At 42.2% G+C, this 144,179-nt stretch overlaps 11 protein-coding genes across 19 annotated transcripts in view; 4 read left to right on the top strand and 7 right to left on the bottom strand.

The window, feature by feature from the left end:
* The window catches only part of LOC124272803 (microtubule-associated protein RP/EB family member 3-like), a 13,435-nt gene extending 8,552 nt beyond the window's left edge, over nt 1-4,883 (top strand). The window contains exons 3-5 of the mRNA XM_046708018.1: nt 410-448; nt 692-793; nt 4,802-4,883. Of these exons, the coding sequence (XP_046563974.1) occupies nt 410-448; nt 692-792 (140 nt within the window). The 3' untranslated portion in view covers nt 793; nt 4,802-4,883. The remainder of the gene's footprint in view (nt 1-409; nt 449-691; nt 794-4,801) is intronic.
* Nucleotides 885-11,861, top strand: LOC124272802 (microtubule-associated protein RP/EB family member 1-like). Its single transcript, XM_046708017.1, has 5 exons — nt 885-899; nt 4,806-5,016; nt 7,362-7,438; nt 9,316-9,533; nt 11,038-11,861. Exons 1-5 carry the CDS (start codon nt 885-887, stop codon nt 11,696-11,698), a joined length of 1,182 nt encoding a protein of 393 aa, XP_046563973.1. The 3' UTR covers nt 11,699-11,861.
* A 15,130-nt stretch (nt 11,862-26,991) lies between these two features.
* Nucleotides 26,992-30,846, bottom strand: LOC124272778. The gene is made up of 2 exons (XM_046707981.1): nt 30,751-30,846; nt 26,992-30,137 (listed from the first exon to the last, which is right to left on the bottom strand). The coding sequence occupies exons 1-2, from the start codon at nt 30,764-30,766 to the stop codon at nt 27,217-27,219; spliced, it is 2,937 nt and encodes a 978-aa protein (XP_046563937.1). The 5' UTR covers nt 30,767-30,846; the 3' UTR covers nt 26,992-27,216.
* A 2,715-nt stretch (nt 30,847-33,561) lies between these two features.
* Nucleotides 33,562-41,229, bottom strand: LOC124272799. Of its 2 annotated transcripts, none has more exons than XM_046708013.1 (5): nt 40,559-41,229; nt 35,906-36,060; nt 34,995-35,244; nt 34,709-34,779; nt 33,562-34,281 (listed from the first exon to the last, which is right to left on the bottom strand). In XM_046708013.1, the coding sequence occupies exons 1-5, from the start codon at nt 40,569-40,571 to the stop codon at nt 33,979-33,981; spliced, it is 792 nt and encodes a 263-aa protein (XP_046563969.1). In that variant the 5' UTR covers nt 40,572-41,229; the 3' UTR covers nt 33,562-33,978. The 2 variants fall into 2 exon arrangements, with proteins under 2 accessions (XP_046563969.1, XP_046563968.1); XM_046708012.1 differs by lacking the exon at nt 40,559-41,229 and adding an exon at nt 38,812-39,753.
* A 790-nt stretch (nt 41,230-42,019) lies between these two features.
* On the bottom strand, nt 42,020-46,747 carry LOC124272800 (rRNA-processing protein UTP23 homolog). Of its 3 annotated transcripts, none has more exons than XM_046708015.1 (4): nt 46,457-46,747; nt 45,635-45,861; nt 44,892-45,034; nt 42,020-44,159 (listed from the first exon to the last, which is right to left on the bottom strand). In XM_046708015.1, exons 2-4 carry the CDS (start codon nt 45,849-45,851, stop codon nt 43,782-43,784), a joined length of 738 nt encoding a protein of 245 aa, XP_046563971.1. In that variant the 5' UTR covers nt 45,852-45,861; nt 46,457-46,747; the 3' UTR covers nt 42,020-43,781. The 3 variants fall into 3 exon arrangements, with proteins under 3 accessions (XP_046563971.1, XP_046563972.1, XP_046563970.1); XM_046708016.1 differs by having other exon boundaries at nt 46,492-46,747; XM_046708014.1 differs by having other exon boundaries at nt 46,383-46,746.
* Nucleotides 46,748-47,480: 733 nt separating this feature from the next.
* On the top strand, nt 47,481-51,675 carry LOC124272798 (eukaryotic translation initiation factor 3 subunit H-like). Its single transcript, XM_046708011.1, has 6 exons — nt 47,481-47,572; nt 48,487-48,643; nt 49,248-49,415; nt 50,067-50,316; nt 50,610-50,745; nt 51,009-51,675. Exons 1-6 carry the CDS (start codon nt 47,510-47,512, stop codon nt 51,225-51,227), a joined length of 993 nt encoding a protein of 330 aa, XP_046563967.1. The 5' UTR covers nt 47,481-47,509; the 3' UTR covers nt 51,228-51,675.
* Nucleotides 51,676-58,516: 6,841 nt separating this feature from the next.
* On the bottom strand, nt 58,517-76,491 carry LOC124272797 (small glutamine-rich tetratricopeptide repeat-containing protein alpha-like). The gene is made up of 12 exons (XM_046708010.1): nt 76,383-76,491; nt 73,410-73,531; nt 72,785-72,903; nt 72,396-72,477; nt 71,677-71,776; nt 70,822-70,926; nt 70,383-70,521; nt 69,352-69,432; nt 67,077-67,114; nt 66,396-66,533; nt 59,696-59,802; nt 58,517-59,481 (listed from the first exon to the last, which is right to left on the bottom strand). The coding sequence occupies exons 2-12, from the start codon at nt 73,507-73,509 to the stop codon at nt 59,462-59,464; spliced, it is 1,029 nt and encodes a 342-aa protein (XP_046563966.1). The 5' UTR covers nt 73,510-73,531; nt 76,383-76,491; the 3' UTR covers nt 58,517-59,461.
* A 3,823-nt stretch (nt 76,492-80,314) lies between these two features.
* On the top strand, nt 80,315-110,615 carry LOC124272781 (splicing regulatory glutamine/lysine-rich protein 1-like). Its single transcript, XM_046707983.1, has 17 exons — nt 80,315-80,602; nt 81,447-81,577; nt 89,606-89,706; nt 90,144-90,299; nt 91,060-91,235; nt 91,610-91,737; nt 91,989-92,208; nt 98,707-98,733; nt 100,848-100,940; nt 101,626-101,679; nt 101,959-102,121; nt 102,716-102,757; nt 104,034-104,095; nt 108,029-108,167; nt 108,539-108,543; nt 108,750-108,827; nt 109,246-110,615. The coding sequence occupies exons 1-17, from the start codon at nt 80,475-80,477 to the stop codon at nt 109,631-109,633; spliced, it is 2,091 nt and encodes a 696-aa protein (XP_046563939.1). The 5' UTR covers nt 80,315-80,474; the 3' UTR covers nt 109,634-110,615.
* A 532-nt stretch (nt 110,616-111,147) lies between these two features.
* Nucleotides 111,148-127,035, bottom strand: LOC124272796 (tartrate-resistant acid phosphatase type 5-like). Its single transcript, XM_046708009.1, has 6 exons — nt 126,904-127,035; nt 124,738-124,949; nt 124,141-124,265; nt 123,428-123,622; nt 122,234-122,381; nt 111,148-111,452 (listed from the first exon to the last, which is right to left on the bottom strand). Exons 1-6 carry the CDS (start codon nt 126,950-126,952, stop codon nt 111,201-111,203), a joined length of 981 nt encoding a protein of 326 aa, XP_046563965.1. The 5' UTR covers nt 126,953-127,035; the 3' UTR covers nt 111,148-111,200.
* A 2,761-nt stretch (nt 127,036-129,796) lies between these two features.
* Nucleotides 129,797-138,840, bottom strand: LOC124272794 (regucalcin-like). 4 transcript variants are annotated; one of them, XM_046708005.1, is made up of 6 exons: nt 138,705-138,840; nt 135,837-136,019; nt 134,914-135,096; nt 134,398-134,598; nt 131,316-131,468; nt 129,797-130,602 (listed from the first exon to the last, which is right to left on the bottom strand). In XM_046708005.1, exons 1-6 carry the CDS (start codon nt 138,814-138,816, stop codon nt 130,394-130,396), a joined length of 1,041 nt encoding a protein of 346 aa, XP_046563961.1. In that variant the 5' UTR covers nt 138,817-138,840; the 3' UTR covers nt 129,797-130,393. The 4 variants fall into 4 exon arrangements, with proteins under 4 accessions (XP_046563961.1, XP_046563963.1, XP_046563962.1 ...); XM_046708007.1 differs by having other exon boundaries at nt 135,837-136,008; XM_046708006.1 differs by lacking the exon at nt 138,705-138,840 and adding an exon at nt 136,418-136,493.
* A 3,036-nt stretch (nt 138,841-141,876) lies between these two features.
* Nucleotides 141,877-144,179, bottom strand: part of LOC124272793 (regucalcin-like) — a 7,303-nt gene continuing 5,000 nt past the window's right edge. For all 3 annotated transcript variants that reach the window (XM_046708003.1, XM_046708002.1, XM_046708004.1), the window contains exons 5-6: nt 143,745-143,897; nt 141,877-143,449 (exon numbers count right to left, since the gene is read on the bottom strand). In XM_046708003.1, the coding sequence (XP_046563959.1) occupies nt 143,241-143,449; nt 143,745-143,897 (362 nt within the window). In that variant the 3' untranslated portion in view covers nt 141,877-143,240. The remainder of the gene's footprint in view (nt 143,450-143,744; nt 143,898-144,179) is intronic.

Genomic DNA, 144,179 nt, shown 5'->3' with positions numbered 1-144,179 from the left:
ATGGTGACTGGTGACTGGTGACTGATTTAAGATGTTCGCTGTTTTAATCAATATTTCAGTTGAAACTCATCAGAATGTGAACAGAACCGTGAAAATCTGGATTAGTCTTCAGAAACCCATGCTTGTCGTAGAGGCAACTAACGGGATCGGGTGGTCAGGCTCGCTGACTTGGTTAACACATGTCATCGTATCCCAATTCATCGATGCTCATGCTGTTGATCACTGGATTGTCTGGTCCAGACTCGATTAATTACAGACCGACGCCATATAGCTGGAATATTGCTGAGTGCGGCGTAAAACTAAACTCACTCACTCCCCCCTCAAGCTGACACACCGTGATACAACTGACATACTGCTCAATAAGGCTTCACCCCAAATCACTCACTCACTGACTGTTTCTCCTCTCCAGGAGCCGCCTACTGCCAACTGATGCACATGATGTGGTCACGTGAGTATCCTTTACGTCATGGAGAGTCGAGCATTCTTCAACAAGTCACACATATACTGAAGGACTTTAACTAATCAATGTCTGTGTCTCATTAAGCGGATCGCTAATAGTAAAACCCTGCTCGACACACAAACCAAGACAAAGAAAACATTCCTCGAGATGAGATATCTAAATGTCGTGTAATATTTGTGGTCCACGTTTACATCCGGTTCTGTATTAATGTGTGAAGTTTTATTTTTCAAGATTGCATACCACTGAGGAAAGTAAAGTTCAACTCTAAACTTGAACACGAGTACATCAACAACTTCAAACAACTCCAGAACAGTTTCCACGTGATGGGGTAGGGGAGAGTGATAAGGTGAGTAGGGTGGTGAGTCACGCCAAGTAGATAAGGTGAGAGGCCAAGGATCAGGTAGGTAGGGTGGTGAGTCACGTGATGGGGGTAGATAAGGTGAGAGGCCAAGTGATGGGGTAGGTAGGGTGGTGAGTCACGTGATGGGGGTAGATAAGGTGAGAGGCCAAGTGATGGGGTAGGTAGGGTGGTGAGTCACGTGATGGGGGTAGATAAGGTGAGAGGCCAAGTGATGGGGTAGGTAGGGTGGTGAGTCACGTGATGGGGGTAGATAAGGTGAGAGGCCAAGTGATGGGGTAGGTAGGGTGGTGAGTCACGTGATGGGGGTAGATAAGGTGAGAGGCCAAGTGATGGGGTAGGTAGGGTGGTGAGTCACGTGATGGGGGTAGATAAGGTGAGAGGCCAAGTGATGGGGTAGGTAGGGTGGTGAGTCACGTGATGGGGGTAGATAAGGTGAGAGGCCAAGTGATGGGGTAGGTAGGGTGGTGAGTCACGTGATGGGGGGGTAGATAAGGTGAGAGGCCAAGTGATCAGGTAGGTAGGGTGGTGAGTCACGTGATGGGGGGTAGTAGAGGTGAGAGGTCCCAGTGATGGGGTAGGTGAGAGGTGGGAGTGATGGGGTGGGTAGGGTGGTGAGTCACGTGATGGGGGGTAGATAAGGTGAGGAGGCCAAGTGATGGGGTGGATAAGAGGTAGGTAGGGTGGTGGTGAGTCACGTGATGGGGGTAGATAAGGTGAGAGGCCAAGTGATCGGGTAGGTAGGGTGGTGAGTCACGTGATGGGGGTAGATAAGGTGAGAGGCCAAGTGATCGGGTAGGTAGGGTGGTGAGTCACGTGATGGGGGTAGATAAGGTGAGAGGCCAAGTGATGGGGTAGGTAGGGTGGTGAGTCACGTGATGGGTGTACATAAGGTGACAGGCCAAGTGACATACTAGCTTATAGTATAGCAGGAAGTAAAATCTATTGTTGCAGTCAGGACGTGAGTGTTGTTAGAAATTGTTCAGTACTGTTTTACGCCGCATTTTGCAATATCAGGGCGGAGGATACCAGAAATGGGCTTCACCGATTGAACCCAAGTGAAGAATCGAAGGGGATCCGGGTTGGTGAGTGAACGGATTAACCAATATGCCAACCTAGCGTCCCTGTAAGAATTGCGGGTCTACTGGCTATTGGTACGTGTTCCTCTGTGAGGGGACGGAAATATCCGAAGTAGCATATTTTGTACACAAAAATGCCATGGAAAGGAAACTAGAAGCAGAATGCACATATAAGTTGTGACGATCACCTGCAGTGATCTGCAAAATATCGAACGTCAGGCAAAGTTTCGTCATACGTCTGTAGACATATTGGAAGTGGGGGAATGCCGAGACTGAACGCCTCCTCTAGCAACATCCATAATAGGACGTCTTGAAGCTGGAGAGTCCATCTGCACCTACCTGTCATTTCAAAGTACACCAGAGCGCAATATCTCACCTGCCTCAATTACTTTCAAGATCGTTCCGGAAGTGATAGACCAAGAGTCACCACCCCCGCACAAGGGTTGTTCCACGGGTCTTCATCTACGTCATCCACTTGCTAGAGCCACAGAGCCTTCAGGACAGGTGAATTAAGGTGGCTATCGGACCAAACAAATTCAGGAAGCATCTGCAAGAGGTGGGAATTAGGCCAAGAAGACAGGTGTCCCTACGTTAAAACGTTTTCACTCTACGACAACATATGTGTTGGAGCAACAGCGTACGTGTATGGCGTCTGGCGATGGGTCTGGATGGAAGACAGCGTATCTACCGAGGTCGAAACGAACGTTTTGCATCGACGTGTGTTCGGCAGGTCGACATGTTCTGTAACGGAAGTGCGAGGAGCCATATTGTACACGCAGAGATCTGCCTTGGTGGTTGATCAAGGGCATAGGACAGCAAATCGGTACATCTACCAAATTGTTCAAGATCACCTTCCCATTATCTGCGGACACACAGCTCATGTCACTGACTTCACACCTGGTACTGATCGAACACCCTCTTGTGACAGTACCATCAGACATTTTGCCGACAGCCCATGTGACTATCACCATGACTGGCGTCACCCATGTACTATAGTTTCATTTCATGAAATGTATTAGCCTATGCATTTCTTTGTTTTATGTGTATGTGTGGCATTTTAAGACAGAAAACAACCAAGAGAGTATATTTCAAGTTTAAGGGACCACCGAGGGCTCGATATTTAGCGCCTTACCATAGTCGACTGTGACATTTGGTTGTGAATTCACATTAACGCGGGTACATCTTCAGGTGACCTAGATCTACATTGAAAAGATAAATTCATTTCCTAATGAATCATTAAACATGGACTCTGACACTTTGAGCATGTTGACATGACTTCATTTAACTGAAATACCGTAATCCGGCTCTGGAACTAATTTAATCACTCGCAGTTCATGAAGTACTCCCTTTAATTATTCACTTATTGACTTGTGTGTGTAACTAACCCACAAGTGACCAGCATCAATGAAGCCCCTGGTAGAGGAGAAAATGGTAATTACAAACGCAGTCAATTATTCACAAAATTGATGTTTCCTGAACAGTCGGCACTGGACGAAGTGTCTCATGCGTGGATTGGTTTGAACAATGAACCAAACTGAGGAGCAAAAAAAGAATATCCATTGCACGGAGAATTGGGCTTGATAAGCAAATGTTGTACAAACGTTACTTGACTGAACTTGACAGTCGCCGAAACTCTGCTAACATAGAGCTGAAGAACCAAACTACCAGCTCTTCTCCTCATAAAACCATACTGGAAGCCAATGGCAGGAAGACGTCTAAACAACAAGGTCGTCAAGGTGTTGTCTACAAAATCACTTGTGACTTTGGCGATGTCCGCGTAGGTGAACCTTTCCGCCCCATCAAAGTCAGAATCAAAGAATGCTTTACATCTACCACCAAATCAGACCGAAAATCAGCCATCTGTCGACTTCTCCAACCACAACATCATCTGAGACAATGTAGAAATATTGTCCAAAAACTCCAGGATTTCATCAAAAGAAAACTGGCAGAATTTCAAATCGGCCAACACAAGCCCTCAATCAACATATCACATCCCATCCACCTTCAATGAACTGGTAAACAACAGATCACTCCAGCTATCATCACTAATTGATCTTATCGACTTTGTATATTTTGTTCCGCCTCGCGTACAGTTGACGTCCTTCAGCAGTTGCTGCATTAATTACCCATACCCATCGTTGTTCTTAATCCCCTTCATGTAGACCGTCATTTTGTTAATTCCGAAAGATTCTGTTTGAAACCATCAAATATCAAAGAAATTGACAATCGCATTACCAAATTAATTGGATATGCAAATCAATACAAATTATTGCAAAGTAATAAACAATTGCAGTATCAAATTCAATATCAATGTAAAACACAATAGCAGTGGTAAACGATTTAAAGTCCATGATAATAATATTCACGTTCAGTTTAGTTCAACCATCGGAAACAGGCCTAGGCTGGACATTGAGGGTAACAGTGGGCCTTCACATGACATTTGACCTTGATCTTTTGTCAGATGAGACAGAGTGCGCTTACCCACACTCTAAATACCCCTAGGAAGTTAAGCATCGTACTGGATTATTCTATAGCTGTTCTAGATTACACCTGACTCCTAGAACATCAAATTGCTCGCAAGATGGCACATTCCTGACAACTAATTATTCTTGAAACATCTGAACTTCTTCTGATCTTAACAGAAACAATGTAATACAAATAAACCACTGTTGACAACCCATTACTCTGCCTAATAGCTTCCTAGCACGCGCAATTTGTGGCTTGTCGCTGGTGTTGAATATTGCATGAATCAATAGTAACTTAGATTGTAGCATTTCAACACACACATTTTATGTATCTTGGGTATGAATATGCAAATGATTTCTATTGAAATAGCTTACAACAGACGTATCGGTCAATATGTTATACCTGGAAATGATAACGATTTTGTCGTTTTCCCGTTTTTCAGATTGTTCCGGTGGATAGATTGCTTAAAATGAAATTTCAAGACAATTTTGAGTTTGCACAATGGTTTAAAAAGTTTTTCGATATGAATTATAACGGACTGGGATACGACCCCGTGACAGCTCGAGGAGGCAAGAATGAGGGGGAGCCCGTCAACTGGACAGCACACACACCCAGGTCAACCAGGCAGTCCGAGAAACAAGTGTCCATCACGTGTAAGTGTATAATGGGGCATAGGGTGTACAGATAGAGCGTCTGGTAGGGATGTTGAGGGATGGGGGTAGGCCTATACAGAGATAGCGTAGGCAGGGGTATACAGATACAGCGTTTGATGGGGTGTTGAGGGATGGGGGTAGGCCTATACAGAGATAGCGTAGGCAGGGGTATACAGATAGAGCGTTTGATGGGGTGTTGAGGGATGGGTGTAGGCCTATACAGAGATAGCGTAGGCAGCGTAGGCAGGGGTATACAGATACAGCGTTTGATAGGGTGTTGAGGGATGGGGGTAGGCCTATACAGAGATAGCGTAGGCAGGGGTATACAGATACAGCGTTTCTGGAGGTGTTGAGGGATGGGTGTAGGCCTATACAGAGATAGCGTAGGCAGGGGTATACAGATACAGCGTTTGATGGGGTGTTGAGGGATGGGTGTAGGCCTATACAGAGATAGCATAGGCAGGGGGTATACAGATACAGCGTTTGATGGGGTGTTGAGGGGATGGGTGCAGGCCCTATACAGAGAATAGCGTAGCAGAAGGGGTACAGATACAGCGTTTGATGGGGTGTTGAGGGATGGGTGTAGGCCTATACAGAGATAGCGTAGGCAGGGGGGTATACAGATAGAGCGTTTGATGGGGTGTTGAGGGATGGGGTAGGCCTATACTACAGGAATAGCGCAGGGCAGAGGGTATACAGATACAGCGTTTGATGGTGGGATGTTGAGGGATGGGAATGAGGCAGGGTATACAGATACAGAGCGTTTGATGGGGTGTTGAGGGATGGGTGTAGGCCTATACAGAGATAGCGTAGGCAGGGGTATACAGATACAGCGTTTGATGGGGTGTTGAGGGATGGGGTAGGCCTATACAGAGATAGCGTAGGCAGGGGTATACAGATACAGCGTTTGATGGGGTGTTGAGGGATGGGTGTAGGCCTATACAGAGATAGCGTAGGCAGGGGTATACAGATACAGCGTTTGATGGGGTGTTGAGGGATGGGTGTAGGCCTATACAGAGATAGCGTAGGCAGGGGTATACAGATACAGCGTTTGATGGGGTGTTGAGGGATGGGTGTAGGCCTATACAGAGATAGCGTAGGCAGGGGTATACAGATACAGCGTTTGATGGGGTGTTGAGGGATGGGTGTAGGCCTATACAGAGATAGCGTAGGCAGGGGTATACAGATACAGCGTTTGATGGGGTGTTGAGGGATGGGGGTAGGCCTATACAGAGATAGCGTAGGCAGGGGTATACAGATAGAGCGTTTGATGGGGTGTTGAGGGATGGGGGTAGGCCTATACAGAGATAGCGTAGGCAGGGGTATACAGATAGAGCGTTTGATGGGGTGTTGAGGGATGGGGGTAGGCCTATACAGAGATAGCGTAGGCAGGGGTATACAGATACAGCGTTTGATGGGGTGTTGAGGGATGGGTGTAGGCCTATACAGAGATAGCGTAGGCAGGGGTATACAGATACAGCGTTTGATGGGGTGTTGAGGGATGGGTGTAGGCCTATACAGAGATAGCGTAGGCAGGGGTATACAGATAGAGCGTTTGATGGGGTGTTGAGGGATGGAGTGTACAGATAGAGGCGTTTGATGGGGTGTGAGGGATGGGGATAGGCCTATACAGAGATAGCGTAGGCAGGGGTATACAGATAGAGCGTTTGATGGGGTGTTGAGGGATGGGGTAGGCCTATACAGAGATAGCGTAGGCAGGGGTATACAGATAGAGCGTTTGATGGGGTGTTGAGGGATGGGGGTAGGCCTATACAGAGAAAGCGTAGGCAGGGGTATACAGATAGAGCGTTTGATGGGGTGTTGAGGGATGGGGGTAGGCCTATACAGAGATAGCGTAGGCAGGGGTATACAGATACAGCGTTTGATGGGGTGTTGAGGGATGGGGGTAGGCCTATACAGAGATAGCGTAGGCAGGGGTATACAGATATGGCTTTGGATAGGGTGGTGAGGTCTTCTCTTCGCACATTATTGATCTACGCCGTAAACGATTGTGACTTCTCTCGATTATAAATAGTCGTATACTGAACAATGTGTCAGCTTGATCTAGGAGGAAGGCCCATTCTGAAACAAGTCGTTGACATTTTCGTCCAGAACGGATATGGCGTTGACAGATGCCAATGACCGGGACGAGTCTGTCCTTCGAACCGATGACAAGATATGGGGCCATAACATCGTCAGCTGCTACCAAAGATCCACCAAGGGTCAAACGAGAAACCGAAAGGCTATTGAAAGAAAAGGACATTCAACGTAGAAAAGGATTGATTTGTCTGTTCCCCAATCCAGACCCTTGGGCTAACGTGTGTACCCTTCTTTTGTTATCACAGCACGTCAAAACACGCGCACTAAAGAGGACAGTCACATCCGGGTCTCCAGCAGACAGCTCGAGGACATCAAGGACAGTGTAAGTAACCAAGCCAATGAGGGTAATCTATCACCAGTCACCCCCGCCCATCTGGGCTGGGACTGGTCTTGAACAACCCGTGCTTATCTTCGGCCGTTAAAATCCAGGTTGGAATATGTCTTCAACAACCACTACTTGACGTTCAACCCTATCGCGTGGTCAGACTCGCTGATTTTGTTGATGTATGTCATCGTATCGAATTGCGTAGATCGATGTCAGTCACCGGATTGTCTGGTTTAGACGTGATGTTTTTCAGACCGCTGTCACATAGTAAGATAATTACTGAATGCGGCGTTAACAACAAACACCTGAAGTAACTAATTATCACCTGTATGGAATATGCTGCTGGTAATGTAGCTTTATGCTTGTTGATATTGCAGTACTAGATGTCTATACATATAGGGCATTTGGAACATCTATACATTTTCTTCTATGAGTGGTGCTACTGAACATTCTACTAGTAGTATAGAACATTCTACTAGTAGTATAGTTTACTCGTATATGACATAGCCTACGGCGCCAAACATTGTGCTAGCTTACTCGCCCATAGGATGACTATGCTGCAAGGTATGACCAACTATTCCAAACATTCTGCCGCCCGTGATATGGCCTACGATGCCGAACATTCTGCTAGTTAACTAGTCCTTTTGAAATCCAGTTAACTATATTTACCACATACTATGGCCATGCATTACTAGCGTATGGTGTAATCCAGCATTCCGTTAGCTTACTGGCATGTGATATAATCTTATAGTCACTAGTATAGTTTACTGGCCTATGATATGATCCTATATTCCGCTAGTTAACTGGTAAATGGCATAATTCAGTATTCCGGTATTTACTGGCCTATGATATGATCCAGTATTTCGCTAGTTTACTGGCCTATGATATAACCTAATAGTCACTAGTATAGTTTACTGGCCTGTGATATGATCCTGTATTCCGCTAGTTTACTGGCCTATGATGTGATCTTGTATTCCGCTAGTTTACTGGCCTATGATATGATCCAGTATTCCGCTAGTTTACTGTCCTATGATATGATCTTGTATTCCGCTAGTTTACTGGCCTATGATATGATGCAGTATTCCGCTTGTTAATTCCGCGGTTTACTTTATATGATGCAGTATTCCGCTAGTTTACTGGCCTATTCTGCTAGTATGATGGCCTATGATATGATCCTGTATTCCGCTAGTTTACTGGCCTATGATATGATCCTGTATTCCGCTAGTTTACTGGCCTATGATATGATCCAGTATTCCGCTAGTTTACTGGCCTATGATATGATGCAGTATTCCGCTAGTTTACTGGCCTATGATATGATCCTGTATTCCGCTAGTTTACTGGCCTATGATATGATGCTGTATTCCGCTAGTTTACTGGCCTATGATATGATCCTGTATTCCGCTAGTTTACTGGCCTATGATATGTTCCTGTATTCTGCTAGTTTACTGGCCTATGATATGTTCCTGTATTCCGCTAGTTTACTGGCCTATGATATGTTCCTGTATTCCGCTAGGTTACTGGCCTATGATATGTTCCTGTATTCCGGTAGTTTACTGGCCTATGATATGTTCCTGTATTCCACTAGTTTACTGTCCTGTGATATGTTGCAGTATTCCGCTAGTTTACTGGCCTATGATATGTTCCTGTATTCCGCTAGTTTACTGGCCTGTGATATGATCCAGTATTCCGCTAGTTTACTGGCCTATGATATGATCCTGTATTCCGCTAGTTTACTGGCCTATGATATGATGCAGTATTCCGCTAGTTTACTGGCCTATGATATGTTCCTGTATTCCGCTAGTTTACTGGCCTGTGATACGATCCTGTATTCCGCTAGTTTACTGGCTTATGATATGATGCAGTATGACCAACAGCTCCTGGAGCTGCAGCTGACGATCCAGACGCTGACGAAGGAGAAGGAGTTCTACCTGAAGAAGCTGCGCGACATCGAGAGTTACTGCCAGGACCACGAGGACCTTGCTGTCATCCAGTCCGTCATGGAGATTCTGTATGCCACGGAGGTGACTGCACCGGACAAGTCGTCGTCTCGTAGAATAGAGCTGCAGTCTAACTCGCACATACCAGTTGCACTGTTAGTACCTCTGTCACACCCTCTTGTTGTTCTACACCCTCGTGTTACCATGCTATCTTATATCACACGGGTATTTAACAAATTCTCGTTACAATTACTGAAATGAAACAGACCTGTGGTCATCGTAGTGCTGAGAGGTTTTCAGGAGTTTGGGTCTAGTAGTCAGGCATACAGTCAACATAGAGGCTGTGTTGGACACAATATCGGTCAGATGTGCACAATACACTGACGGGCAAAATAAACTATAAACATGAGAAGCAGATTTGACAGAGAGGAAAAGCATTAACAAATGCAAACGTCATCAAAACGTGACGTCACGAAAACAATCGCCAAAACGCTGCAAACGTACGTTCCAAAACACAACTATGCTACTCATATCAAATACACCACCACCCAACAGCTACTTCAGCCACCATCAATCATAGATACTTTCTTTTGTCCTGTAGTTTGCTGAAAGGACTGACCACGTACGACCCCATGTGCTCTTTTATAACAGGGGTCCAAGTCCAAATGTCATATTCATGTTTGACAGTTCAAGGACGGATAACTCTGTGTCGGTCAGTATATGGCTAAACGGACACAGCACCCAGGGGACTCCGGGTTAGAAATGGTCCCTGGCAACGTGTGCTTGTCAATAAAGGCGACTATTGGGATCTGGTGTGGTGTTGATAATATCAGTCACTGGCTTGTTACTGGCCACCAACATATAGCTGAAATATTGTTTACAACATAAACCACTACACCACTGCCAATTTAGTCAGGTTGATTTGAAATTGAGAAAGACACACATCGAGACAATGTTTCTCTGTTCAACGTAGACGCTCGGTTGCATTCTGTATATTCCTATTCTTGTTGATGAGACCGGCTGTATCACTACCACCATATAACTTCCCAACCCTGGAGTGGAGTACAGCTATAGGTAAGGCCGTTGCACTGTGTGTACATCGTACTATTCAGCACTGGACCAGCATGTGTTGATTGTGTTGTCACGTGTGTAGTGCATGTGTTTACTCAGTTCTGTATATTCGTGATGGCCTGTATTAAATATGTGTTGAAACGTTTTGTCACATCCTGTGTCGCATGCGCTGTTGTCACCACAGAACCAACCACCTGTATACATTTCAATGCACCCTTTATGGAATCTTCACTTTACTGTAAACTGATTGTGTGTGGCTGTACCCTGCTTGTCATGATATTAAACCCAATAATAGATCAAGGCATGGTGACACCGGAGGGCCACATATTCCGGAAATCGAACCCGGCTTTTCGGCGTGACTAGTAAACGCTTCTAACTTCGTTAGCCGAATGTTTCATATGTACTTGTTGACTTTGCTAAAGTATTGCTAGGTTACTAAACTATGTCGCTGAACCGGTCAATATAATATATAGTATTTCACTCAATGTCCTGTGTCACCTGGAAGTTATACAATTAAGGTGTTCCAATACAAGACAAAAATTCAATGTGAGATCAATGTAATATGATCTGCGTTTGCTGTAATTGCAGGAAGGGTTCGTCGTCCCCGAGTACGACACGGACGACGGCGACGGTGATCAACCCGGACAACAATGACATCAACATCAACATCAACATCAACATCGACAAGAACGAAAACGACAACATTGAGAGCCGCATTGACATAGAGGGGACCGTCGACAATACTGAGACTAGCGACTTGACTCAAAGTATTGCTACAAGCGACATGACACACACTGGTGACACAGACGATACGGCTGACAGTCACGTGACACTCAGTGAAATATCCGAGCTGGGAGATTTCAGTGACAGCACCGTCCGCACCAAAGACGACAAGACTAGCGATGACGGCGACACTGACGCTGATAACGACATCTTCGACCGAGATAATGTTCCACTCGACAGCGTTTTGTATAAGCATGACATCAGCCTTCTTACCGACGAGGAGAGTGAAACAAGTGGCCTTGACCTTGATACCCAAGCTTCTTCTGAAGATGTCAGGAATGACCTTGAGCATTCAAGGTCATCAGACGGCACTTCCGACCACCACGCCATCACTTCAAGTGACGTGCATGTAGATAGCGATAACTTGGATGCCATTATCGAGGTTGACAATGAAGTGGAACCAGACCAAGACGACACTGACGATAGCGAGGAAGACATCTTCTACGATTTCGAGTCTGACCAGTGAAGTCTAGTGCATAGCACCGGGCTGAATGTCGTTCAGCGGTTGAACTGTGCTTTCTAAAACCCTTATACCACGCGTTGTACCGAGGATAGAGGCCTTTCCTTCACCATGTCATTAGAACGCCCTGAATGCATATAGTCCTGGTTGTTTCTCTAAGATGCGAATTTTTGAGTTTAGTTATACACCGCTTTTAACAATATCACAGCAATACCACAGCGGGGGACAAAAGAAATGGGCTTCACACATTGTACCCATGTGGAGAAACGAACCCGGGTCTTCCGCGTGACGAGCGAGGGGTTTAACCACTAGGCTACCCCACCGCCCCTGTTTCTCTAAGAAGGCGTCCTGTTTCTCAGTATAAGAAGGCGTCCTGATATTCAGTAAGCAACACTAACAAACACTATATCGACTCATGCCAGATGTTCTTTTGTTCCTCGTGTTGAATATTTTACTTCGCCTACTGACGTGGGTTTTTTTTTATACGACCGTCAATTTGCAGTAGACGTTCTCATCTGATTTTTACAAGTCTGACAACATCTCGCCATACACCTTGTGAAATGTACACCATATATGTCAACAGTAATATATTTTCTGCACGCTTATAATCTTCAAATTCCATTTTCGTGAGGTGACCAAACCGATCCAAAATCATTACATGCGAGGTGGGTTTCTTATCCTCCTGAGGATGTTCTAGAATGTAGATAACACAAATAGTGCTGCCTTCCGACAGTGTCACCACCTCAGCAGTACTGGTTTTGTGTCAGATGCCAACAGAATGATTATTTTCGTGTAAGCCCGATTGCAAAGCTTTATATTTAGATAGTATTGAAGGCTTGCCCAACCTTTTAGCAGCAATCATGTGTAAGCCCGGGCTTTTTTCATAATGGTAGCTACGCCCCTGAATGATCTGTTCATCCAGCTTAAATATCATTAAAGTTTAATACCTGACGTCAGAGGTCTTCACTGACTCGAGTGGTGGGATCACATAGAGAAGCTGCATGTTGTGGATACGAATGTGTTGAAAATACACACGTGCTTATTCTCCTGGTACTCTCTCATGGAGATTGTCACACCGACGGATGGGTATCTCCATATCTTTCAAAAGTAGTATTTGACCACACCCACTGCTGACTTCATACCCGGGATGAAACACGCTCTGTTCGACAGAATCGTTATTCACATTAATCCAATCTATCTGAAGCTCTAAACAGCGTTATAACGAGAGACCACTATGCTGTGTGATGTAGTGTATCAATGAGAAAGACAATGTCCATTCTTCAAAATCGTATATCCATCCATTACAGTTCCAGTGACGCCGAGAAACAACGTGCATCAGGCGTGTGGTTATCGGCGATTTACTGTAATTGCGTGCAGTCGGCCGTGGCTGTTCGAATCTAAGTTTGTAAACTGCACTGCTGGCATTAGAGCGGGACAAAAGACGGCAGTGAACGTTATGACAGACAGGTAATAGTGTTGTGTGTCTGTCTCCGGGAGACGCCGATTGTAACCTGCAACACGCTACATTTACAGGCTATTTCGTGATAATTCTGTGTGGATTTCAACAAAATGGCTCTAAATGTAAAATTGATGTAATTCACACTGTGAAAGCCTTAAGGGGATAATTGCTCTTGTTAACGTCTACTTTAATCATGGCGCTGATCACCTGGAGCTGTGTAGCTGATACACAACCGTCACTTATTGCTAACTGGGGCAGGTCGTTTTGACAAATATTCAAGTGCTCAGCGTATCTCGTGAAAATGATTTCATGTACATGAATGTAAATATATCCTGTGGGCTATGATTCTCCAGTTTATTTGTACAAACCGATACAACCCTCGGACATTGACTCGCCAAGCAATGCAGACAACTGCAAGTGGTATCGAGTTCCATGAAGCTAATGTAATGTGAGGTAACGCGTAGCTGCTCATTCAATACGCCTGGCAAGGTGCTACAAATATTTTCGATTTTCTATATTTGTAGAAGTTAAACATAATCTGCCAGAATGAGGACATACTGTATGCATGATTTTATTTTCGATGTAGATTAATTTAAACCTATGTTCCCCATATTGTCGTGCATGTATTGAAATAAAGTAAAAAGGCTTTTGTATAATACATTAACAGTCATATTTTTCCAGTAAAATATTACCAGTCATACAGCCTTCTGTTATTTCCTTCACCCTGATCATATGTTTATCGATTACAAGGAACAAAATGTGGAAAGTCGAAGAACTGACACGGAGAACTTGTGGGTTCAACATCCGGTTCACCAGATTAAGTCAACACCATAGCCGTGCACCACCAACACCAACACCACCACCCATTGGCGGATCCAGAGGGTTCGAACCCCCTGAATCCCCTCTGTTACGACGTAAATTGTAATAAAAACGCAAATTGTAATACTTGCAGCAAATTGTAATAAACTTGACGTAAATTGTAATAAAAATTGACGTAAATTGTAATAATTTTCGATGCGGTAAAATGTTATAAATGTTTACGTAAATTGTAATAACAGTTTTAATCGCTCGTAAATACGCGGGTGTTTGTTTTTCGTTGCATTTCATACATCAAATAAGCTTGTTAGGGCGATAACTCAAGAAAGAAATGATGGATTTTGTTCAAATTTGGTACTAAGGTATATTGGCGAGATTCACCGACACAAGTGAAATGGAGTGACCTTGAGATAATTTTCAAGGTCACAGCAAAAATCGGAGGGTTTTGCCAATATAAAGATTGTTAGCGCGATAACCCAAGAAAGAATTGACAAATTTTAGCTAAATGACGAAAATGATATTCGTTCTGATATATATTCGATATAAACTGTCCTCTGTATCATGTCTTTTCGCAAATATCTTTTGAGGTTTTGATATGTATACATATAAAGTGGGGGTGGGGTAGGGGTTGGTTTCTAACGGGTATATCTAACACACTTGCATGCATGTAGAGTCGGAAAGGTGGGTGGGTGTTCTAATGGGTATAACTAACACACTTACATGCATGTAGAGTCGGAGAGGTGGGTGGGTGTTCTAATGGGTATATCTAACACACTTGAATGCATGTAGAGTCGAGGAGGTGGGTGGGTGTTCTAACGGGTATATCTAACACACTTGCATGCATGTAGAGTCGGAGGGGTGGGTGGGAGTTCTAATGGGTATAACTACGAGGGACGTTCAAATAGTAGTCAGCCTCACCTAGAATATGATACAAATGCAGCTGTTTTTATGTTTTATTTTTCTACATATTATCTGTCAGCCTCAAGCAAATTGGTTTTGCTATGTCGCAGACTCACGATCCCCATTTTGTGAGACTTTGTATATTGGCTTGGTACTCCCAAAAACCGTAAAATCTGCAATAAAATGCATCACAAACTTCAGGAAACAAAATATGCTATGTTTGAGATTGGTAGAAGTCGGCTAGAATCAAACTTAGATATTTAACTGCACAAAAAAGCAATTTCAAAACTACAATCGCTTGTTCAAATGACTTCCCATTCTGTTTACTGAAAGAACTCGAGAAAGAAATGAAGGATTTTGTTCAAATTTGGTACCAAGGTTTATTGACTGTAGATTGGAGATTTACCGACACCACTTGAATTTAGTGACCTGGAGGTCATTTTAAAGGTCACAGCGAAGGTGTAACAGTTTTGCACATGCCAAGCTTGGTAGCCGCGAACTCAGGAAAGTATTAATAGATTTTGATCCAATTTTATATCAAGGTGTATTGGCGGGATTCCCCCAACACCAATTGATTGGGAAACTTGTGCTCATTTTAAGTTCACAGTGAAAAGTGTTTTGCACATGTCTAACTTTTTAGTGCGAAAATACAAGACAGAATTAATATGTTTTGCTTAAAGGTAGTACCAAGATCCGTTGGGAGTATCGTCTAACGCCAGTCGAATTCAGTGACCTTCGGATTATTTTCAAGGTCACAGCGAGTATTCTTGCGATATCTCCAAACCTAATGGATGGAATTTGTTCACATTTTGTATCAAGGCATCAGATGACAGTTTCGGTAACGTTTACATCATTTTCAGGGTCAGACAGAGGATAATTGCGACATTCAGATGTCGACATGTGGCGGGGGTAATAGCTATGTTTGTGACAAACGCTTTGTCATTACTAATTTTCAAATTTTTGTTAGCATATGGTTTCTTTAATTTCATGTTAATTCTACCAGCTGTGAAATTATTCGTGACACGTCTTAAAAAAGCCAGAGATTATTTGTGTATCTTTCGAAAATTAAAGTTAATTGTTTTTCAATATGGAGTTATTTTCGATGTTGACGCAAGGACATATTTTACGAGCAATAGCTTTCAATAATTTAATGTTATTTCTATTACATTTTGAAGTTCTTCATAGCATATCCCAAAATAACAGGATATTGTTTGTTTACGCTTGGAAATGTACGTTTCTTCTTCTTCATTTTCGAATTATTTTCAATGTTGACGCAAGGATATATTTGAAGTCAATTTTATGTTTTGATCATATGTGATTTATTATGATTTATGTTTCGATCATACATTCATATATTGCGTTGTCATAGTTTAACCTGGTTCTTATTATTTTCTTCATCATATTACTACATATTATTGTATTTTTATGAGAGGGAATTTTAAGTTACATTTGCTAAGGATATCATAAATCGCTGGCGCCTGGTTATTCCTTGCCACATAGCAGTCAATCTGTCTACTCATTTGTTGTATTTGATTGATGCATTTAAAATAAAATGTAGAAATGATATTGAATTGCATCATTTGCTTCAAGGAATCGATCACATGTGCTCGTTATCAAAGTCAAGTCAAAACTTCTTTCTGTAAGGTATACAGTGGAAGTTGACACCTTAATTGTTATGGGTAGACTAAAGAAATCATTTATTTAGTTTCACCGCTCAAAATACAACAAAGAATTCAACTGGTGGCATTAACCTCAAAGAATGATAATAACAATGCTTATAACATAAGAGGGCAAACATATCGGGGATAATTTGTTTTCATGCGATATGCACCGGGTAAAATATCACTTTGTCATGGTGACATGACATCATGAACAATGTTATGACGTCACGTTGCTTCTAAGAAGCCGCCTTCTAAATACAACGATGGCGGGGAGCCTGCCTTTGTTGGAAAGTAGATTATCGCGTAACTTCCGCAATTAAAGAACGGTAATAAATAGAAAATTATATTCGTGACCATAATATGCTAGGTTAACCACCAAAATATCGGCATATCCCTTCTCTGGTTCCGAAAATACCAAGATTGAGGCAGTTGTGTTATAAACTGATATTTATCTTCTATAAAGTCGGATATATTCAAACCATGAGAAATGTCGTCAAATAATGTCTGATGACAGTTACCAGCGTCCCAATAGTGTCCATATATTTTAGAAATCTATAACAATATTTAAAGCACAACCTCACTACTTTTTTTGATAAATGACAAAGGATTAATCAACCATATTAAAAGGTTTTCAGGCTTGAAGGACGAAGCTCATTAAAATCTATTGCCAGCTCCCTTTTAAAGACTGATAAAAGGTTCGAAAATGTGGGTCATAAATGCATGAAAGCTTTTATTGTTGTTCATACCCGTTAGGCCTCCCGCCTCTACATGTATTTGAGATATAACCGTTAGAACCACCACCACCCCCTTCTATGTCTTAAAGTATGCTAGATATAACCGTTAGAACACACCACACCACTTTTCTGCCCATTTATTCAATTGGGCTAAATCATAGTTGAGAGTTGCTTCTATGGATTTTACATATTTTCCCGCAACACCGATTGATGTGTCATCGGGCAACATTATTGTGATATTTTGTAAATTTCCAGGTAAATCATTGATATATACAAGGAACATAAATTAACTAAGGGCAGATCCTTGAGGAACCCTTGCAGTAACATTTAGTTTTTCATAATGTTCCATTAACAGAGACACACTGTCGTCTATCAGGGCCCGGTTGTTCAAAACTCGGTTATCTTTTAACCAGCGGTTAAGTACATTTAACCGACTGTTACCTAATAACAGAGGGTTATCTTGTTGTTCAAAACTCTGTTAACTTTTAACAGGTTGTTAACGTGACGTTAAGTTAACACACCTAAGGACCGCCGCTAACTTTCTAACAGTGTGGTTAACTCGCAAATGGCGTTCATGGCTAACACTGCTTTCATGATGCCAGTGTAGGGAGTAGGATAGGGTGTATCGTGGACTGGACTTCGATATTGGAAATTATTCTGACGAAGTGTTACATACGAACGAAACTGTATCCATGCACATCATAGGAACTAAAATACATGTTGTACAAGTACATGATGCCTACGTTTCATCTTTTAACACTTGTGGAAAGGTTTATATACTGAAAGCCATTAAAAACGCAATTGGTATTTGTTGTCCTGAAACTTACAAAAGTTCTATTGAAGATTTTTTCCTGCGATACAGAGGATGTAGGGATAAAAGGCTGTTATTCTGGCCCATTTCGAGTTCGAGTCCCGGAGCATTCCTCTCACATGAACTTTGATACTTAAAACTGAACCTTTGACATTTCTCGTAAACACAACCACATTCATGAAACACGTTGTGCACATGCATTACCTGCACCCAGGCCCAGTAAAAGCACAAGGAATTGTGGAACTCAATCACTTTGAGAAAATGCCACACTTGACACAAGACGAAAGGAATCAGGTTATCGGTATGGTCAGCCAAGGTGCTTCAGTTGTGATGATTGCCAGGCACTTTAATGTGCATGCATCCACTGTAAGTCGACTCAGACAACGTTTTCGGGCTACCGGAAGTGCTGCTGATCGTCCGCGACCTGGTGCACCACCTGTGATAACAGCTCGACAAAACCGCAATATCCGAGTTTCACACTTGCGAAATCGGTTCCAAACAGCTGATGATTAGGCAAGGAGGACAATTGGAACAAGTCAACGTCATTTCAACGCCGAAAAGGTGCAAGGACGCCTTGCTGCCTTTAACATCCGGTGTCGTCACCCGTACCGTGGTCCAACCGTATTGCATCGCCACAGACTTGCCAGACAGCGATGGGCAGCAAATGGGGCCAATCCTGGCAACAGGACATGGCCAGATGTCATTTTTTCAGATGAATCCAGGTTTAACTTATCCTTTGCAGATGGACGTCAACATATTTATCGACGTAAAGGAGAAAGACTTTCGCCAAACTGTGTCCTTGAACATGATCGTTTTGGAGGGGGTGGTGTCATGATCAGACCACGGACCATCAGAGGCTGCAGACCATCCAACAGCTGTTCCTGAGAAATGTGTGTCTTTCAATGCCCCAAAGACTGCGAGCATGTCTTGCAGCGCACGGTGGACACACGCGATATTGACTGCAAGTGACCCCTCCTTTGTTTGATGTCGTTGTTGCGTCACTGATGTTGTTGTTGACTGGACATTTTCAGATGAAATTATTCACAGATGCCAGTTAGGTTTATATATGTTGATAAACTTGACAGTTTCGTGTAAACACATCACATTCCTGTATTGTATCTATTTTTAATTTCCTATTTATTGCTACTATGCTCTTTCCATGTAAATGGGCGTCTGAAAATTTGAGAAAATGCTACACAGTGTAAAGTCTGAAATTGTTCGTTGGCTTGTTTACATTCAAAGCCCAGGTGTTGTCTAAAAGCGGCGTTCAGTCAGTCAGTCAGAGCACAGCAGTTGTTTCCACCCCAATATCTTTCGTTTCACTTTATCTAGACACTTGGTATTGGTGCCAAAAGACCAGTTGTAATTAGATTCTAAAATGTATGAGGAATTCAGTAGGGCTGGGACGAGTAGGAAACAATGGAATCGAGTACCCGCATGTACGTACCCGAATCGGAATCGAGTACCCGGAAATGTAAGAAATACATTCGGGTCAACTTTCTGAATATTCAATCACGATTTGACAGAGATTATTGTAGAAAACTTGAACAGTTGGTAATAAGACATTAAAACTGACCTCAAGCTATTTAATTTACGTCTGTTTAACCAATATAGAGAGTTACACCATTACTTACATTCCTCGTTATAACAACGAACGTTTTGTTCCTGCTGCTACTGTAACTTAACTACTCACTGCTTATGCACAGATAAATTACAGTCATTAAAACTATGCTCCATTAATCGGACAATACCAAAGATGTAAAAACCCGTGAATTTCCGGGTTAGAATATGGATCTTCAGTAACCCAAGCTTGTCGTAAGAGGCGACTAACAGGATCGGGTGGTCAGACTCGCTGACTTGGTTGACATATGTCATCGGTTCCCAATTGCGCACATCGATGCTCATGTTGTTGATCACTGGATTGTCTGGTCCAGACTCGATTATTTACAGACCGACGCCATATAGCTGGAATATTGCTGAGTGCGGCGTAAAACTAAACTCACTCACTCACTCACTCAATGATGTAAATGTGTGTTACGTCAAAAATGAAAAAGACAAGCTATTGTCTGCCCTTGTCATTACAGAGCTCTCTCCCTTTCCGGATACTCGATTCCTAGAAATAGGACTCGATTCCAGCTGTACCCGACCCGGATTCGAGTACCCGTCCCAGCCTTAGAATGCAGTGATTCATTTGTCTGCGCTGAATATGAAATACAAGTGATGTAATTGGCGTTTCAATACCGGCCTTCGCGAAACGTGATTTTGTAAACACTATCCTATAGGGCGCAAAGTGCACTTGGGCGTTCGTGTGAGTGTATTTATGAAAACATCTGAACACGATTCCAGGCTTATCGGCAACGTTTCAGAATTATTAGTGATTTTATTAAAAACTGATATCATTGTTAATTAATATGCTATTTTTGAAAATCTATATTTCAAGTAATTATCCGATTTTGTTTTGATATGTCCGTCTGGCATCCCTTCCCATAGATGGATTTTAATTATATTTTTACTAATCATTTCAGCAATAGGCCTAATTTCTTTTTCATTCTTCGAATGTTTTAATTGAAGCAAATCATCTTTTTAAAAATGCTGTATTAATTGATGAAAACTTAGTTAGCATAAACATTGCTCTCGCAACTGATGTGTAGGAAAATAAACATAACATTATTATGTATCTATTTCTGTTGTGAGTGATATGCAGGCCTACTTCGTAGTCACTTTGATTAAATATTATATTTGAATATCGAAACCTTTTTGTCACAGCGAACTCAACATTATCTCTTGTCATATTACACGATAATATTTGGAATTTTTAACTTATTTTATAACAATATCTGAATGCTAATGTTATACACTGATAGGTTCATATAAGGAATACTATTACTATGGCACAATAGTATTTCTCTGTCGAATCGTTGCAGCGTTCTATAATACACTTATGAAATATAATACATGTTTTCCGTCCTTGAAGACATTGAAAAGAACTATCTTTGCATTAAATGGAGGTTCACCTGATTAATGAGTATCGAGGAAATTATGTTTATCTACTACAGCGTTCTATAATACACTTATGAAATATAATATATGTTTTCCGACCGTGAAGTCATTAAAAAGAATTATGCATTTTCTGCAGTCACTTGTGAATTGAACTAAATGAAGGTTCATCTGATTAATGAGTATCGAGGAAATTATGTTCATCTATAAATTAGACGCAGCTTCATGTTTTTCAAGTCATCTTTCCGGAATATGCGTCTGTGAAGGCGTTCAGATAATGACGATATTGCACAGTATTATTCATGAGATTCTTGTCAAAAGTAAGGTCGGATAATAGATCGATTTTATTCAGCAGTGTTGGCCCTGGGGCCTATAGTACGATTGAAGTTTGATTACTTGCACGTGGTGCTAGTAACATATTAAGTTTCTATTGGTATTGAATGCATATTTCAGATAAAAGCTATGGTATTAATTATACAACATCTATATTGTTTGATGTTAAAAGATTTGGCAATGTGTGTTCATACATTAGAATTTTTGACAGATTAATAAATGATATTGATAGCATCTTCACGACTTGGCCATACAGTCATGACAATTTAAGGAGTGAAAAGTGAGCGATAGGTCTTGTGGGAATTCAAAGATTCATTAAGACTGTAGCCGTCTAAGCGTAACTCTGTGTGTAATATTTATACATTTTCTATCAACGGACAACATGCTTCTAATATTAATATTATTTTCATGGATTCATCATATTTTATCTATAGCTGTGCTATAGTTTTTTCATTAAAATGTGGGGCGGTGGGGTAGTCTAATGGTTAAAGCGTTGGCTCGTCGCGCCGAAGACCTGGCTTCGAATCCCCAGATGGGCACAATGTGTGAAGCCCATTTCTGGTGTCCCCCGCCGTGATGTTGCTGGAATATTGCTAAAAGCGGCGTAAAACCAAACTCAGTCAGTCAGTCATTAAAATGTCTTTTCTGTTGCTGGAATTGAAGTAAGTGCCACACAGAGCTGGGATCATATGTCTTTGAAATATAAATTATGCAAACGGCTGGAACCTTGTGTTCCAATACAAAACGTTCGTAACGCTACGACATTTGCATGCCTATGATAAACTATAGAGTTGGCCTCAACCATTGACTGGATTATATTCTCTTCGTCAGCAGAGAAATTTCGACTTCTCTTTTTTCCTTGGGGTGCAGGCGACATTTTGCGTTTCCATTTTTGGTAAACCGGAAGTAAACAGAAAACGGAACTATGGGATACATGGAAGCTAACCAGTGACGTTAACCACACTGTTAAACTTTGACGGCGACGTTAGCTAACGGCATGACAAACCATGTTTTGAACAACGCATATTTAACGTTCGGTTACCTAACGGTCGGTTAAGGATTTAACCGGCCGTTAGGAGTTAACCGGCGGTTAAGATAACCGAGTATTGAACAACCGGGCCCAGATAGATAGTTAGTTAACAAACTAAGTACGTTTCCACGAACACCATCATTTTCTAATTTGTGCAATAAACCTTTATGCCATGCCCTGTAAAAAGCTTTTGAAATATCACAAAACAGCATACAGGAAAGGTGGTGATTATCTAGGACTGAGCATATATTATGATAAATGTCTATGTTGAGATGTAGTAGAATGACTAGCAGTAAAACCTGACTGGAATTTACTTAAAATGTTATGTTCATTGAAATGGTCGTGCACATGCTTTACCATTATTCTTTCAAGGATTTTCCAAAGGATAGGTATTAAACTAATAGGTCTGTAATTAGTTGGGAGGGATGCATTTCCTTCTTTCAAAATAGGAGTAACATTACCCGTTTTCCACAATGTAGGAAATACAGTCACTCAGTGATATATTATACAGCAAACAAAGAGGTTCAGCTATAGATGTACAAATTCGTTTTAACACTCTCATGTTAATGCCATCAGGTCCACTAGATTTGTTTGCTGGTAAGGTCTTATCAGATACCTCCTTTTCGGTTACAATGACATTTGTTATACTGTTAACACAGCGATGGCTAACAGGTGGCAAAGTCTTGCCGACATCAGTAACATTTGAAACAGATACAAAATATTCATTTAATGTTTGAGCTTTATTCAAATCTGTAAAAACTGAAAGTATCCCAGAATCATCAGTGACAAGAAGGGGAATGGGTCCCGATGAAGTAGTAACCACCTGATTGAGTAGACTGAGGTGATAAATAGTTATCAAAAATAGATTAAAAGTTTCCCTTGGCTATTCTTTTCAGATTATTTACTTTATTCCTTTGCTTTTTGTATTGAAATAGATCAGAAGTATTCAGAGATCGAAATGCTTTTTTCCTTAGACGTTCTCATTTCTTTTAAGTATGTTACGAGGGGCGTTGAAAAAGTAGTCAAACTAACTATATTCTCGATGTCCAATGTTTGAAAAAAAGATTCCATTTTATTATGAAGGAATCATTAGCAAAGTCATATCCAAAATTTCATGTGGGTAATGTGGTTAACGAGATATTAGTCATCACAACATTGGGGTATTATGTTTCTTGCAAATTTGCAGAAAATGGAAAACGATCTCCCATTTGGTATCTAGTAATAGTAATAGTCCGCTAAGATGGCGCTCACATCCAGGCACATTGCCTGCTCACGGCGCTACGTACATTACTATCCCCGATCATAGGACACTATCGTAGTTTCCGATACTTTTTCAACTCCCTGGGGACTGTACAGCCATGCTGCCTGTTAGGCGCAATGAACTAAACACTCACATTGCCAGCACATACTCACGGGTACCCATTTTACAGCTGGGTGAACTGAGACAGTGTAGATCTAAGTATCTTGTCCAAGGATACTACGCAAATGTGCCCATCTCGGGAACCGAACCTCGGTGCCTCCTCGAAAGTGGGGCCTTCAGCGTGATAGGCAGACGCCTTACAACTGCACTATTGCGCTATCTCTTGGATAATGGCATACCCTCAGATAGTATCATATAAAATATGTTCAGCATAGTATTGGATGACTTCCCGTCATCATCAACATTCAAAGATTTGGATTGCCTGATTTACTTTTAGACGGGGACTGTTTTTTTTAGGACACCCTCATTTTAAATTTTCAAAAACATTGTGTCCAGATATACAACATATTGAGAGCTGACACTTGTGTGACCATTCAGTATTTAGTTTCAACCCTTGACACCATGTATGAATAAGTGAAAACTTTAGGATGAGTTATATCCTTATGATGACGTCAACTGAAAGGGGGTGGGTAGTGTCTCCAAAACAAGCCCTTTCAGTAAACATGAAGGGGGAGTCACTTGAACAAGCGATTATAATTTAAAATTTGCTTTTTTGTGCAGTTTAATATCTAAGTTTGACTTTTACCAACATACAACATGTTTTTTGCATATTTTGTATCAAATGGTATAGGGGGATTCCCGCCAATACACCTTGATGTAAAATTGGATCAAAATCTATTAATACTTTCCTAATTTCGCGGCATGTGCAAAACTGTTACACCTTCCCTGTGACCTTTAGAATGACCTCAAGGTCACTAAATTCAAGTGGTGTCGGTAAATCTCGTCAGTAAACCTTGGTACCAAATTTGAACAAAATCCATCATTTCTTACTCGAGTTCTTTCAGTAAACCGAAGGGGGAGTCATTTGAACAAGCGATTGTAGTTTCAAATTGCCTTTTGTGCAGTTTAATATCTAAGTTTGATTCTAGCCGACCTCTACCAATCTCAAACATACAAAAATGTTTCTTGCATATTTTGTTTCCTGAAGTTTAATTTGTGATGCATTTCATTGCTAGTCAGCTAGGCTATTCCATTTGTCCGAACCACAACATACGGAGACAGATCATTTAGCAGACCGGGTGCTGTACTCTGGAATTGATTACCTGAAAATGTCAGAAAATCGGAAAATATCAACAGTTTCCGATCTTGTCGCAAAACCATCCTCTTCAAACGAGCATTCGACTAAGCGCACATGAGCAGGACTCTGGATATGTAGCGCTATACAAATGTCTAATTTGATTTGATTTGATTTGATATACCCGTTAGAAAACCCACCCCACCCCACCCCACTTTATATTTATACATATCAAAACCTCAAAAGATATTTGCGAAAAGACATGATACAGAGGACAGTAAGAGATCTTATATCGATTATATATCAGGACGAATATCATTTTCGTCATTTAGCTAAGATTTGTCAATTCTTTCTTGGGTTATCGCGCTAACAATCTTTATATTGGCAAAACCCTCAGATTTTTGCTGTGACCTTGAAAATTATCTCAAGGCCACTCCATTTCACTTGTGTCTGAATCTCGCCAATATACCTTGGTACCAAATTTGAACCATATCCATCATTTCTTTCTTGAGTTATCGCCCTAACAAGCTTATTTGATGTATGAAATGTAACGAAAAACAAACACCCGCGTATTTACGGGTGATTAAAACTGTTATTACAATTTACGTAAATATTTATTACATTTTATCGCAACGAAAATTATTACAATTTACGTCAATATTTTTATTACAATTTGCGTATTACAATTTACGTCAATTTTTATTACAATTTACGTTTTTATTACCATTTACGTCAAGTTTATTACAATTTGCTGCAAGTATTACAATTTGCGTTTTTATTACAATTTACGTCGTAACACCCTCCTTTCAAAATTCCTGGATCCGCCCATGCCACCAACACCGTGCATACGTTAGAAAGCCGTGGTGTAACCACAGTATTGGTCAAACCGGCGTGGAACCGAACTCACTCACTTTAGTTTTAAGATTTTGTTTATTTGTTGTTTTACGCCGCACTCTGCAATGTTGCAGCTATATGACGGCCGTTTGTAAATAATTGAGTCTGGACCAAACAACCCTGTGATGAACAGCATGAGCATCGATCTACGCATTTGGGACACGATGACATGGAAGCATGGGTTACTGAAGACCAATTTTAACCCGGATCTTCTCGGGTATAGTTCTCGAAACGTCTAGTAATAGGACTAATCAGGTCGAGGTTGTGAATGCTGTATAGTTTAATCAACAATACTAGCAGTGCATTCAAGTTTGGACCAGACAAACCAGTGACAGCGTGAGGAATGATCCATAGCGTTGGGTTCAATCAGTCAGCTTAACATGACAGCTTCATTTCCAGAGAGAAGATTAAGAAAGGTGGGTGTTACACTATCACACATTATCCTAGTACAGAGGACATGTCAAACTGATAGCGTGGACATATGTTCTGGAATTAATGGCTGAAAATGTGTCAAGGTTCTTCAACACACAGCCATTACGTTACTCACGATAGATCTCAGACCGCTTTAGAAACGAAATGAATACAGACACAGACATTCTCTTCCCACAGAGGTTACTCCTGTCATATCTTCCTACATAACCTCTGTTCTAATACGGCCATATTTCCCGGTCCTCGTAAAATCCCCTAGCGGCAAAAGATCGCAACACGAATTATCTCCCTTCTTTCTATCCAATCAGAACACGTGTTACATCGACTTAGATTCAATTTGACTAACACAAGCAAATGCGGGGCCACAAATATCCCCCATCTGCCGGGGAATTGTGTTGATGTTACACACAAGACGTTTAATGGCTAGCTTGTCCGTTGTCAACGAGGGCGATGGAGACGCCATTGATACGCCATTACATGACTGAGTTCTGTCTAGAAGAAACGTTTGCGCATCGCGCTCGGGAAGAGGTTCTAGTTTTCCCGAAGCATACGGAAATTACCGAGGCCTTGCGAATGATCACTTTTGAAACAACGTCGCTGATTGCACAACTAAATCGGCATGTCTCCAATCACGAGCCTTGAACGCTGACACCAAGAAAGGGTCGTATTAGAACAGAGGTTATGTAGGAAGATATGACAGGAGTAACCTCTGTGGGAAGAGAATGAGACACAGAGGGTTCCCTGAGATTTTAAGAACGATGAGTGCACGTGTGATTTAGCCAAGTGAACTTGAATGCATAATACAATATCGATTGTTTAATTTAAAGGCGGATTCGCATTAAAACGGTATTCAAACAGATTAATGTGATGTAATATTCTGCCCAAAGGGAGAAGTACTTAGAAATCTGTGCATATCTGCCTGTAGCGAGCTCATTATACACATCTTATTCCCACGTTATTGTGGCTCAGTCCTGGAACCTCCTCCCTCCAAGAGAGACGCCAGGTAGGTGTTCAGTTGGTCCAGAGCTTCCCCCCTCTGTTTGTCTTGTGTAGACCGGTGGTGACATGGAGCCTGGGACTGGCTTGCTATCAGGACACAGTGGTACCCGACTCACGTTGGACTCCACACATCGACCAGCTTCGTCAGGACTACATGTACTGCTGGCTTCACAGTTCAAGTTGGACGATGGTGTTGACGAATCATCCACTCGGACGCTGACATCTTCAGAAGGTGTGCCACTACTCGGCCCTGATTGGTCCGTTGTGAGTTCATCACGTGTCTCATGACTATCACGACCAGTACTGACAGTTTGTCCACTGAATGCATCACCATTGACAAGTGCTTCACTGCCACCACAATCGCTAGAATCATGGATTGTCTCCCCTTTCACTTCCTTGCAGCTATTGGATGGCGTCTCGAAACCTTCAGCTGCTAGCTGCCACATATAGGCTAAGTTCGTTTCTGACTGAGTTGGGTCGGAACTGATCACTGTAGCAGTAACATCCTGTGTCGACTCGGACATAAAATCAGCAAAACTTATGCCAGGAAAACCTTGGGCTTGTCTCACCTCCGTGGTGGGACAAGGCATAATGTCCGCCATGTTTGTATATTGGTTGGCGGCCTGTGTAACTGTTACGTGCCCAGAACCGCCCACCTGTCTACCCACAGTTCTTGCATCAGGACTCCACAAGTCCCAGTTTTCAAAGAATGGCATATCCACAGCTTGCCTTGACTGAGACATGGAGTACACACTGTAATCATTCACACCCGGTCTCACTGAAGGAGCAATGCCTTGTGTTGGGTTCCTGCCACAGAAAGATCTTCTCCAATCCATGGCTGAGAACGTCGCGTCTGGACCAGGAACAAACTGTGCGGTGTGAGGCCCAAAAGGCAACATGTTGTTGTTCAGATAATCCAGACATCCTGCATCTGTCTCACAGTACGGATACCACAATGCTCCCCCACCATCCTCAAACGTGGAGGAGGGATGCAGAACCTCACTTCCCATCGAACCAAATGTCTGCCTTGGGTCCTGGCTTTCACCGTCAATAAACGTCGTCAACCTGGTCGTCTTGCCCTCAGACCATCCTGTAACCACAACGGTCCCTCCTGCAGAGGTACCAGCCTGTCCTTCAGTGTACATCTGACACGTAGAGTTCCCCATGAACTCGGCAATTTCTTGATCCAAGGTATGTTCCACTGAAGGAGGTTGACGACACACGTTGTCTGCATCACTCTGTTTAGTTTCGGTACTCTGGTCGAAGTCTGTACAGCAATGGATCAGGCTCTTTATGATGTTATCTTGTTCTGTGCAGGACATAAAGCTTTGTGCGCCATCGCAACTGCTTTCTGAAGGTTCGCTCAAGGTGTTCTTTGTCAATACGGCAGATACTGAAATACTCTTGACATCCGTCCCATTAGCACCAGAACCGATGCCATCATTAGATTCGTGTTGATAGCAGTTGGACAATGGATCAACTGAACCTCGAGTTGACAAATTAACTTCATGTGCCTCCAGCTGGATTGCATCCCCCTTGTCAACACGCACATCCTCTTCACTGACGTGATTATCCATAGCTTGTGTGGCTTCACCGTCCTGATCATTGTCTTGAGGAACCAGATGACTGTTTCTTTTGATGAACACTCCATCTATCTCATCGATGCCAGCGTCCATGATCGCCTCCTGCAAAAGTAAGGCAGCACGATCCAAGTCGTCAGAACCCTCGGATGGCACTTCCTGCCCGGTCTTCACTACTGCTTCAACAGACTGGTGTTGTTTTTCAGGGCCATGGAGGTCTTGGTTTTGCACTGACTGTTGTCGAAATTCATCCAGCGCCTTACTGAGATCCTTCCTGGTGGAAGCGACAACTACTGGTTGGTGATGTCCATTATCAGCCCCGCTGGCTACCTGTCCTGAAGCTGTTTTCGGGAATACTGAAGATACATTCCCTGCCTCACCCCTCATCTTAGGCGGGAGTTCTGAGATGTCGTATAGATGAAGCGTGTTGGCTGACCCGCTCGAAGAATCTGTACTCTTTGTCGTGGGGCCAGAGAGGCTTTCTTGGGAGGTTCGACCAGACTGATTTACCATGTAGTTTTGAGGACTATAACCCTGGTCTTGATAAAGAGGCATGTTACTTTGCGCGGTGTGCATATTGTAAGTTGGGGGTGTGGTATAACCAGCGAATGCCCCACTTTGCTGCATTCTGCGGGGAAGAGTGGACCTTCCTGAGTGGAAGTAGTCGTGGCTGGTATTATACAATGGCGGCGGGGTATCCCGCGGGAAGACGGGAGGGTTAGCAGCGGGAGGACCATTCCACAGAGGAGGGTTCATGAATTCGTTCTCATAACGATGAACTGCATAATAAGGGTGATCATATTGTTGATATGCTGGTGCGAACTGAAGATTTGGTCCTTGATATGTTTGATAGTTAGATCTCACTGGCTGACGCATTTGACCATATATTTGTGGGGCCTGCCTGTTATAATCCTGATATTCGTAGCCTGGTTGACTTGCTGCCACGTCTATCGGGTACCCACGTCTCTGATAGGGTGTCACAGTCTGACCTTGAAGTAGATCTGAACGGCTTGGGGATAAAAACTCCGCCTGCAGCTGTTCCGCTCTTATATCGGGTGCTGGTTTAAGGTTTTGAGTCCAAAAGTCTGACTGGGGGTCATGCCGAGGAAGCGATCTGCTGTACGGCATGGATGGTTCTTGTTGCATCATCGCCGGCCTGGGTCCCATGGACGTAGACGGAGGCTGCCTGGGACTGATCTCGGTCGTGCCACGCACATCCTCCTTGGAATAAAGAACCTTCACCGGCCGAATATCACTAACTCCCGCCTGTTGCCGTTCGTCTTCCAGTCGTCGCCCTTTACGAGTATCTGAAGATTGTGGTGTACTGATGCAATATCTGACATCATGGTTAGGATATAGGATAATGTTTAGAAGTAGGTTGATAGATCACGACACTTGACAAACAGACTGGATCTTTTAACTAAGCACGCGAACATTTGCACCATGCTCTCTTTCTTGCCAAAAGCCATTATGGTTCTATTTTCGAGTAATATCAATCTTGTCCAGTTTTCGACGCTTATTTATATTTATCAACCGTAGAGCGAACTCTTATTTCTAAATATTCTTGAACTTCATCCACCTATTATAAACCTACAAACGCTGACAGATAGGTATATACAAACTGTATGAAACAAATCCATAAAAGAACAACGGGGTACCGTAACAACTTCAGTGACATCATTCGGGAATATCCCAACAATCAAGTAGGTTTTTTTCACCCATTAACCTTGAGACATGAATAAACTTACCAAATTTACTCACAATTCAAGTACATGTAGTTGTGTTGGAGGACAAGCCTCCAAAAATGGCGTCTACCTTTCAAAGGAGAGAGATCGTGCACCTCCATTACAAAAAGGGTGAATGGTTTCGTTAAATTAAAAGTACTAGTAGTTTATATTGTTGCTGATAAGTCCTACTCACCTCTACCGCCATCCATCTGTCTGATGCATTGTGCAAAACGTGACTTCGGGTGACAACCTTACAATCATGGTGGTCTTGACAACCATACAATACAATGACGTCACAACATGTTGACGTCACAATGGTACGTCATAATATCAGGTGACGCAGTTCAGGGCCCCCCGTCACTTTGCAACACTGCGGCAAATGACGTGAAAGTGCTGAAACAGCTGTAAACACGTGCCACTCCACTTTGTAGGATGTGTTTGTACAGTCCGTTGAGAGTTAAACCTATCACATCTGTTACTTTGGTGATAGACAGAAGAAGGTAAGCTGCTGGCTGTTAATGTTTGTCAGTTGCAGTTATCAGAAAAAATATAAAACATAAGAAGTTAACGAACTGTTTACTCGCGAAATGTAACAATTTTAAAATTACCTGAAAACATTTCAGTCACAGTGAAACACACGACTAGACACTGACAAAAACTGTGTCCATCTGAATTACACACATGCGATGCAGCATGATGATATACCGAAGGTTATATGATGATATACCGAAGGTTATATAATGATATACCCAAGGTTATATAATAACCAAGGTTATATAATCATATAACCAAGGTTATATAGTATGACCAGAAATTATTGAGAATTTTAGGAATATGTTTAATTGGATTTCTAGTATAAACAACCTTGACCAGCTATCAAGTGCTTGGTTTCATTCAAGAGAGACAAATCCGTTAATCCTTTTTCATTAGTTTGTGAAGAGTTATCCCCCTTTGTTTACTTGCTAGCAGACGACATTTTCAGTGATCCTCAGTATGGATGATTTAGAGCAGAGGAAGTTGATTTTAGAGTATTATAACAAGGACATCAGATCAGCTGAAGTGATTTCAAGTAGAACAGGCATCCCTTTGTCCACTGTTTATCGTGTTTTGAAAAATATTGCAAATGGATATGGCATTGAGCACCAGGGAGGCGCAGGTAGGAGGCGGCTTGGTATTCTTGTTTCTAAACACAAACGAAGGAGTTTAGAAAACTTAAGGCTGGATATGATTGATAGAGGAACTGTGGCTGTCTGTAAGGAGACAATTAGAACTGAGCTGCATGCAATGGGTTGGCAGAAAAGTCGAGGAATTCTATCACCGATCATGAAACCTGAACAAAAGGAGCGAAGGTTGAACTGGTGCTTACAGCATAGAAATTTTAACTGGGACAATGTGATTTTCTCAGATGAAAGTTCTGTGAGGCTGTTTCCTAATACACTGAAATTCTGGACCAAACAAACTGAAAAACCTTTGTATCAGCGCCCAAAGTACAGTCCGAAATTTAACGTGTGGGGGTGGCATATCTGTGTTAGGGGCAACGCCCCTCTGTGTATTGAAGGGAATATGAACAGTGAGCGGTACACAGATATTCTCGAGGGACATTTACTTCCATCTGCTCACGTGTTCTATGGAAATGTTTGGATTTTCCAGCAGGACAACGACCCAAAACATCGTTCAAAGCATTCACAGGCCTGGTTTCGGACCCAAAATATGACATTATTAGATTGGCCAAGCTATAGCTTGACCTAAATCCAATAGAAATGTTTGGGGACTTACGAAGGAAAGTGTCAATAAGAAAAATCTGACAAATATTGCTGAAATGAAAGAAGAGGTGGTCCGATATTGGGACAGCATGGACCACGACTTTCTAACTTCTTTGATCAGTAGTATGCCCCGCCGCATTGAAGCCTGCATTGCTGCCCATGGTGACTTGACAAAATACTAACTGTTCACCTGTCTTTGAATCTGGAGTTATGTTCTGCTAATATTCACATTTAATACGTGAGTAATGAGTGAATTTTTAAAAAATATTACAACCTTTAAATTCTCAATAATTTCTGGTTGTACTGTATAATGATATACCCAAGGTTATATGATGATATACCCAAGGCTATATAATGATATACCCAAGGCTATATGATGATATGCACAAGGTATCTAAGCAAGGCATTATGACTTTTCATTGTTAAGAAATAAACACAAATACGAAATAGTCTCAAAGAGAAGGTAGAAATCTGATTTTGCTCAGCGAGCAAATGTGAAAGATTTTGTCCAACAATTTCCTGTTCAAACTTTATACATTATGCCCATCTGCCAGACAACGTCGTTCAGCGCAACATTGTAAATACCTTCTAGCACGCAGGTAGCACATGCACGGGCAGGAAGGCGCATTGTCTCCGGTGTGTGTATGATCACACTGAATTAACGGGTGGGCAAGATGACATCCCTCAACAAGCACTGTTCATACCCTGTGTTAAGTCTGTATGTAATAATGATCTAAAGTTATTGCACACACAGCTCAGAATGCTGACTTTTATGAATAAAATGAAGTAAACATTCAAACCGAAACATGAGTCTCATTAACCTATTCAGACAATGACCTACTTTTCAGTCGATCCGAATTTTCTCGTGTGAAAGAGAAAAAAGACACCACAAACACTTATGGTTACACTGAATTCCAATTTCCTGTTTCATAAGAAAATGGTATTTACAAATGAATTTTAATTTTAAACTTTAATAACATCGTATTTCTACATTTTATGGCTAGGTGTAGGCAGCATGACCTTAACTAAGACGTCACAGACTGCCCCAGTTTGATGAGGTCGTAAAATGATTCACAATGCATCTGTTATGGTTGTTATGTGTTTATTGCGCTTATTCAGAGTAGTTCTGTAACGCACAATGTGATTGATATAATATCAATTCCGTACCAGATCGCCAAACTTTTCTAGCGGCAGAGCCTCGTTTTGAGATTTCCACGATTTCCATGTTTCCGTTTGTCAGAGCTCGCTGTACGACAGAGCACGCTGCACGACGTGTTTGCAAGGATTAGAAGGAACGTAGTGTTGCAATATACAAGTGCGTAAATGTATCAAATAATACTGATTCATATTTATGTAATCAGTTAAATGAATTGTTCTAAAAAATCTGGACTGGTTATTGTACTAAGTTGCGCAATAGGACGGAACCCAGTCAACAGGAAACGAGACTGCTGTGTAATGAATGTTTTGACTTGAGTTGCCATGCAAATCCCACCCCACCCTTCGTGGTCGCAAAATATACTATAAAACAAAAAATAGTCTGGACACATAATACTGGTCATTACGTTACCCTTTGCAAGGGCGAAACATTCACAATCCGTGGGACAGTCTGCTTCAGTGGTGACAATACGGCGAACCATATCACTGACTAGAGATCAACACTACCTCCATCCTGACATTGCTGGGACCTCTGGATAAAACTTGACTTTAACGGCCTCGCACCAAGCCTCATATATACGTCTCCAAGCCTTTCCGTGATGAAAGAGGCCAAACAACACAACCTCGGCATACAGGACTTGCTCTGATTCCGTGTTTTCCCACTCCACCACCCACTTCGAGCCACGCCCCTCCCCCCTTCTCCGGCAGAAGCCGAGTTCCTCCATAGCGGAAGTCTGTTTCTGGTACAGGGCAGTTACAAGGGCGGGGTTGCTGGTCCGGCTCGGGGATCGCAACACATCCTGCAGCTAAGGTCAAAGAAGAAAAGAATATAAATGAATAAAGATGACAAAATATTTCGTCTGTATGACGTAAATAGATTGATGTTCATTGTCAATTTCTGGTTTGTATGCTGGAAGCATAATGGTTTTGGCCGCCAAGGGCAGTATTCAACAGATGCCATGGCGGTATCACCAAACAGGTTTCAACCATTGTGAAGAATCGAAGGGAGAAACCGTCAACTGAGACAGTCCACTACTCATTCTGTGAACAGAGATTGGTACACACCTGTCTATCCCATACAATCAGAGTAATCTGAGACAGTCGACTACTCGTTCTGTGAACAGAGATTGGTACACACCTGTCTAGTCAATAGGTACACACGTCTATCACATGCATGTATATGTATACATATGTATACACAGCTAGTGAGCGTTAACTAGTGAGCGTACTTACTGTACACAGAAACGTGAAGGCTTCCTCCTCTTCCAGGTAAAGTATCAGCCGGATGATGTCCCAGTTCAGTTCTGTAAGTCATCAGGTAAACACTATGAGCCACAGTACTGTGCCCAGTCTGCCCCTGGCGTTGTAGGTAGTCGTATATTGAGGGTTAATTATGGTAACCTTTAAATGTTTCATTGATATACACAGCAGAACTCTTTAACCAAGCTTTTTGAAGACTCGAATCACACTTGCTGAGACAGTTATTTTTCCTGAGCCTGAGAGAGAGAGCAAAACTTACGTAAGATATTCTTCAGCAGCTGGTGAAACCCTATGAGAGATGGTAAAGTAACTTTATCAGTGACCTTGACCTCGATTAAATCAAGATGGCGGTTGCCGTCCGGTTCTGTGAGCTCGAAGTTGATGGCGATGAGGATCGTCTTCCATAGGTCAATGTCAAAGACGACCGGCTTCCTGTCGGTGTGGACGTAGAGGCAGGGGAAGCCAGGGAACAAGTGCGGCGAGCGAATGGATTCTATAGCTGAGTGGATCTGCATTTGAAGACACGTAGAATAATGAAAGGACTGATGGGGAGGTTTTCAGTTCCAAATCTGCATGTATACATCACGAAGAGGGACAGATAACAAATTCTTATTGTAAAACAATCGGTTGTAAACAGTATATACAACAGGCAATGATTGTAATGTTCAGGTTTTAATGTGAGATTGTCGTAAAATACACTGTCACAGGGATCACAAGCCGTCATCTAAATTCAAGTATGTAGTTTTTAGTTTCAGCAGGAGCAGTGTGCTATCGTGTGACTGGATTCTGTTCCACCAAGGTGGTCTTGGTGTCATTGCTGATTTTCATATAATTTCCACCACTATGTTACCTTTTACGCACATTGAAATCTATTTCGTCAGATAATCGAGACTGATTATTTTCGGGCGTTAATTCCATGTTTGAATGGTAAGTTACCCGTTTATGTCAAATACTGTCAATCTCAGTTTTACTTTTGAGCATGGCAAGCTGCCTTCATGTGTACCGTTACAGAGGTCATTCCAACATACTGATCTAAGGGTCTGTCAAATAGTTACCAGGAATGCATCTGCCACACTATGGCAATGTCGCCATCATATTTTCACTATCTGACGATCTATAGCTGGTGGATGTAGGACATATACAGACAACAAAATTAGCACACACACGTACGTTGTCGGAGAGGAACGCTACTGCTTGTTTCATGACGTCATGTTGGATGTACGTCCCCAGGAGTTTCCGCAGCGCCCTCTGCCATTCCGAGACACGTGTGTCGCCTAGCAACCGTGTAATGTGGACGTGGTCAGTTCCCCTGCCATTAGCAAGAGCTGAAATTATAATGATGATATTCTGATACAACAAAATTTACAACATCGCGGTTCGACAACAACGACACACAGATACACGTTTTGCCTCACCGAGATTTGAAAGCAGCTAAGCAGCAAGAGATTTTATTGACTATAGGCCAGCCTGTACTTGTGTTTTGGCATACGGACTTTGGGGTCCAAATTCAGGTCAATAGGTAAAAAGAAAATAAACAAGCATTGTCACTAAGGTGACATAATCCCCCGCCGCAAATTATCAAATCAAACTTAAAAAGTAATGAAAGTGAAGGTCGTAATTTAAGATGAAGTTAAATGTCAACAAAAACATGACTAGTCAACCTCTCTTGATATCTTGCTCTGTAGTTGTTCAAACGCACAAATATTTTCAAGACTCACTTTGACCTTGACATGAATGTCTTAGTGTATGAAATATGCAAAAATAGTAATAAAGAAATTGCTTATTGAAAAACATTCAAGGGAAGTCTTGAAAGTCTATGAAAAAAATCCAGTGAACTGTTCTTCAGATATCTTGCTGACAACCTTAACATGCTGAAATCTTCAAAGTGTCGCCGTGACCTTGAAACTTATGTGAAGGTCACCAAAATCGACTGGGCCTTGCACCTTCCCCAGATGAAGCTTGGTGTCAAATATGAAGAAAGTCCAGTGAATGGTTCTTGAGATATCTCGCTGACAATCTTTACATGCAGGTTAACATGCTGAAGTCTTCAAAGTGTCGCCATGACCTTGAAAATTAGGTGAAGGTCACCATAATTGACTGGGCTCTGCGCCTTCCCTAGATAAAGCCCTAGTGAGCGGTTCTTGAGATATCTCGATGACAAGAGTAAAACGTTAAAGTCACCTTGTGACCTTGAAATGAAGGTCAAGGTCACCAAACCTGACTGGGACCTTTCTTTTACTGTGATGAACCTAGGTACCAAATATGAAAAGAATCCAGTCAACGGCTCTTAAGATATTCCAATTCGTACGTACGTACGTACAGACGGACGGACGGAGCCTAATACTATATCCCCGCTTCGCGCTAAACGCGCGGCGGGGGATAAAAATCCCTATGTACAATATACAAAGTATATTTTCAATAGGTTTTACTTACAGTACTTTAAACCATATTGAAACGCTACAGAAAAAGGAGTTTGCTTTCTATTTTAAAAAAACTTTGTACTTAAATATTCACATTTCCTTTTTGGGAGGGCAGTTTCGTAAACCAAGTACATGTATTTCCTAATGTCTGCCCTCACTGTCACGAGTAAAAGTGGTGGGAGGTATTCCCGGGGTAGTTACTTATCTATCCATATGTCCTGCATAATAGCTGACTGTCTGAAAAATAACTATTCGTGAATCACTTATCAACTTGCAGCAAAACATTGATTACTCGTGGACAAAATTATTCATGACTTAGACCAAGGTCTCGCTCATAACTATGGAATTCAGGTTCCGGACAATTACCCTACCCCTCATAAAAACGTCCCTCAGTAGGTCTGTCTTTTGCAGGATTACTGATCCGAAATGAGAGACATGGGTGGTTATCTGCCCCTGATTAAGAGTGGTTTATGGAAGTGAGGTGAGGTGAGGTGAGGTGAGGTGAGGTGAAATTGGGTTTAACGTCGCGCTGGAGAATATTTCGCTCATATGACGACGTGCATGCGTGTGTATGTGTAGGTGCGGCTGCTTGTACTAGCCCAGACTGAAGCTGGTTTTATAGTGCTAGCCCACTGAGATACCAAGCCGCAGTGAAGCATGAATACCTCACTCAGACACATTATACTGACTCCGAGCCGACCAGTCCTTGTTGTACCCATTAATGCCGAGCGCCAGGCAGGGACCAACAAGTACCATATTTTAACGTCGTTTTGGTATGACGCGGTCGGGGATCGAACCCGCGACCTTCCGCTCTCCGGGCGGAGGTTTATGGAAGTCTGAATGGCACTACCTGTGTCTTCTTTTAAGCCTTCCTTAAAGGTTATTTTCGCAGATAGAGGAGTTAGTGATTGCTATTTCCTATATCAAAGTTAAAGAGGGAGAAATGACAGTCGGAGGGCTCAGACATACGAGCATGTTTACCCTAGGTTGATAGTACCGCATCTCACATGAACACAAACAATAACTTACTTCGCGGAGTCATGAGACCACATATAGTATGTTTATATTCAGTTAGTTAAATACACACCAGCTGTGGCTCTCCGGTTGAAACAAGCAGACATGTGATAACCATGTCACGTAAACACAGTTTCATGCTACGTGGTCTTCAACAATTAGGCAAACTGTGTAAGTAATATAACTGATAGGCCACGCATAAAATATATCATTTTTTTACGAAGTCCAGAGATGCGTGCTGCTGTGATAATTGTTCAAGGGCGCCGAAGCATGCATGCATGTATATACTTCGACGATGTATTACACATCGATGTGTGAATCTACCATTGATATTTACCCTCACGTTGTCTATAGATCCACCTGATGATACATAATGGCGGCACCATCCACAGTACAGAAAGGTAATCAGAACAGAGAATATACAATATTATCATTTTTAAAACAGTTAATGAAAACACACTTTGATTTTATTAAGCAATGGCGCTACTTCGATTTGTTACAGCTTGTAGAGTTGACCTGCCAGCGTAATACTGGTGAATTTGTGTGGAAAGTGTTACCACGAAAGACTTTCTGTTAGAGAGATTGGTATTTTACTATTATAAACAAACACTTGCAGTCGTGATTGGTAAGCTTTGCACTCACGTTTACTGGTGTCCATTCCCGGATCCAAGTCCTCGTGTTTGGGATCGGGCAACATGAATGACCAGATGTTAGCGTTAACCCCAACACGCCTAAATGACGATTAACCCTCGGCAGGTCAGCAACAGGTTATATATGGCATTCACGTTGCCCATGTATAACTTTATAACATAAGATAAAACTTCACAACCCAAAGTGTAGCGAACACTCAAGATAATATACAACAGAATCACTATGCACATTGAATGTGTATCGATCCTTCGTTAATTATCCCATTTGAAATACGTAATGGTTAGATCATATCGGGACATTGTGTTCCAAGTGACGTTATAGTTACATTAATCCTTTCCATGTCCCCCATAAAGGACGCTTTGTTGTAATAAGCGGAGTAAAACTCCAGACCAATGAAACGAGAGGATAAATATTATCATCCAGGCATGTGACACAGAAACAATATTTACTCTCATGAAAACGTGATCCGATGAATGACTTGATATGACGCCCGTCAGCGCCCAGTTAGGGTGCATATAACCAGTAGATATTTCTGGTGGTAATCCGAACATGAATAGAAGACCGGCAAGCTTATTTGCTATGTTAATCGATACGCAGCACAAACAAATCTCGGCTAGGTGATACCGTGCTTATAAAACCGCTGTATGATCTCAAACATTATGTGTAGCTTATTATCGTGATGAATATATGTGTAATATGACATAACACATCAGTCGAGTCGGCCCTTGAATAACAGGCTTGCACAATGGGCGCCACGTAGTCAGGGATGGACATTGGAAAACACTCGAAGTGACAACTCCTTGTTCCTACCGACATTACGGCGTCTGGAAGGTTTATCAGCGAAAGGAATGTTTACATCGAAAACCATTGTTAAATTCTGCCTTATTTCACGTCGTATGAGTGTTAAAGACTCATGTCGATAGCCTGAATGAGGTGTCATTTTGTGACTGCAGTCCTTGTACCCATTAAGAGGGCAGTACTATATTTTAACGTGCGGTGGTATGACGCGGTCGGGGATTGGTTCACCTGGCTACTAATCACCCTTACAGCATATCTGTGATTGCTCACCTTGAAACCTCACGTCGTATGAGTGTTAAAGACTCATGTCGTTAGCCTTAGGTGTCACGACACAGGCGGTTCACCTGGTGATGGAGAACAGGTAGACTGGCGGTCAGTCCCTCTTCCCGAATATACCACGTGCTTCACAAAAAGATCAGCTTCTTGGACATGATTGTACCCCATGTGGAGTCGAAGTTAAAGACTTAATGTAGAGAGCCTGCTGTCTTGTGTGAACTGGGTGTAGGGTAACCATTAGCTATCAGGCTTGTGGACAGACACGGGGGAAGTGTGAACAACTCACATCGAATATGACTGGAATGCCGACTTTTTTTACCCGTGTCCCCTTTAAATCTGATACCAAATCAAGTAGCCAATGTCTGAACCTAAAATGGTAGCTCGTGGTTTTCGTTTACTGTTAGTTTAGGGTGAACCTTTTTCTGTAGTGGATTTCACCGCTTCATATACCTCCTGATAACTGTGTTTCAACATGCAGACATGAAGTTTTTAAGTGCACATACTTGTGTATCAATCTAGAATGTTTTAAGATAACAGGTAAACCAAGCAATGTACGTACACACAAACAGAATGATATACTATATAGTAATCGTCTTGTACCAATCAAAACACCTAATAATATCGAGTCAAAGAATAATCATCCAGAATAAAACTGCCCTCTTACCGAACAAGTTCATGACGCAGCGGCTGGGTAGGTGGTGGGGCAGTAAAGGGGTGCCTCCTCGTGGTCTGGGTACCCCCGGTAACACAGAAGGGTGTGATAAAGCGGTGTTTGAAGTTTTTGAGTGGAAGCTGATACCCAGCTCACAGAGCAGAATACCGATGTCCTGTGTATACACTGTTCGTCCGGTGTTATCGCTGGACGCTACCCATCGTTTTGTCAAATGTTTGGCCTGGTCTAAATTTGTATTTTAACTGGGTTTTATTTGTGTTACGCGACAGTGGAAATTCCAGGTAAAGAGGTGTGTCAACCACGTCAATATACCGGGTCATACACGGGGTGTCCCGATCTATATTTAGCACACCGCCTACAGGTAGGGGTGTTAGAAACATCCCGGATGTAGCCAACTTGAGGATGATGTGTCTTGTCCGTCAACCATAATTTTGTTGGGTTTTGTATTCGAATGATAACCAGTGACCTAGCTATCAGAACCACTTATATAATATTTCATATCCTCTGTTATCGTGTAATTTCGTGACCACTGACATAGCCCTGCAGTGGGAGATAATTACAGGCGGTTCAGGTCTTTCAAATGCAGAAACGGGAGCATAAATGATGGCTGACGGACAAAACCTTTCCGCGAGATGGTATGCGCGAGATGGTGTGCGCGCGTGCTGCAATTAAAGTGTGACAGCTGAACAACACTCTGGATATAATTTGGAACTTCTGACACAATAAAGTAGACCAAATAAGACGAAGGCATATAAGTAACTGTACACGATGTGGTGAGATGAACATCATTAAAATCCCTTCAAAGGATAACAACCTGTTGTCGCCCAATTCTATATAGTCGAGACTATCCACACCTGTTAAAATGAGTGAGTGAGTCTAGTTTTACGTGGCACTCGGCAATATTCCAGCTACACTGTATATGGCGGCGGTCTGTAAATTCATGTGTTAAAATCATATATAAAAAGTCTCACTTCATTTATGCAGAGGTTTCGGTGATGGTGAAACTGCAGTAAAATACCACTTACCGGGTACATACCAACTTTTAATGGGTATTCAAAGTGACTAAGTAATGCTAAACCTGGTATTTGTAATAAGGCTGCTGAGGCTGTTGGTGAACTCTAGATTCCAGCTTCACAAAGTCACAGATGTCAGATATAAGGGTCTTATGCAATCACATGGTACAAAATCAAAATATACAAGAACAAAAATAACACATTCTACCTGGTGTATAACCACTGCATAATACAGTGACACACATAGAAATGGTTGTGATGTGCATGACATCTTCAATATGTCTGCCTAGTCGGCCATGTTTAGAATCTCATTAGAATACTGTGATGAATTGTTAGGGACAGTATAGCAGGGATAATTTTGTGGTTTCAGAGACCTCGAAAATGGGAAGGTTTGCAAAGACTGATGAACGGACAACAAACCACAAACCCAATTTCAGGATGAAGGGGCCAGATATATATTCAAAAGGATTATTTTAAATGGAATCAGAGTAATCCTGTGTTAGGCGTTTCTCAGACAAAATTGCATCATGATAATCATACAAAGATTTACTTCTATGTACATGCTGTCAGCACCCTTTGTTCACTTTCCAATATATTCAGGTGGTTAAAGTTTCATTACCTTCCCTATTCTGAAAAAATGTGTTACATAACACTTACATGAAACTTTAATGAGGGGTATCAACGTGACTGCAACAAAATATCATTTCAAACTAAAATAGCAAACAAATGTAACTTACTATTAAACAATTTTCCCATAATGTCAATCAACACAGGCATGTTGAAAGCAATAAGAACAATACTGGTTTCAATTCATTTCTTGTTTAGTACCTACACCATGTACTTGACTACGATACAATTATAATCTTATCATACTGAATCTAATAAACATGGTGTTCCCTCTTTAGATGAGAGAAAAATCCTAATCAGGCCACACACGGTCACCTTCCCTATTGAGTTCAATTACATGTACACTGTGGAACCCAATGGAATAGGCATGGAGGACTATTCAGGGTCTCCCTTTATCATTGTGACATAATGTCCAACAATTACATAAATATAGGGGTGTTGATACATTAACTGAACAACTCACAATATAATGTTAGTGTGCAAAACGTATGCATCAAAAATGAATTGACACAGACCATCTTGTACAAATTTTGAAAGGCATAAAGTTTCGTTACCAATAAACCCCCTGACTTTCTACAGAACTATTACAAATATAACATACTGGTGCATGCTAAATTGTTAAATTTGGGATTACACTTTCTCAGTATTATATATATATCATGACGCCATGGAATGAACGTCAATAGGTTTGAGAACATTGTTATATCTTGTAACAAGTAACACAGAAAAACTGTTTGAATCAATATGATCCTGATGAAACAAGGAAACAACTATAGACCATCTTCAACTTGACACTCAATGACAGTGTTACAGTCTGTTGTCTTGAATGGGTCATTAATGACCATGATGGAACCTGACCTGAACCTGACATTCCATGTGCAGTAGTATGTATCACACAGTGAAAGAAATACAGAACGATCTCTGTGTATTTCTGTCAATTGAATCAGTCGGGAAGTTTTCATGAAATCAACTTCAACATAATATTTGTTAAGTCCGTGTATGAAACTCCTAAAGAAACCAGGAAGCCCACAGGGCTGATAACTGAAACATGTTGCTGGCCCTGTAACATGTAACCAGCCCTGTAGAAATAGGAAACTGAGAAAAGGTGTTATCATAATGTAATTAATGAATAAATAAATATTCATAGATGTGTGATTGTTACATACTATTAGAAAAGAACAACATTGTTCATTAGCTGAAAGCATTCTCTAGACCAATCACATTTAGAGTTAGATAAATGGGTAGGTTGATCTGTGGAAGTTATGATTTGATTCATCATGAACTATACAGACGTCGTCTAGCTACCACAATTGTAAAATATTTTCGAAATATTTCCTGTAATCAATGACATGGTCAAATATATACCCTTGGAAAATGTATTGGCCCACAGGACTGGCTATAAAATAAAGTTGTAAGCCCGCCATGTAACTAGCAAACAGCGGGCCACCGGGCAGACACTATTTCATACACTGGTTAATTGTCTGTACTTATACTAAGACGTAAGTACCGAATCAGATGTTGGCCTTCCTGCTGACCAAGTCAGGTGTCCACTCTGCGCTGACCGTAAAACCATGTCAGGAGGTTAGAATTTGCTGTTTGAAGTGCTCTCTGATGTGTTCAGCAACTCTTATACGTTTTCTCTTTCTTCTATTTTTCTTTTCTTTAATTGGTGTTTGAAGACTGGGTTTATGTTGCTTAGATTTACAAGACAAGGGATTCGGTCCCTTCATTTTCTTCTTCCTTTTCTTCTTCTCCTGTTCCCCAAACTCGTCAAGTTTCAACTTTGTTAACACATTGTGTTCATATTCTGTTGGTCCCAGTTTGTCAGCCATGGCATTGGCAGCCTTTTCCTTGGAGGCTTCAGAAGGTGCTTCTATGGTGACAGTATTGTGAGCGATGTACAATAGTGGGATGCCTGGCTTCGTCCGGGACAGCTCTGTCAAGTCTGGGTCCTATGGTGAAAAATACCACAAAAATGAAAAAGAGGACATTTCAGAAAACATTGCACTATGTTCTCCACCAGCAAATGGACACAATGTGATAGTGCTTGTTCACCTAAAGAATCTTAAATAACTAGTTTTGTCAGCAGTATTCCAGCTACAACTAATTGACCGGAAGCATGTTAAATATTTTTATACTGGGTCATGCAAACCAAATAACAAGTGCAACAATACAAGAATTCAGGGAGCTATCACACAGTCAGCAAGGATGCCCATACCAAGCACCTGATCAACATGGTCAGCTCTGAAAACAATCAAGGTACATGAGGAACCTGATCTACACAACAATGGCCAACGGGAGTCTTATTTACAAATGATGAGACCCATGAAGATCTGGGTTAGAATTGATCTTCAGTAACTCATGCTTGTCGTAAGAGGCGACTAAGGCGATCGGGTGGTCAGGCTCGCTGACTTGGTTGACACGTCATCGTATCCAAATTGCATAGATCGATGGTCATGATGTTGATCACTGGATTGTCTGGTCCAGACTCAATTATTTACAGACCGCCGCCATAGAGCTGGAATATTGCTGAGTGCAGCGTAGAACTAAACTCACTCACTTACAAATGATGGAACATGTCAGTCATTACCTGACATAGATACACATAGGGATGTCAATTCATTTTAGAGATCATGCCTCTGCACACTTTTGAACATGTGTATCAAGAGAAGACAATCATCTACCTGAGTAGCAAGCATGTACTTCTGCTTGTTCCGCTTCCTGATGAGTGACTTGAGGCAATGTGAGGCTGGGACAGGCTTCTTGTGGCCACACTTAGCTACTTCGTACTGACGCAACACCTTGAGGGGTCCATATAGGACACTCCCTGCAACACAGACCATACATTATATTGCTTTGACAGACATGTCACATTATATGACTCAACATTTAACAGTCTTCGTTATTCACATCTATATCAATTAACAGGAATTACCTTTATAATATGCAATGACAGAGAAGAAGAAAACACAACATTTGAATTTACCAAGTCTGAAAAGTATAAATACAAATATCATATTTAGCTCTTCTAAACATCCCAACAACACAGAGTTTTTAAAAAAAAAATAAAAAAAACACCCAACAACCTGCATATCAGTGGTCAAACTCGCTGACTTGGTGGATGCAGGTCATCATATCCCATCATATGGTTGATCAATGTTAATGATGTCAATCACTTGATTGTCTGGACCAGACTCAAACTGTTTATATACTTCCATCATAAAGTAAATATTCCTGGCGTTAAATGACAAACATTACTTGGTAAATGAATAATACCAACCTTCATTAACCCAGCCATAATTCATGAAATGTCAACATAACCAAGCCTTTAAACATGGAAATGTGACTCACTACATCCAGTAAAACAAAAATCTGGGTTGACAAGTAGCATCAGATAAGAATAATAAACTGTTTATGTAATACTTACCAAATAATTCACATTCAGCCATGACACATGCTGATGTGAGGAGTTTCACTTCAGAATTAAAATACTTTGGAACCTGTTCTGCTATGTTAACTTTGAAAGATAGAGCTGCTTTACAAAATGTGCCATCAACCAGAATCTTGTAAGGTGGCTCAAATCCAAAGTTCCCCTTGTAGAATGTCAGAATACGGCGTGCATGCTTTCCTCTTTTAACCTTCATCTTTTAAGAACTGAAATCATAATTGCATGAAAATAACAGTAAAAAGATTTCACTCATGTAACCATGCATTGGGCATGAAATTGATCTAGACCTGTTTGAAACATCTGGTTCAATAAATACATTTTGCATCAGAGGTAAATCAACTCATAAAGACTCACAGTTAGGATAAATCTGGGATTAGACTCATAAACCAGCTGAACACAAAGATATGTATTGTATATGGTGCCTTTGTGACTGAAAAAAACATGATTCTTCTGACAAAAAGCATCATTGGTTGTAGTTCATATGAATAAACTCGTATTCCAGCCAAGGCCTACACCTTGGTATATTGCAAAGTCGCCTAGTTATATGCTGGACTACATTGGTTGTTGAAGATGTGAAAGATAATGGAACTTGCAACAAAAAGATTATAACAATTGGGAATATGAGCACTAAGTTTGATTTGTGTTAGTGGGCGACGCCCTCTTGAGATGAAACCATAACGAATTAATATAAACAGAGGGACTGATCTGATCAAATCGCTGTACTCACGCTATTTTATAAACCACGATAATGATGCTATTGTAGTATGGGAGTAACTTGTGACTTGTGACTGTTTTCCTTACGATTTAATAAGTTCCTATTCGAACAAATCAATTAATTTGTGAAGCAAACGCAATGACGTTCTGTTCACATGGTGCTGTTCACATGGTTTACAGTACATGTTGCTCCCAGGAAGCAGACATTTTGTTTCATAAACTTCCGGTATACATGACGACTTCAGGCGAATGTGAAATAATTGACTGTCGATAACATTTTGATGAATACATCGTAGATTAATTTATTATGTTGGAGCAAGTATGTTATTAATACAACACTTAGTTAACGAATAACATCAAATCTTTGGCAGATTTACAAATCACGCAACACAGGTCGAAACTGGGTTCAGTCTTATCACAAAACTTGGCTCTGTCTATGGTTGTCTGTCATAATTATAGAAAATGTACATTGTGCACCTTAAATGAAATAGGAGATAAGTACCACTACCTTTTTAACTGTCAATATTTTAACGAAATAAGAAAAAGGTTTATTCCCAAAAGGTTCCTTACAAAGCCCTCAATACTGAATATGATTAATTTATTCCAGACAAAAAATGTGTCCACTTAAATAAGACTGTCCGTATTTTGCCGCAATGTGGTCTGTAAATTCAGATAAATACTCCATCATTGTAGTATTCATGTATATGATATCAATGTATGTACTTAAACATGTATACACCCGTATGCAATTATTAATATCTCTTGTAAACCTCTTCATGCTACATTGTAGCCTTGAGTGAATAAAGTAATCTTAGTCAAACGTGGTGTTATCTATCTGTTTTGCTGTAACTTTGTGGCGTTGTGCTTATGATTGTGGCCAAACAGTGTATAAATGGAAATAGTCTGCCAATTTTATCTTGCTAAAACCGAAAAATGTTACAGTAATAAAGCTTGTGTTATTAATCTTTTCAAAATCCATGTTACAAATATAGATTTCGTTATGCAAATTCAGAGGAAATTTTCTAACGGAAATCTATAATGGCAGAAACGGGTGTAATAGATTGGCAGGTGTTTTTGCGCAACTGAAACGAAATGACAGTCGAATATTCTGATAAGCGCTCGCGCAGTTTCTCAGTCAAAATGGCGACCGTCAGAGCGAGCACGTTGCCATCTCCAGTAAAATATGTACAGATTGATGGTCTTGTGAGTATTCTTATTACTATAAAGTGCCACTTTATACATTCTGTCAATGTTTATGTGAAATAAGACATGGTTTGATTGTTCAGAAGTCTGTCAGAAGTCAGTGATGAGACATACATATGCAGCTGGTGTACCGGCGGAAGCCTTAGCCGAGAGCCGCGATGCAGTTACATACACAAGTTACATTGCTGTATTATAATGGCTGAAGGGGTCGTTGTCGGCACAGGTACGTACAGATACGTATGTACCCTAAAACAAAGTCAAAATATAGAAATTCAGCATTATTATGATAAACCAGGCAAACCAGTAATCCATACTGCACGTTTCTTTTCTACGCGTTATGTATGGTGGGCCATTTCAGAGTATGACAGTTAACCAGTTGTGTCATCATTGATCAACAGCTTATGTGTTGTTAGCGTTCTCTTGCTCGTTCAATGATACAGTATGTCCACATTTGGGAAGAACCATTTTTGTGTTGGTATTAAATCCTAGCACCCATATTAAATCCAACAAAGTATGGAATTGTTTGTAAAATTAATCCATGTAGAGATGAAACTGCTTAATTTGGTTAAAAGCAGAAATTACTATTTTTATGTTTATGTTTGGATGATTGGTATAGGATGTATCAGCAGTTTTAGTTGAAGAAATGTCCAATGAATAGGGCTGATCTAAAACAATGTTGTTTCAGTTTGGTTACTTAAAAGTTAAAATCAAGCATGATTTGAAGAGTTTTCACTAACACTGGGGGGGGAATTGTCAATGACCAATATTTCAACTGTATTATATTTGATGTCTGATGGAAACAGTGTAAGGTCAGAAGGATATCACCCATATGTTCAACAATGTTTTGGTTGTATGCTTTATTTACACTGATTTAGAAAGTGAGCATGGCCTGTTGAGTGTGTGTTTGGTTGCAGGTTGTGCTGAAGATCATTAAGCACTGCCAGGAGGAGGGTGCAGGGGGCACGGACCTGGTGCAGGGGGTGCTGCTGGGGCTGGTGGTGGAGAACAGGCTGGAGATCACAAACTGCTTCCCCTTCCCCAGACACAATGAGGAGGAAGACTTTGATGAAGGTAGGAGTTCTCAGAAACTGGTCTATACCTCACTTTTTACTTGTTATTCTTGTTACTAAAACAAACATTGGTGAATACACCTTTGCACACACCTTTTGCACTAGTCTTGTCACTAGTGGCTTTATCTTACCCTGACATGGAAATGCACAGTGTTGTTTGCTTGTGGTGCAGAAGGTATGGGCTTGATTACCACAGTCAGTATAATGTAGGAAGCACATTTCTGGTATCTGCCGGTTATGTCATCAACTGTGTTGTTGCTAGTATGCTACAAGAGGAATAACACCATTCTCAATTACTCTTACCTAATATGATGAAGTTGATATATGCTGCTCCATCCATGAATGATTCTTGTAATATGTCAAGTTAATGTTTAAAAAGAAAGACATATCTGATTATCCCACCTTGAGAAGTGTGTACATTCATAGAATCATACACTGTATCCCATAAATATTGTTGACTTATTTTGTATGTGACCATTTACCATGTTGTCCCAGAACACTGAGGTTTCCTCAGATACCCTTCCTTCTGTCTACCTAACCTGCTTATTACAGCGTTATTAGTGATGTCAATATGTACTCATTAAGACAAATTGTGACACTTTCAGTCCAGTATCAGATGGAGATGATGAGGAACCTTCGTCATGTCAACATTGACCATCTTCACGTTGGATGGTATCAGAGCACATACTTCGGTTCTTTCATCAACCGACCTTTGCTGGACTCCCAGTTCAACTATCAGCACTCCATTGAAGAGTCAGTGGTACTCATCTACGGTATGTATTGTAAAAGAGATTCATATCATCACATGTATAGATGGTTATTGGCAAAGTTTTCATGTTGATGCATGTTGAAATCCAAATTCTGTGTTGTAACGTAATGCCATTTAACATGCATAATGGTCCTGTGAAGATACTTGGTTTGAATTGGTCATTGGTAACCTATACACATTGAAAGAGGCATCTAATGGGATCAGGTAGTCAGGCTTATTAACTTGGTTGATGGATGTCATTATAACCCAATTACATAAATCAGTCTTCAATTAATACTCTTCTCTTTACTGACCACCATCATAGAGCTTGAATATTGCTGTGTCGAGGTGTAATTAGTGAACAAACTCCTTTCATTTAGCATGTTTAACCAAATGTAGGTTGAATTAAAATTTGGATAAATGATATTGATCTGTAAAATTGTATGTCTTGCCACTGGCAGGAACTTGAAGAGACAGCTGTTGTTGAGTTTTAAACTGGCTTCTTTTGTGTGCTCAGATCAGTGTCATGTGGTATGCCATTCTATTGTTTCAAATCCAGAGCGATGAGTCATGAACTCCAAGGATGTCTTCTTGAGTATTCATGTCTGCATTATTTCTATATGGTCACCAACCTGATAATTTGGGAGAGATATTTACAATATAACTTCTCATACAGACCCCCTGAAGACGACACAGGGTTTCCTGTCATTGAAGGCCTACCGCTTGACGCCAGAGATGATGGAGTTCTATGCCAAGGGTGATTTTACCCCTGAGGGCATCACCAGCCACAACATGAGCTTTGAGAAGATGTTTGAGGAAATCCCCGTCGTCATGAAGAACTCCCACCTGGTGAATTCCCTGTTGTGTGAACTGGATGACAAGAAGATGAAGAGTCAAGAGTTTGCCTTCCTCGACCTGGCCACCAGGTTGGTGTATCATGCAATAGTGTTTGATAATTGTAAGGATCTTGTCCTGTATATCGTCTTATTGTCCTCTGATTTTATTGCAGTAGTGTCAATGAGATGTATTCATGAAGTAGTATTATGCCTGTCATTGTTATTCCATGTATGTAACCAAACCCTACTTCAGAGTACAAGAAAGCTTCCTTGATGTAATTACAACACATGCACATTCAAGTTTCACTATTTTATTTATCAGATTCTGGAGTTGATTGTTATACAACTAACATAGACCTGAAGTCATACTTTCTCACTTGCAGCTCAATGTTAGAAAAGAATCTTCGACAGTTGATGGAGTGCGTGGATGATGTTGCCATGGATACGAACAAGTACCTGAACTTCCAACGGCAACAGTTCAGACAAACACAAGCAAAGCAGGCTCACATTCTCAAAAGGGTAAGCTGGCTTTGTACATAATATTATGATGAAACTGTGGTGTTGTTTAATGTTTCTCAATTGTAGGATAACATTTATTTGATGTTTTTTTTTGAAGAAGAGGTTCCCATGGTTGCTGTAAACAAACTCATCAGGATGAGTCGTTACAGTGTGTTCATTATCCCATGATAGTTATTCATGCAGTAAAGCATTGCTTTGTTTGGTTGTGTAATAACTCCCATCATCTACAGTAATGCTGTGACAACACTCACTCATTTTTACAGACACAAGAGAACCAAGTCCGTCAGGCACGAGGTGAGGCGCCACTGCCTGAGGAGGATCTGTCAAAGCTGTTTAAGCCGCTCCAGCCACCACCACGACTTGACTGCCTACTTGTAGCGGGTCAGATCGACAACTACACCAAACAGATATCAGAGTTCTCCTCACAGAGTATTGGAAAGCTATTTTTAGCAGAATCTTTACAAGCGCCCAAATCCAGTTAACAGATTGTAGGAGATAGACACTTTTCACATCAACTATTTGGGGATCTGGAATCTAAAAAGCATTCAAATTTAAGCTTTTGACCATCAAACCATTTTTGAAGTTGGATCACTTTGGGTGGTTAAACAACCTGTGTGACTTCCGAAGAAGTCTTGTAAGCGTTGTAAAGCGCACCCATGCATGAATCAGCAAAAACAATCAGATATAGTTTGATTCTTTCAAAAGGTATTCTTGGTGTTACTACATTCTCCCATGTAAGATGATAAAACAATATATGTGTGTCATGTTTTCATGAGGTTTATGTCTTACATGGGAAGAAGTGTTTTAACAACAGACTATTTTCTGGAAGTCCTAAAGTATGTTTGGTTGTTTTGCTCGTGGAATGCAAATTGTTAAGAAACCTTCTGTATAAAAATAAACTAAAAGGAAGTAAAATAATCCAATACTCTATTTCTTTGTTGCTTGTTCATCTATCAAATGGGCCTCCATGTTTTAAGCAAGCACACCGTTACAGTTCAGTAAGTGTACATGACGGGAATACCAAATCATTGGTTGTGATGGCAGTGTCTCTTCACAGGAAAAAGTGTCAGGTTGTTTCCATAGAAGTCAAGATCTGCTACTGGGAATTGTAAAACCTGATCAGTATTTGGTTTTAGATTGTTCTGTGGTGTATGTTGGATAATCTTTATATTGTGTGTACAAGATAACTGAAATATGGTTTGGAGGATCAAAACGGTAACAAAAGTCTGATTGGAAATGAAATTGTAAAAACCAGTTTTGGTGTCACAACAGGCCTGATGAAATCCATTGAAAGGCATGGCATGACCTTGTACAAATCCATACAATATCCCAGTCATGTTACAACAGACTCTAACAGTCAGAGTCTTATACTGATAACATCTCCCAAGATGAATCCTGCAGTCAAAGGTACAGTTTTACAACCCCCTGGATGATCAACGTGATGGCTGTGGCATGCACACCCACCCCTCAGTACTACTAAACTGCATGAAGTCTACTTCTGGCCATCAAGACACAACACAGACCTTATCATTCCTTGTTTATTGGCATGAACAAGTACATGTGGGGAAGGTTATCAAAGCACCTTCATAGTTCTTTCCATGAAAATAGAGCAAAACCAAACAGTACAAAACTTGCAAAAATTAAGCCAACAAACAATGCTGTATGTGACAGAAACCCAACAACAAACACAATTCATTCACCCTGCTTTACTTACAGACGCTACATCTGCCAAAAGGGTGATCCCAAGTTTGACCAATACTGATGACAAGAAATAGGGAACAGATCAAACTGGTTGCATTTGTTAGACAGGACATCCTGCATGTATCCTGAACGACAATTTTGAGAACCAGGTCCAAATATTCTACAGTTATTCTATGAAGAATTCATAATGCACGCAACAATTGTCTTCCTTCAGCTTTATTGTGCCCTCTTATTTGTTTCCATGAGTAAATTACCGAGTATATGAGTATATCCAACTGATGACTGTCCCCATATGGTTGTTGTCTACTCCATTCCTCTATTTGTCCATGGTTTGGTAATATAATGAAATGACCTTGACCTTATACAGTTGACACCAGGGAAAACAAGCCCGAAGTTTACAGTGTTGGTCCCAACTTGTATTGTATAAAGACAGCAGCCTCCCCTTTACCTGAAACATGATTTGTGACCTGACTGATTATGTGGCAATGTTGACCTTCAGGATGGTTTGTGCATGGTATTGAGTGAGTGAGTTAGTTTAGTTTCTTGCCGCATTCTGCAATATTCCAGCTATATGTGGTCTGTAAATAATTGAGTCTGGACCAGACAATCCAGTGATCAACAGCATGAGCATCGATCTGCCTGAAAGTGAAACCAGACATCAACAGGCCATGGTGATATTGCTGACATTGCAATAATGCAATAGAGGGAACCTTGCTTATAGAAAAATGTCATTTTCAGGCATGTTCAACTTTTCATTTGAATTTGCCACAGGTAGACTTTTACCTAAGCATAATCTGTCAGTTTAACTAATATGCAACAAAAAACTTGGTAAAACTGCATTCAAAATTTGTTTTTGATGCTGTTTTTGATGCCAAAGTTTAAATGTTGCTAAGAACAGTTTTTCAGTTTTCATGGCCTGTCACCTTCATTCTTTCATCAGCCATTCTGTCTGAGGACATGCTTGATTATTGAAAGCCTTGAATTCACTTGGTAAAGACAACAGTGACCATGTTGTTCCACAAACTATAATATAATGCTTCTCCACAGAGCCTAGGCAGTCTGGTATTAAGTTCAAGACTAGGTTTATGCCACTTTGGGCAGCGGAAATACACTAGCTGTGACACGTAGTATGAACTTCATGTTGGGACTGGAACCACCTGTTCAGTGTGGAGTGTGAACACTCAAACCACACGGCTACACCACTACCCCCTTTATCGTGAATCGATTGTTGAAAGAGTGAGTTTAGTTTTATGCCGCTTTTAGCAATATTCCAACAATATCACAGCAGGGGACACCTGAAATGGGCTTCACACATTGTACCCACATGAGGAAACGAACCTGGGTCTTCAGCGTGACGAGCAAACACTTCAACCACTAGGCTACCCCACCGCCCCGATTGTTGTGAGATATGAAATGTTGCTACAGATGATTCCTCCTCAACAATAATCACAAAGTGAGCTATACAGGAAACACAGTATTGCACAACAATCTGAACATGCCGATGCACTAGCAGTGTCTACAAAAGGCAAAACAATCCTCCAAGTTTCAAGTGTGTAGCTTTGACTGGCAGGTGGGAGGAACAATACAATAATGAATTAAATACAATGATTATATATACCATGTATAAGTGAACAGATGTGTCAGGCTATGCAGCTCACCCAGATATCTAGAAAACAGGAGGAAATATGAACAGGGACTGCCCTTCAACAAAAGTTGTCCCACATATATGTTTAATTCTGGTAATAAATTATTAACTGATAGGAAACAGAAATACAAATTTCAATGTTTCTAAATGTGCATAAATGAATTAACATTTTTGTAAACATTATTGCAAAGCATAATTCATGTTTAGCTTCCTTAGTCCAGCAATTTCAGAGATGTTTTCTGTAACCCAAACATACATTTTGAGAGAATTTAGCAGCATTATCCAAAGTGCGAAGGTAAAATAATGGTGACAACCTGAATCCCCAATGTTACTGGGTATACCAAAATAACATAAAGAGCTGGCCAGATGATTTACATTTTCACTATGTTTAAAATCAAATTCACCCTCTTAATCATTTTAAGATGTCATCAAAAGTGGGAATAAGTATGTAAAGTTTCATTATTATTGGTCCAGTGGTTTCTGAGAAGATCTTAACACTGGGGGACCCATGTGAGACCACAGACAAACAGGCCATAACAAACTTGACATCAGTATTCACATTCAAGTTCAATGTTAGGTTTCCCATATGAAAGCCTGCTAAAATACTGAAAATATAAGTAACAACACAGAGATATGCAAGTACATGTACATGAAACAGCTTCTCACTCTGAAAGTAAATGTATCAACCACAGTCAGGCTAAGTAACTGTCTTTTCACAATCATAAAATGTGGCCCATGTATCTTGAGGTGCAATGAGGAAGTTCTCCCTTCAGCAGTATGCCACCTACTGGCATGGTCGGGGAGGTAAGGGCATAACCCTTGTAGATGTGGCATCTTCTGGTTCACCTTTGCAAATAACATTTTGAGAACCTTGTAAGTTGGCATGTGATTGTCACATTATTTAACAGATTCATATCTGTTGCACATCCATTACACTATCAGACAGTTGGGGAAGGTCTGACAGACACTAAATTTCAAAAAGAAAATAACATATGTTTCAAAAGAATATCCACAGCTTGATTGAAAACTCAGTTAAAAAAGATACTGTATAAGAAAATATAGGACCAATATTGCTCATCATGTTAGGGGCACACGTCTAATGGGTCACCGACCTCGGCCTGTGTAGAATGTTTGTACCTTATCCTGGTGACAGGAAAACCATACTACTACCCTTTATGCTGAGTGGTAGTTTCAAAATATTGTGTACCATATATTCTGTAGCTGATATATTTGTTTCTTTTTGTGGGTTACAGTCTAATATATTGTCTGGAATCCAGGGCAACACAGAAACAATACCGTATTTCTACCTTACATGACTGTATATTCAGCAAGCACCAGCACAATACCTGATATTACAAGTGATGGCTTCATGAGGTGACACAGTAATGAGTATTACTATAGCGTGGGTATCCTTGCACAAGGTGCATGCTAAAAGATTATGAGAGTTTGATGGGTAGGGGAAGCTTTTCCCATATACAATCTTGGTTGATACTACAGCTCCTAAAATACCACTTAAAGCTGATGATTGTTTCATAAAATTCAAGACAAATGGTGCAAGTATATGGAGAGCTTTGAGAAAATCTGTAATGTTTCATAATGACATGATTGCGTCTTCACTTTTGTAATGCATTTTGCAAACAGTATTAGGCAGGTTAGTATTCAATAAGCTGCACATCCACCCAACATAATTTAGCTCTCTATGTTATATATGCATTTATTCGTCGTAACGAGCCTTACAAATAATCATGCCCTAATGTATATCCCAACAACATGTATTGCAACTCTGTATGTAACTCTCTTGTATAAGGGCCGGCTGTTTAAAATACAATAAACAATTGTCTTGTCTTGTCGGATGGGTTTAAAGCTGCTCTTAATTCCAGTTGTGTGTCAGCTAGATATGAGAGTGAGTGAGTGAGTTTAGTTTTACGCCGCTTTTAGCAATATTCCAGCTATATCAAGGTGGGGGGACACCAGAAATGGGCTTCACATATTGTACCCATGTTGGGAATCGAACCCGGGTCTTCGGCGTGACGAACGAACGCTTTAACCACTACGCTGCCCCGAGATGTGAGAGGAAAAGCACAAAGCGAAGCAGTTCTCACATGTTTGGTTAACATGGTTAACTTGATAGGGAGCACTACCGGAGGATCATCAGTAACATCAAGCATATAAGGTTGAAGGAAACATGGTAGTTAATGTCACACGTATCACCAAAGAGGGAGAGGAAGTATGGCGTTGACTGACCAAGAAACACACACGGTGAAGCTGGACTCGGAATGCTTTAGCAGCATAAAGTAAAGGCTGCAACGCTGCATAGCAACTTGCAGCACCTCCGATCCTGAGTCAACCAGTTCCTTTATGTTTTTTGAAAAGATAATGTTCAAAATTTTCTGGATTATATGACTGGATAATTTCACGCTGAACTTTGTAATAAGTCTTATCAATATTTATTCAAGTTATATAGGCAGTAACGTCGACTGAGGTGCTCCAGCTGTATCAAGAAAGGTCTTGTCATTATTAAATACACACACGCTGATCAAAGTCAAACATAGGTTGTGGTGGAGACAAAGGGTCTGTAGCTCACCTTTACCAATTACACTGACATGTTATATGTTAATACTTACAGGAATTCATGACCTCAGAGAGTAAATGTTCCTCACTGAAATTTCAGGAAACATAAGCTTAATCTTTGACATTTTCATCTGTTACCTTGTTGATGCTTCTACCATTCTGATACTGCAGTCTGCAGTCTAATATAGCCAATTGAATATTACATAACAAACATTTAGAGGTGCAGCTGAAAGTCTGTGGCAGTAGCATGTAATAAAAGTGATATTAAAACTACAAGACACATGGTTTGACACAGCTTGTTCTCTAGACCAAATTAAGAATGATGACACAATGGACAATGTGCCAGGACACACTCATCCAGTCCTAATGTGAGTGAAGCTAACAGAAGGCACTCTAGGATAACCAGCCATTGAATATATATATATCTAAACTTGTTTACCATTTATCAAAGTCTTTGTATGAATTTCCAATACGTCAAACTGTGGATAATAAACTAGAATAGCAAATATTGACTGTAAGACACAAATGAGATGATAAATCTCACCAAGGGATACAGCCGGTACTGATGTAATATTGTGACGGTTGTTCTTGCTGTCAGTGTCAAGTCTTACCAATGTGGTCACACATAAGGTCAGATGTTTGTCTGATATACAGAATCTCACCCACAACCTGAGCTGATAAAGGTTTAAAACATGTATCTGCATGAATCATGTTACCAGCAAGGGTTGACATATGGCATTAAAGGTCACAGGGGTAAGATTTAAATTATCCTAAGTCAATAAAAAAAATTATTTTCGTAAATAGTAAAAAGTTGTCTGAAAAAGTACTGCAAACAAGCCTCTGTTGTATACAGACAAGTGATGTAATTTGATTGTGATGGCACAGTAAGTGATGACATCACAATGGTTTGTAAAGCATTATTATATGGAAGCCGGTCTTGGATGACAAATTATGGTTCCCTGCTCTATACTCAACAACTGCAACTATTCTAATACTTTCATGTATTCCGTTGTTATAGTCTGATGAGGTAGAATACATCTTTTAAACATACACACTACACATGGTATGAATACACAGTACTCTGTCTGTAATCAAGTTCCACCTGTCGATATCGCAGATTGTGTAAAACAGCTTATATGTAGGAGTTCAGAGAGAAATTTCCTTGCATTACATCAAATCATCCACAATTTTTCAGGGCATTGTATTTCCCTTAAATATCCTGAATATTTGCTAGCCATTTGCAACACAACCTGTGAGCTGCAGCCATAACCTACCAGTGGAGCCACATTATTCCAGAAAGGTGTTGATGCTGAGATGTTAAGACAGATGATGGTGATAATGGCTACACAGAGAACCTGAACTGATCAGCAGATAGTTGCCAGCTTTACATGTTACTGTACAGAGGGGAGGCAATGGTATTTACACCTACAACTAATTAACACAAAGTCCGAGAAGGCGTCAAATTGGTCAAGTACAGCTGTCTTATATATATTCCTTGTCAAGGGGAATTCCCAGGGGTTTCCCCAGGACTGTACATCTATGTTACAGAATGGGAGGTATTATCGTCTCAGCATGAAGATTGTCCAATGGAAAGAGGCCTAGACACAGTACCTGTGACCATTACTACGAACTGTCTCTGGTATAATTAACTGCCTATCAACAGCTGTGGACCTTGCAACATTCACACAAGACATTCAGGCCAAGTGGTCAAGCCAAGTGTGAGATGGAACTGTAAGCAGAAATTTAAAGAGCTCCTGATTTCTAACCTTGCCAGTTCTGGCTATTAACAACCATCTCTGTCGTGTAATTTTAAACTTGATAACTTTAAACAGACATAAGTACCTACACCAATAATATCTGGTCATTATCAATGCTTTATTCACAAATATACAAACACCACAATGTGATACATACTATGTATGCGTATATGCATGATGTTACCATGGCAACAGCTATTCACCAACTTACAAGACAAGGATGTTTTTGATAGGTTGACTAGTGTTACAAACAGTGATGTCCCAGTGGTTTGTACTGTATGCTAACAATATACAAATTTCAGACATATATCGCACAAATCTACTTTTATTTTTACATAAGAGAGGAAACAAATATTAACATTTAGAAAAACATCACTTTTTGAAGAGGTGTATCTTTAATAAAACTAATGATGGGATTCACATTAACAAGAGATAACAATTAGGTCAGTACCTAGAAAACTGAAATAAATAGTACTGACACTGTCATCATTGAGATTAGGTGGACCGTACAAGTGGATCATTTCAGCAATATTATCATTATCCATTTTGACAAACCAAGGCGAACTTTTGTGGGGTTTTCACAGGGATCCACAATAGTATCAAAACAAGACTTAGTTAGCAAACCAAGGCAAAACATGGCTTGTATTAACAACATGTTATCAAACTAAATGCTATTTACACTCAAATTTCCGTGGTATGTATTTTGCAACTAAAAGCGCATCCAAATGTCCACATCACTCGACATTACACAAATTACAGGCAGCCAAAGCGATGCCATCATTTCGATCCATACAAGCAGCCGAGGGTGTCGACAGGGATATGACATAAGCTGAATACACTGGGCTGCTGCTCCTGCAGTAGGGGTGTATACGGTGGACTGCAGTGCTGGCTGGCTGGCTGGCTGGCTGTGTGTGTGATGGGCTGTATAACTGTCGTAACGCACACACAGCCTTATGGACATGGTAATCAATGGTTGAGTAATGTGATGGATGATGATCTCAGGATTCAACTCTTGCAACCAATATGGGACAAGAAAATGCCGTCATTTTGGATCTGAAGGATCTGCAAAAAAGCATAAAAATATCATGAAACTTTTTCCTTAAAGATTTATTTGAACTGGTCTCCTTATCATCACCCTACAGGATCATTTTAAACCCTTAATTAACTTGCAGTGGCTTCGCTCATGCAAGCCCCTTCACATTTACATCCAATCCAAATACAAACTTATTATGGTGGTCTTGGGTTTAATCACGCCATAAGTTGACCCCTGACTGACCTGAGTACGTGTTCTGTGATGGCTGCTGCTGCTGGTTCATCTGAGCGCGGAGCTGGGCCACCAACTCTGGATTCTGCTGCTGCATCTGTGACGCTAGCGCCTGGCCCCTACAGGAACAACAAACTCGTCACACCAGGGATACAGATAAGGGCCGAATCGGCATATGTACGGATAAAAAATATGCACGATACGGTAGGAAATAATTTTGAAAACGTAGCAGATACGCACCACAGCAATGGTGTACAGTCTTAAGTTCATTTACACACGTATTTATCTGAAAAAGTATTGGTTTATTGTTTATTGACCTGTTTACACAAGAGTAACAATGTTGTGGTGCATATATGAAACGAAACACAAGATTACTCATACTCCATTAAATTCCATTCAGTACTCTAAATTTGGAAATGTTAACATAAATTGTATATTTATATACTTATCCTATCTCACACTATGCACCTCTCTTCTTCTTCGACCAAGTGTGGAAACGTGCTGTAGGCTAAGTAGAATCAAACTTTCTGGCCTCTGACCACTGCCCACACTCCGATAGCAGGACCTGTCAATCATCTCAATAGCGTGCAGATCGCTCCAATAAACACCTGACAGCCTGCCCTTGTCATTCTCATCTTGGAGCTTCCAGTAATCTGTGATGTGGGGCAGGTCGGGTGGGCCTCCATTGCGTGAGACAGGATAAGTATATAAATATACAATTTATGTTAAAATTTCCAAATTTTGAAACTTATCCTATCTCACGGTATGCATTATCCCACGGTTGGAAGGCGGGCCGCAGATTACCCTGTGTCAACTCTACAACCATGAGGTCGCATAACACAAGGAGGCCAGGAGAAAGCACAACTCCTTATATGCTAACTCCGAACTTGTGATGGGTTGCTTCAGATAACCCCTTGGCTTACACAGCACAAAAACTCTAGGGAGTGGGCGCTCCCAAATTAATGTGGTTTTCAGCTGCAACTTTTGAGAAACAGAGGACGCAGTTTGGCAAGTAGACCCTGTCTCCCCGCGATTTATCAAGTGACCCCAGTGAATTAAAGTTGAAGACCTTAATCTGGCCAGTCCCTGCTTCGGAACTACCCCCCACAGACACGCTGGAGACGGTGAAAGAGGGAATAACCGGTTGCTCAACTTGTTTAACGTTCAGTACCAATCTCCCTCCCAGAGACGAGAAAGGACTTAGGAGCGGAACGCTTTGAAAACCACGCAGGTAATCGGAAATCAACACTTCACTGATGTGATTGCTCGAAGAGTAGAGGTCAGTAAGCGGAGTGTTAACCACCTCTGCATGTAGCACAAGACTGGCCTCTCAGTCTATCGAGTCATATCTATGACAGTGCAGACACGCCCTAGTTCCCTAGGTGAGGTGGTCTATGCCCAAACAAAAACAGTACCAAGATATGGATGACATCGATATCTTCTATTAGGTACAGAGCAAGACTGACGCAAGGAAGGATTGCTTCTTATCTGCGAGCACGGGTCGATGACAGCTGTTGGGCCAGGACCAAAGGACCAAACTGGTGCAGATCTTCCACGTCCGTAACTGAGAGATCTCGGAGATAGTGTGAGGCAAAGACTGTGCCCGATCTCCAAAAGCAGCCCTCCATGATGGCTGTAATGGAGCAGTTCCGATGGAGCGCCATGGTAGAGGCTAAGGCCCAGGTCTCGTGAGGATTTGCCGTCGATGGTGGAAGAAGGTCTGCATAAGTTTAGGCACGCAGGATAGTGGATCTCACCCAGAACGCCAAATTAGTGCAAGACTTCTGAGGTAGAGGCAGTAGACAACGGGATGAAGAGTCTCTTGCGCACCCTGCGTCGGTTCTTAGAAGCAGCAGGATCGTAAACGTGCGGTCCGGCTGACCTGGTAGTTGATTCATGGCAACAAAGTCCCATCTCAACCCAAGGAATACTTTAGCATGTCTTGACCTCTCAAAACGCACCCGAGAAATGTCGAAGGCGTGTAGCTCGGAAATGCAGGCAGCAGTAGCCAAAGTAGTGACAAAGAAGGTCTTAAAGGAGACATGTTCAAAGTCCTTCTCCTCCAAAGGTTCATAGTCCGCTGACGTAAGATGATAAAGCACAACGGAAAGGTCCCAAGCCGGTGGTCGGAACTTCCGGGACTGATCAGCAAGTTTAAAAGATCCGAGGAGAGATTGGAGCTCAGGAACTGTAGACACCTTCACACCCGAGGCTGGTGCAATAACGGTGTTAAGAGCAGCCAGGTAGGTAGACAGTGTAGAACCCTTAAGCTTCCTGGAGGTTCGAAGATGTTGAAGGTACTCCGCAACCATCTGTGGTGACACCGTAGTGGGAGATGCTATACCCTTCGTCCTGCAGTACGCTTCAAAATTCTCCACTGGTCATCATGGAGTGATCTAGTGGAGGTACGATGCCCTGTAGTGATGGCAGTAGCGACTCGCTTAAGATATCCCTTAGACGTTACCAACTTATGTAGATACGCCAAACGTGAAGATGGAGTGTAAGCGGAGACCAATGCAGCTGATCGGAGTGCAGATGAACCAGGAGATCGACACGATCGGGAAGTGGTACAGGCTCTGGATCGGCCATTTCTTGTAGATCTACAAACCAACTTCTGGCCGGCCATCAGGGTGCGACCAAAAGCAGTTTTATCCGCTGAGTTGTGCGCAGTTTCAGTAGAATGCGTCGAAATAGGGCCACTGGTGGAAACGGGTACGCGTTTAGGTCGTCCCAAGGGATGGCTAGAGCATCTTGACCCCAAGCAAGAGGGTCCGGAATCGGAGACACGAATAGAGGCAGCTGGTGGTTAAAGCGGGTGGCGAATAGATCCAAGAAGGTCTGGAACACCTGTGGATGTAGCTTCCACTCTGTCGGAGAGGGACGAATCGGCCGACACAGAGAATCCACAATCACGTTCTTCACACCAGAAATATGGTTGGCTCGAACAGAGATTGTCCACCAACTGGAAGAACTGTTGTGTCCACTGCAGGAGTTGAGGAGACCCTGTGAACTGCTGCATTGTCTGACCGGACCATGAGAGAAATCGATCGTAGAAGTTCTTGCCAGTGAGTGATGGATAGAATCACTGCCCTGAGCTCTAGAATGTTGATATAGTAGGCGCAATCTGCGAGAGACCACCGCCCCGCCACCTGCTGATCGAGAAAGTGAGCCCTCCACCCGTGTAGAGATGCGTGCACATACAGGTGGTGAGTCGGGACGAACGGCCTTAAATAAACTCCTCTGCAGACATTCAATTCGTCCATCCACCACTGGAGATGGGGATGGAGCGCTAGAGGCAGGAACGATCAACACACGAGGGGTTGGGTGGTGCCCATGCACTGGTTAGTCTTGAATGAATTGTGAAAAAATCACAACTAGGTGCCTGTACTGCCCTGTCAGGGAGTAAGTCCCTGTCTTTATTATCCTTGGGTAGAAAGATTGCTTCAATGTCTCTGTGTTACACTGCATGTGTTTAAAGTTTGGTGTATAATGTTCCCGGTTCTGGTGGTGTTGGGGATCAAAGTTGATCGGTGGTAGTGCCACTAGCCCATTCATTATCTTGTAAAGTAGTAGTCCTTGTTCCCTGCGTCATTCTTTGAGTGGTTTTAAGCCAATGTCTTCTAGCATCTTAGCGACACTACTAGTCTGGGAATAGACTGATGTTATAAATCTGGCTGCTCGACGCTGTACTCTATAAAGAGCTGTAATGTCGACTTGATGGTAGGGGTGTCATAAAGTTGAGCAATATTCCAGTACCGATCTTACAAGAGATTGATAAGCTGTGATCTTTAGTGTTCTGAAGGTGATGAAGGTTGTGCAATCGGTGATCGCAGGAACGTTCGCCAAATGAAGTGTTGGTCCGCCAGATGGAGTGAGAGAAGGTAGTGCATTGGGATCTTCAATCTGCCGGAACATTCGTAAAGTTGATGGAATGGCGGAGGTACAAGACTGGTGATCCCAGGAGTGGTCGTAAGGGAGACGAAGGCAGTAAAATCGATGCCTGTGGGCCGTCCGGACATAGCTGCAGTGACCTCTGGACTGAGGGCTTACACTAATATAATATAGAAAACTGAGTATCTCTCGGCTGACTGACGAAACTCGACATAGTCACTCTTACTGGGAATGGCACCGTCCAACATCACTGGCAATTAAGGCTGGGATAGTTATCCGCTTCGTGGGACCAAGACAAGTTAGTCAGGACACTTCTAGTGTCACTCTAATCATCAAAAGTCTCCAGTAAACAAACAGTAGTCCGCCATTTGCAATAGTGACAAAAAAACGGACACCACTGTCTTCAGTTAACCAGGCGAGTCCCATAAAATCCGGGTTAATGGACGCTAGCTACTTGACAAAACCTCACTGTTGGTACCACACGCAGAAACTGTGCATACTAGACCAGCTAGATATTCAGGAATATTTACGACGCTTCACTGAGTCTTGTTACTACAGACTACTCGTAGCAGCGTTATGGTGTAACTCTGGGTGTAATTATGGCCTGTTTCGTCAACCTCATCACCCTTCCTTTACATCAACAAGTTCTGGACAGGTATGTCAAATCGGGTGGTTGTAGAGCTGACATCTGCGTCGAAGGGTAGAGTCGTTGAATTGAATCATTCATCCAAGGTGAAGATCGGAAGGTAGATGACGAAGGAATCTTAAAGATCCGGGATCGTCAATCGTCGCCGTAATGTAGAGGCCTGCTCTACTGACATACCTACTACTTCTGTACAACCAGCAGAAACGATGCACTAACTGGAAGCATCGCACTGGATGGAAGCGTTGATACATTAGCGAGCGGCACACTGGAGTAAAACGTCACTCTGGATACGATCGGCGCTTTGGGGCAAAGCGTCGCACTGGACTGAAAACGGCGTATTGGTGTGTAGAGACGAGCCAATCAAAAACCAAAGGTACTCTCTGAAGCACCGAACTGAATGAAAGCACCGAATAGGGACAAAGCGGCGCATTGGTGTGTAGAGACGAGCCAATAAAAACTAAATGTGCGCTCTGAAGCGCCGAACTGAATAAAAACACTGCACTGGAGTGAACGCACTGTCCGTACGTGAACACCACAGAAGCAGGAAGCGTAACCCCAAAGCCAAGCTGGGCACCGGTAAACTGTAGAATGAGGCATCAACACTGAAGTTGGAAGTAGTGTTGAAGGTAGACTCGCAGTAGAGAAAGTCACTGAAGGTGCGAACTAGCAACAAAGTCATGATGACACTCTGGTACCGTACCGAACTGAATCGACGCTCTGACCTGCAGTGACGAACCAAACAAAAGCGTACTGTAGTAGATCCGCCCTGGAGCGTCGAATTGTGTGAGAGCGACGCACTGGAGTACACTCGACCCATACATGTATAATCGACGCACTGGAGCGTAACACCGAATGAAAGCGGTGCACACTAGACGGAAAACGCCGAACCAACAGGGATTGTTGAACTTGATATCATCACTGGAGTTGGAGGGATCGACGTAGACATGCTCGCACTACAATAAATCATTGTAGGTAAGTTAAATGCCGATACAGAAAATTGGAAACACATTGCCAGTAGGCGCTGACAATGCCGTATCAGGTGTTTGAGAAAAGTCACTACAGTAGAACTGTCAATCGGGACTGTGACGATGAAGTATGAAGTTCACTGCCGAGTAGGGGGAGTCACCCTGTCCCGACACTGGACTCAAAGTTTGGGTCGGAATACCAAACGTAATTCTCGCTGAGTTTAGGAATCTGATGCTGGATCGAGAAATCTTCGTCCGGTAATGGTGATAAATGGCGAGCTGTTTAACACGGACCATCTCACTTCGAATGCTTCATCGTCCAAATTGGCACAATACTAGCAGCGGTGAGGCCTGTCACACCTTCCGATACAATCAACGTACAGTGTGTGAGGATCAGTGACAGGAAAACAAAAACTTCTGTAATTGTCACAGTGTTATCTCTGCCGAGAAGACCAATTACTTCCCTCATGATAAAAAGTAGAGACGAGTGGCAGACAGAGCATAACACACGTCCACAGCAGTGGGCGACAAGAAAGAGAATGACAAGGGCAGGCTGTCAGGTGATCATCGGAGCGATCTGCACGCTATTGAGATGATTGACAGGTCCTGCTATGGAGTGGGGCAGAGGTCAGAGGCCAGAAAGTTTGATTCAACTTAGCCTACAGCACGTTTCCACACATGGTTGAAGAAGAAGAGTGATGTACTCTTATTGTTTTCCAGTACTTTCCAGTGCATTTTCTGTATTGAAAAAATAAGGAATACGTACTCCCTATGTTGAAAAATTATCTGGAGCCCTGAATACAACTCAGCTCAATACTGCATCACTAAAGGGTTGCGACTTCAGATCCTGACGGAATCCTAACTGGCACCATCATAGACTAACAGTTAGATGAGTGAACTGGGTAGGACATGTTTAATGCTGCTGTTCAACCACATTTCAGATGTATAAAGGTATGTGAGCATGACATGAGTGCGAGGCCTGAAGTGACTTGGGTGAAACCTACAGCATGCTTCTTCCTCAGTGACAATGAAATAAGCTCGGTATAAACACAATATATACATGATTTCTATACATATTGTACAAACTGCAGAACCATTCAGAATGCATGATAAGTCTAATTCAAATACGTTAATAATATATTTATTTCCCTAAATGGCTTTGAACATTTTCTTAAAAGTATCCATCACAGGTAGCTACAATAATACTCACGCCTGTAGTAAAGACGACAGACCCTGTTCTTGCCCTGGCCCTGACCCTGGCCCTGGCACTGGCCCCGGTGCCTGACCTCCCTGACCGCCCATGGGAGGTTCACGGCCGGCTCCACCCCCGGACAACATCCCAGCCATCCTGTGTAGAATCAGACAGGAAACATTCACAGAGTGGCGAAGGAACACAGATCACCAAACAGTTCATGCTTAAAAGGCTGAGAACAATAATTTGAATGTGGGGGCAACATCATTTTGCAGTTCAACATTTCTTTTATGGTTTAAAGGGTGTTACCAATAAGAGTGACAATTGGCAAGATGGATATAGGCAGCTTGGAAAACACTGCACTCATATCTTGTGTCTGGCACAGGTCACACTATCTGACCCTTCAGTGGATAGTGCTTAAATTAAAACATCATACACATGAATCAAGGACTTAAACTCAACCTGCACTTCCTGGCACAAGGAGAGGTTACTCATTACATGAGATTAACCTCTCCTCATTCCAGTCCACAATGATTGAGGTTATTGTTCCACAGAAAACATTTGCTGAACAGCAAAGATTAAAAAGGGAGCAGTTTACATAGAGTCAAGACAAAAGTGGCGTATCAAAGATGACATTGGTTACACAGTGTACAGATTGTACTGCTACAGGTGTAGGGAGATTACAAAGGTGGTACATACATCTGCTGCATCTGTGGATTGGACATCAGGGACGCTGCCTGCAACACCACAACAATATGGTGAGAACATACATGACCAGCATTCACATGGTCTGCAGATACTTCCACTCACACCTCAGTACCAATATAAGAGTGTCCTTATAATGACAAATGGGACTGAACATGTCTGTTGTCCGGGACTAGTAAAATACAGGAAGGGAGTAACATAAGTCTGTTGTTCGGGACTAGTAAAATACAGGAAGGGAGTAACATAAGTCTGTTGTCCGGGACTAGTAAAATACAGGAAGGGAGTAACATAAGTCTGTTGTCCGGGTCTAGTAAAATACTGGAAGGGAGTAACATAAGTCTGTTGTCGGGACTAGTAAAATACAGGAAGGGAGTTACATAAGTCGGGACTAGTAAAATACAAGTCTGTTGTCCGGGGACTAGTAAAATACAGGAAGGGAGTAACATAAGTCTGTTGTCCGGGACCAGTAAAATACAGGAAGGGAGTAACATAAGTCTGTTGTCCGGGACTAGTAAAATACAGGAAGGGAGTAACATAAGTCTGTTGTCCGGGACTAGTGAAATACAGGAAGGGAGTAACATAAGTCTGTTGTCCGGGACCAGTAAAATACAGGAAGGGAGTAACATAAGTCTGTTGTCAGGGTCTAGTAAAATACAGGAAGGGAGTAACATAAGTCTGTTGTCCGGGACTAGTAAAATACAGGAAGGGAGTAACATAAGTCTGTTGTCCGGGACTAGTAAAATACCAGAAGGGAGTAACATAAGTCTGTTTTCGGGGACTAGTAAAATACAGGAACGGAGTAACATAAGTCTGTTGTCCGGGACTAGTAAAATACAGGAAGGGAGTAACATAAGTCTGTTGTCCGGGTCTAGTAAAATACAGGAAGGGAGTAACATAAGTCTGTTGTCCGGGACTAGTAAAATACAGGAAGGGAGTAACATAAGTCTGTTGTCCGTGACTAGTGAAATACTGGAAGGGAGTAACATAAGTCTGTTGTCCGGGACTAGTAAAATACCAGAAGGGAGTAACATAAGTCTGTTTTCGGGGACTAGTAAAACACAGGAAGGGAGTAACATAAGTTTGTTGTCCGGGACCAGTAAAATACAGGAAGGGAGTAACATAAGTCTGTTGTCCGGGACTAGTAAAATACAGGAAGGGAGTAACATAAGTCTGTTGTCGGGACCAGTAAAATACAGGAAGTAACATAAGGAGTAACATAAGTCTGTTGTCCGGGACTAGTAAAATACAGGAAGGGAGTAACATAAGTCTGTTGTCCGGGACTAGTGAAATACAGGAAGGGAGTAACATAAGTCTGTTGTCCGGGACTAGTAAAATACAGGAACGGAGTAACATAAGTCTGTTGTCCGGGACTAGTAAAATACAGGAAGGGAGTAACATAAGTCTGTTGTCCGGGTCTAGTAAAATACAGGAAGGGAGTAACATAAGTCTGTTGTCCGGGACTAGTAAAATACAGGAAGGGAGTAACATAAGTCTGTTGTCCGGGACTAGTGAAATACTGGAAGGGAGTAACATAAGTCTGTTGTCGGGACTAGTAAAATACTAGTAAAATACAGAGGGAGTAACATAAGTCTGTTTCGGGACTAGTAAAATACAGGAAGGGAGTAACATAAGTCTGTTGTCCGGGACTAGTAAAATACCGGAAGGGAGTACCAGTTCTTCATGGGCTGCCATGTTTATCATCAGGCAGACGGCAACACTCCAGCATATCAATACTTGTGTAGACTAGTGAAAACAACACTAACTTCCTAACCCTGCAATGATGCTATTATTCTTATATCTTTATATTATTTAGCATTATGTTATTTGGTAATTTTGAGTTTTTATATGTTGCTTTTGAAGGTAACTTTGTCAGTGAACGAATGACAGCCATTTTCTGTATGTTCACTGTGGACTGAAACTTATGATCCCTTGTTTTGTTATTTCAGTCAAGTTTCAAACTTCAATATCTTTAATCTGCAAATCTTCATATTCAACACATAATCATGAGGAATAAAATTTGAGGAATTGACATTTGTTTTCAATTGGAGTTTTGGATTAGAAAACTAGAACTCTACATGTACAGATGGTAAATCCTATAAATTGTCAATGTTCCACAGTTTAACAGCTCAGAAAGTAGGAAGTGGACATTACAATACAGTAGTCATGACAGCTGTTGATTGTATTGTGGATCAAACCTACACATTAATACAGACAGAGCACATAGGTAGCAAGGGCCAAAAGGACACTGTTTGAAAGTGTGTATACCCACCATATTGACTAGTGAAGGGTTGTTTAGCATACTCCCGAGGTCCATGCCTAGACCTCCAGCTGGACCAGCTCCAAATCCACTCTGTAACATTACAGATAGGCTAATACAGCTGTAGCAACATGAGACGGAACTGTACACCTGCAGTTGTCACAGACTGACCTGTACACCTGCAGTTATCACAGACTGACCTGTACACCTGCAGTTGTCACAGACTGACCTGTACACCTGCAGTTGTCACAGACTGACCTGTACACCTGCAGTTATCACAGACTGACCTGTACACCTGCAGTTGTCACAGACTGACAAACTGATACACCTGCAGTTATCAGACTGACCTGTACCACCACAAACTGACCTGTACAGCTTGTTATCAGAGACTGACCTGTACACCTGCAGTTGTCACAGACTGACCTGTACACCTGCAGTTGTCACAGACTGACCTGTACACCTGCAGTTATCACAGACTGACCTGTACACCTGCAGTTGTCACAGACTGACCTGTACACCTGCAGTTGTCACAGACTGACCTGTACACCTGCAGTTATCACAGACTGACCTGTACACCTGCAGTTGTCACAGACTGACCTGTACACCTGCAGTTGTCACAGACTGACCTGTACACCTGCAGTTGTCAGATACAGGCCTGTACACCTGCAGTTATCACAGACTGACCTGTACACCTGCAGTTGTCACAGACTGACCTGTACACCTGCAGTTGTCACAAACTGACCTGTACACCTGCAGTTGTCACAGACTGACCTGTACACCTGCAGTTATCAGATACCAGCCTGTACACCTGCAGTTGTCACAGACTGACCTGTACACCTGCAGTGGTAACTGAATGCCTTGTGCCTGGGTCCCAATTGGCTCAACGATTGTTTGGCTTGTGAAAATCACTCAGTTTTTGATGGTTTTGCTTCTGACACTTTCAAATGATGCAAGTTTGTAATATATGAGTCAGTGTTTAATATCACTTTAAATCAGAAGTTTTGAACTAATGTCACTAATGGCTCCCACTGTGCAGAACTCACCCCGACAGCGGCCTCCTTGAGTTTGGTCTCAGCGATCTCCAGGTTATTTTGGTAACTCTGATTGTCAGGGTCCAGCTCCAGAGCCTTCCGGTAGCATTCGCGGGCTCCTTCATGGTCATTCAGTGCTGTGTAGGCGATTCTGCATACACAAACACACACATGATAAGGTTTGTAGCTGATTGGTAGATGTACATCCAGCGTGTAGAAATTCCTAGTTATCTCCCTTGTTTGGACGTAAAATGTGATGTCCCATACTTGTTCAGAAAATGACTTACTGACGTAACTACTTATCAATATTCAAATACCCCAACCTGTTACAGGTGCTACAAATTATCATCTACATACATAGCTATCCTAGTCCTTCACAGGTACTGAAGATTATCAACATTTAGCTACCCTGATCTATCACAGACACAGAATATTATCAACATATATCTACCCTAGTCTTCCATAGGCTTTGCTATATCCTGGGTCTATATTGAGAGCCCGGTTACAGTCCTCTATGGCAAGCTGGTGCTTGTCAAGTTTACTGTATGCTGCGGCTCTGAAAGACAAAACACAAATGGTTGTCATACACCGAAGAATAAAAACTAATAATGTTTGTTTAGTGTTGGCCTCACACAGCAACATACCAGTGATAAGACAGCTGATTGAAAATAACTGTGTGGACTAGGCCACACAGATGTGTTTAAGTTACATGTATTGAACTTAAGTCAGAGATGGCTCCCTTGTATGCTGCTTGCAACGGCCAGAGACTACATATACTGAAATGGATCAATCATAACGGAAATCTAAAACAGGTAACTCTTTGTGTGATTATTGTAGTTGTATTGTGTATATTTTCCTAATTATCAAAGATAGAACATTCTGGGCAGATAGTATCAGTTGCTTTCATTCTATTCATGGTTCTTGGCTCTAGTGTGGAATTCAATTGGGTGTTACCAAGAAGTGAGAAACAGGTTGCCTAGAGACAGGAAAACAATCAACATTATTCAGTCTAAGTAAACTTACGCTCAGTATTATTCGTTACACTGCTATACTGAGTCTAACAAAACATTGAAGAAGGTCGCGTTTACTTAGTAGAAGGTCGAGTTTACTTAGACTGCAGCATTATTATGTAATGTTTTGGTTTGTCTCTTTGTTTCAAAAAGCCACACTCTGCAACATTCGAGCTACATCATGGCCGTATCTAAATCATCCAGACTGCACCAGTCAAACCAAGAACAAAGCATGTTGTTATCTAGCCTGTCCAACTGATCTGATTCTACACAAGGAAGTATCTCTGATGAATTACCTGTTACAAAAATATACAGCATTTTTGCAGTCAATCTTGATAGCCTTTGAATAGCACTCCAGTGCGTCAGAGAACTTTTCCGTCTTCATGAAATCATTACCTGAAATAAAGAAGTTACTATACACTACTTTTTGTATAACAAAAGAAAACATATTTCCAACCAGAATTGATTTAGCTTGATATAGATATAGTAATAAATTATAGAAAGAGAAAAACATTTCCTTTTAACTTCAGCTAACTTTCTTACACTTATTTATGGAAATACTTGAAAAGATTGTGTTCTGTGAACAGCATCACCATGATGTCACCATCTAAATCACTCCTATCATCATAGGAGAATGTGGCTGGTAAATGAGCAGATTTGAAGTGAGTGAGCGTGTTTAGTTTTACGCTGCTCTCACCAATATTCCAGCTATATGGCGGCGGTCTGTAAATAATCGAGTCTAGACCAGACAATCCAGTGATCAACAGCATTAGCATCGATGTATGCTACGATGACATGTGACAACCAAGTCAGCGAGCCTGACCACCTGATCCCATTAGTCGCCTCTTACGACAAGCATGGGTTACTGAAGATCAATTCTAAACTGGATCTTCACGGGTAAATTTGAAATGACTTATCATCATAACGTTAGAATTACAAAGTGTAATGAGTGTATTGCAGTGGATCATAATGAAGGGGGGACATAATCCAGTACATACAACACAGGGCTTCTTACCCTTGTTTTTCAATCTCTCTGCCTCTTCCTTTTCCTGTGGAGTTGGTTCATGCAACGACATGCTGGCAAAGTCAGAGTCAGGCTGGAAACAAATAGGAAAAACATAACTACAGCATAGAATCACTACTCTGTAATCTCAGTGAGTGAGTGGGTGGGTTTGGGTGAGTGAGTGATATTACAGTGTTGTACAGACACACAAAAACGCCATCTAGAATTTGACTAATATTTTTGTCATTGTTCATGCAGACAACTTTTCTGCCCTCTCAACAGAAACTTTGTTGCTGGTCTCGGCCCCTGCTGCTAAGGTTCCTGTAATTATTGGTGATTGCTGGCCCTACTGCATCAGCTCATTGAAGTACTGATGGAAACATGGAAACATGAGACCTTACCTCACACTTCAGTTGGGAATTGAAGATGTCTAGGAGGTTTTTGCTGACACTGTATTTGGCAGCCATGTCCTGACTGCGAGTGTTGAGGTTGTAGGCGGACTCAAGACACTGGATTGAAACTGTGAAGAATAATACCAGCAGTATAACACAATGTTTCACTCATCAATCATATGTTTACATGGGCGTTTCTTGCTTAATAGTGCATTCAGCAATGTTCCAGTTATGTGACAGTGGTCATAAATATTTTGGACGGACAGTGGGGTAGCCTAGTGGTTAAGGTGTTCACTCGTCACGCTCCAGACCTGGGTCACATTCCCCACATGGGCACAATGTGTGAAGCCCATTTTTGGTGTCCCCTCGCCGTGATATTGCTGGAATATTGCTAAAGGCAGCCTAAAAATCAAACTGACTCACACACTCGTACATCGTTGACTCTGGACCTGACAATACAGCGTTAGTTACGCGTGTGTGATGACACAACACTAACACAATCACCAAGCCCGACCCCAGTAATGGGGACAAACTCCAAGCCGGAATAGCGAGAAAGTAACAGATAGAGAGGGAAAGAGTCAGGCATGATAGGAAACAGAATCCCCCCCCAGAAGATCTAGTGTTGTACACGTACCCTCCACGCTCTCCACAGCGTCATCACTCAAAGACCCGGCCGTCTTCTGGTCCTCCAGGAACTTCAGGATGGAATACACCAGCTTCTTCACGTCTGCCATTCTTTACGATGTTTGTGATAACCTGCAGACACAGCAGCAATCTTCTGTCATACCAATTCATAATGAAGTCATGCTGCTGGCTGAACAACTGATTACATTCTCAAATCAAATAGATCCTAACTTCCATCAGGTGACTTCCATCACACCATAAGGTCAGCAGTGAGCCTCTACAATCCAACTTACACTGTGATCCATGTTCTGTCTGCATAACATTAGTTCCTTTGTGTTTCGGAGCCATGTATCATGGTTATAGCACAGAAACACAAATGCTGACTTTTTGGAAACACCAAAACCTATTACTGCTATAACACACATGCCAGTACTTAATCATCAAAAGCAATCACCAATACTTTTGTTACCGTAAGTGTTTTGTTATAAATGATAACAAGATCAAGATAGCTACTTCCATGAAACAGATGTCAAGCAAATTTGTGCAGGACTTGATATCATCCAGTTAACACTGTCATTCTATTGATAGACGACAAATACCAAGGAACTCTCTGTGATTCCCTGTCCCTCATCATGCTCCTGATTTTCCAAAAGTCTCTCTTAGTGGGCCCATGAAGGGGATCTAGTCAAATGGGTCGAAGGACAAAGGGCCGAGAAGTGCCAAGTTAAATGGGCCGATGGAAAAAGTCAGAAGGGCCTTGTTCTTAGTCATATGGGTCGAACAAAAAAAATGTTTACAAATGTTTTTCATTTTTTATTGACATATACAGCATTAAAACATAATATCATAACATTAAGTCAGTGGGAGACTATCACCATTATGATCGAGATTGTAAGTAATGGTTGCTATCAGTAACATTTTAAAATATCTTGCTGGCAAAGTCAGTTTTGTTTAGAGTTTGGGGACCTGCAGACAAGGCAATGCTAGGGTGTTCCAAATATTATGTACAGTGTTTTGACCAGGCTTAAAACAGCAATTAAGGTCTAATGCACAGCAATCGAGAAAGCTGTTTGATAGAGAAATGGAAGAACCCAGTTAAGTATTTCAGTTGAGAAAGGGAACACAACCACATTGACAGTTAAATGCTTTAGGAAGTGTTTCATTAAGCAGCTTTTTAAAATATTTGATGTTAAAATAGGACCAATACTTCTATATGGATCTGAAGTCTGGGGCTTACAACGTTTTGATGTAATAGAAACAGTTCATTTATATGTCTGTAAAAGACTTCTTGGCGTTAAGACAAGTACATTTAGTGTTATGGTTTATGGTGAATGTGGTAGGTTCCCGTTGCACATATTTTCTCAAGTAAGGCTATCAAATACTGGTTAAGATTGCTGAACATGCCTGCACATAGATTTCCCAAAACGTGTTAAAATATGATGATAGTTTATGACAATCATGGAAAAAATAATTGGGTAACGAATATAAAACATTGCTGTTTAAAACTGGTTTTGGTAACGCATGGTCTGACCAAAACATTAACTGCTACCCTAATTTTATCATGTCACTATCAAACAAATGTTTCTATTACAAACTTTTTAAAGCGCAAATAAGTTTGGAGTGGTACCTCTCTAAGATGACAGTAAAGAAGTTCCGAGTTGCATTATCACGTTTTCGATGTTCATCTCATGATTTATTTATAGAAACTGGACGTTATACTAATATTACTCGACAAGAGAGACTATGCCAACTATGCGATTTAAATACTGTCAAGGATGAGTACCATTTTCTTCCTGTTTGTACTCAGAGCTTAGAAAAAAGTATTTACCAAATCATTTTTATAGATATCCAAACGTTATTAAATTTATATCATTACTAACAAGTACAAACATTTTAATACTTCAGAATTTATCAATGTTTATATTCCATGCAACATTGCAAAGAAAGAAAAATAATAATATTTGACAAAATGTAAAAGTTACTACTCGGGCGAATATAAATGTAGGTATGTTTTATGTACTATATGCCTGTGACCTCTTCAACTGCCTCCGTGGTGTAGTGGTTAGAGCATCCGCCCGGAGAGCGGAAGGTCGCGGGTTCGATCCCCGACGGCGTCATACCAAAAGACGTTAAAATATGGTACTTGTTGGTCCCTGTCTGGCGTTCGGCATTAATGGGTACAACAAGGACTGGTTGGCTCAGAGTCAGTATAATGTGTATGAGTGGGGTATTCATGCTTCACTGCAGTATGGTATCTCAGTGGGCTAGCACTATAAAACCAGCTTCAGTCTGGGCTAGTACAAGCAGCCACACATACACATGCATGCACGTCGTCATATGAGCGAAATATTCTCAAGCACGACGTTAAACCCAATTTCACCTGACCTCACCTGTGGCCTCTTCAGTATGGTTTAAAAGGTTGAATCTCCATTTAATAATCTCTCTACTCTCCCGAGCACTAGTAGGCTAATTAAGCTGTTCCATTATTGCTGTGGGGTGAGGGTAATTAATCCCTCTACTCAAGTGTCTGACTCACTAAAGAATGGTTCTCTGAAGAATGGGAGGACACCTTCACCAGTGTTGGCAAGACATTAAGGTGATGAGAAAAAGTGCAGTGGCTGAAATATTTGTTCATGCAGGAAACTGTTTTACAAGCTGTCTGGTTCACATGGACAAGTGTGGAGCATCTTTGTTTTTGTGTAAACAGACAGACCGACAGACATATATACATTGGAACACTGCAGTGAATAAATGAGTTAATAAATCGCGTCTGTAATACAACCATTTGGTGTCCGATAGACAATGTACGGGCTATGATCCTATGGATTACTCATAGTGTATACTTGACCATGTGACTAGGTCAGTTTCACTGTCTGGTCCTTCAGTATGACTAGGAACATCACAGACATGTATTCACTTTAAAATAACTACAAAATACAGCACTGCCAATGCGATCAATCCATGTAATAAGTGATTTTTTTACCCTAGACAATTCCAAATTCTCGGGTTCAATGCAGGTAAAGATGCCGGAAGTGAACCTGTGGGTACGTGTTGTAAAGTTGTTGTCGCAAATGCATTATTTCTAATATTGGATCAGTTAATATGAAATAAGATATACAGATATATCCCTGCGATATATACTAATGGTTACGATAGTTCTTGATGTATGATAGTATATGTTTGTAGTGTTGATCGATTTGAATGTAGCGAACAACATTAAAGGGAGGTAACCCTTTGTGGCGCGCGTGCAACAACATTGTTCACAGTATTCCTAAACACTACCTTTATCTAAGATACAGGACTGAAACATCTCCTGGCTGCGTAAATATGAGTCCAAAATAATCACTGTTCTGAAACGTATTGTCGGAATTGTGTCGCAATAAGTCGCTGTGAACTTTATGTCTAAGACGTTTATGAAATACAGGCAATTATTTCAATAAGAAGTCAGATGATACCAAGTAAATGTTCTCGTTTCTTCATAAGGATGTCCAGTAGAAATTGCTTTACTGGTTAGTTACAAAGAAAGAAATTCGATGTCCTACATATACATATTCAATTCTTCAAACCACTCTCACGTAGCTTTCTTGACTATCTAATTGAAAATACGAACTCTTCATTCAAGAGGTAGTGACAAAAACGAAATGAAGATAGATTACAACTACCGAATTCAAACGTATACTCGTTTCACAATGGATAAAACGATATTGTAGGTATATCAACAAAACAAACGAACATAGTAGGAATATCGACTTTGATGTCCAGCTGCAACTCTAGTATGATTCTCGCCACTGAGCCCAACATAGACTTACACTTAGGTATCCAGACATGTAAGCAATGGGGAACCGAGTTTTCGACCCGGAGATTTTCCACAAATTATATTTGAAAGTGTAATTTGCTCCCATGATTGAAAAGAAAGAACTATATTCGCTTAACACTTTGTGTCCTGAAAAATAAATGTGTTTGATTAATATTTTCACGGGAACCAAAATACCCACACGCCCCCTAAAACAAAATACAAAATAATTGGGTGCCTCAGTACTCTGATTACATTAAAATATGTAAGAAAGTAAGAAAGTTTATGGATAACAACTTCTTTATTATATATGATGCGACATCCCTTCTGTATACAATGATCTGATAAAAACAACAGATTGGAGCACTTCAGCTATCATTGTTAATTAATCTCATCAGCATGTATATTTTATTTCTACCTCCACCACCATTGGCTTCCCATTGTCACTGCATTATTGCCACCGTGCCTTGTTGTTGTTGTTAATCCCCCTGATTCTGTCCTACATGTTGTTATTACTTAATCCCTGTTCATGTATATAAGTCTGTTCTGTGCTGTAGTACTTCACTCTTGCTTGACAACGGTATAAGAATCCATACCGAAACGTCGCATCATATATAATAAAGAAGTTGTTATCCATAAACTTTCTTACTTTCTTATAAGTCACCAACTTCTAAATGCCAATCAAACAGATCATTAAAATATGTAGCTAAACTGACCGACAAAGACACTTGCGTTAACTCTTTTCCTGTGGCTGACCAGCAATCGGTCTGAAGGGGTCGTTGTCGGCATGGGAATACAGATGTGTACCCCAGGTACGGTTCTGTATACAGAAATGTTAGGTAGAAACTGGTATCCTTAACGACGGACGAGTCCATATATTCTGCATCCCAAAACTGAAACCAACTTGCGAGTAGTACTAGTACATTAGATTTGTTTTGCGCCAAAACTCAAGGCACTTAGTGCCTGCTCATAGCGATACACAAAATTAAAATACACTGCAGCAGAGGTGCTATATTGTTTTTGTATTGTGCATCGCGAAATATGCCTTGCTGTGTATGATCGTTTTTAATACACTTTCTCAAAAGAAACGGATAAACATTTTTTAGAAGAATTGATTGCTTTAGTTTAAGAGCAATTATTTCATGTAATTTCAATGGTAAAAAGTGACAATTCAATTCTATAGACAAAGAGTTCGCCAACACAACAACAGCCGTTATTGTTGTATTTCTGTCTACTTGAGTCCACAAGATCGCGTCAAACTCAATACTTTGTACGGCCGACATTGGCAGCAGTTACGGCTCGGCACCGTCTCGGCAGAGACTGGCTAAGTTGACGTAGTCGCTCTTGCGGAATTCTTCCCCACTCTTCCTGCAATGCGATGGCCACTTGTGGAAGTGTCTGAGGCATGTTTTGACCTTGACGTACACGTCGATCGAGTTCACCCCATAGGTGTTCTATAGGGTTTAGATCTGATGATCGGGAAGGCCATGGCAAGACATTGACGTTAGAATTTGCAAGGTAGCGGACCGTGACCCGTGATGTATGAGAAGTAGCGTTGTCATGATGGAACAACTCCCTCAGTCGGTCAATGATCGGAAGCATGTAACATGCAAGGACTTGCTGTCAAATTCCCCTGAACCACCACTAAATCAAATCTTTGTATGCTGGATATGACACCCCACACCATGACACTCTCTCCACCGAATCTGCCGAATGCAATTGCGGGCAAAGCGTTCATTTCTCCGACGGTAAACACGCTGTCTATCATCTCGCCGATTCATCACTGAACCAGATTTGACTCTAGTTTCTAAGGTTCCAGTTCCGGACTCTACGACACCCCCGCGCCTATGGAAGTCTCTCAAAACAGGGGCGATAACTGGCCTTCTAGGTCTAATTCCCACTTCACGCAATCGATTCCTGACAGTTTGGTTGGAAATTCTTTTCAAACCAGGGATTTCTTTGTGCAGTTTCCACGGCTGTGGCAAGACGATGACGCAAGTGAGCAACCCGAATGTAGGGTCCTGGGCTTGGGTGGTACCTCTTAGACGGCCGCTTCTCGCGAGATCTTGGGCGGAATTGGTCTGCAAGAAACGACCCCAAAGGCGAGGTATGGTGCTCTGTTGAACGTTGAAGTGTCGGGAAATGTTCTGCAGACTACGATCCCTCCCTTGTCAAGACGGCCTATGGCGATGTTTCGATTGGCGGCACTCAGTCGTGGCATGATGGTTTCCTCTTTTCCAGGCAAAAACGACTGACAAAACGTTTGCTTTTTTATAGTGATCGATTCTGCAAGTTTTTCCGGTTACTTGCATGTACATATTGCTTTGCATGTTTTCGTGGTGACGGTTGGCGAATATTTCTTCAAACGCTTCTAAATGGGAAAAAGTTAAAATCGCTGCATTTTGACGCCGAAGCTGTTTACAATCACACAAAGATGACATTTGGAAAGAAATAGTATATTTGTATTGTTCTTGTCGCAGCTACATGTTTCCTATATTCTACATGTTTCCTATATTCTCAAAATGCGTTTCCTTTTTGAGGAGTGTATAACGCAATAAGATAAACCTAATACAACAGTATGACAATTCCGATCAAGAAAACGACACAATGCAGAATGGAATTGTCCTGGGGTACATTTCTGTATTCTGATATTGCCTCGGCTAAGTTTCTTTATACAGAAACGTACCTGGGGTACATTTCTGTAGTACCTGTGCCGACAACGACCCCTTCAGCATCAATTAGTGTCCTACATTAGGAAGCCGCAGTAACACCGCGGACAGAACGTATACTGGATCTGTTTCATTCTCTGTGGAATCTTCCAAGATACGCCAGTGATTTAATTTGGCGTTTAGGCACATGTGCGCGTATTCATTTACAGAGACTGTACCGTAACTTGTATCAAGCAATTCATCAAAAAGGAAAACAACGACAAAACAATTAAATGATTGTTAGAAATCTCTACCGAAAAATGGCGCAGTCAAATACTCTGTCAACATCATAAGCATGCAGCGAGGAAAATATTGATGATACCAGGCACTGATCCCACCATCTGACGTCCTTATAGATATTTTACAATATTAGTTGTTCGTCATACAGTGTGTCGTAAAACGTTTGCTCGCGTACAACGCCAATGAGCATTTTCCTGACGAAGCGCATGGTGTTCCAACCCGAAACGCGGGTTGGACACAGTAAGACGTTTACGTCCTGAAAGTTGTTGAATTCGCTGAAACATTTGAGCATTTATATTGTTTGCTGTGTATACACCATCATTAAGCCATCAAAATGTCGGACAAATTCGACACGAAAGTTATTCAGGTGACGAATGTCGCACCAACTGCGACAAAAGATCAAATGAAAACCTTGTTTGGATTCATCGGAAGGATCCGCGAGTTGAAAATGTATCCCCCAGAGTAAGCCGAACATTTTTAAATCACACGAGAGTTATCACTTTCATCATAAATTCTCCAAAGTCATGAATAACAAGAATCAATAATTACAGTTGAAATTTGAAAATGCGAGCCACCCAGTTTAATCAACGAAACAGAAAATATGTAGCTTGCAATTTGCTTTCTTCCTATTTTTGAAAGGGCATATCGTTTACAAATTGTAAAGTTACATTTGAGCAATTGATGATCACTATGTTCTGAAAGTTAATGTTTCAATGCTTCTTGGTCCTTCAAAAAGAGTCTTGGATCCAGGCCCTAAAGTCCAACATTGAGCAGGGTTATAACTGGTCATACTTCTTATGATTAAGAGTAGTCAAACAGGATCATGAGAAAGTAAGAAAGTTTATGGCGGATGATCTGTTTGATTGGCAGGATCATGTCATCAGATTCATTTACTATTTTATTTGGTTGGATGTTCATGCTGTCAGTCACTGAATGTTTAGGCGGAAAGAGTTCCTTACGTACCCCCTGCCTATTTTATGATTTTTTTTTTAAAAAGGGGCGCTTTCAGTTTTTGGGGGTATATTTTATCTCATTTTTTTCAGTTTGTTTTCGACTTTATGGGGCTCTCCCCTGTTATTGAGGTTCTTTTCATTACTTGTATATATTTTCTTTGTATTTAAAAAAAAATTAAGTTGGGGGTTACGTAAGGAACTCTAACCGTTCAGGCCCATACTGTGCTGGCACATCGTTTGAATATTACTGAGTATCAAAATGAACAAACAGGCACAGTTTATACAAGTAAAAACTTAATTCACATTGTTTGTATCCTCTTTTGAAATGATTAAGGAATTTTTTTTATTTTCAGTTCTGATGTCCAAGTGTCTGCCAGAGTTTGCTATGTTGAGTATGATGAAACAACCCATGTCGGTGTGGCACTACATCTTACAAACACAGTCTTCATTGACAGAGCACTCATTGTTGTGCCAGTCATGGATGGTAAATGTCTATTCTGTACAGGTTAAATATCCTTACAAAATTAATTTTTCAGTCCAGAATGTGTTAAACTGTTTCAGTGATTACAAGTTTTATGGTGATGTATATGAGCCATTGTGTATTTCAATTGCTATGAGAAACAGATTTGACATTCTGATAACTGTTGATATATTGATAGCAAATTCATGTTGAACCAATTATGTAAATCTCTGACATTGATCATTTGTTTGCAAGCAATCATGTTTGGTCAGGAATGAAAATAGAAGATGCATACATCAATATCTTTCTTTTGTTTCCATCTGTTTGTGTTGACAGTTCTTAGCAATCATAACCGTTATGTCCATTAATACTATATGGTAAAATGGACAGTGCATTTCCCGGGTCAATCAGTTTTATATGATGAAACACATAGATGAAGTGAGGTGAAATGGGGTTTAATGTCGTACTTAAGAATATTTTGCTCATTTGACGAGGTGCATGTGTGTATGTATGGCTGCTTGTACAGGCCCAAACTTAAGCTGGTATTATAGTGCTAGCTCATTGAGATGCCATGCCGCATGAATACCCCACTCAGACACGTTATACTGACTCTGAGCCGACCAGTCCTTGTTGTACTCGTTAATGCTGAGCCGAGGCAGGGACCAACAGGTACCATATTTTAACGTCTTTTGGTATGACGCACCAGGGATCGAACTTGTGACCTTCTGCTCTCTGGGCAAGTACTCTAACCACTACACCATGGATGCACTCGAAAGATTATACGTGACTGGGACCTAAAGCACAATTTGTTTTATCCGTCAGTTTGTTGAAAGTGTGTTCATTGTCATAGTTTACTGCATGCAGAAAGTACAGAATTTAAACTGTTTGATTGTCTACTGCTTCTGAGTTTATTCAGGTGTGCAATCAATGACTTTGGTGAATTAATTTCTCTAAGTTCCTTAAAAGTTGTCCACTACTGATATTGATAAGCTGATACTTGAATTCTATGTTTAGTGTCCAAGAAAACTACAACTGTCTTTATGATTACATCCTTTTGATGACAACAGATGAGTCATTCATATTTCAATTGCTATGAGAGACAGTTTGATTTCAACTCTCGCTACATACGTAAAGTAACCTACACAGTACATGTGGGCACTTGTTATAAGTTCTGGTGAGAAACACTGCTTTCCTTGTAATGGCAACTAAGTTTGATGAGGAGGACAGGCTCTGATACTTGGATATCATCATGACATGAGACAATGTCCTTATTTGTCACTGGCTGTCTGTAACAGACTCCATTGCTTACAGGCTGCCATGTAGAAGGTCAAATATTTCTTGCAGCAAAGGGAAACTAACAGAGAAATTAAGTTGTCATGGTCCGTAACCACCACTCCCTTCTTTCTCCATTTGTTCTGTTGGACCTAACATATACAGTGTACAGTCAGTCCACGATAATCCGAACAGTGCCGTTTTTCATCAAAAATGTTTGGCTAGTGAAACGTTAGGTTTGCTGAAACAAGTCCAGTACACCATACTGCAGTAGCGTTACTTCCCTTTCACTTGACTGATAGAGACAAAAGAATGTATACATGTATCAACTGACTTTATTACAACTTGGATATTTAAATGATAAAATATCAAAATTCATTGCACAAAATAAATTCACATTGATGTAAAAAATTCAACAAGAAGAGTTTGTTTTGAAAGTCCCTTGAAAGAGGCGTGCATCTTGACAACGGTTTCCAAGTTTTTGTCACACTCAAAATAGTTTCTCATTGAGTCCATGTAAAATACTTGCATCAGGCTGGCTGAAGGGGTCGCTGTATGTACAGCAGAATGAGGAAAAAACAAGTACAGTTAGCTAATCCATTACCAATAATTGATGTTCGGAGTCGGAGACTGAAGCATCAGATTAATGAATCAACAATTGATGAGTTTATATAGTAGACAAGATTGGTTACAGCTTCAGTTTGTTCAGATGGCGTGGGAATCAGATTATCGGCAGATAACACAGCCTGACTGTATTCATGTTTATTAACATGATATGTGACGAAGTATTCCTGAAAAGGTGGTTCACCAACAGTCTTTATGATTACATCCTCTTGATGACAACAGATGAGTCATTTATATTTCAATTGCTATGAGAGACAGTTGGGATGAACACTTAGCATTAATATACAAATGTTGATTCATGGCAATTGAATATCTGCAAGATTTTAAATGAACATGTTTCACCAACTATGTTAGCCTTATCTAATAGACCAATCTTGTTTTTCTTTGTTTGTCACTGTCGCTGAGTATCATTGTTTTACACACTTAGACAGGGATTTACATGGAGTCCTGTATTTGAGGGTCCATGTGACTTATACTCTTAATTTTCAGGGGTCCTGGGCAACCCAAATGGAGGTCCCAGACACTTAAATATTATTATTAATACTGTTATTGTATTGTGTATCATGATCATCACATTGTTACAGTAATTAAATTGCAAATTGTATTTGCTAGGTCCATCAGTTTTATATGATGAAACACATAGATGAAGTGAGGTGAAATGGGGTTTAATGTCGTACTTAAGAATATTTTGCTCATATGACGAGGTGCATGTGTGTATGTATGGCTGCTTGTACAGGCCCAAACTTAAGCTGGTATTATAGTGCTAGCTCATTGAGATGCCATGCCGCATGAATACCCCACTCAGACACGTTATACTGACTCTGAGCCGACCAGTCCTTGTTGTACCCATTAATGCGAGGCCCCAGGCAGGGACCAACAGGTACCATATTTTAACAGGGATCTTTTGGTATGACGCACCAGGGATCGACCTTGTGACATTCTGCTCTCTGCACTGGTGCAACCCAATAATACTCAACCACTACACCATGGAGTGTACCTCTGAATAAAAGACTATATGTGACTGGGACCTAAAGCACAATTTGTTATATCTGTCAGTTTGTTGAAAGTGTGTTCATTGTCATAGTTTACTGCATGTTGAAAGTACAGAATTTAAACTGTTTGATTGTCTACTGCGTCTGAGTTCATTCAGGTGTGCAATCAATGACTTTGGTGAATTAATTTCTCTAAGTCCCTTAAAAGCTGTTCACTACTGATATTGATAAGCTGATACTTGAATTCTATGTTTAGTGTCCAAGAAAACTACAACTGTCTTTATGATTACATCCTTTTGATGACAACAGATGAGTCATTCATATTTCAATTGCTATGAGAGACAGTTTGATTACAACTATCCCTACATACGTAAAGTAACCTACACAGTAGATGTGGGCACTTGTTATAGGTTCTGGTGACAAACACTGCTTTCCTTGTAATGGCAACTAAGTTTGATAAACAGGACAGGCTCTGATACTTGGATATCATCATGACATGAGACAATGTCCATATTTGTCACTGGCTGTCTTCAACAGACATCATTGCTTACAGGCTGCCATGTAGAAGGTCAGCTATTTCTTGCAGCAAAGGGAAAATAACAGAAATTAAATTGTCATGGTCAACTACCACCACTCCCTTCTTTCTCCATTTGTTCTGTTGGACAGTATACAGTGTACAGTCAGTCCACGTTAATCCGAACAGTGCCGTTTTTCATCAAAAATGTTTGGCTAGTGAAACGTTAGGTTTGCTGAAACCAGTCCAGTACACCATACTGCAGTAGCGTTACTTCCCTTTCACTTGACTGATGGAGACAAAAGAATGTATACATGTATCAACTGACTTTATTACAGCTTGGATATTTAAATGATAAAATATCAAAATTCATTGCACAAAATAAATTCACATTGATGGAAAAAGTCAACAAGAAGAGTTTGTTTTGAAAGTCCCTTGAAAGAGGCATGCATCTTGACAATGGTTTCCAAGTTTTTGTCACACTCAAAATAGTTTTTCATTGAGTCCATGTAAAATTGCATCAGACTGACTGAAGGGGCCGCTGTATGTACAGCAGAATGTAATGAGGAAAAAACAAGTACAGTTAGCTAATCCATTACCAATAATTGATGTTCGGAGTCGGAGACTGAAGCATCAGATTAATGAATCAACAATTGATGAGTTTATATAGTAGACAAGATTGGTTACAGCTTCAGTTTGTTCAGATGGCGTGGGAATCAGATTATCGGCAGATAACACAGCCTGACTGTATTCATGTTTATTAACATGATATGTGACAAAGTATTCCTGAAAAGGTGGTTCACCAACAGTCTTTATGATTACATCCTCTTGATGACAACAGATGAGTCATTTATATTTCAATTGCTATGAGAGACAGTTGGGATGAACACTTAGCATTAATATACAAATGTTGATTCATGGCAACTGAATATCTGCAAGATTTTAAATGAACATGTTTCACCAACTATGTTAGCTTTATCTAATAGACCAATCTTGTTTTTCTTTGTTGGTCACTGTCACTGAGTATCATTGTTTTACACACTTAGACAGGGATTTACATGGAGTCCTGTATTTGAGGGTCCATGTGACTTATACTCTTAATTTTCAGGGGTCCTGGGCAACCCAAATGGAGGTCCCAGACACTTAAATATTATTAGGTCTTCAGACGAAAGTCTGGAAGACCTACTGTTATTATCCGAATTATTATTATTCTTCTTATTATTATTATTCCAACCGTTTTTGTGACAGCTCTACTGACCTAACCGCTGGGGCGATTTTCATGAAACTTTCAGGGATGATAGCCTGTGTGCTGAAATTGATACATAGTCGAAAAAAATCCCGACTTCCGGCTTCCGGTAAGGGCAGAGAACCCAAAATGTCGAAATCTTTGCACCTGAATAACTCAATAACTATAAGAGGTAGATTGACCAAATTTTCACTCAATGTAGACAACATCATTCCCCGTCGATTCAACACATACCAGAAGTTGGCCGGCAGGTCAAATTTTCCGCTATTTTGAAAAAAACTGATTTTTTTGCCGATTTTCACGATTTGACGGTGCCTGTCTTTGAAAATCTTCTTCTCCAGAACGGCATATGGTACAATCGTGTTCGATACGCCGTTGGAAAGCCCATACTCTGGACTACTTAGTTTGCTCAAGGCATGTCGATATCTTGAATGGTTTTGGAGTTATCGCCCTTGGAAGTTGGTGATTTTTCTAAGACGCATTTTCATAGGGTTAAGAAAAAGGTCTCAACTCTGCGAAAAATCTATGTATTCCATTTTTCTAAGTACCATCCTCTAGGTAATTGGATGGGAAACATTTTTTGCTTCACATCATGGTTATGAAAAAATCAATAATAACGTCACCATTAGGACACAAACACAGCCTTCGCGATTTTGCACATTTCCGCACTTTTTTGACGGTGCCTGTGTTTCAACAATCTGCTGCTCCTGAACGGCAACTAGTACAATAGTGTTCTATATATCGTTTTAAAGCCCACACTCCGGACTACTTAGGTTGTTCAATGCATGTCGATATCTTGAATAGTGTCGGAGTTATTGCCCTTGGAAGTTGGTCAATTTTTGGCGAATCGCATTTTTATAGGGTTCACAGCTCTGCGAAAACACAATGGATTTCCTTTTTGAAGGTACCACACTGTAGATAATAAAATATGGAACAATTTTGCTTCACATTGTTATTATGTAAAAGTCAATAGTTACGCCACAATTACGCCACAAACAGTGAGGGACATGAGGATTGCGCATTTTTTCAGTTGTGAGATAGCTGGAGGAAGTGTCGTAAAATCTAGCACCACAGCCCGTGTCCTGGTTTTCGAGTGCCCACAGAAATAGTTTCCTCTTTAACAGGCCGTAACTCTGTTGTTCATAGGTCTACATTCAAAAGAATTAGTGTTCTGGAATTGTCAGGATGTGATCTCTCCAGCAGTCTGCAACATGTACCAGTAATCTCTCTTATAGTATATGTTTTTCTGCAGTTTGTGAATTTTCCGTTTGTGTCAGAAGCATTGAATCAATGCCAAATTATCTATTCATTACGTTGTCATTTAAAAACAGAAAAAGTCATAGCACTAAATTTAAAAGCAGGCAGTTTGTTAGTCACATCACACAGTTGAAATTTATAATACAGATAAACTTCAGGTTGTTCACTATCAGATGAGCGCTCACGCGGGAGAACATATCTTTCCTATAAAGAGACGACCACTGTAAAGCGTGGTCCACGTGCAGATATGGGAGACGATGTGAATTTCACCGACTGATGTAATTGACATTGACAAGGAGCTGTCAAATCTGAGTTGGAACGTCATCCAATGCCCACAGAAATAGCGTTACATCGGCATTATCCTAGCCATAGAGCGTCGAGAACAAGTTTGCATGAATAAACGTTGTAAGTACAGAGTGAGATATGAGTTTTATTTCAAATTGTTTTTGAATGGGTGTTTAACAAATGCACTATATACACACATAAATCTATGGTTGTTTCACAAGTGCAGTATATGCACATATGTGTATGCGTCAGATAGCTAGGGCCATGGTGATCCCAGAACTCTAATCGCATTGAGACCGTACACCCAAGGACGGCAGAGCTACGGCCAGTTAAAGAAAGAACTATACCTTCTATGGAACTACTTAAAAGGTACATGACCCCCGCGACCCCGGCTGCATTTCTCGTGTCAGCTCTCGTGTCAAAAACGTGTTCTGCCTTGGTTTGGACGCTTTCTAGCCCTCCAATACACTTCAAACACCCGTAACTCCGAGGGTTAAAATGGACGCTCCAGCTGACGTCCAAAGAAACAGTACAAGTGAAGGTAGCCACAGGGGGTGTATTGGGGAAGTCTGAAGACCGTCAGTATTGCCCTGGAGGCAATCCTAGTCATTAATACTGTTATTGTATTGTGTATCATGATCATCACATTGTTACAGTAATTAGATTGCAAATAATACCATAATCCAGCTAGTAGCAAACTCAGTGATAACGTATTGTCACTTGATTGGAATTTTTACAAAAAGTCCCTGTTGACATGCTAGTATATTGTGTTGTGTCCATTGTCAATTTTAATGGGTATAGAATGCAGGAATTCGGGTCCTGTAAATCCCTGCTTAGATGCAAGGGCACACGGAAAGCAGTACAGGTTTGATACTAAGCTGATTCCTGCTGGAGATCAGATTCTCAATCATAGGCACATTGACTTTAATGGCTTTTTAAGCATTTAGAACACTTGATACTGTCTGTATCTATGGCATCGTCAGTACTTCCGTGTGAGGGGTAAATGATTGGTACGTTTGTTTCAGTGATTACAACTATACCAATTGTGTCAAATGATGGGTACATATTTCATCTGCAGTAGGACAGGCCTGCATTAAAGGTCACATGCAACGTAAAACACAACTTTGCAGATTCTGATACCTTTCGGTGTGGACTTAAAGTAACAAATCATATAAAATACAAATTCACCTCATAAAGTCGAAAAATAACGCAATGAAACTTCCATCACTGACCACATGCAATTTGAATTTGAACACCTATCAGGCTATACACCATAAACGAAATGCATTGATTTATGGCTCGTGCACCCGAGTTCTGTCTTTATCACATTATGTAATTACACATGACATGTTATAATGTCTGTTGATTGAATGAGCATGTATTTATGAAACCCAACATCTCTATACACACACAAAGAATGTATCGGCAAATGAACCAGCCAATGAAGGTCTTCGTTACACTTAAGTGCACGCCCACCCGCTTTGACTGGATTCGATATCCCGGGTGCTTCGTTTCGAGGGAAGTAAACCCAGGTACAAAATATTGCACCTTTGATTTGCAATTGTAAGTAAGAGGTGCCTAAAGGGATTGGGTGGTCAGGCTTGCTGACTTGGTTGACACATGTCATTGTATACCAATTGTGTAGATCGATGCTCATGCTGTTGATCACTGGATTGTCTGGTCCAGACTCGATTATTCACAGGCCGCCACCATATAGCTGGAATATTGCTGAGTGCAGCATAAAACTGAACTATCTCACTCACTTGATGATCTGAATATGATGTTACAAAAGGTTTGTAGAAATTCCCCTCTAATTCTGATGTGATAGTGTTTTCATGTGCAGCATTGTGGTTGTGTTGCAGGGAGGATCCCGGACGAGGGGAAGGCCCTCCAGCTGACCCCCCAGGCAGTGGCGGGGATGTTTCCCGGTCAGCCCACCTGGCCCAGCAACGTCACCAGTCAGGTAATTACAGATAACTATCACTTCTGGAAGTATGCTGGTGTTTTAAGATGTAACTGGTAGCCAAATTATTGTTCCCATTAATTGTACTCAGTGTGTCATTAAGCATGCTCCTGTAGAAATGTGCTAGTTGTTCGTCAATCACAAAATGGCTTCCATTAAGGCTTGTTTTGAAAATACTGCTGCTTACAGCATCATGTAGTTCAGATTCACATTTAATGATGATCAGCATACAGCTGTTAGAGCATATTATGTGACTGTGTTGGATGATCACAGTTTGCCACATGGAATCAATTTCCATGATGGCAGACATGCAGCGGATATCTTTGATGGAATAGCTGCTATGTGTGTATAATGATGAAGTTCACTTAATGTCAATTCATATTTGTTTAGTGAATAGTTAAATTCTGTTTGTATGGCTATTTATGACTTGTTTCCAGATATCTGGTTCTGGCATCAACCAGGTGATCAACACGACAGACCCTCGTCTGACAGCCCTGGGCCTGACCCAGTATCCTTCACTCCCAGCCTGTACCGACCCAACCAAGGTGGAGGAGATACGCAGGACAGTTTACGTTGGCAACCTGGACACAACGGTAAGTAGCCACCATCAGTTCAACACTCCATGTGTGATTAGGGGAAGAATAGGCCCCTGAGATGTGGTTGTTACAGTGAGTGGTCTGACTTGTATGTCGTCATGTAGGACAGTATATAGCTTGTGCTCAGTATTGATTGTATACTAACTGTGGTGATTTGGTTTCCTTATTACTAACCAAAGGTTTACATCATCTCAGTGTTTCTATTCTTTGGATGGATGTAATGTGATAGTATTGTCATACCTAATATTCATCTGTATTTTGCTGACCCGTGAAGGTCTGTGTTAGAATATTGATCTTCAGTAACCCATGCTTGTCGTGAGAGGCGACTAACAGGATCGGGTGGTCAGGCTTTCTGACTTGGTTGACACATGTCATCGGTTCCCAATTGCGCAGATCCATTCTCATGCTGTTGATCCCTGGATTGTCTGGTCCTGTCTCGATTATTTGCAGACCGCGCCGCCATATGGCTGGAATATTGCTGAGTGCAGCGTAGAACTAAACTCACTCACTCACTGACTGTATATTGCTCATCTTATTGTGTTATGAAGAAGTGACATGAGTGAGTGAGTGTCGCTTTAAGCCGCATCACCAATATTACAGCTATTCGTGGCTGACAAAAGTGAAATACTCATGCTGTGAGATTGCCCTGACTCATCATGTAAATAGAAATTAGAGTGCATTGCATAATAAACGTAATAACCAGTGTTTAATAGACTGGAATCACGTCTTATCACCTTGGTCCCTTCTATTTATTCAGGTGACCTCTGAGCAGCTGTTGAACTTCTTTGGCCAGGTGGGTGAGGTGAAGTATGTGAGTATGGCGGGGGATGAAAACCAGCCTGCCCGCTTTGCCTATGTGGAGTTTACTGACCAGCGATCTGTTGCCACTGCACTCACCTACAATGGAGTCATGTTCCAGAGGAGGCCTCTCAAGTAAGTCACTGTCAATAGCCTCAGGTAGTAAATGTTTACCTTTTCTGGTCTAAAGACAATATGGATCATTGGATCATAGGAATGTTTGGTCCACACACACAGTCATATAGCTGGTTTATTGCAGGAGTGTATTATAAATAACAAACAGCTGTAAACCATACAATAGGTCAGTTAATTGGCGAAGGGGAGAGGTCACCCATCGTGGGAAAGGTCCAAACACACAAATGCCATGTCAAAAGCAGTTGTAAGTGATGTTTTAGGATAACATGTAGCGGTGCCTAGATTGTGTCTGGTTGCATGACCTGTGTTGTATGGTAACATGAAACAGTGCCTAGATTGTGTCTGCTTGCCCTTAAATGTGCTTGTTTTTGTAGGGTGATGCATTCCAAGTCTGCCATTGTGAAGCCGCTGACTAAGTCCCAGGAGGCATCTCAACGTGAGATAGAGGAGGCCATGAAGAAGGTGAAGGAGGCTCAGTCTCTGATTGCAGCTGCTGCAGGAGGTATGAAGCCACATGTGCTGACAAACAGTGTTTAACCACACCTAGACATATTGTACTAGATTCAGGGGGAGCCATGTATGTGTATGTTGTGCTACTGTGAAGAAAGCTTAAAGCCCCAGGTGTGGAAATTTATATGTAGTGCTACTTTGAATCAAAGTTTAAAGCCCAAATGTAGCAATGTATATGAGAGATGTTGGCAGAGTAAACTATTTGGAAAGTGTCATATGATTAAAAGTGAGGTGATGTTTTAGACCGAAGACGAGACAGAAGAAGCCGCACACGATCGCGATCAAGATCAAAAGGCCGCAGCAGATCCAGGTCACGATCAAGACGCCGATCAAGGTCCCGGCGATCCAGATCTCGGAAAAGATCCAGATCTCGACGTAGATCACGTTCTAGGAGACGTAGTAGAACCCCTAAACGAAGGTCAAGATCAAGGTCAAGAACACGAAGGAGGCGATCAAAATCAAGGTAAAAGCTCCAATTTGAAAGTTGCGGGCATAAATGACTATCTGTGAATGCTATCCATGTTTATGGATTTCATGTCATTGGCCATTTCAAATCTAGCAGTTAAGGAATCAGTTTGTTGCACCCAAGGCCCTGAGCTCAATTACTTTCCAGCTGCTTTCCCCTCCTTCCCTTTCCCTTCCAGCTCCATTCCCAACTCGCTCCTTTCCCTTTCAACTGCTCTCCCAACTGGCTCTTTCCCCTCCAACTTTTCCTCTCCTGCCCCGATTTTCCTCTCCTGTCCCTTTTCCACCAGCTCCTTCCGACTCTTTTTTTTTTTTTTTTACCCCCCTGTCCAATTCCTCTGTGGCTCCATTCCCCACCAGCTCTGTTCCCCAATGTGGGAACTTTGTGACTGTGGTGTAATAACACTTTCAGCAAAGTCTCACTTACTGGGAGAGTCTGCTTCCTGCTTAAATTGGTTGTTTCATCTGTGTCCTGAAGCAAATACTATTTATGAAATGAACTCCTTTCTGTTGATATGAATTGATACCTATTTCTACTGATATACCTATAACCTGGCAAGGTGTACATTCAGTGCTGCTTCTGGTGCATGTTGGAGATAGTCAGTTGAAGTGAATTTTGTTTGATTCGAAACAGACGTTGTACATAAAAGTAGATCTATTTTTAGCAACCACATGAATCAGGATTGCTTTAACACTTATACCAGTCAAATGTTAAGACAGCACCCTTTTGTAAAACATGGTATATCATTGTGAGACATGACCACTAGAGGCATGCAACTGAATATTGACATGTTTCTTCAAAACTCCTGCAACATAATTTGTCAGCTGACAGTAAAGACCAAGTTAAATGTACTGTTAAGTTTTATATGTTATTTTGCATGAGGTTCAGATGGTTTCCTGAAAGGAATGTATTGTTACAAATTTCACCAGATGAAATGTAGGTGTCTATCAGAGGTCCACATTTGTCTTTAAGTTTTATTTTGAAACATTTCAGAGTTGTATCATTCCCACTAGGCACTGTTGCACCTGTAGTTGTACAATCCTGAGATTACTCCAGTTGCTGTATCTTAAAAGTTCTTATGAATGTCAAATCCTGGAAGTACTTTTTGAAAAGAAAGTACATGGTGATATTTTGGAGACTGTAGAAACTTTGACCCAATGGAGGTTATGGGGCTGCTTGTGTTTTGCAAGTGCTTGATACCCCTCCACCCTTGCCATGTTCACGCTGTATTTACAGTATGTGTTATTGAGCATCCTTGATTTACTGTCTTCCGAATTATCATGATATCTTCAGCATGCAAGATGGGAAATATACAGATTGTATAAATATGTTATGTTATATATTATTTATTTTTCCTTATCCTGACTCATGCTAAATGCTTGTCGCCTTCTTGCGAATGATAGTGGAACACTTGAAATCCCTTCAAGTTCCCTTCTAATAAAAGCGGATGTAAAATCACCACTCACCCACGAGTTGCCTCCCTTGCCCCTTTTGGTGCCCTTTTCAGTCACCTGACTGGCCATGATTGTCATTCTCTCCTTCTTCGCGGGCGGTGGGGTAGCCTAATGGTTAAAGCGTTGGCTCAACACGCCGAAGACCCGGGTTAGAATCCCCATTTCTGGTGTCCCCCGCCGTGATGTTGCTGGAATATTGCTAAAAAGCGGCGTAAAACCAAACTCAGTCAGTCAGTCCTTCTTCGCCCTTGAGGATGGTTGTGAGAGCACCACGGTCCCTATACGGCAAATATCCTTTTCTTTTTGGACCTATTACATCTTAAATTCAGCTGTATACGGTTTTGGATTAGTATACCAATAATATGGTTTGGAATTTATCTAAATTTAACGTTGTTTGTACTGTTTGTTTGTGTTTACATTTGATGAAAACTTGTATTCGTTGTAGGTACCGGCTGTTTGCGGCTGACCCACATTTATTATGTCCTGATTGCACTACTTCATGTTCTTCCAGCTCTCGCTGTAAACATTGTCAGAATTTAACATCCTTTGAATTTAATAATTACCTGTTTTCCATTCATAGACGTGCAAAGGACTGGGTTAGAAGGTATTCACAAGTCATGTCTGGTAAATCAAGTGATTGCGCTGATAACCGTGTGTTGGATGTTACTGCTGATATTCATTCTTCTAGTGAATCGCCGAGCGTACGAGGGCAGGTCGCTGTTCCAGTGATGAACTCTGGCTCACAGAAAAAGAGGTCGTCATCAGAGCTGACCGCTTCGCTGACTAAGAAGTCTAGGACGACTTCAATGCAGAAAAAAAGGTCTCCTACCCCTGAGGCTTTGTCGAAGGCTCTACACAGTTCTACACAGAAAACGAGATCTTTTTCTGTCGAGATTGTACCTCCAGCAGAAGTAGATGTTTATGATGATCCCCCCCCCTCCTCATACCTGAAGTCAGTTGTCTCCAAGAAAACGAGGCCTGCTTCTACAGCGACATCAGCAACTATATCAGCGCAGACATTGACAGAAGATCTTCTATCAACGCAGACATCGGGAACAAGAGATAGCAGCAGCATCAATTCTTCTCAAGCGCAGCGTACTTGAGAAGAGCCGTCATCGCTCTCCGAAGCATCATCAACCCTGCAGCAGTCTCAACTTCCGTCGCAGAACTTCAACCTGGGGCTGTTTATGCAACAATTTACGGAACAGATGATGTCGATGATGGAACGTCGCTTCACGCAGGAGAAGGCTACTACGAGGACATCTGGCGTGACTACAAGCCTGCGTGAAGGATCAGCTGCCGTTCCAACGCATCTGGAAGAAGAGACGAACCTGCGTGAAGGTCCACACACCTGACGATCTTCCCCGTCTGAAGAGAGGAGCTTGGACAATGTTGCCAACGTTAGCTCAGCATTAGACGTCCGTGAAGGAAACTCCAAGAGTCCTCCACACAGAAGTAGATCGAAGCGTTCTCCTGAACTCTACAGTAGACATAGATATGGATCATCTCCGTCGGACTCAGACGCACGTCGGGAACCTTCACCCAGGCGCTCCACATCTCACAGAGAGTCTTCAACTAATCAACCTTCGCGAAGGTCTAGAGATATATCACAAGACTCCAGTAGAGATACTTGTTCTCATCGGGATGTTCACCTGCGCGCAGCTCTGCGTACAGATCTACATATAGAGACTCACGTCGCCACGGATCATCAGAACGGGAGATGTCCAAATCTGAGGATGAAGGTGAAGTCATATTCTCCGATGCGGAAGTAACCTCATGGGTTGCAAATGGTCTGGACCTAACATCACCATTCAAGGACACAGAGGAGGCTTATTCATATAAGATGAGTTCGACACATTCACCTTCCCACCGATCGACCCGATCTCCAATGTACCGGAAAATCTCAGAGCAGCCTTTGATAAAGCTACCAAATTTCAGAGTCAACACATCCCGAGGTTCAATGCCAAGGAATTCCCCCTACATCACATGGAATCCTTCCTGAAGGCACCAGAGATTGATGAGGATTACAAGATCATCAACGACTCCGTTATAGAACTTATAAGAAAGACGACAAGAAGCTAGCTCAACTGGATACGACTACTAGACATACTTTCTTCAGACTAGCCAGGTCTAGAGCTATCAACGAAGCACTCATCTCTAAGTTCAAGAACTCCACCAGGGGATTCAAGCGCTGAAGGACAGGTATGGAACGACTGGAGTCTTCCACCCCCAACCGTTCCCGTACAACTTTCGATAGTGGGTGGACGTCTGCATCGGTACTGGGAGAATTGGGGAATACTACAGGACGACTACGTTTCACAGATACTGCGCAGAGGGTACGAGATACAGTTGGAAGCCACTCCACCGCTTACAAGCAACCCGCTGGCCTTCACCTACGCAGCCGACCAGATACACAAACTGGACGTCACAATCAAGACTCGACTCGACAAAGATGCAGTCGAGGAGATACATCAAGACCACATCACGCCTGGGTTTAATCCCCAATTTTCCTGGTACCGAAAAAGAATTTCAAGGAGAAGTTCCGGCTCATCTACCACATGAGGAAGTTCAACCAGGAGTATCTTCGCAAACCAGCAGATGATACATCTTCCTCAGCTCCGACATCTCGTTCGTCCGTCAGACTACCTCGCCAGCATAGATCTACACATCCTGAGGAAATACCTAAGGTTCCTTTTCAACGGACATCACTTCTAATGGAGGGTTCTAAACATTTTAGCGCGAAAATTTATACACCGCGAATAAACCTGTCATTCCTTCAGTCTAGCCACGCTCGCCCCTGAGTTGTTACCATAACACATCAAGTTTGAAGACAGAAATCTAAGGGAATCTTAAAATGACGACTGATAGTAGCATAAAGAATCAAACTTAACTGTCGCTGTAATGGATTTCCCAAAACATAATTAAATAATGAGCCAAATCCCATCGACGAATTAGCGAAAACAGCAATGTGTGTTGTGGCCGCCATGGAAATTGGTCACATGACAGATGGTTTGATACAAAACAGATTACCACGAAACGACTCTGAAAGAAATAATACAGCAGTATTTTATTTATTCATTTAGATACAAACGGATCACCATGAAGTGAATAGTCACTAACACTCAATCATCTCATTCACAACAACCCGGCTTGTTTGAAATCACAAAGAGCTTCATATACAGTATAAGTTAATTAGTCAGATCGTCAGAATTCGGAACATAATACTGATGTGTTTTTCATCTCTTCCGGGAGTAAACGTGTTACTGTGTACTAGCATATCGCACAGATAGGGATTTCCTGTGAGTAAGTAATAAATGCCGCCTGACAGGTTCAGCCACTCTGTTTGTTTTCACTGCTATTAGTGGCGGCCAAAGAGACAGCTGGCAGTTCCGGCAATTACTGATTGCGCGAATAATTGACCGCGTGAAGTAGTCTAAACTGTCAATTCCGCGAAAATTGCAGCACGCGAAAATAAGTACGTTTACAGTATATCAAGCAATGCTCTCTCCGTTGACACTACGTGCTTGGCAAAGCATGCTCGGTCTACTCACCTCAGCTCAACTCATGACTTGCAGAGGGAGGTTACAGCTACGCCCATTACAAAGATTTGTGAACGCCCATCTTGACAGTTCGGATCCACTGATACTGCCGGACAACCTGAAACCATATCTCATATGGTAGACCTTGAAGTCGAATGTTTGCGGAGGAACCTTTTTTGTCAGAGCTGGTGTGCAACACTCATCTCTTTGGAAATCAGACACAGTGTTTGCCAACCACTACCTCAGAGACATTGCCACCGAAGACGTCTCAGGCATTCACCACTTTGGGCCACTTGTTGTAGCACATTAGCAAAACTAATGGTTCCACAAAGGCGCTAAGTAAAACTCACCCATTTGTCACGCGACTTGTGAAAGCCAACCCTCTGGAGAGCAAATGGTTAAGTCCATGCACACGTCTAAGACAGACTAGCATGAGTGATAGACCCTGTACTTGCATAGGACTTACTCGTACATAAAGAAGGGTCGGATCTCCACTTGATGCACGCATCAAGATATGGAGTTGCAATAGATAACTAATGGGACATTAGTATATCTACAGGACGTAAAACAGCAGCCAGTGAATCCAGGAAGTGGCTTGACCCACCACCGTTTCTGACGGATTCTGCAAGCATTTAGCATGAGTCAGGCTAAGGAAAAATATGTAATTTTCTTATTCAAATTGATATTTTATACTTATCCTGACTCATGAGGTCAGCCCTCCCAACCTACCCTCTCAAGGCACTCTGGATTTACCAGTAAATCCGGGTGTCGGGTGACAGTAACATTCAGGAGAGAGTGACAAGCATGGCCAGTCAGGTGACTGAAAAGGGTGCCAAAAGGGGCAAGGGAGGCAACTCGTGGGTGACTGGTGATTTTACGTCTGCTTTTATTAGAAGGGAACTTGAAGGGATTTCAAGTGTTCCACTATCATTCGCAAGAAGAAGGAGACAAGCATTTAGCATGAGTCAGGATAAGTATAAAATATCAATTTTAATAAGAAAATTACATCCTTGTAACACCATGCACTGAATGCCATGACATACAGTATCTGATTTAATGTAGTTGTATTGTAGGCAGAATGATCACTGCCAATCCAAATTGGACTTAACTGATACATTTAAAATTCTAATTTTGATTGTCTGTACCTTGACTGGACTGGAAGTAGTATTGTACTGAACAACCATGTGCTCTCAGAATGTCCCTTGGCTAACAACCCATATTATCTTCCAGGAACACTTGATTTCTTTCAGTATATGATGAACTTCAATCCTAACTGTGTGATGGTTTTCACCCAGTTCTAGAACTAAAACCGTTATATTGCTGAAATACTGCAGGAAGCGGTGTTAGTCAAGCCCATTCTCTTGTCCTCATCTCAACGTTGTAAAGCCGATTATGCTTGAAAGAAAGAAATGGACTCTTGGCCAAATTGTCTGAGTGTAAACATTTGAACATGTGCTAGATGTGTATTAGCTGTAGTTCTGAAGCCCAGGTTTCTGCTGTAGGTCTGGGATAGCCCCGCCTGTTGTGGTGTAAGTATATCAACTGGAACACCATACTCACACATCTACCAATAGCAACATTGTGGGAACATACTCTACAGGAACATTTACATTATGCAGATATGTTTGGTGTTTGGACATTTTCATTTTTGTTTTTCTGTTTGGTTCTTCGAGTATCACCATGATTACTGCTTCATTGCATCCAGCTGTATGTAGCCTCATGTCCAAAACTCCATTATCGTCGTGTGGACAACATATATATGACAACAATGGGAAGTGATTGTTAGGTTTCCTTTTTTAGAATTGGAGTGTTTTTGTTGATTTTTCTTGTGTGTATACCATCTAATCCAGCCCAGTAGTGTGAATATAATGGTAAGATCTGTTTCCTAATGATGGTACCTCCTAAGCAGGATTATCTATCAGTTGTATTACCTGTATACACATGCCAGTTGAATTACCTGTATACACATGCCAGTTGAATTACCTGTATACACATGTAATACCTGTAATATTGCAGACAGCACTGGCGACATTCTCATGCTAACTCCCATAGTTTGCTCTAGGAAAGTTAATGTTAAATAAGACACACTAATGGATGTGATTCTGTGTTTAGATGCGTCATGTACAAACAAGTTAGTGTGGGGTCAAGGACATGGTACAGCTGTATGTGCAGGACTGCCAGCTGTGTCATACTGCTTTATTTAGTGGATGAGGGAATTATGTTATCTTTTAATTTGTTTACAACATTCATCGATGTCTGAAATCTGTACAACACTACTTCTTCAGAAGCTTCAACTGTTCTACATGATTGTGATGCTCCACTTAAGCCCATGTTGTAACCAGTCAAAAATTGGACTGGGTGCTCATGCGTGCTAACTTCACAGATAGATGCTCATTATGTCATCCACTAGACTGTGTGGTCCACAATGTTATTTACAGAGTGTCATCATAAAGCTGCAATATTGCGAATGTGATGCTGAACAACAAACAGTTGGTGGAAATCATCTCAATAAATGGTTGAGATTATACGGCTCTATAGTTGCCCATGCTGGACTGGTCACAGCATGGGTTCAGTTTGTGAACAGACTTAGTCATTGTATGAATATGCATCATTCTAGCAACCATTGTTTACCTGGTCCAGCTGGAATATTACTGATTGTGATCACCCTCGTTCAGACGTAACATGAATGTTGAATAGAGTTCAAGCACATAGTAGTCGTCAAAATAATCTGGGAAATGTAATAGTTTTCTATCTGGTTTACTGTTTGTGGATTCTAATGTTTCATGAAACATAATAATATTACCATTTACATGATGGAGACGGTGGGATAGCCCAGTGGTTAAAGCATTTGCTTGTCACACTGAAGACTGGGGTTCGATTCCCCACATGGGTACAATGTGTGAAGCCCATTTCTGGTGTCCCCCTAGTGATATTGTAGGAATATTGCTACAAGCTGCGTAAAACCCAAATCGCTCACTCACTCTCTCATTTACATGATGATACCGATTGAATTGTTTATAGTTGTGCTCGTAGTTACATGAATAAACTGCTCACGCATAACACACTTTTGGCTCCTGTAGTCTCTGATATGGGCTGTCACACTTTATTGATCAGTTCTTTCTTCATCTAAGTATTTCTGCAATAACAACTTGGCATTGTCCTTGAATTGTAATGTTTTCATTTTAGTGTACAGTTTCCTTGTTTATACGTCTGTGATTAATGAAAGTATTGTGAACAATGCATGTAGAGTGAAGTCTTGTTAGTCCCTATACTGTTATTCAGGAACATATTCCTCTTTGGAATTTTCTTAAATACCAAGGACATATCTCTGCATATTGGTGTAAAACTGGTGCACAATTGCAGATATTGTGTAAAGCAGTAATCTCTTGCTCACTATTTACAATCTAGACAAATTTTACTGTGAACAGTGTGGATTAACAGGCATTTGCTGCATCGAAAATGATTTGTATGTCTGCTCCGTCAAATTAATCAGTTTCAGTAGAGTTGCATGCTGTTGACTTTGTGCAGTTAACCTCTGTTCCTTGCTTTCAGCACTGGCTTGAGATGTATTTTCCTAGTCTCATGTAATGCAATTTGAATGAGTCATGAATGAAAGATGTTTGAAATTCACTTTCTCCCACAGATCGAGGAGGTCAAGGTCAAGAGATCGGAGGAGGTCACGATCTAGATCAAGGTCAAAGCGACGGACCAGTAGGTCACGGCGATCTCGCTCTAAGTATGTTACAGTTTATTGAGTTTTCAGTGCAAACACATGGCAATACACTGTCCAATCAAACATGCCAGAATCACTCGACACAGTTCCCAGATTATGATCCTATTATGGTATACCAGAGGAAGTAAAAAGATGCTACATCTGATAACCTTGCCTGGCACTTGGTATGGAAGAATTAAAACATGAACTAGTCAGCTCAAGAGTTAGTGGGGTAGAAATGTTCAGTGTGTGTCTCTATGGGCTGTGTAAAACAAATTTGTCTGAAATTAGTACAAGAAGAAGTATGTATGCACACTTGTCCAAACATGACATAAACCAAAGTTCATCTCGCTTGTTCTGATCTATCAGCACCAGGTTCATGCATGTCGCAGCTCTCCTGAAAGTGGTGAACAATTTCTTGTCCTTAGTTGTTATGCTGTGATACACCTGAAATTCTGTATATGACCAAACCTTCATCATGCTCAGCAGCTGTATTGTTAGTCATATGAACTGTTCCATTTACCATTTTGAATGTAAAGTGTCAGGTTACAATTTTCCCTTTACCCCAGTAACTATGGTAACAATGCTCAAACCCAAGATGATACTATGAATATTTTACATAGGTGATAGTATCTTTTACTTGTTACATGATAAATGATATAAATAATATTGACGTTGTTTCTGTAAAACATTCATGTTCTTTTGCCAGGAAAAGATCCCGAACTCCACCAAAAGCTTTTAGCAGTAGAAGGTCGAGATCAAGGTAATGCCTCCAATGAACCATAGCTTGATATTTTGCCATCATATTTCATGAATTATAGACATATTTCATCAGTTTTATAGGAAACTAAAACATGTCAGGGATAGCATCATGTACATATTAATGTAACATGCAGAAGAATTCTGTCATGTGAAATCGTGTCCAGTGTTGTTTGGAACACATTACAAGAAGTGAAGTGAAGTCCAGAACGTTTCCTAATCGTTATGTGATACCATCTGTAGATACTCAAAACTTAACATTGCACACAAATTTTTACAATAGGAGTCGGCGTAAGAGTCGTTCTCGTAGTCGTCACAGGTCCAAGTCCCGCGAGAAGAAAAAATCAGTGTCCCGTTCCCCATCCCCTCCTAAGCTGGAGCGAGAGTGCTCCATACCCGCAAACAAAGGTGATGGTGTCGGACTCGCCGCCAAGACGGTCGAGAAGGTCAGTTATCTCCCTTATATTGGTTCTTGCATGTGTCGTAGTCTGTAGCTGTGTCCTAGGTTCAACAATATTTCTGGTCATTGCTGTTGAATATCATGGAAGTATGTGTCCCATAGCAATGATCAAATCCCTGTCCTTTCGAGGGAAATATATGAAGTGTTGAAACATTCTAGACTTGGGTTCAGCCTGAAACAACCTGCATCCTCTGGCACATCCTGGTTTTAGCAAAATAATAATGTTTTGTATACATCATGTACGCATACATTTTTGAAGTTTTAGCTAGGTGGGTTAATGTATTTATTGATACCTGAATAGTTTTTTGTTTTACTTGAATATTTTTGGTTATCCAGCAATACATTTTCTGTTTTCAAGCTGCTCCATTTCCAAGTACATTTTTTAAAATCTATTTTTTTAGTCGAAGCATCTTCGCTTGCAATTGTAGAGTATCTGTTTGTTTCATATGAATAATATTTTGTTCAAAGCATGTACACATAGTGAAATATGATCTATTTTCAGTATCGAATTATAATTAAGTAGTGTTACACTGTTGGCTTTACATGTTAAGAGAAGTTCAATGTTTTCTGTATTTCTTAGTCCCAGCTCGAAGCCAATCAAAGTCGAGCCGACCAGCAAGAGGTAAAGTCCAAATTTTAATATGCTGACTGTTGGAATAGGGAACGTCTTCCTTAGATATTCCCAGCATTCTGTTCCTTCTGTTCAGTTACTTCTTCCATTTCCAATGGGATGTGGGAAAACAACACAATTTCAAGAATACTTTCCATAAAAACTATAATATTATCATCACTTTCACTGAGTGAAGGAATCGTAGTTCCACCTAGTAAGAGGAATTTCAATAATGATGTCTTGCCAGTGGTGTCCCCATATATGGATAGGAAAAGCTATTCCAGGGTGCGATTTCGTTATTTACAACCTGCACTGGTGCATGTTAGAAATGGCTGGTGCAGGTTACCTTCAGTAACAGGTTGCACTTGGTGCAGGTAACAATTAATGTTTCAACATCTTATAGCTGTCATCGTGTCATATGGTCAGGTTCTGTTGAGTGTATCTGATACTGAGGACTTGTTACGAAAATTGCGAAACAAATATTTGTTACGTTTTAGAACAGTGACATTATTTTATGGTGGAACCAAAAGTTTGATGGTACAACCAAACCTATAGCCAGGTTGCCCTCAGTGCAGGTACTGAAAAAAACAAAGAAATCGCACCCTGTATTCTGACAGGCTAACTACCAGGTCCTTGGACTGATCTGATTAATGCTATGCAGTCAAATGAGTATATGCTCTTATTGTAATTAGAACAGGAACATGGCATAAAGTGATTGAATGCTAATAGAATGCTAGTAGTACTCTCAAACAGGGATACTTTACCTTCATTAAATCACCACGCTAATAAAGTATTTGAGTTTTGGTCCTCTTCCATTCCTTGTGGTACACACTGGAATTGTCAGTAGAAGTTACTCCCACATAAGTCTGATTTATGTTTATAGTCCTCCTTAAGCTTGTAGTACACAGCACTTTTATGTTTGATCATCCTTAAGCATTTTGACTTATAAAGTTACTTAGGCAGAACTTGACCTCACCCCAGTGAGTGGATTACTGCTCATCCGTCATCAACCATTGTCATTGTTTGTCTGCTGATGACTCAAGTATAAATGATACTCAAAAGAAGTAGGATTCTTTCATTTGTCTATAGCTATTCTGTCATGATATAGCTTTGCCATGATATTGCTGGAATATTGCTAAAAGCGACACTCATTCGCTCACTCACTCTGATCTGTGTGGCTGAAAGCAGGATATATCAAGAAGAGAAGCCATCTTGCTTCATGCATGTTAGTTTGAATATTGTGAACATCAAATTGTCATTGTCATCCGGATTCATCAGATGTCTGTAGGTATCCATATTTTCTGTTTTATTTAGTGTGACTGCCAGTGAATCTAAATCCTCCAAACCGAGGTAACTATTCTGACTTTATGCTTTCCTCTTTTTTCAGCCACTAATCAATGTCAGCATTGTATAGTTGCTGTATTGGTTCAGATGTTTTAATAGACTTTCCTCTTCTCTAGTGTGGTTCATATTCTTCTGAATTGCTTGGAATCTGTCAAGTTTTGGAGTTTGTATGTACCCCAAAACAGTTCATCCCATTGGTATATGACCAAGGATTTAGCTAGGATTCTCAACTCACTGTCTGTTGAAGGCAAATTGAGAAGTTTATTAGATTGCTCAAAATTGGGATTTTCAATAAAAGTTTTTGTTCAAAATTCAGAGGTGTCTGAGCATTGAATTTTAGCATTGCATTCAAAGAAATAATATTAAACTAAGCGTAATGTACGCCTCAAAATCAATTAAGTACGACATAATATAAGATTTCAAGCGTATCGTGTATGGACATAAATACCTTTGTACGTCTAACATTTAATTTTCGTGCGTATTGTGCTAATGGAAATCTATTTCGGATAAATACTTGATAAATACAAACTACATCACCAACTCACTCACACAAAAACATGTCAGTACTCCTTCAAAATTCTCAGTACACCTCCACTTGCAATATGATGTGTAAGTACACTCGCACCCCCAAAAGTTATCTGGAGCCTTGCTAAGTATTACAAACTCTTTCTCTGTGTTGGTCCTGTATCAGTGAAATAACAGTCACCCCCACAATACCATTAAATTAGCTGATGATATCACAGATTCACATGCCCTCAATTTCAGTGAAGAAATCTCTAAATGAATAGTTTGTAATTTATGACAACAATGAAGAAACTTTAACAAGATATAACACCATAGCATGTGGCTCCCTCGCTGTCCCGTGTCTGAGGAATGCCCTGGTCTCTCTAAGGTGCGTTCTGATACAGACAACCAGGTGTCACTGGGATGTATTTCACATTTATTGACCTCACACTGGCAACCACTTGTTGGTCACAATACAAATTGCTGCCTCCACATAAATCCACATTCTCCTCATCCGTATGAACAAACATTTGAACTTTTTTATGTAGTTGAACAGTTCTTCGTGAGTGATGAATCAGCAAGTTTTACTCTTGCGATGGCTGAGAAGGGAAGCTCTCTTATTAAACAGTATGCAAATTAAAGTACTGTAGGAAATAGAGAAAAAAACTGTTTTTAGGCTGTTACTCTGCATCCCTAAAATTTACACAACTGCAAATAGCATATGTCGAAATAACCCACTTCGGCCTAACTGGGCATTCAGTGGGATGCCTAAGAGGATATCCAGAAAAGCATGTTTACTCGTAAAATTGGGCAAAACTTAGAAAAGATACGAATAGCTGCTGAAAACAATAGATCAGACTATAGATGGCAATTAGGTAGCTCAGCCAGGTATGATGACAAACAGTTGACTCACCTGGCATGAAATGCATGTGCTGTCTACAGGCACAAGGGGTCATCTCAAAGATATTTTGTGCTTTTTCATGTGTGTTGAATGTGTCTCATCTATTGATTAACATCTTACGTGTCTTTCTGGTAAGACCTCCGACCGTATCCCCCCTAAATTTTAACGATGAGGAAAATTTTCTTTGAGTGGCATTTTTAGAAGTTGGACATGTCTTTCAGTGTGTTCAGATACAAGTACAGAAACATGTTAGAACTCCTTATCAGATGAGGAATATATATTCAGGTGATATGATTTGACTAGAATGAAATTTAAGGGGGTTACGGGCGGAAGTCTTTCTATCTTTCTTTCATAAAGTTTATGTTGAGCTATGTAAAAGAGTATTATACCTGATAACCGTAGAAAAGCTATGTTATGTTGTTATGGCATGCCATTTACTTCCCCAGTTTAATTCCCCAAAAGGATTATCTTATCTTTGCTGATATCTCTCTTCCCCAAGCCCGACCCCAACCATCGTCTGCGACACCCGCCCTGGTTTTGCTTTTGAGAGGACCCCTCCTATCTGTTTCTTTTTTTTTCGTGACAGTGTGACTCCATGGTAGCTACATCCTTAATAGTTTCAGGATGAAAGTTATTATTTTTTACGTCAGCTATCGTTTATAATGAAGCTAAGTCTAATTTCAAAATGGGGATTTAAAAAGTGTCCTTTGTAATACAATATCATCGCACACTAATTTGCATAAAGCCATGGTCTGTTCCAAACAAGTTGCTTTGGACATAGAAAAAACCTGCTATGCTCATTTCTGCACTAATCTCTCCTCAGTAAAGTTCTTTTTTTACGTTTCCTATCTCCCTACCACTGAGACTGTAGTTAGGCCGATCTTTGTTTAACAGATATTTCACACATTCACATATGAACTACATAAATTGTAGAGATAAATGTGAAAAAACAGTTTTCTTCTATTTCCGACAGTACTTTAGTGTCTGAAGTAGCTTAGGCCTAATGCATTAGTGGATTGTTGTACTGCAGTATTTCTGCACTATGTAGTGAGCAGGTTGGCCTTACTGATTAGTAGATACTGGTAAGGAAAGTGCTTTGTCCAGGGACATCACTACCTGAATGAAGTGTAGTGCTGGGTGTAACCACAGTTAATCTGTCCTGGCATGGCAGATTGACTGTGGTAATATGACGGAATCAGGTGTTCTCTAACTTAATATGAGGAGTGCATTGGAAATTTAGAATGAACAATCTACTGTCCAAGAGTGATCTGTCCATGTGTGATGTAGGATATATGCCTGATTCTTCAGTTCCCTGTTTACTACCAAGTGACAGTGTGGTGATTGTGAGGCAGAAAAACTCACCACAAAATACAATCTGTCCCCTACCTATGGTATATTTGGGTTGTTGAGTGACAGTTTGGTCTTCAGCAGCCTGTGCTGGTTGTAAGAGGCTTCCAAATCATGACTCATTTTAAGGAACTTGATGTGATTTGCACCAGGATGACTTTAAAAGCTAGTTGCAACCAACAATGCAAGGATGCATTGTCCAGTAAATTTATCAGAGTTGTCTAATCTAAATATATAAAATCTCTGATCTCTGTGTCATGTGTTGTCAATTATACATAGCACAGGGATAAGGGATGTAGTATAGTTAATAAAATCTATGGATATGCAATGTGGTCAAAGATTGATATGTTTGGACATGTTAAGCTTAATGAAACAAAGATATCAGTTGTTTTGTCTTCCACTTGGTGCATGTTACATATTGCTAAATTGAGCCCTGATCATGGATCACGTGGTCAGGTTGGGTGACTTGATTGTGTGTTATTGTTCCTTACAATATGAATCACTGGATACTTGGTCTGTGCTTGATTATTTAAAGGCATCAAACATCCATTTGAATTATTGTATGATGGTAAACAACAAACAATTTATCATGTCATTAACATTTTGTTTGCCAGGTCTAGACTTACTATTTACAGGCCACAGTCACTAATGAACACTGAGCTCCCCCAAGCACATGCTAATCATTCTAAAACTCTGCACAACTTTCTGTCTTGGACAGCTGCATGTCGCCTTCATTCCTCAACATCTTCTGTTTTAACATGTAGCATCTCACAAGACTTTTATGAATTAGAATAGGTTAATTTCAGCATATCACTTTTAGAGTAAGATCATTCTACTAATCACACCTATGTTAAGTGATCTCAGTGCAGCTCTGTTCTTGTGCAATGAGGTCTTCATCTAATTAAATGACATCAAGTGATATTGTTGCCTCTTCTTACATCTACGTTATGGGTGTAACAATACGATACCTCCCAGTATAGCAGTACATATGTACCAATTCCTGATGAAGTCTTGCATTGGGATGGATGATACCTTATTGATGTTTGATGAAATGTCCTTTTGTATGACCAGGTCTGTAGACCATGTCCACAGCCCCCTGTATTGCTTCACTCTACTGTTTATGAACAGCACTGGTCTCCAGTTGGGGTCAATGTTTCAGTTATCAGGACACATTATTTGTGTTTCAGATCGTCTAGTGAGCGACGTAGCAAAAGTCGCAGCCTGACCCCCAAGAAAAGGTCAAGCTCCAAGCGGAGGACAAGTCGAAGCCCAAAGAAGAGCTCCAGACGTTCGAGGAGCCCAAGACGAAAAGTCAAGGTCACCAAGGTATGTGATTGTTTTCAGGCCAAAGTTGTAATATTTACACTACAGGAATGAGTCCTTGTTTAAGCTTAGTTTGTCATGAAAGTTTTGATGCAGGGCATTCAACACAACAGCAACATTATCTCGGTACTCCTCTATGTTGACCAGTGCTGCCATTGGGTTAAGGATATCATCTGTTACATAGTGCAGTCTGTGATTTGACTTTAAACCCGTGAAGGGCCAGGTTAGAATATTGATCTTCAGTAAGCCATGCTTGTCGAAGAGGTAACTAACGGGATCGGGTGGTCAGGCTTGCTGACTTGGTTGACACGTCATCGGTTCCCAATTGTGCAGATCAATGCTCATGCTGTTGATCACTGGATTGTCTGGTCCAGACTCAGTTATTTACAGATAAAACCCATATATGTCTGGACATTTCCTCGACTGCTACATGCAGACTCACACATACATACACATCACCACAGAAGTGCAATACTTTTGAATACCTAGTTTACCCACATTTCACTTCACCTCATGGTTATTGGGAATGTTAGTTTGACTCTATGCTAATATATAATAACCAAGTTTGCTTCATGTGTGTTTCAGTCGTAAGTCCAAGAAAAGTCGCCGAAGCAGATCCACATCTCGACGTCGATCACGTTCTCGAAGTGGCTCCAGGCACAGGTAAGCAAGGACCTTTATGTACATGACAGATAGTTAAAGCATTGTCTCTTGCAGTACCAAGGCTGGTAATGTTGTTTGAAAGTGTTGTAATATCTATTTATGTCCAACCCGTGAAGATCCGGGGTAGAATAGGTCTTCAGCAACCTATGCTTGCCACAAAAGGCGACTATGCTTGTCGTATGAGGCGACTAACGGGATCGGGTGGTCAGGCTCGCTGACTTGGTTGACACATGTCATCGTTGCATAGATCGATGCTCATGCTGTTGATCACTGGATTGTCTGGTCCAGACTCGATTATTTACAGACTGCCGCCATATAGCAATATTGCTGAGTGCAGCGTAAAACTAAACTCACTCACTCCCTCACTCTATTTATGTCAGTAATCTATCTAACAATTTTGATTTTGTGTTATTTTCAGGACTAAGAAGGAAAAGAAGAGAGACCGGGATAAAAGCCGGGACAGGAGTAGAGATCGAGAACGTAATCGTGAAAAAGAACGAGAGAAGGAACGCAAGAGTAAGAAAAGTCGAGATAAGGAGAAGGAGCGTGAGAAAAAGGACAAGGACAAGGATAAGGATACGAAAGTTAAACGGGACTATGACGAGGAAGAGAAGGGCTTCAACAGTGGTAGTGAGGAGAAGAAAGAGTCCAAAGAGTCAAAGCTGCTGAGCCTGAAGATCCTGAAAAGGACAAACCTCCTGCACTTTCAGCAGGCGAAGAGTCTCCACCTCCTCCTCCTCCACCCAACCCTCCACCTTCATCAAAGGATCTGGACTCCAACCAGCAGCAGGTTGACATGGAGATGAGTGACTAAACAACACATATCCTGTATCTCCTCCCTGCTAAACTTGCACCAACATTTGGAGTCAGTGCACAGGTGGTGCTCCCTGGACTTGTTTCATCCTGGATTTGATGTACTGTTGGTTGTTGGGGGAACACATGACTGATCATGGTGATGGTAAATTCCTCTGCATTACATAGCTGATGACTGAACTCTTACTGCAACAGACGCTGGTCTGATGCTAGAGACTGTATACAGTGTCTGATATCAGTTTTGAGATGCACAATTGAACATGTCAGGCTTGATTTCATGAAGATTGTGGTATGAAAAACATAGAGATGTAAAATATGACATGTCAGTGAATGTTATTTGAAATGGAGCGACAGGTGAAAACATGATTGATTTAAGACTAAGTAGCACTATTATTGGTGTTTTCTATTGGTTCATTTCTTTAGTTAACATACATCATGATCATTCTTTATATCTTGTAGTGTGTTTTAGTTGTATGACAATATTTGATGTACTTCCCTTTAATCTCAAGTTCATCACAAGAATCATTATGTCAAGTTTCAGTTCAATATACACAAGGTCAAAAGTTCTGCTACCTCAGTTTCTTGCAGATAAACCCTTTGGAATTCTTTACCTATGAGCAGTCATTTTGAGAGATACTCACAATGTGAATTCTAATGCACTAGATATTGTCTTATAGGTGTTCCCAGATGCTTGGACAGTGTTTGTATATACAGTGAAGTCTGTGAAACTATAGCATTGCACATTATGCATTTTTTACAAATAGTTTAATATAATTGTTATCATTACCTGTCACCATGAATCTGAAGAATGTTTTGTTAATTAAATTCATACACTTCAGCGCAATTTATGTCTTAAATTATAAGGGCTAATAACTTTCATTGCTTAACTTGTGATCATCATGTATACAGTATATGCCATTATCTTAGTTGTCATACACAGTGACATTTTATCCTTAATAAACCCATCCAATCAGATGCAAAGTGTTCTCATTTTTAAATTAAGTACAGTGTTTTGAATGTTCTCTGCTGGGATGTGCTGGAATATTGCTTAAAGCACTGCAAACCTGTACTCACTCACGAGGGTTTGAATACAGTCACTTGAAATTTTGTCATGTGTGATCCTTCCCTGTTGAAGTGGATCATTTGTGATGCTGGTTTAGCAGACCCATGCAGCCAATGTGCAGTCATTGCCTTGGTCACTGAAAGACCAGCGCTGTTTACCCAAGGAACCATACTGGACATAGACTTTCAATGACAGTCATTGTGACCATACTTTCCTGCATTTTTATGTGCATGCTTTCTTCTCTGAATGCAAGTAAATGGTTATCAAATTTCAATTTGTCGATGTTTCTTTTTGTCTGAATTAGTAAAATCTGTTACAGTAACCATTTTAATATGCGACATTTGTTTTTTAAAGCATATGAGACATGTAGTTCATGTTTTTCATAAGAGAGTGAGTGGTGTGTCTATATGCAAATGCATGTTCAACAAGTAGTGACAAACACTGTTGCTTTAATGTGTTTAATCCCAACGCCAGATATTTACAAATTCATCAGCTATTTAGTTCAGCTCCCTTGGATAGGTAGTGGTGTTGTACAGGATGTCACCCTCGGCACTGATGAAGGTGGACACCATCTTTTCTGCTGAGGCCTCGACATACACAAACCCACCCTTGCTGGTTGGGTCGGCCCAGTGGAACTTTGAACTTCCCTCCGGGACGCTGTCCTTATGAGCCTCGCTAGTGTCCATCTTGTCAGCACACCCAGACAGGATGAAGTCCAAGGTCACGTCGTCCTTCGTCTCCTGCAGGTGCTGCAGTGGAGGAACATCAGGTTAGTACCACGCTCAACCAACATTTATCTAACAACTGACATAACACAGATGTAACAAAACCCGCAGGTGCATCAGTAATTGTTCAACTCTCAAAGGGTTTGGATACACTTGTCATCGTGCCAACAGGTTGTTAGTCTCCTACAAACCACGCGAAAACATCTGCCTAAATCTTGATTAGGGTACGATATGGGGTGTGGTTTGGAACGGTCGTAAAGCAATGACTGAGTGTACACCTGGTCAGGACTTGTGAAACAATGTCTGTCTGTCTATGCTATTTAGGAAAGGGCGTGGAGGAGCTGACGTGTAAGAATAGAATAATACTTTAATGCCTTTACAATTTGTGTTCATCAGCAGAGCTACTGACACATTAGAAAGATACCAAACACAGGGCTCCAGATAATTTTTCAACAGTAAGAGTACGTACTCCTTATTTTTTCAATACATTTTGAGTACTGAATGAAATTTAATGGCGTATCAGTAATCTTGTGTTTCGTTTCATATATGCACCACAATATTACTATACGCTGTGTAAACAGGTCAATAAACAATAAACAACACTCTTTCAGATAAATACGTCTGTAAATGATTCCAAGACCGTACAGCATTGCTGTGGAGCGTATGTGCTACGTTTTCTAAATTATTTCCTACCGTACCGTGCATATTTTTTATCCGTACTTACACCGATACGGCCCTTATCTGGAGCCCTGCAAACATATTTACATAAATTCTTTGATTCAGGTATCTTCAAATTTGTTTAAGAGAGATATGGTACTTGAATAAAGGATGTACGGGCTTTCTTAGTTTTCACAATTGGCACTATGTAGCGGCAGCCTGAAGGGAGGAGGTTGTATTCCGAATTTAAGTAGTGAGTACGGTCAGATATGGTTTTGACAGCTTGATTCACGATTTGCCGCTCATATATAAGATGATAAACATTCAAATCTGACTCCAGCGATGACTTAGCAATGACTGAGTGTACACCTGCTCAGGACTTGTGAAACAATGTCTGTCTGTATGCTATTTATGAAAAGGCGAAGATACCTATAGATAAATAAAAGAATTTATGTAAATATGTTTGGTAACTGTCTAATGTGTCCGTAGAGCGGAGAGCGGCAGGTCGCGGGTTCGATCCCCGACCGCGTCATACCAAAAGACGTGAAAATATGGTACTTGTTGGTCCCTGTCTGGTGCTCGGCATTATTGGGTACAACAAGGACTGGTTGGCTCGGAGTCAGTATAATGTGTCTGAGTGGGGTATTCATGCTTCACTGCGGCGTGGTAATCTCAGTGGGCTAGTACAAGAAGCCAACCACACATACATACATACGCATGCACGTCGTCACCTGAACGAAATATTCTCAAGCACGACGTTAAACCCAATTTCATCTCAGCTATCAAGCATCCCAAGAAATACAACACGTATTTTGCTTCAGGGTGTCCATTGTGAGTAGCGCAAATTGGGCTGCGCAACAGAGAAAAATGACCAGTCTTCCTATATGCGAGCGAAGCGACTGGTCATTTTTCTCACTGTTGCGCAAACCTCAGCCCTGTGCCTCTTCGATCGCCATATCCGTCACCTTTTATCCTAGTGTTACCTCCCACATGTAAACATAGCGCTGTTATATGTATGTACAAGGAAGATGTTGGCGAAGCTCCTGTTCCGTCAGTGTGCACTACTATGTGTATGTGGCCAGGTCAGCCCACCTGGAGGTTGTGGCTATGTCCCGTCAGTGTGCACTACCATGTGTATGTGGGCAGGTCCCGTCAGTGTGCACTACTATGTATATGTGACCAGGTCACCCCACCTGGAGGTTGTGGCTATGTCACGTCAGTGTGCACTACTATGTGTATGTGGCCAGGTCAGCCCACCTGGAGGTTGTGGTCATGTCCCGTCAGTGTAAACTACTATGTGTATGTGGCCAGGTGACCCCACCTGGAGGTTGTGGTCATGTCCCGTCAGTGTGCACTACTATGTGTATGTGGCAAGGTCACCCCACCTGGAGATTGTGGTCATGTCCCGTCAGTGTGCACTACTATGTGTATGTGACCAGGTGACCCCACCTGGAGATTGTGGTCATGTCCCGTCAGTGTGCACTACTATGTGTATGTGGCCAGGTCAACCCACCTGGAGGTTGTGGTTTGTGGTCATGTCCCGTCAGTGTGCACTACTATGTGTATGTGGCCAGGTCAGCCCACCTGGAGGTTGTGGTCATGTCCCGTCAGTGTGCACTACTATGTGTATGTGGCCAGGTGACCCCACCTGGAGGTTGTGGTCATGTCCCGTCAGTGTGCACTACTATGTGTATGTGGCCAGGTGACCCCACCTGGAGGTTGTGGTCATGTCCCGTCAGTGTGCACTACTATGTGTATGTGGCCAGGTCACCCCACCTGGAGATTGTGGTCATGTCATGTCCCGTCAGTGTGCACTACTATGTGTATGTGGCCAGGTCACCCCACCTGGAGGTTGTGGTCATGTCCCGTCAGTGTGCACTACTATGTGTATGTGGCCAGGTCACCCCACCTGGAGGTTGTGGTCATGTCCCGTCAGTGTGCACTACTATGTGTATGTGGCCAGGTGACCCCACCTGTGGTCAGGTTGTGGTCATGTCCCGTCAGTGTGCACTACTATGTGTATGTGGCCAGGTCACCCCACCTGGAGGTTGTGGTCATGTGTCAGTGTGCACCTCACTATGTGTGTATGTGGCCAGGTCCCGCCAGTGTGGCACCAGTGTGCACTACTATGTGTATAGGCCAGGTGACCACCCGAGGCTGTGGTCGTCCACCACCGCACTACTATGCGCGTGGCCAGGTCACCCCACCTGGAGGTTGTGGTATGTCCCGCCAGTGTGCCCATGTGACCAGGCATCCACCTGGAGGTTGTGGTCATGTCCCGGCCAGTGTGCACTACTATGTGACCCTAACCGGAGGGTGTCACCCCACCTGGAGTGTTGTGGTCATGTCCCGTCAGTGTGCTACTATGTGTATGTGGTCAGGTCACCCCACCTGGAGGTTGTGGTCCAGTCCCCGCCAGTGCACTACTATGTATATGTGACCAGGTGACCCCACCCAGTACTATGTGTCCCGTCCCCAATACTGTGTGCACTACTATGTGTGTCACCCCACCTAGGTTGTGGTCGCACAGTGGCCAGTGTGACCTGGAGGTTGTGGTCACTGTGTGCCCATGTGGCCTGAGGTTGTGGTCATGTCCCGTCAGTGTGCACTACTATGTGTATGTGGCCAGGTCACCCCACCTGGAGGTTGTCCCCGCCAGGTCATGTCCCGTCAGTGTGCACTACTATGTATGTGTATGCCAGGTCACCCCACCTGGAGGTTGTGGTCATGTGACCCCACCCGTCATGTCCCGCCAGTGTGCACTACTATGTATGTGGCCAGGTGACCCCACCTGGAGGTTGTGGGTTGTATGTGTATGTGGCCACCCCACCCTGAGCTGCGGGTCATGTCCCCGCCAGTGTGCACTACTATGTATATGTGACCAGGTGACCCCACCTGAGGTTGTGGTCATGTCCCGCCAGTGTGTGTATGTGGCCAGGTCACCCATGTGACCTGGAGGTTGTGGTCATGTCCCGTCTGGAGGTTGTGGTCAGTGTGCACTACTAGGTTGTGGTATGTCCCGCCAGTGCAATTACTATGTGTATGTGGCCAGGTCACCCCACCTGGAGGTTGTGGTCATGTCCCGCACTACTATGTGTGTGGGCCAGGTTGTGACCCCACCTGATGTGTCCCGGCAGATTGTGTGCACTACTATGTGTATGTGGCCAGGTCACCCCTGAGGTTGTGGTCATGTCTCCGCCAGGAGGTTGTGGTCATGTCCCACGTCAGTGTGCACTACTATGTGTGTATGTGGCCAGGTCACCCCACCTGGAGGTTGTGGTCATGTCCCGGCCCACTACCTGGAGGTTGTGGTCATGTCCCGCCAGTGTGCACTACTATGTGTATGTGGCCAGGTCACCCCACCTCCCTGGAGGTTGTGGTCATGTCCCCGCCAGTGTGCACTACTATGTGTATGTGGGCCAGGTCACCCCACCTGGAGGTTGTGGTCATGTCCCGGCCAGTGTGCCACCTGGAGGTTGTGGTCATGTCCCGCCAGTGTGCACTACTATGTGTATGTGGCCAGGTCACCCCACCTGGAGGTTGTGGTCATGTCCCGTCAGTGTGCACTACTATGTGTATGTGGCCAGGTCACCACCTGGAGGTTGTGGTCATGTCCGCCAGTGTCACTATGTGTATGTGGCCACCACCTGGAGGTTGTGGTCATGTCCCGTCACCCCAACCAGTGTGCACTACTATGTGTATGTGGCCAGGTCACCCCACCTGGAGGTTGTGGTCATGTCCGGCCAGTGTGCACTACTATGTGTATGTGGCCAGGTCACCCAACCTGGAGGTTGTGGTCATGTCCCTTCAGTGTGCACTACTATGTGTATGTGTTCAGCTCCCCTGGAGGTTGTGGTCATGTCCCGTCAGTGTGCACTACTATGTGTATGTGGCCAGGTGACCCCACCTGGAGGTTGTGGTCATGTCCCGCCAGTGTGCACTACTATGTGTATGTGGCCAGGTCACCCCACCTGGAGGTTGTGGTCATGTCCCGTCAGTGTGCACTACTACTGTGTGTGTGGCCAGGTCACCCCACCTGGAGGTTGTGGTCATGTCCCGTCAGTGTGCACCCTATGTGTCCAGTGTCATGTCCCGTCAGTGCACTACTATGTCAGTATGTGGTCAGGTCAGCCCCACCTGGAGGTTGTGGTCATGTCAGTGTCAGTGTGCCATTACTATGTGTGCCAGGTCACCCCACCTGGATGGTCATGGCCAGGTCACCCCACGTATGGAGGTTGTGGTCATGTCCCGTCAGTGTGCACTACTATGTGTATGTGGCCAGGTCACCCCACCTGGAGGTTGTGGTCATGTCCCGTCAGTGTGCACTACTATGTGTATGTGGCCAGGTCATGTCCCCCACCTGGAGGTTGTGGTCATGTCCCGCCAGTGTGCACTACTATGTGTGGTGTGGCCAGGTCACCCCACCCACCTGGAGGTTGTGGTCTGGAGGTTGTGGTCATGTCCGTCAGTGTGTGCACTACTATGTGTATGTGGCCAGGTCACCCCACCTGGTCCCGGCCAGGTTGTGTATGTCAGGTCACCCCACCTGGAGGTTGTGTCATGTCCCGCCAGTGTGCACTACTGGAGGTTGTGGTCATGTCCCGCCAGTGTGAACTACTATGTGTATGTGGCCAGGTCACCCCACCTGGAGGTTGTGGTCATGTCCCGTCAGTGTGCACTACTATGTGTATGTGGCCAGGTCACCCCACCTGGAGGTTGTGGTCATGTCCCGCCAGTGTGCACTACTATGTGTGTGGCCAGGTCACCCCACCTGGAGGTTGTGGTCATGTCCCGTCAGTGTGCACTACTATGTGTATGTGGCCAGGTCACCCCACCTGGAGGTTGTGGTCATGTCCTATGTGTATGTGGCCAGGTCACCCCACCTGGAGGTTGTGGTCATGTCCCTGGCCAGTGTGCACTACTATGTGGTCATGTGGCCAGGTCACCCCACCTGGAGGTTGTGGTCATGTCCCGTGTCAGTGTGCACTACTATGTGTATGTGGCCAGGTCACCCCACCTGGAGGTTGTGGTCATGTCCGTCAGTGTGCACTACTATGTGTATGTGGCCAGGTCACCCCACCTGGAGGTTGTGGTCATGTCCCGTCAGTGTGCACTACTATGTGTATGTGGCCAGGTCACCCCACCTGGAGGTTGTGGTCATGTCCCGATCAGTGTGCACTACTATGTGTATGTGGCCAGGTCACCCCACCTGGAGGTTGTGGTCATGTGTCAGTGTGCACTACTATGTGTATGTGGCCAGGTCACCCCACCTGGAGGTTGTGGTCATGTCCCGTCAGTGTGCACTACTATGTGTATGTGGCCAGGTCACCCCACCTGGAGGTTGTGGTCATGTCCCTTCAGTGTGCACTACTATGTGTATGTGGCCAGGTCACCCCACCTGGAGGTTGTGGTCATGTCCCCGTCAGTGTGCACTACTATGTGTATGTGGCCAGGTCGAGCCCCACCTGGAGGTTGTGGTCATACTATGTGTGGGCAGGTCCCCAACCTCAGTGTGCACTACTATGTGTATGTGGCCAGGTCAGCCCACCTGGAGGTTGTGGTCATGTCCCGTCAGTGTGCACTACTATGTGTATGTGGCCAGGTCACCCCACCTGGAGGTTGTGGTCATGTCCCGCCAGTGTGCACTACTATGTATGTGCCACCTGGGAATCATGTCCCCCACCTGGAGGTGTGGTCATGCCAGTGTGGACTACTGAACTGTGTATGTGGCCAGTCACCCCACCTGGAGGTTGTGGTCATGTCCCGCCAGTGTGCACTACTATGTGTATGTGGCCAGGTCACCCCACCTGGAGGTTGTGGTCATGTCCCGCCAGTGCACTACTATGTGTATGTGGCCAGGTCACCCCACCTGGAGGTTGTGGTCATGTCCCTCAGGTGCGCACACTATTGTGTCAGCTCCCCGAGGTGTGGCCGTGGGTCACCCACCTTGAGGTTGTGGTCGGTCAGTGTGCACTACTATGTGTATGTGGCCAGGTCACCCCACCTGGAGGTTGTGGTCATGTCCCGCCAGTGTACACTACTATGTGTATACATAGTGACCCCACCTGGAGGTTGCGGGTCATGTCACCGCCAGTGCACTACTATGTGTATGTGGGCCAGGTCACCCCACCTGGAGGTTGTGGTCATGTCCCGCCAGTGTGCACTACTATGTGTATGTGGCCAGGTCCCCACCTGGAGGTTGTGGTCGTCCCACCAGTGTGCACTCACCCCACATGCGGATGTGGCCAGGTCACCCCACCTGGATGTTGTGGTCATGTCCCGCCAGTGTGCACTACTATGTGTATGTGGCCAGTGGTCATGTCCCCACCTGGAGGTTGTGGTCATGTCCGATCAGTGTGCACTACTATGTATGTGGCCAGGTCACCCCACCTGGAGGTTGTGGTCATGTCCCGTCAGTGTGCACTACTATGTGTATGTGTGGCCAGGTCACCCCACCTGGAGGTTGTGGTCATGTCCCGTCAGTGTGCACTACTATGTGTATGTGGCCAGGTCACCCCACCTGGAGGTTGTGGTCATGTCCCGTCAGTGTACACTACTATGTGTATGTGGCCAGGTCATGTGGCCAGGTCAGCCCCACCTGGAGGTTGTGGTCATGTCCCGCCAGTGTGCACTACTATGTGTATGTGGCCAGGTCACCCCACCTGGAGGTTGTGGGTCAGTGTCCCTATGTGTATGTGGCCAGTGTGCACTACTATGTGTATGTGTATGTGGCCAGGTGCTGGCCAGGTCCCACCTGGAGGTTGTGGTCATGTCCCGTCAGTGTGCACTACTATGTATGTGGCCAGGTCACCCCACCTGGAGGTTGTGGTCATGTCCCGTCAGTGTGCACTACTATGTGTATGTGGCCAGGTGACCCCACCTGGAGGTTGTGGTCACCCCACCTGTGGAGGTTGTGGTCATGTCCCCCGTCAGTGTGCACTACTATGTGTATGTGGCCAGGTCACCCCACCTGGAGGTTGTGGTCATGTGGCCAGGTCACCCCACCAGGTGTGGTCATGTCACCCCGCCACTATGTGTATGTGGCCAGGTCACCCCACCTGGAGGTTGTGGTCATGTCCCGTCAGTGTGCACTACTATGTGTATGTGGCCAGGTCACCCCACCTGGAGGTTGTGGTCATGTCCCGTCAGTGTGCACTACTATGTGTATGTGGCCTGGAGGTTGTGGTCACCCCACCTGGAGGTTGTGGTCAGGTGTCCCGTGGAGGTTGTGCGTCAGTGTACTCACCCCACCTATGTGTATGTGGCCAGGTCACCCCACCTGGAGGTTGTGGTCATGTCCCGTCAGTGTGCACTACTATGTGTATGTGGCACTACTATGTGTGTAGCCAGGTCACCCCACCTGGAGGTTGTGGTCATGTCCCGTCAGTGTGCACTACTATGTGTATGTGGCCAGGTCACCCCACCTGGAGGTTGTGGTCATGTCCCGTCAGTGTGCACTACTATGTGTCATGTCCCGTCAGTGTGTGGTGTATGTGGTCACCCCACCTGGAGGTTGTGGTCATGTCCCGTCAGTGTGCACTACTATGTGTCATGTGGCCAGGTCACCCCACCTGGAGGTTGTGGTCATGTCCCAGTGTGCACTACAGTGGGCCAGGTGACCCCACTACTCAGTGTGCACTACTATGTATGTGGCCAGGTCACCCCACCTGGAGGTTGTGGTCATGTCCCGTCAGTGTGCACTATGTGTATGCCAGGTGTAGGTTGTGGTCAGGTCACCCCATGGGTATGTGGGACCTGGAGGTTGTGGTCATGTCCCGTCAGTGTACACTACTATGTATGTGGCCAGGTCAGCCCACCTGGAGGTTGTGGTCATGTGGTCATGTGTGCACCGTCAGTGTGTGTATGTGGTCATGTCCGCCACCCCACCTGGAGGTTGTGGTCATGTCCCTGAGGTTGTGGTCATGTCCGGCCAGTGTACACTACTATGTGTATGTGGCCAGGTCACCCCACCTGGAGGTTGTGGTCATGTCCCGTCAGTGTACACTACTATGTGTATGTGGCCAGGTCACCCCACCTGGAGGTTGTGGTCATGTCCCCGTCAGTGTGCACTACTATGTGTATGTGGCCAGGTCACCCCACCTGGAGGTTGTGGTCATGTCCCGTCAGTGTGCACTACTATGTGTATGTGGCCAGGTCACCCCACCTGGAGGTTGTGGTCATGTCCCGTCAGTGTACACTACTATGTGTATGTGGCCAGGTCACCCCCCACCTGGAGGTTGTGGTCATGTCCCGTCAGTGTGCACTACTATGTGTATGTGGCCAGGTCACCCCACCTGGAGGTTGTGGTCATGTCCCGTCAGTGTACACTACTATGTGTGTGGCCAGGTCACCCCACCTGGAGGTTGTGGTCATGTCCCGTCAGTGTGCACTACTATGTGTATGTGGCCAGGTCACCCCACCTGGAGGTTGTGGTCATGTCCCGCCAGTGTGCACTACTGTGTATGTGGCCAGGTCACCCCACCTGGAGGTTGTGGTCATGTGTGTCAGTGCCAGTGAACACTACTATGTATGTGGCCAGGTCACCCCACCTGGAGGTTGTGGTCATGTCCCGTCAGTGTGCACTACTATGTGTATGTGGCCAGGTCACCCCACCTGGAGGTTGTGGTCATGTCCCGTCAGTGTGCACTACTATGTGTATGTGGCCAGGTCACCCCACCTGGAGGTTGTGGTCATGTCCCGTCAGTGCAGTGCACTACTATGTGTATGTGGCCAGGTCACCCCACCTGGAGGTTGTGGTCATGTCCCGTCAGTGTACACTACTATGTATGTGGCCAGGTCACCCCACCTGGAGGTTGTGGTCATGTCCCGTCAGTGTGCACTACTATGTGTATGTGGCCAGGTCACCCCACCTGGAGGTTGTGGTCATGTCCCGTCAGTGTGCACTACTATGTGTATGTGGCCAGGTCACCCCACCTGGAGGTTGTGGTCATGTCCCGTCAGTGTGCACTACTATGTGTATGTGGCCAGGTCACCCCACCTGGAGGTTGTGGTCATGTCCCGTCAGTGTGCACTACTATGTGTATGTGGCCAGGTCACCCCACCTGGAGGTTGTGGTCATGTCCCGTCAGTGTGCACTACTATGTGTATGTGGCCAGGTCACCCCACCTGGAGGTTGTGGTCATGTCCCGTCAGTGTACACTACTATGTATGTGGCCAGGTCACCCCACCTGGAGGTTGTGGTCATGTCCCGTCAGTGTGCACACTACTATGTGTATGTGGCCAGGTCACCCCACCTGGAGGTTGTGGTCATGTCCCGTCAGTGTGTACACTACTATGTGTATGTGGCCAGGTCACCCCACCTGGAGGTTGTGGTCATGTCCCGTCAGTGTACACTACTATGTATGTGGCCAGGTCACCCCACCTGGAGGTTGTGGTCATGTCCCGTCAGTGTGCACTACTATGTGTATGTGGTCACCCCACCTGGAGGTTGTGGTCATGTCCCGTCAGTGTGCACTACTATGTGTATGTGGCCAGGTCACCCCACCTGGAGGTTGTGGTCATGTCCCGTCAGTGCACTACTACTATGTGTATGTGGCCAGGTCAGCCCACCTGGAGGTTGTGGTCATGTCCCGTCAGTGTGCACTACTATGTGTATGTGGCCAGGTCACCCCACCTGGAGGTTGTGGTCATGTCCCGTCAGTGTGCACTACTATGTGTATGTGGCCAGGTCACCCCACCTGGAGGTTGTGGTCATGTCCCGTCAGTGTACACTACTATGTGTATGTGGCCAGGTCACCCCACCTGGAGGTTGTGGTCATGTCCCGTCAGTGTGCACTACTATGTGTATGTGGCCAGGTCACCCCACCTGGAGGTTGTGGTCATGTCCCGTCAGTGTGCACTACTATGTGTATGTGGCCAGGTCACCCCACCTGGAGGTTGTGGTCATGTCCCGTCAGTGTACACTACTATGTGTATGTGGCCAGGTCAGCCCACCTGGAGGTTGTGGTCATGTCCCGTCAGTGTGTACACTACTATGTGTATGTGGCCAGGTCACCCCACCTGGAGGTTGTGGTCATGTCCCGTCAGTGTACACTACTATGTGTATGTGGCCAGGTCACCCCACCTGGAGGTTGTGGTCATGTCCCGTCAGTGTGCACTACTATGTGTATGTGGCCAGGTCACCCCACCTGGAGGTTGTGGTCATGTCCACACATGTGGCCGCTGGCTCGGTGCTTGTACAGTAGGGGCTGCAGCATGGCCACCAGGGCCAGAGTAGGGCCGTGCTCGGCGACAGACAACACCGGGTAGTGGCCAGCAGTGAACAGATAGGTGGCCCTGTAATCAAAAGAAGAGCAGGTAGTTACCGCTGGGTACAGATAGGTGGCTGTGTGATGAATGGACAGGTGCTCGTGTTATCAGAACACCTAACTCGACCTACACTCCAGTTATCCTAATATCAATGTCCTTGCAATAAATAGATTTACTATCTTGGTCCAGAGTCCTTGATCTAATTCTTCACTGAAGATCTTGTTTCGCAGTACGTGTTGATTAGGGTTGAAATGATACACAGGTGAGAGGATGCGACATACGATACTTTTTTCCGTATCGAAACAAGACGATACACATGCTATATTACTTACAACTCGTTTAATGACAGACTCCCGTTTCAGCGTTCAGAACAATCAAATATGGCAAAATGAGGTGCAATTAGAGTTTGAAGTTTGGAAGTGAAAACAGCCTCTACAAACATGCATCCACGGCCAGCCTGCTGTGAAATAAGATACAGTCGATAAGTTTGTACCCGATTTGACGTGATTATGCGTATCCTGTATCGATATAACCCTAGTGGTGAGTCTTCTCCAACTGGGTGTCAACACAAATTGGACATTCTCTTATCCTGTCAACTAGTATCACCCATTTCTTCATATGGTGAACATCATACGCCAATGTAGGTTGGGACTGATATACAGTCACGCCTACTGTGTGAGCAGCGACAGTGGACCACGCCCACTACAACACCCTCAGGGCCTTCGTAAACATCATATACCGCTGGAGGTTGGTTCGATGGTATACAGTGGGTGTATGCCCCGAGCGTTGGAGATTGGGGATTCGATCCACGACAGTATTATATTAAAGTTGTCTAAGTTTTTCTTTTGTTGCACTGCCTTGCACTAAGCATAAATAGAGATAAAACAGAATCAGTGTCAGCATACTGTATCTGAGCTATCTTTGTTAAACTGCGGCACGTTGTCTGATAAGACAGATGGACATTGTAACTTCACTTCCCAAAACTACGTCAGCGATAAGGTCCAGGTATTTATGACAAACGTGGACATATTGTACCCAGTAGAGCGGAGGATGCGCCTACAAATATTACGTACTTGCTGGAACGCAGCTGTTGGTCAATCCAGACCCACTGGGAAGCAGCGGCCTTGACGTCCTCGGGTCCTTCCGGATGCAGTATGACATCGTCGGCTTGTCCACAGAGCACCACAGTGTCAATCATGACAAAGTCGATGGAGGCGTTACTGTTGGGGATGTTGAAGCTCAGGGGGTAGTAGAAGTCGGGGAACCGCCTGTGGTGGACAACGTTGAGCGTGATTGGTTTATGCATATACTTACAAGTTTGAAGTCCGAATCCAAAATTATCCTTGCTTTTTTCAGTTATGTTCACATGATGTTTGTTTGTTTGGTTGGTATTTAACGCCGCACTCAGCAATATTCCAGAATATTAAATAATTTAATCTGGACCAGACAATCTTGTGACTAACAGCATGAACATCAATCTACGTAATTGGGATACGATGACGTGTCAACCAAGTCAGCGAGCCTGACCACCCGATCCCGTTAGTTGCCTCTACGACAAGCATTGGTTTCTGAAGACTAATTCTAACCCAGATTTTCACGGTGCTGTTCACATTCTGATGAGTTTCAACTGAAATATTGATTAAAACAGCGAACATCTTAAATCAGTCACCAGTCACCGACAAGGTCAGACATCACACGCTTAATTATTTAAGTAAATTCGCACGACAACACCGTACATTATTCGTACGACAATAATGTTATTGTACCCCTGACTGACGTGACGTACCATTTGTTGGATTTCTTGGAGTACATAATCTCAGCAGAGACGTTGCCGCGATGGTCGTGGTTGCCGGCCACGATGTACCACGGAACCTGCAGAGATGGGGCGGTGTACACGTCCTCGAAGGTGTTCTGGGCAAAAAGGGAGCAGATAAATGAAATTTTTGTTCTTATTGAAGAATTGCCACACAATGTCTGGGAATATCACGGGTTCTCTTATTACCAGTTGCGAATCTAACACATGGCAACAAACGCACCCACATTACGAGTCTCGTCGTGATGCTTAGATAGATTTTTAACTGGTGATTGTTGTCAGTTTGCTGATTAACGTTACTTGAAGGAAACATATATGAAAGCAGGTATCGAGTGTGTGTTGTTTTACGACGCGACACTATAACGTCAGTCAATAGTCCTTTTAATAATCGAATTTCTGAGCATTCAAAGTGCTTGAGTGATTTCATTTTCAGTCAGTACATTATTTAGATAGTATAGAACACTACAAAATGCACAGTTCAACCATTTGAGATACTGCAGCAGTACACACACACACACACGTTGAAACAAACATAGAAAACCCGTCGAGTATTGTGTCTGTGCGTCTTACCTGAAATCGTGCGTCATCCACGTCTTTAATACCGTAGTCGTAGAAGTTGTCGCCCAGTTCCATCACGAAGTGGATTCCGCCCATCTTCTTCGCCCACATGGCCATGCGGTCGGCCGTGCCCAGCTCGAGGGGTGTGGTGTAGGGGTAGGTGTCCGCACCACCGTTGTCGCCGATCACGATGAAGCGTAGGGTGTTGTCGGCCGCCAGGCATCCTGGTGGGGAAGTAGTCAAAGGGCAACAAGTCGCCATTATTTAACCTTACTGGTATACGTTTGAAGTACTGGATCTGGTTTCCAAAAGGTCAAAACCTGGTGTCGAACCCAAACGGGTTTAACCCATGCCAAATTCCCAACAGTTACTTATACGGAGGATAGAATGTGTTCCAAGGACGCCATTGTTGGTCGACCCAATTGAGCACCCTGTGAAGGGTGAGTATGGGTCTTGTGCAAATCATGGTCGCTGACTCGGTTGATGTATCTTGTTATAACTGCAGAGTTTCCTTCTTGAACATTAATATTGGTAAAGCGTCCGCTACGGTGGTTTCCTTGTGTCCGTGACTATTTCACCGTGACATGACATTGTGTCCGCGTGTCATGCATGACCATCACATGCAGAGAATGTGCAGAAAATGTCGGTGCTTATCGCTGAGCACGAGTGAAGTTAGTGAGCGGGCACCCACATCCTCTTTAATACTAGCACAATATATATCAATTCTAATATATGTAACGGATTCATTCCCTTGTAGAAAGCCATTTTTGATTGTGAATGTTATGATGTCGAAACAACGTATATATAAGGCATATGATACAGTTACCTCTATCTGATACCAATTTAACCAGCTGGGCAGTTTGCTGTTTGTATTACGCCAAACCTTGTGGGTGAACAATACCTTTTGTTTTACAAACCTTGTGTAGGAGTGATTTATCGGTATGGTCAGTGTATGTGTTTGTTAGCCAGTGGCCGTTACTGATCACGTGGCGTCTAATGTATCAAATAGGACAAGTTTTCTTATGGATAACAACTTTTGTATTTCGTGAGTGCGACGTTGCGATACAGATTCTTGTACGTTGTCAAGCAGGAGTGACACTCCTTCTAAAAAACTTGTCCTATATTGTACGTATCAACTTCTAAACTGCCACTCAAACAAGTCTAATGTATCTACACATAAACAAACAAACTAAAGTACTGTCGGAAATGCTAGAAAAATGCTTTTTAGCCTTAATACTTTGATAAAGGTGATAAATGTACTATGTTGTCTATATATCAACTCGCCTGTAGTGTACCTAATTTTTATTTCAATCGATTTAACATTTCCATGCATTTAAAGGGCAGTTTACAGGAGAGAATATGGTACCAAAACAACAACTTAAGATTTTTTCAGAGTTCAGCAACAGAAATCTGAAATAGTCTTTACATTTATGCTAATAATACAGGTGGTGTAAAAATATGAATCAACGTTTTTCTTTAACAAATAAATGTTGAATGTTTCTGTTACTTTTCTTAATTATCGTTTCTTTAGTGAAGAAATATTAATACAAATGTTAAGTCTTGATAAATAAGTTTCCCATCATGCATGCACGTCTTTATCACACCATAATATGGCCAACTATTTGCAGTCAATTGTTGCAAGGGTTTATAAGTTTTTTGTGCTTGAAAAAGACAGAGGTAAACCTTTCATTAGTTTAGAAATGGTTTATTACAGAACTTGTAGATCTGTTGGTATGTCTTACCAACAAGTTTACAATATTGTTAACTAATCAGACAAGACAGGGACCGTCTCAAAAGCAAAACCGGGACGTAAAACCATCCTTGACAACTTTGACAAGGGAGTACCTAGACGGGCGGTCTACAAACTGTATGAGAAGAATAATTTATATATTCTAAAGAAGCTACACCAGTGATTTCGTTAAATCTTTGGCCAATGTTCACAACAAGATTAAACTGACCGAATTACATCCATATTTTTGCAGTGAAATATACTGTTGACATGCAAAACATTTATTGAAACGTTGCACATGTCTACCATCAATCGATAAGATAACACAAGCGATAGGATTCTTTCCAATTTACAGTAATTCGTATGTCTATTTCAAAACAAAAACACATACACACATACAAATTACGTTTTACTCTCACACATCTCATCCTTGTGGTTAAATTATTTACCTGTGGTTGCCAGGGCCAGGAGAACGAGGGAGAAGGGAACTGTCACCATGTTGTCCGTATGACTGTCTAATCTAATCTGAATACCTTCATGACGAGTAACTGGGACCTATGCACTCCTTAGCGACAGGTGCTCGTCCGCGTGACCACCTGATACCATGAGCCATTACACGTATCAACATGGATATTAGGTCCGGCATCTGACTGAAACAGGGATGTCATGCTTCACCAGTACCATCCTAGACAGCTTGATGGTCGTTGACATGTACATGAACTGACTGAAACAGGGATGTCATGCTGTATCATCTTCACCAGTACCATCCTAGACAGCTTGATGGTCGTTGATGGTCATACCATCCTTGACACATGTACATGAACTGACTGAAACAGGGATGTCATGCTGTACCAGTACCATCCTAGACAGCCAGATGGTCGTTGACATGTACATAAACATACCATCCTAGACAGCCATATGGTCGTTGACATGTACATGAACTGACTGAAACAGGGATGTCATGCTGTACCAGTACCATCCTAGACAGCCAGATGGTCGTTGACATGTACATAAACATACCATCCTAGACAGCTAGATGTACTGACTGAAACAGGGATGTCATGCTGTACCAGTACCATCCTAGACCAGATGGTCGATGGTCATACCATTGACATGGCCGTTATGTACATGAACTGACTGAAACAGGGATGTCATGCTGTACCAGTACCATCCTAGACAGCCAGATGGTCGTTGACATGTACATAAACATACCAACCTAGACAGCCAGATGGTCGTTGACATGTACATGAACTGACTGAAACAGGGATGTCATGCTGTATCAGTACCATCCTAGACAGTGTTATGAGAGTGTGTTTTTTAAATTTGTATTATCATTGATTAGGTGATAGTTATTATGGGTCACAATGTTTAAAGTTTTGAGTGTGGGTTGTGGCTCACATCTCGCATATCATATATGTTCAATGGCAATAGTATTTTTAGCGGCACGCCTTTTTGATAGCACTTTAGAGTTGCCTCCCTTGGCAATCTTGTTTAGTTACGGCTTTCATCATGGCGTGTGTTCCACATGATTCTATAACATTCTGAGTGGAAAATGATGCTGCCAAGCTTTGCTAGAATGCTCGAGAACTGTGTAAGAGCTATATAAAGGCTGGTTGTTGCGTTGTCGGATTTATCACATGACTTGAGTTATACACATCTGTCTGCCATCATCTCAAAAGCGATCGTGCTTGCCTATATTCATCATGCTTGCCTATATTCAACTAATGTCATTGCAAACAACCTTCAATCAGTATATCTGTTCTCACCGTGAATGTCAAGACTCTGGTGAAGTAATATTTTATATTTGTGACCCAATATTTTAGATTTGTGACTCAATTGCACTGTACTAGAAATCTGTATTGTGATTCATTGTAACTTGCTCATTGTTTGCTCAATATGTTATTGAATATTTTAGACTTGTCTGTGTTCTATTTTGCTGGTTCAAAGGGGACTCTTAAACCTTTTGTCACGGCAAATATATTAACCGTAACAACAGCCAGATGGTCGTTGACATGTACATAAACATATCATCCTAGACAGCCAGATGGTCGTTGACATGTACATAAACATATCATCCTAGACAGCCAGATGGTCGTTGACACGTACATAAACATATCATCCTAGACAGCCAGATGGTCGTTGACACGTACATAAACATATCATCCTAGACAGCCAGAAGGTCGTTGACATGTACATAAACATATCATCCTAGACAGCCAGATGGTCGTTGACATGTACATAAACATATCATCCTAGACAGCCAGATGGTCGTTGACATGTACATAAACATATCATCCTAGACAGCCAGATGGTCGTTGACATGTACATAAACATATCATCCTAGACAGCCAGAAGGTCGTTGACATGTACATAAACATATCATCCTAGACAGCCAAATGGTCGTTGACTCACTCACTGTTTTGCAAGTGCGGTTAACATACGATGTCTACTGATGAAGTCTGATGGTTACATGGAAGGAAATTCGGAGCAGTTGTGGACATTACGTAAGGTATATCTACGAAAACGTGGGTCAGTTGACCTAACAGTTTCACTGTTATAAGTCAGTATGATTCGTAGGGATCTCTGGCTTTGGAAAACTTGCCTGATAATGGAGTAAACACTTAAGGCCAAAGGCTGCCATGACGACATGAGTACAACAAACACGCAAGAGTCCCTTCCCGTGCTGCTATAAAGAGGTTGTCAGAGACTGTATGCGTGGCAGGGAGAACCTCGAAGACCTCCCCTGACCTGAAAGACCCGAGAATCATGTCGGTCATGACCAACTGACGAACGACTGAGTGTCACAAAATGGGTTCAGTAAGCTTTATCCAGGAGTGAATCACGCATATTTGTATCAGCTCGTTACAGAGCCTCTTATCAATAACGCACCAAGCACGTGCCTCGTGATAATCAATTCCTCTGTTTGAACCGGATCCAGAAGGTTTTCAACGATTACTGACTATGGTGATGACACTAAATAACAATGTATCCTCAGCTTGTACATTTGTAAAGTGTCCTTTGTGTTAAAATCCACAAGGTTTGCCTTGTTTATTCTTCTGATGTAAATATTTTCACAATACCGCACCATACGTACGTGTGAACTGACAACACATCATCTGACGTCCGCTTATCCCTTTTATTATGTGCATTATGTTGAGTCAATTTCTGCGGTTATGATGTAGGATTCGAACCCCTACTAGCGAGCCATTACACAACAAACTGCGGCGCCTCTTGGCACTAGGCCTACAATGACGTTTTGATTCTATCATTGCCGTAATCCCTCTCTTTGCCAGAAGTGGAATAGATAACGACGAGGATGAACATCATGTATAATATATCATGTTGAGTTATATACAGATTTATTCTTTGGCATTTATCTAACATGAGAAAATAATGTAAAAAGCATGTACAATTGTTACACAAAAAGTGTGGAATTGAAGCGAAAGCAATCATCAGCATATTTCGGGTCGCCTCCTAGCTTCTCTGAAATCGCCTCAAATTGACAGTGGTGCATACTTGTGATGTGTGTAACCTCGGGGTACGTGGTGGGGTATTATTTCTGTAGATCTCACTAAGGTCCTCAAGGTGCTATTTCTTTTAAAAAATATTATCATAATCACAGAATCAATGGCATTGTGTACCATAGTTCATATGGTACTATCATAAGATAAAAGCGCTCCGAAAAATGTATTTAACATCTTAAAGGCCTCAAGGGGCCTCCTGGCCTCAAAATACAATAAACTTCTGTTTCTGTTTCTGAATAGATCCTTGGTCACAATATGAAGTACGACATCATGGGGGAAAGGCTATAAGTTGATGTATACAAAAAAAGAAATATTTGAAACACAGTCAGCAAAGCCACTCTACACCACACTAGGCGCAAACAAGACGAATCCCAGTCGGTAAAGCACAGTCTCTATCTGTCTCTATCTTTCAGGTTCAACCTTGATAGATATCTGCTGGCGCGCCGCGTGCCCCAAGGCCGGTAACTCGAAACAAAGCACCATCAAGCGTGTCTCTTACAGTGAAACTAGTATTTGGCTGCATCTTCAAACTGGTGACATACAGTTCATCGTGGTTCTTGCCGCCCCAACACACAGAGGTGATTCTGGTTGCGTTGGGTATGTCCACTTTCTGTAATAACTTTCCTGAAACGAAAGTAGATGGCTTTATATTGGTGAGTGAGTGAGTTGGGGTCGCTGCTGCTTTGACCAGTATTCCGGATGTACCAGAGTGTCAGAGCCCAGAGCTATGCACGTCTCACGTTCACCCGTTGGGTGAAACTCATTTAATCGAGTATGGACATCATAAACGAAAAGATATATTTGGGAAAACCGAGATTCGAGACCAGGGCCTAGTTTTTCGAAGCTCTCTTATCGCTAAGATAGTCGTAAGTGCCATACATTAACATTAACTTACGACTATCTTAACGCTAAGAGAGCTTCGAAAATCTAGGCCTTGGATCGTATGTTTCTTTGTGTCCAAGGTATGGATGTAGAGCTAAATGAAGATACACGTGTGATGGAGTCTTGGCTGGAACTACGGGATATGAACCATTATACGTTACTTATATAGTAACTATCTCTCGGCGACTATGGGCATCAGCAGTGTATAAACCATTAACGACGGCATTGAGTTAGCTGAACGCCCATGTTTAATTAATAGGTGAAGATTATTTCTGGTGTCCCCCGACGTGATATGGCTGGAGTAACGCTAAAAGCGGCGTAAAACCATACTCAGTCACGATTCACACCCTGCCGCTGCTCCGAACCACTCATAGTACACGTTTCTTACACGACACACATGCACACCCTACAGAGCTGTTTGTGTCCGACAGGAAGCTGGATTATTTGTTACCCACCTGTTTTTGAATCAATTTTCGCCACACACCCGGCATTAAAACAGGCCACCCACAGGTTGCCTTCAGTGTCAATCGTCATGCCATCAGGACCAAATACTTCTTCCCCGCTCAGCTCAGGGATGTCTCTGTAGTTGACCAGTACTCGGCGATTTGCTGCAACGTGGAATATGTACATATATCTGTATTATTGTGACTGTTAAAGATGTACATTTAGATTGTGAGGAAAGTATCTCATGATGCTACTTTGATGTACGTGACTAATCCATCTGCTATAGACTGTGATGTACGTCACTAATCCATGTGATGTACGTGACTAATCCACGTGCTATAGGCTATGGTGTTCGTGACTAATCTATGTGCTATAGACTGATGTACGTGACTAATCCATGCACTATAGACTGTGGTGTACGTGACTAACCCATGCACTATAGACCGTGGTGTACGTGGCTAATCCATGTGCTATAGACTGTGATGTTTGTGGCTAATCCATCTGCTATAGACTGATGTACGTGACTATTCAATGTGCTATAGACTGTGATGTATGTGGCTAATCCATGTGCTATAGACTGATGTACGTGACTAATCCATGTGCTATAGACTGTGATATACGTGACTAATCCATGTGCTATAGACTGTGATGTACGTGACTAATCCATGTACTATAGACTGATATACGTGACTAATCCATGCACTATATACTGTGGTGTACGTGGTTAATCCATATGCAGACTGTGCCATATCATTATTCGATATATCATACTATGTTCCATGAGCTATATATCATACTATGTTCCATGTGCTATATATCATAATATGTTCCATGCGCTCTATATCATTCTATGTTCCATGTGCTATATACTGTGATGTATATGACTAATCCATGTGCTATAGATATGTGATGTACGTGCTAATCCATGTGCTATAGACTCCGTGGTGTAGTGGTTAGAGCGTTCGATCGATCCCCGATCCCCGCTATAGACTGTGATGTTAATGACTAATCCATGTGCTATAGACTGTGCATTAATGGGTACAACAAGGTGGCTAATCAGTATAATGTGCTATAGACTGTGATATTCGTGCTAATCTGCGGCATGGTATCTCAGTGGGCTGCACTATGTACGTGACTAATCCATGTGCTATAGACTGTGATGTACGTCGTCATAATCCAAATATGCTATAGACTGTGATGTACGTGATTTAATCCATGTGCTATAGACTGATGTACGTGACTAATCCATGTGCTATAGACTGTGATGTACGTGACTAATCCATGTGCTATAGACTGTGATGTACGTGGACTAATCCATGTGCTATAGACTGTGATGTACGTGACTAATCCATGTGCTATAGACTGTGATGTATGTGACTAATCCATGTGCTATAGACTGTGATGTACGTGACTAATCCATGTGCTATAGACTGTGATGTACGTGACTAATCCATGTGCTATAGACTGTGATGTACGTGACTAATCCATGTGCTATAGACTGTGATATACGTGACTAATCCATGTGCTATAGACTGTGATGTACGTGACTAATCCATGTGCTATAGACTGTGATGTATGTGGCTAATCCATGTGCTATAGACTGTGATATACGTGACTAATCCATGTGCTATAGACTGTGATATGTGACTAATCCATGTGCTATAGACTGTGATGTACGTGGCTAATCCATGTGCTATAGACTGTGATATATGTGTACTATCTATGTGCTATAGACTGTGATATACGTGACTAATCCATGTGCTATAGACTGTGATGTACGTGACTAATCCATGTGCTATAGACTGTGATGTATGTGGCTAATCTATGTGCTATAGACTGTGATATACGTGACTAATCCATGTGCTATAGACTGTGATGTATGTGGCTAATCTATGTGCTATAGACTGTGATATACGTGACTAATCCATGTGCTATAGACTGTGATGTACGTGATTAATTCATGTGCTATAGACTGTGATGTACGTGGCTAATCCATGTGCTATAGACTGATGTATGTGACTAATCCATGTGCTATAGACTGTGATGTACGTGACTAATCCATGTGCTATAGACTGTGATGTACGTGACTAATAGACTGTGATATGTGTATAATCCATGTGCTATGACTGTGTGACTAATAATTCATGTGCTATAGACTGTGATGTACGTGGCTAATCCATGTGCTATAGACTGATGTATGTGACTAATCCATGTGCTATAGACTGTGATGTACGTGACTAATTCATGTGCTATAGACTGTGATGTACGTGACTAATCCATGTGCTATAGACTGTGATGTACGTGACTAATCCATGTGCTATAGACTGTGATATACGTGACTAATCCATGCACTATAGACTGTGGTGTACGTGACTAATCCATGCACTATAGACTGTGGTGTACGTGGCTAATCCATATGCAGACTGTGCCATATCATTATACGATATATCATACTATGTTCCATGTGCTAAATATCATACTATGTTCAATGTGCTATTTATTATACGATGTTCCATATATCATACGATGTTCCATGTGCTATATATCATACGATGTTCCATGCGCTATATATCATACTATGTTCCATGTGCTATATATCAGTCTATGTTCCATGCGCTATATATCATACTATGTTCCATGTGCTATAGACTCCGTGGTGTAGTGGTTAGAGCGTCCGCCCAGAGAGCGGAAGGTTGCGGGTTCGATCCCCGACCGCGTCATACCAAAAGACGTTAAAATATGGTACTTGTTGGTCCCTGCCTGGCGCTCGGCATTAATGGGTACAACAAGGACTGGTCGGCTCGGAGTCAGTATAATGTGTCTGAGTGGGGTATTCATGCTTCACTGCGGCATGGTATCTCAGTGTGCTAGCACTATAAAACCAGCTTAAGGCTGGGCTAGTACAAGCAGCCGCACATACAGATACACACGCATGCACGTCGTCATATGAGCGAAATATTCTCAAGCACGACGTTAAACCCAATTTCACCTCACCTCCATGTGCTATATATCATACTATGTTCCATGTGCTATATATCATACTATGTTCCATGTGCTATCACATTTGGCCTGTGTCCATGTTAAAATACTTACATATTTTGCCTGTGTCGATGTCGTAGTCGTAAGCGTAGATTTCCCGAGGCGTCGTGTCGTTGAAGTACATGGTCTTGTTGTCCGGGGACCACGCCATGCCGTTTGAGATGGTGAAGTTCTCGTCCTGTTTGCTCAGAGTGCCATCTGTGTCAAGGCAGTACAGACCACCTTCCCTGGGGGCAAACTCTTTGTCCATGGTACCTAGGAAACACACAATTCATATAAAATATACAGCATTTACGTGTTTTTGTGGCCTTACCCTTAATGAAATAGGGGGGGGGGAGGAGTTGAAGAACTCTACTTCCTGTATTAGGCAAATGAAAATGATAACAGTATGAAATCCAGAAAATCCAATTACAATTATGCATTGAGAGGTATGACCAGTGTCAACGCAACAAGAGATGTGGAGCCTATGTTTAGTGTTTCACGGACATGTGCTCTAAGATCTACTCACCTACCTGTTTGGTCACACTTCCCGTCGTTCAGACCGTGGTTGTGTATATTAGATCTACTCACCTCCCCACACCCTTCCTCTTGGATCACACTTCCCGTCGTTCAGTCTGTGGTTCTGTGTTCCAGGATCTGTTTCCGCCAGTTTTGTAACCGTCTTCGTCTCCCAGTCCAATGATGCGAACGCCAGACCGAGAGCTATGACCAGCCCGCCCTTGCTGCGAGGAACAACGAATCCCACAACATCGTCTGAAGAATACGATCCATGTAAAAATGACATACTAGTAATATGAGTACTTCCAGGGGATGAAGTTTATTCCAGTGAAGACAGACATATGACCAACAGTGTTCCACTTTAAGCATGACCATGAGAGGCCCAACAACCTGTGATTTAAAAACATGCCACTTCTTTGCCTTTCGGGGGAATTTTAAGATAATGAAAGGTGAAAGGTTATTGCCCTTAGTGTGAGGTTATATGGTGAAATTGGTAGGTGTGTCAGACAGCATCACATCGAAAGTGGTCGTGTTGATACTGTATAAAGACCATTTGCCAGAAAGGCGAGAAATATGGGAAGTTAATGTTCCATAAATGCACAATGGCAATCAAGATTGTGAATAATTTTATAACTGAAACTGATATATAAACTATCATTATTTACAAAGTGAAGATTATGGACATACCAAAACATGGGCCTAGATGTCTGAAGATCGTCTCACATTGCTTACAGTGCTATTTTCTAAATACTCTTTCTATACTCATAACAAATCTGCCAAAAGCAGAGCCCTTTGTCAAAATGTGATGATAATAGGTGTCACGGAAAGGTATCTTGCCTCACTGGTGGTACCCGTAGCAAACACATGTAAAGGCAAGTCAACGTGGGATTTATCTGAAGATGAACTGCTACCGATATTGCAAATGTACATTTGCTTGAAACAAAAAATGAAAGATTTATATCTGTAAATAGCTAGAGGGATAACGGTCAGTTCACCTAGAGTGATGACGTCATCTTTGCCAGTGACTGGGTCGTATCTGTGAACGTCTCCCTTCATGATGTCGACGAACAGCAACGTCTGTGTGGCGTCGTCCCAATGGGGACCTTCGCCGATGGTTGACACAGGCTCCTTCAATACTGTTTCTACCTTGTAGGACATCTTGAAACTCTGAAAAAGACCTGAAATTTAAATGTGGCAGGGAGGTTTGTATGTAAGAGCTCACCTGTAAATATATACCTGTGGCAAAGAATGGGTCGATCTGGTTTATTTGTTTGCCATCGCTGTTCCTGCCAGTCACTGATGTGTCTAAACTCCTCGATTTACAGCACGCCGCCTAATAGAGTGCGTAATGCTTAATGCAGGGGTAAACAAACAAACACACATAGTTGTAAAGAAAGTTGCACCAAACCTCCTTGGTCTTTTAACAGGTCCGCTGACACAATGTACGTTACGTCGTCACTTATAAATAGATTTTGATGGACTCCCTTTTCTGACTGGTTAGCCAGTACATCTATTAATAGCATACTTTGGAATCATATCATATCAATGGTCGGATCCGCAAGCAAGCATTGAGCACCTTTAGAATACAGCACCACAACTTCTCGTGAGGACGATCTCTGTCGTAGGTCACGTGTCATTAAGACAAGCAACCAGTTTGTGAGAACCCGTCGGACGCTAACCCGCGATCTTCGGTTTGTTAGCTTGACAGCTAACCGACTGAGCTACGTCCACACTGTTGCACAATGTGCAAATTTATCGAGTCATTCCTGTGACGTCACGGAAATGAACGGAAAGAGTCGAATAGGTCACGGACAATTACGAAGGTTACGGGTAGACTTGGTGTCTCGTGATTTTAATCTACGGACACCTGCCGAATGGACCCGATGCCATTTGGCACACTCGTCCCATTCCGTAATCTACAAGATAACGTGTGGCGTGGAATGAGCCGATATGCCTCAAACTGAAAAGGGTTGTTGACGTCAGGCGTCACACGTAGATTTCACGGTGCATGCATGAATGACGCGCTTTTATATAAATCGGTGATTTTGTGACAGAAAAGTGATGTAGGGAACACTGTAAGGATAATGTGGATCGCACTAAGGAACGAGGGAGACATGAGCATGTGTAGTGACGGCACGAGGGTGAGTTAGCCTTCGAATCATTACTGAACAAATGTTGCGTGTGAAAGTGGCTTCAGTGCAAATTCCAGGCCAATTTCCATTAGCCCAAAATTTCTACATTAAACCATTTCATAGTGTACTTTTGACGTTTTTGGTTTCCCGTTTTTGTGTGAAAAAAAGTATTAAAATGCAAAAGGAAAAACAACAAATGGTATTTACGTATTACACCGGACATGTACCTATTATATTGGATTAGGTCCCTAACCCTAACCCTAACCCTAAACCCTAAACCCTCAGCCCTAACCCTAACCCTAATCCCTTGAAATTATCCTAATAAATAGAATGCATTGACCGAACACGCAGTATTAAAATGCAAAAGGAAAAACAACAAATGGTACTCACGTATTACACCGGACATGTACCTAACCCTAAACCCTAACCCTAGCCCTAACCCTAACCCCTTGAATTAATCCAAATAAATAGAATGCATTGACCGAACCGGCACAAACATGACTGACGTGTCAAGTGTAATGCATTATTACCGCTTCGAAAAATAAAATACTAATAAAAAACTTTCTATAATATTTAATGGTGCAAATTACTGGATGACAAAAATATATATGTAAATTTAAAAAATGCAAAATACAATAATACACAAAACATAACACCTCAGCACCCCGTAATACAAGTAAATATGAGTGTATTAGTGAAAAAAGAAAAATATTTCAAACTGGTGCTTGCAAAACATTGCGCATCCGCTGGTATCCAACTACTGGAAACTCTCAACATCGTTGGGCTTATGCAATGACATAGCTCGTAGAGATGAAACACCAGTGAACGGAGCTTTTATGCACCCGCTGAGCCAGACAACCGTGTTGCCATGCAGGCGTCATAGGGCATTGTTTCGAGAACGTGCTTTCGAACAAAATCACATTACATTACGTAAAAGGGTATTATGATGTATTTTTAAAGTTTGTGGTGCTGTATTCTAAAGGAAGGCCGCATTGAGGAAATTATTTGAATGCTTCTCCGGGTTCTGTTTCATGGCGTGGTGCACTAACAAGTCCATGTTAAGCCACGGACATCTCACACTACACTGAAAATGTTTATGTTTGAAATTATAGTCATAACAGGCTTTCCAATCCCAGTTCTGTATGAGAGGTCCTTCGTGCAGCATCTGCCGACATCGAGTTGGGGCCCGGCGAGCCGATTTGAACAACATTCGGCCGGATAACAAACAAATGTTCCACAAACCAACCATACTAACACCAGGGTTGGGTAGGGGCGGTGGAAAAAACGCAAAAAACGCCTCATTTGCTGTGCAGAGTTGCGTCCCTTTGACAGGCCAGGACCTTATGGTATATAGTGGTTGGAGGTCTGATTTATTCTCTGGTTTGTCAGCACCAATCCGAGCTCCTGTATTTAACCAAAGTAGCACACGTCTAATTGTAATGCACTGTGGAGCAAAACAGGAGCGGTAGGGTAGCCTAGTGGTTAAAGCGTTCGCTCTTCACGCCGAAGACCCGGGTTCGATTCCCCACATGGGTACAATGTGTGAAGCCCATTTCTGGTGTCCCCCGCCGTGATATTGCTGGAATATTGCTGAAAGCGGCATAAAACTCACTCACTCACTCACTCACTCACTCACTCACTCACTACCACAAAAGACACTCTGCGGTAAGTCCCGGAATACGGGAAACTGCAAATTCTGCGACAAACACAAGAAGCCATGAGCGTTGTTACCTTGAGTAGATACTGCGGTTATGACGCTGTGACCCAGTGGTTGTAGCGGGCTCGAACTGCTGGCGGTGCTGGCTCGTCCTTCTGTGTGAATACAGCTCAATAACCACCGCATTTCATCCTCATGTCACGTGTGAAATACCTCGGTGGCGATGACGCCACACACGATAACAAAATCTGTGATTGAATATAGGTTAAGAGGCTAAGGTCAAGTGTAGTATTTGGATTAAAAGGTAACCAACTGCTCGTCCCTAAATCTTTCCTGAGGTCAAGACCATTGTCAAGATCTAAGGAGAGCTAGGTATAGTAATAATAACATTGATGGATAGCATTTATATAGCGCGCTAATCTCCGAAAGGACTCTTTGCACATAGTTTGTTCCCCCAGACGTACAGTGACCGAATAACGCGTGTTAGCTGGGAAAGTCAACATAGGCCTGTAATGTTGACCTTCGCTCGTTTCGTTATTATGTAGGGTAGGGTCGGTTTACCTCTAGCCACAAGGTGGGAATAAGGGAAATAATGACGGAGCCTTGCTCCCAGGCTATGTAACAAGACTCTCCTCTTTCCTGGCACTCCACGATGGCTTCCGGTACTGAGCCATCTCCTGATCACTGCATCAAAGTGAATGCGTGAGCGAGTGAGTGAGTGAGTGAGTTTTACGAAAACACTCAGCAATGTACCAGCTCGATGGCGGCGGTCTGTAGGTAATGGGGCCTGGAACAGACAATCCACTGACCAACAGCATGAACTGTGTCAAAACTGAACAAACTTCAAAACGTTTTTGACAATATTTGACCTATCTTCCTAAGGTTTCAGTGTTAGATTTTGGAATTTCTTGCCTCTGGAACACATGAACCCGTTATCGCTATGTAGGTTTAACATAGACCATAGATCTACACACACGTCATATATATAAATTGAGTATTGTCTATGGTTTATGTTTAACCTACATAGCGATGGCGGGTTCTTGTGCTCTGGAAGCTGATTATGACGTGACGTTATCGTGCGTGCCTATTTGTTAACAAGTGTGGGGTTCATCCGAAATGGTGTGGTGTGGTGTGGTGTGGTGTGGTGTGGTGTTATGTGTAGTAATGTGGTGTTGTGTGTTGTGTTTTGTTGTGTTTCGCTTCGTTGTTGGGTGGGTTGGTGTTAGAGTGGAGCGAAGTCGAGCTGAGAGCCTATTTACGTGCGTGGACGTGTAGTGTTGAAAAGTAAGACACTTTGCTATCATGGTCATGACACAGAGCTGATCGTCCACTCTTGTCCGAGTGTACAGGAAGGTCATGAGAATATATGACAGTGATTTTATCATTGTCTTTCATGGAAATGTTATCGACTAACATGTTTCTCAGATTAAGTGCTATCAATAATAGCATAACATGTAGCCATTGCATATACATTATAGGGGCGGCGGGGTAGCCTAGTGGTTAAAGCGTTGGCACGTCACGCCAAAGACCCAGGTTCGAATCCCCACATGGGTACAATGTGTGAAGCCCATTTCTGGTGTTTCCCGCCGTGATGAAGCTGGAATATTGCTAAAAGCGGCGTTCAACCAAACTCAGTCAGTCAGTCAGTCATATACATTATAAATGATTTGTTCTTTCTCGTTGAATTCTTTGATTGGCATTCTAGAAGTTGTGTAGATGAAGGATGAGGACTATTTTTATGTATAGAACTTCTTAATTCTGTATAGGCGACGTTTCGACATAGATTCTAATGTCATCTACCCAACTTCTAGAATGCCAATCAAAGAAGTCATACCTCGTCTTCATGGAGACGTGGCAGTCACAACCATCAACAGACTAAGTACATCACTTGCTTGACAACGACATTAGAATCAATGTCGAAACGTCGCCTATACAGAATAAACAAGTTCTATATCCATAAAAATAGTCCTCCGTTCCATTGAAGGACAAACTATTCACCCACCTCCACGGTTGTCTTAATCCAACTATAGGTAAAAACGTTACGTTGTTTTCGAATTCACGTGTGAGCCAGTCGTCCAAGGGGACGCAACTCTGTTTGTCTATCTGGAGAAACCCATGCTCGAATGCCGGTTTCCCCCAATCATGTTTGTCATCACCAGTGTTAACATATGTCTTATTTGGGATTACACTTTCTCAGTAAAAGTACAGATTCTAGTACTTTTTTGGGTTGAATCCCAAACATATGTTACATTTGACCACTTTTTAAAATGGCATTGTGTATTTCATCACCAGTGTTCATGTTTTTGAACAACGCGGTGACCGTCTGCGACTAGCATCACTTCCTGCTGTCTTTTTACCTTAAGCTGACACTCTCCATACAACTGGTGTACTATATGGCGGCGTTAACTTAACTCAGTCATTTTCTCACTCATATTCAAAACGTATCTTAAGCACGTTCCCGTGATAAAGTCAGAATCGTGGGCTCGTCGCATTCTTTTAGAAGCGATTCCTTTTGACAATGGAACTTTTGGCTTTCATTGAACATGCCACGTATTTGCTTTAAAACATGGAACATGAGAGAACCAGTACTCCCAATCCTACTTATCTAACATTTTTGGTATGATACTTTTGATTTAGTGGACGAAGTTTACAGTCAAACACCGCTGTGTCGATGATGAAGGGACCTACTTAAATATTTCGAGTTATCTGAGGTAAGGCTCACCCCCAAAATTGGGAAATCAGGAACGCGGGGACCAAGCTGAAACTGCAAGACTACCGGAAGTTCCACACATCAGTGTTTGAATGTTGGTCATTCCACATGAAACAATGGCCTGGGTTACAGCGGTATTTCGTGCTTGATCACGACAAGGCTGTCACCAAGGCTATCTGGGAGGTTATCATCGAGCCAGTCAACGAGGCTATCTGGGAGGTTATCATCGAGCCAGTCAACGAGGCTATCTGGGAGGTTATCATCGAGCCAGTCAACGAGGCTATCTGGGAGGTTATCATCGAGCCAGTCAACGAGGCTATCTGCGAGGCTATCAACAATGTTATCAGTGAGTAGGTGATTAAGATGTTAGTTTTATGCCACACTCAGCAATATTCCAGCTATTTGGCGGCGGTCTGTAAATAATCGAGTTTGGACCAGACTATTCAGTAATCAACAGCATGAGCATCGATCTACACAACTGGGATACGACGACAACCTTACTCATATGATTAGTAATTTTACAATGTATTCAGCCAGATTATTCATAATGTATTACAAAACTTCGTCAGTATAATACATCGACACAATACATACTAATAATATTAATCATTACTTTCACGAATAATACATTCACCATGATAATCACCATTTGTTAAAGAACTCATAAATCCAGTTGATGATTGTCATATGATGGACGGGATGCATCGAGCACTTGCATGCCAGCTTCAGTCCACCTCTGTGCTGGGGATACCTTCAGATGGGCATAAGATGTCCTCTCTACTGGGGATGCCTTTAGATTGGCTTCAGATGTCAATACCATGTCAGGTGTCGCGGCAAAGATACTGTTTGTCAGTGCTCAACTTCAAGAAAGTGTCAGTGCTTGCCACATGGTCTGCAATATATTAGTATCCTTATTGTTGGCCAATTAAAACATCAAATGATCTCTCTGAAGTACAAGTACGAGCATTAGTAGATTGTAACGGGTTCAAAAATTGTTCACTAAAACAAGTATCATGTTTTAACACAGTTGTCCTAGTTTGAGTGTTTCCGGGTTAAGATATAGATTTCTGTCTGCTACACTGGTGTTAGGTTTACCATATTCAGTGCAGTATTCGGATGCTGTGTCTGGATTCAATGTTTGGAAATGGTCCTGATTGCAATACATACACTGGCACTGCCCATACGCTGGAAAACAACCATGCTGTGTCCGTTACAGATTGTAACTGTATATTGTACAAAACATATATTTGATTATGAAAGTATCGAGTCTCTTCGTGTGACCTTGAACGTGTGACCTTGCACTGAAACGTATACATAAAGTCAATGAAAGTCTCCCACTGATTCTCCCCAAATCATAATGTACGACAATGTACAATTATATATATTCATTCAGTAAGGTGACACGCAAAGTCGAAACATAGGAGGGCGATTACTATAAAGGTGAATCATCTTCACTGGTCAGTACACATCACCACTGACATTAAATTGCTTGACTGTAATCGTTCCTCTTCTTCTTATTAAGGTAAAAAACATTTACGACTTGCTATTTGATACTGTTTATCTTATACATGTATATATATTTATATTATATACCTAAGTAAGTAAGAAAAATGCAATCTGTGTCCGGATTTGCTATAAAACTGATATCATATTGACCTTTGAACTTGAACATGCTTATCTGCGTTTACACATGATGCAGAGTGCATGACAACATGAACACCTATCCATATTCTTGGCATCTGTTTACATAACTGCATAATATAATACATATCTGTATTGAACATACTGACTATTTCACTCCAGGCATAACTGAATACAACCACATCTCCGGTTTGAACAGATCAATTAGAATGTGTGACAGTAGCTATTAGAACAGCGAGTCTTTGAAGTGTCGTCTGAGTTAACCACGATAGACATCCGCTGGTCGACCACGTGCTCCAAGTCCAGTAACTCTGAACACAGCGCCATCTAGCGTGTCTATCACCGTTAACTTGGAGTTTGGCTTCATCCTGAGACTGGTGACGTACAACTCGTCCAGGTTCTTGCCGCCCCAACACACAGAGGTGATTCTGGTTGCGTTGGGTATGTCCACCTTCTGTAGCAGCTTTCCTGAAGGTTGCAAAATATAGATAACAACAGAGATGCCGATGTAACTGCCGTTCATTAAAGATCTTACGGGTTGTTAAAACATTTCAAACTTATTGGATGTACATATTTGTTATCCGTATTCATAGTACTATTGATGTGGTTCAAGCCATATCGAATTATTTCACGTGCATTTACTGCACAGGCCCCTTGATACAAATCCCGTTAGTCTGCGAAAACTCTATTTGTCTCGACCATGGAAGACTAGAACCAGGTGACACAGACATAGCGTCAATAAAGATTTGGACTTGAAGTTCACCTGTGTTTGGGTCGATTTTAGCCACACATCCGCCACCAAAACAGGCCACCCACAGATTACCCTCAGTGTCAATCGTCATGCCGTCAGGACCCAGTACGTCTTTGCTGCTCAGCTCGGGGAGGTCGTTGAAATTACCCACAACGCGGCGATTGGCTGCAATAAAGATTTTGCTCGGAAATTAATTCGTTTGACTGTACATACCTCTGATTGGCTGAGCGCTCTTCTATTATTTTTAATGTACCGTGCTTACAAACGAGTAAGAATTTCTATGTTTGGGAATGCCAAACTGTGGGTATTCATTTGGTACTTCGTGTTAGTAATTCTTTATCTCGAATAATTGAGTCACGTATGATGTACGGAAATTACCGATGTTTTGCGAATGCAAATCGATGGATGGGAGATAACTCTAAATTTGTTTTTCTTGTAGATTCTATG

This window comes from Haliotis rubra, unplaced genomic scaffold (assembly GCF_003918875.1).
Source record: "Haliotis rubra isolate DU_JTF1 unplaced genomic scaffold, ASM391887v1 Scf173, whole genome shotgun sequence".
NCBI classification, from domain to species: Eukaryota; Metazoa; Mollusca; class Gastropoda; order Lepetellida; family Haliotidae; genus Haliotis; species Haliotis rubra.
This window is presented reverse-complemented; position numbering and strand designations above follow the sequence as displayed.

Bases quoted from the DNA above. Each gene is read 5' to 3' on its own strand.
- LOC124272800 (XM_046708015.1), bottom strand. From the start codon at position 45,851: ATGAAGGTTAAAAGAGGAAAGCATGCACGCCGTATTCTGACATTCTAC. The intron at 45,035-45,634 runs GTAAGTATTACA...TCTGTGTTGCAG, and splicing joins GGCTGAATGTGAATTATTTG to GGAGTGTCCTATATGGACCC. The intron at 44,160-44,891 runs GTAGATGATTGT...TTTTCACCATAG, and splicing joins AGTACATGCTTGCTACTCAG to GACCCAGACTTGACAGAGCT.
- LOC124272794 (XM_046708005.1), bottom strand. From the start codon at position 138,816: ATGCGGTGGTTATTGAGCTGTATTCACACAGAAGGACGAGCCAGCACC. The intron at 136,020-138,704 runs GTAACAACGCTC...TTTAAATTTCAG, and splicing joins AACCGCAGTATCTACTCAAG to GTCTTTTTCAGAGTTTCAAG. The intron at 130,603-131,315 runs GTGGGTAACAAA...CTTTCGTTTCAG, and splicing joins GAAAATTGATTCAAAAACAG to GAAAGTTATTACAGAAAGTG.
- LOC124272781 (XM_046707983.1), top strand. From the start codon at position 80,475: ATGTCGGACAAATTCGACACGAAAGTTATTCAGGTGACGAATGTCGCA. The intron at 100,941-101,625 runs GTATGTTACAGT...TTCTTTTGCCAG, and splicing joins TCACGGCGATCTCGCTCTAA to GAAAAGATCCCGAACTCCAC. The intron at 102,122-102,715 runs GTCAGTTATCTC...TGTATTTCTTAG, and splicing joins CCGCCAAGACGGTCGAGAAG to TCCCAGCTCGAAGCCAATCA.
- LOC124272799 (XM_046708012.1), bottom strand. From the start codon at position 38,866: ATGTTGCCCGATCCCAAACACGAGGACTTGGATCCGGGAATGGACACC. The intron at 36,061-38,811 runs GTGAGTGCAAAG...TTATAATTTCAG, and splicing joins GGGAATGGACACCAGTAAAC to CTCTTGCTAATGGCAGGGGA. The intron at 34,780-34,994 runs GTAAGTTTTGCT...GATGACTTACAG, and splicing joins GCTGCTGAAGAATATCTTAC to AACTGAACTGGGACATCATC.
- LOC124272796 (XM_046708009.1), bottom strand. From the start codon at position 126,952: ATGGTGACAGTTCCCTTCTCCCTCGTTCTCCTGGCCCTGGCAACCACA. The intron at 124,950-126,903 runs GTAAATAATTTA...CTTCCCCACCAG, and splicing joins CCTGGCCCTGGCAACCACAG to GATGCCTGGCGGCCGACAAC. The intron at 123,623-124,140 runs GTACGTCACGTC...TGTCCACCACAG, and splicing joins TCCAAGAAATCCAACAAATG to GCGGTTCCCCGACTTCTACT.
- LOC124272802 (XM_046708017.1), top strand. The intron at 7,439-9,315 runs GTAAGTAACCAA...TATGACCAACAG, and splicing joins TCGAGGACATCAAGGACAGT to CTCCTGGAGCTGCAGCTGAC. The intron at 9,534-11,037 runs GTTAGTACCTCT...CTGTAATTGCAG, and splicing joins TCGCACATACCAGTTGCACT to GAAGGGTTCGTCGTCCCCGA.
- LOC124272798 (XM_046708011.1), top strand. From the start codon at position 47,510: ATGGCGACCGTCAGAGCGAGCACGTTGCCATCTCCAGTAAAATATGTA. The intron at 49,416-50,066 runs GTATGTATTGTA...CTTCTCATACAG, and splicing joins GTCAGTGGTACTCATCTACG to ACCCCCTGAAGACGACACAG. The intron at 50,317-50,609 runs GTTGGTGTATCA...TCTCACTTGCAG, and splicing joins TTCCTCGACCTGGCCACCAG to CTCAATGTTAGAAAAGAATC.
- LOC124272797 (XM_046708010.1), bottom strand. From the start codon at position 73,509: ATGGCAGACGTGAAGAAGCTGGTGTATTCCATCCTGAAGTTCCTGGAG. The intron at 70,522-70,821 runs GTAGATATATGT...TTGTGTATGCAG, and splicing joins AAAGCCTATGGAAGACTAGG to AATCGCCTACACAGCACTGA. The intron at 69,433-70,382 runs GTGAGTTCTGCA...GTAATGTTACAG, and splicing joins TCAAGGAGGCCGCTGTCGGG to AGTGGATTTGGAGCTGGTCC.